General features: G+C 39.7%; 16 protein-coding genes and 10 long non-coding RNA genes across 31 annotated transcripts in view; 11 read left to right on the plus strand and 15 right to left on the minus strand.

The window, feature by feature from the left end:
- Nucleotides 1-2274: 2274 nt before the first annotated feature.
- Atf3 (Activating transcription factor 3) lies at nt 2275-12488 on the minus strand. Its single transcript, XM_065476930.1, has 4 exons — nt 12271-12488; nt 7823-8294; nt 6416-6523; nt 2275-5282 (listed from the first exon to the last, which is right to left on the minus strand). Exons 2-4 carry the CDS (start codon nt 8273-8275, stop codon nt 4989-4991), a joined length of 855 nt encoding a protein of 284 aa, XP_065333002.1. The 5' UTR covers nt 8276-8294; nt 12271-12488; the 3' UTR covers nt 2275-4988.
- Nucleotides 12489-15041: 2553 nt separating this feature from the next.
- LOC135945467 (G-protein coupled receptor Mth2-like) lies at nt 15042-18190 on the plus strand. The gene is made up of 6 exons (XM_065493187.1): nt 15042-15312; nt 15824-16092; nt 16153-16414; nt 16470-16551; nt 17047-17222; nt 17692-18190. The coding sequence occupies exons 1-6, from the start codon at nt 15072-15074 to the stop codon at nt 18150-18152; spliced, it is 1491 nt and encodes a 496-aa protein (XP_065349259.1). The 5' UTR covers nt 15042-15071; the 3' UTR covers nt 18153-18190.
- Nucleotides 18191-20523: 2333 nt separating this feature from the next.
- On the plus strand, nt 20524-22599 carry LOC135943371 (probable G-protein coupled receptor Mth-like 1). The gene is made up of 4 exons (XM_065489871.1): nt 20524-20828; nt 21160-21241; nt 21295-21452; nt 22162-22599. Exons 1-4 carry the CDS (start codon nt 20756-20758, stop codon nt 22560-22562), a joined length of 714 nt encoding a protein of 237 aa, XP_065345943.1. The 5' UTR covers nt 20524-20755; the 3' UTR covers nt 22563-22599.
- A 534-nt stretch (nt 22600-23133) lies between these two features.
- LOC135948350 (G-protein coupled receptor Mth2-like) lies at nt 23134-25628 on the plus strand. Its single transcript, XM_065497576.1, has 5 exons — nt 23134-23665; nt 24103-24379; nt 24436-24517; nt 24938-25092; nt 25141-25628. Exons 1-5 carry the CDS (start codon nt 23426-23428, stop codon nt 25554-25556), a joined length of 1170 nt encoding a protein of 389 aa, XP_065353648.1. The 5' UTR covers nt 23134-23425; the 3' UTR covers nt 25557-25628.
- A 336-nt stretch (nt 25629-25964) lies between these two features.
- Nucleotides 25965-28462, plus strand: LOC135948349 (G-protein coupled receptor Mth2-like). The gene is made up of 6 exons (XM_065497574.1): nt 25965-26229; nt 26280-26551; nt 26604-26862; nt 26933-27014; nt 27073-27230; nt 27753-28462. Exons 1-6 carry the CDS (start codon nt 25989-25991, stop codon nt 28214-28216), a joined length of 1476 nt encoding a protein of 491 aa, XP_065353646.1. The 5' UTR covers nt 25965-25988; the 3' UTR covers nt 28217-28462.
- An 875-nt stretch (nt 28463-29337) lies between these two features.
- On the plus strand, nt 29338-31424 carry LOC135943382 (G-protein coupled receptor Mth2-like). Its single transcript, XM_065489882.1, has 6 exons — nt 29338-29551; nt 29632-29903; nt 29964-30228; nt 30293-30374; nt 30433-30590; nt 30779-31424. The coding sequence occupies exons 1-6, from the start codon at nt 29338-29340 to the stop codon at nt 31243-31245; spliced, it is 1458 nt and encodes a 485-aa protein (XP_065345954.1). The 3' UTR covers nt 31246-31424.
- Nucleotides 31425-32565: 1141 nt separating this feature from the next.
- LOC135945453 (uncharacterized) lies at nt 32566-36432 on the minus strand. Its single transcript, XM_065493162.1, has 6 exons — nt 36291-36432; nt 35409-35790; nt 34819-35100; nt 34094-34534; nt 33503-33796; nt 32566-33367 (listed from the first exon to the last, which is right to left on the minus strand). Exons 2-6 carry the CDS (start codon nt 35787-35789, stop codon nt 32903-32905), a joined length of 1863 nt encoding a protein of 620 aa, XP_065349234.1. The 5' UTR covers nt 35790; nt 36291-36432; the 3' UTR covers nt 32566-32902.
- LOC135945459 (RNA-binding motif protein, X-linked 2) lies at nt 36227-37167 on the minus strand. The gene is made up of 4 exons (XM_065493175.1): nt 37007-37167; nt 36797-36949; nt 36499-36737; nt 36227-36440 (listed from the first exon to the last, which is right to left on the minus strand). Exons 1-4 carry the CDS (start codon nt 37018-37020, stop codon nt 36292-36294), a joined length of 555 nt encoding a protein of 184 aa, XP_065349247.1. The 5' UTR covers nt 37021-37167; the 3' UTR covers nt 36227-36291.
- A 213-nt stretch (nt 37168-37380) lies between these two features.
- LOC135948517 (melanoma-associated antigen B18-like) lies at nt 37381-39041 on the plus strand. The gene is made up of 5 exons (XM_065497829.1): nt 37381-37577; nt 37633-38125; nt 38586-38671; nt 38727-38858; nt 38910-39041. The coding sequence occupies exons 1-5, from the start codon at nt 37455-37457 to the stop codon at nt 38994-38996; spliced, it is 921 nt and encodes a 306-aa protein (XP_065353901.1). The 5' UTR covers nt 37381-37454; the 3' UTR covers nt 38997-39041.
- On the minus strand, nt 39026-40160 carry LOC135948518 (uncharacterized). The gene is made up of 5 exons (XM_065497830.1): nt 40017-40160; nt 39754-39906; nt 39559-39686; nt 39259-39505; nt 39026-39207 (listed from the first exon to the last, which is right to left on the minus strand). Exons 1-5 carry the CDS (start codon nt 40056-40058, stop codon nt 39043-39045), a joined length of 735 nt encoding a protein of 244 aa, XP_065353902.1. The 5' UTR covers nt 40059-40160; the 3' UTR covers nt 39026-39042.
- Nucleotides 40161-41042: 882 nt separating this feature from the next.
- ACOX1 (acyl-CoA oxidase 1) lies at nt 41043-46950 on the minus strand. Its single transcript, XM_065493200.1, has 11 exons — nt 46539-46950; nt 45769-45925; nt 44860-45028; nt 44680-44803; nt 44223-44467; nt 42968-43128; nt 42747-42909; nt 42461-42688; nt 42302-42412; nt 41576-41830; nt 41043-41517 (listed from the first exon to the last, which is right to left on the minus strand). The coding sequence occupies exons 1-11, from the start codon at nt 46708-46710 to the stop codon at nt 41257-41259; spliced, it is 2046 nt and encodes a 681-aa protein (XP_065349272.1). The 5' UTR covers nt 46711-46950; the 3' UTR covers nt 41043-41256.
- Nucleotides 46951-47263: 313 nt separating this feature from the next.
- Nucleotides 47264-52662, minus strand: LOC135945483 (uncharacterized). 2 transcript variants are annotated; one of them, XM_065493222.1, is made up of 12 exons: nt 52498-52662; nt 51951-52007; nt 51095-51525; nt 50299-50449; nt 50039-50112; nt 49864-49895; nt 49637-49803; nt 49229-49275; nt 48763-48994; nt 48456-48628; nt 48018-48365; nt 47264-47657 (listed from the first exon to the last, which is right to left on the minus strand). In XM_065493222.1, exons 2-12 carry the CDS (start codon nt 51965-51967, stop codon nt 47491-47493), a joined length of 1839 nt encoding a protein of 612 aa, XP_065349294.1. In that variant the 5' UTR covers nt 51968-52007; nt 52498-52662; the 3' UTR covers nt 47264-47490. The 2 variants fall into 2 exon arrangements, with proteins under 2 accessions (XP_065349294.1, XP_065349285.1); XM_065493213.1 differs by having other exon boundaries at nt 48018-48628; nt 52498-52661.
- A 182-nt stretch (nt 52663-52844) lies between these two features.
- LOC135934507 (uncharacterized) lies at nt 52845-54300 on the minus strand. The gene is made up of 3 exons (XR_010574123.1): nt 54164-54300; nt 53334-53475; nt 52845-53151 (listed from the first exon to the last, which is right to left on the minus strand). It is a non-coding gene; the product is annotated as an uncharacterized LOC135934507 (long non-coding RNA).
- Nucleotides 54301-54574: 274 nt separating this feature from the next.
- Nucleotides 54575-56206, minus strand: LOC135946859 (ankyrin repeat and LEM domain-containing protein 1-like). 4 transcript variants are annotated; one of them, XM_065495311.1, is made up of 4 exons: nt 55960-56206; nt 55836-55887; nt 55113-55684; nt 54575-54917 (listed from the first exon to the last, which is right to left on the minus strand). In XM_065495311.1, exons 2-4 carry the CDS (start codon nt 55868-55870, stop codon nt 54745-54747), a joined length of 780 nt encoding a protein of 259 aa, XP_065351383.1. In that variant the 5' UTR covers nt 55871-55887; nt 55960-56206; the 3' UTR covers nt 54575-54744. The 4 variants fall into 4 exon arrangements, with proteins under 4 accessions (XP_065351383.1, XP_065351393.1, XP_065351375.1 ...); XM_065495321.1 differs by having other exon boundaries at nt 55836-55895; XM_065495303.1 differs by having other exon boundaries at nt 55836-55898; nt 55960-56205.
- A 4987-nt stretch (nt 56207-61193) lies between these two features.
- On the minus strand, nt 61194-63059 carry LOC135934061 (ankyrin repeat and LEM domain-containing protein 1-like). Its single transcript, XM_065475573.1, has 7 exons — nt 62952-63059; nt 62853-62897; nt 62711-62789; nt 62589-62661; nt 62428-62533; nt 61717-62333; nt 61194-61374 (listed from the first exon to the last, which is right to left on the minus strand). The coding sequence occupies exons 6-7, from the start codon at nt 62111-62113 to the stop codon at nt 61205-61207; spliced, it is 567 nt and encodes a 188-aa protein (XP_065331645.1). The 5' UTR covers nt 62114-62333; nt 62428-62533; nt 62589-62661; nt 62711-62789; nt 62853-62897; nt 62952-63059; the 3' UTR covers nt 61194-61204.
- A 4132-nt stretch (nt 63060-67191) lies between these two features.
- LOC135948125 (uncharacterized) lies at nt 67192-73726 on the minus strand. 2 transcript variants are annotated; one of them, XR_010575766.1, is made up of 3 exons: nt 73660-73726; nt 67958-68531; nt 67192-67726 (listed from the first exon to the last, which is right to left on the minus strand). It is a non-coding gene; the product is annotated as an uncharacterized LOC135948125 (long non-coding RNA). The 2 variants fall into 2 exon arrangements; XR_010575765.1 differs by lacking the exon at nt 73660-73726 and adding an exon at nt 69648-69821.
- A 1682-nt stretch (nt 73727-75408) lies between these two features.
- LOC135948592 (ankyrin repeat and LEM domain-containing protein 1-like) lies at nt 75409-79860 on the minus strand. The gene is made up of 9 exons (XM_065497947.1): nt 79617-79860; nt 79409-79567; nt 79137-79360; nt 77869-77915; nt 77618-77817; nt 77260-77306; nt 77006-77206; nt 76050-76523; nt 75409-75738 (listed from the first exon to the last, which is right to left on the minus strand). The coding sequence occupies exons 1-9, from the start codon at nt 79661-79663 to the stop codon at nt 75575-75577; spliced, it is 1563 nt and encodes a 520-aa protein (XP_065354019.1). The 5' UTR covers nt 79664-79860; the 3' UTR covers nt 75409-75574.
- A 478-nt stretch (nt 79861-80338) lies between these two features.
- Nucleotides 80339-82294, minus strand: LOC135945817 (uncharacterized). The gene is made up of 3 exons (XR_010575467.1): nt 82164-82294; nt 80535-81873; nt 80339-80479 (listed from the first exon to the last, which is right to left on the minus strand). It is a non-coding gene; the product is annotated as an uncharacterized LOC135945817 (long non-coding RNA).
- A 449-nt stretch (nt 82295-82743) lies between these two features.
- LOC135934086 (uncharacterized) lies at nt 82744-83927 on the minus strand. Its single transcript, XR_010574063.1, has 3 exons — nt 83679-83927; nt 82914-83619; nt 82744-82858 (listed from the first exon to the last, which is right to left on the minus strand). It is a non-coding gene; the product is annotated as an uncharacterized LOC135934086 (long non-coding RNA).
- A 3027-nt stretch (nt 83928-86954) lies between these two features.
- Nucleotides 86955-87335, plus strand: LOC135934588 (uncharacterized). Its single transcript, XR_010574127.1, has 2 exons — nt 86955-87180; nt 87240-87335. It is a non-coding gene; the product is annotated as an uncharacterized LOC135934588 (long non-coding RNA).
- A 1148-nt stretch (nt 87336-88483) lies between these two features.
- On the plus strand, nt 88484-88854 carry LOC135940481 (uncharacterized). The gene is made up of 2 exons (XR_010574883.1): nt 88484-88676; nt 88732-88854. It is a non-coding gene; the product is annotated as an uncharacterized LOC135940481 (long non-coding RNA).
- A 2645-nt stretch (nt 88855-91499) lies between these two features.
- LOC135947761 (uncharacterized) lies at nt 91500-92245 on the plus strand. The gene is made up of 2 exons (XR_010575710.1): nt 91500-91639; nt 91703-92245. It is a non-coding gene; the product is annotated as an uncharacterized LOC135947761 (long non-coding RNA).
- Nucleotides 92246-93006: 761 nt separating this feature from the next.
- On the minus strand, nt 93007-94034 carry LOC135934121 (uncharacterized). The gene is made up of 2 exons (XR_010574068.1): nt 93825-94034; nt 93007-93764 (listed from the first exon to the last, which is right to left on the minus strand). It is a non-coding gene; the product is annotated as an uncharacterized LOC135934121 (long non-coding RNA).
- Nucleotides 94035-94652: 618 nt separating this feature from the next.
- LOC135934637 (uncharacterized) lies at nt 94653-95148 on the plus strand. The gene is made up of 2 exons (XR_010574131.1): nt 94653-94960; nt 95014-95148. It is a non-coding gene; the product is annotated as an uncharacterized LOC135934637 (long non-coding RNA).
- Nucleotides 95149-96559: 1411 nt separating this feature from the next.
- LOC135943390 (zinc finger protein 814-like) lies at nt 96560-97283 on the minus strand. Its single transcript, XM_065489895.1, has 2 exons — nt 97267-97283; nt 96560-97187 (listed from the first exon to the last, which is right to left on the minus strand). The coding sequence occupies exons 1-2, from the start codon at nt 97281-97283 to the stop codon at nt 96560-96562; spliced, it is 645 nt and encodes a 214-aa protein (XP_065345967.1).
- Nucleotides 97284-136632: 39349 nt separating this feature from the next.
- Nucleotides 136633-136703, plus strand: part of LOC135934043 (uncharacterized) — a 6336-nt gene continuing 6265 nt past the window's right edge. The window contains exon 1 of the long non-coding RNA XR_010574056.1: nt 136633-136703. This exon is cut by the window's right edge and continues 73 nt beyond it. This is a non-coding gene — a long non-coding RNA (uncharacterized LOC135934043).

Here is a 136703-nt window from a genome sequence, read left to right on the forward strand (position 1 = left end):
GTGGGATGATTAAAAGATGTTAAATATGCTGCACGTACAACGATACATAATTATTTTAATGATGTGAATGGCGTTTTTTTCAAAAATCGCGTTTTTCGAGCTGATAAAAACCTATCTACTCCATCAACTTTCAAGATAAATGGACGAATTTGGTGTCAAAAGACGTGGAGTTAAATTCTTCAGAGGTTCCGTTTTGTTGAATTTTGAATTTTTGTTCTGGACCCGAGATATGGCCGGCGGAATCCAATATGGGACGAAAAATACACTATTTTTGGCCTTTTCAATTCAACGGCCAGATAGATTTTGTTGAAAATCCCACAATATCTTCTTCATTTGATACCTATCTGAAATGGCCAAGCAGCATTACCGGAAAAAATCCGGTCATGGTGAATTTTTTTTTTAATTTTGTCCGAAAATTTACCATTCAAAAAATGATAGTACATAATTCGAAAAATCATCCGATTTTGAAAAATTGAGCACGGATGGACGCACCCCACCGAGGGGAATCGATTGGTGCCTGAATTACTCGCCTCCGGCTCATAGGGCCCCGCCTGGGCCCCGAAAACTACAATTTTGAAATGTCACCAAACACGTTTTTTCACCTTTAAAAATTAATAACTCGGCTCCGATGGGTCGTAGAGTAAAAAACTAATGTTTGTTGGAATCACCATAAAATTCTGCGTCAAATTAATCCTAAAGCTACCCCCGTACACCCCCGCTTCCCGATAATTCTCCAAAAAGTTAAATATTTATGCATTTGAAAATGTTTAAATCTGGCTGAAAACGGTAATTTTTGGATTAAAACCAATCATAGGTCTCAAGCACTTGTATTCTAAGGGATGAAAAAGAGGAATGATTTATCATATTTCATTTAAGAGCTAATTTAACTGTTTACACGCTTGATTGCTCTTAAAACATGGAATAAATTAATTTTAATTCCATTTTTGGTGGGGTTGGAATGGAGTTTACACCCTAAATTTGCTTCGCCTATCTAGGGGAGGTCATGAAGAGTTAAACGGTGGGCATTTTTTGTTAACTGGAAGCTTAGCAGCCAAGATTTAAGAATAAACGTGTTGTTAGTTCGCAGGGAGAAGCAATAAAAAATTAAACTGACCAAATCTCGAGTTCTAACAATCACAATTAAAAAATCTTCATACCATTCGACTCGTATTTACTTTCTATAATGCACTGAGGGTGTTAAAGAGTGTTAATTGCTCGACTGTTTTGGAATGAGGTGCAAACAATAAAAAAGTAAGAAATAGCATGTTTCTGGGGTGAAAAATGGGGGTTGAAGGGTTAGCACTCTAAGACTGCTTCTGCTATCTATAGGGGAGGTTTAGACTAGCCTATTGGTGTTTGGTTTTTGAAAATCTGACCATTAGAAGCTGAGATTTGGGCGCGCAAACATTAAAAAAATTTGAAGAAAAAAAACGCAATTTTTGTAGTTTTAATTTTTTAACAATTTTTGAGCATTCTTTAAATTGGCAATGTAAAAATACAAATATTTTCGGATGTGTATGTTCAAATTTCACTTTCAATTAAAAATAAAAACGATTTTCAATGGTGTCCCAAATTTAATTTTACGACTAACCTGCTGAAAGTAATTATTTTTACATTTTAAACAATAAATTTAATCAATAAGAATTAAAAAAAAATCAAATTTGATCTGCCCAATTTATTTTTGAGTGGTCGAGCAGGTGCAAGTTAGAAACTAGTTCAAGTGCGTGTGCCAAAACGAAAAGATTGGCGTTGCAAAAGCGAAGAATGGGCTCGGAAAAGTCTAAAATTGGCCGCGCGATAAGCGTCGCAAAGCCGCGCGGCCAAAAGGCGCCCGATTTAACCGTGTCGGGCGCGCGCGCGCGCTCGCGGGGCCACGTGCCCCTTGGCACGCGTCCGAACTCGGCTCTTTCGACAATTACGCGAATGGATTCGGCCGCCGACGCCACCGGACGCCCACACACACGTTATTAACAGGTGCTTAAGGAAGAGAAAATTGTTTTGCACGACCGGCACTTTTATCTCGGCGCGTTATCGTCCGCTCGCAGGCAGGCGAGACTTTCAAATCGCGGAACGCGAGACACAATGCGCAGCCACTCTCTCACCGCGCGCGCTCTCGTGAAATTAAACTGGTTTTTGACTCCTTTTCATTCATACGCGCGGGAGTAATTTAATCAAATCGGAAATTTCATCTAAATGCTCTCCAGCGGTGAAATTTAAATTTCTAAACGCGCAGAAACAGGAGGAGAGGAAATTTTGATTAAAATCCGGACGAAATTTAAATACTTTGATTTCGATATAAATTTTTATTTTGAACTCCAGCAATCAGGCGGATTTAAAATGGTACAATATATTTAATAATTACTTATTTAATGTGTATAATTACGATATTTTTGGAAAACGAAAATACAAAAGCACAATAATATATGGCAACTTTTCTTAGAGAAAATTCTGTCTTGGTTTTTTCTGCTAAGCCTAAAGCCTTAAAATAATTTAATAAAAAAAGAGAAACAGCTACAAAGACGTCGATCGTGGTAACAACAATTTGGAATATGAAAATTCTTTCGTTTTCTTTTCTATCGCGGCGCGCGTCACGTGCGGCGTGGCGCGGCGTGTCTTTCGCTTCAATGCTGAATGAATGCATACATAATTAATTAGACGTACATAATAATACCAGCTAAGAGGAGTGTTCGTTCGTTCGTTCCTTTTCTCACGCGTGCCTCTCGATCGGCGGCGACAACAATACATGTATAAAAAAGCAACACAGGTACAACAAACGCCGTCTCTCATATTTTGTTTCGATTTGTTTTTCTGCACGCATGCGCACGTCTTACGAACTAAAAACGACAGAAAAATCTCGCGCCAAGCAGCACATTTATCATTTTTACTTTCGCGCTACAATAGGAATGGAAATTTTCAATTTGGACCAGATCATATCGCAAGCTTGTTGCCACGGGTTAGTTCGCAGAGCTGCCGCTGGGTGGCACCAATTTGTCAGTTTAATGCACCGCCATTTCATAGTTGCGAGGAAAAATATTTTTTTAGGTTTCCGCGGACCTGCCACGCCCCATTTTCAAATATCCCGATGATTGTGGAAACTGCCACGCCCCCTTTTCAAATTTCCAATAGATTGTGGAAACTGACACGCCCCCTTTTTCAAGTTTATTCGTTATTAAAGGGAACTGCCACACCCCCTTAACAAATTCCTTATTGCTTATGGCAACTACCACGCCCCCTTTTCAAAATTCTCATCGATTTGGCAACTGTCACGCCCCCCTTTTAGAAATTTCCAGTAGATTGTGGCACCTACCAGGCCCACTTTTCAAATTTCCCGTCATTTGAGGGAACTACCACACCCCCTTTCCAAAATTCCCGTTTCTTATGACAACTACTACGCCCCCTTTTAAAACTCATTGCTTGTGCCAAATGACACGCCCCCTTTTTCAAGTTTCCCGTTTATTAAGGCGACTTTCACGCCCCATTTTCGACTTTCCCGAGCCAGAACTAAAAACAAAATGGACGGTGCTGCCCTCCAGCGGAGCTCCTCTACACATTTTAAATAGAAAATAACGATTTCCATCCCTGCAATTAACAATTCTTGCAGCCGCTCATTCTGTTGGCCTACACGCGGACATTGGAGTGGACAACATGCGTTAGAAGCGGCTGCACATTAACGGGCGTGGACAGCCTCGGCTCGGTTTGCCGTGAATGCAAACCGGACGAAGCGAAAATAGGAAAAAATTATATATTTATATAAGCACAATCATTCTAGCTCTCGGTGATTAGTGTGGTCCTTACAAACCTACTGACTGGAACACAATAATAGGACGTCGCGTCTTCATTCAAAATCCAAAGTCGCCATGGAAGCACAGCTTTGAGTTGACAGGAAATGCAAGTTCGAGATTAATTGGCACCGCGCGCACCACGTGTTCAGAGAGAAAACAATAATTATTAAACAATACACTCAGGCAGCGCTCAGAATTCATTATACACACAGGCTGGAGATGCTTTCTGAAGAGGAGCTCGAGGAAGAGGAGAAGTATTTGTGTTCCTTCAGTTTTTTTAAAACTAATTAATCATTAAAATCTTAATTTAACCATTTGCCAGAGTTCAAAATAGAGCCACGTCGTTCTCTCTTCCGTCAAAGCCGTTTCCGAAAGCAAATCCGTGCCGAGGACCTCGTTATAACAACAGACGGCCGCCATCTTGGATGCCAAGATGGCGGCTGCTGTTTGTAAACATACCGGGGTCCGCCAGCAACACCTCGATTTTGCGTGTGACAAATCATTTGTAAACATTATATGGCATTTCCGTAGGTAAAAACGTGTAAAAATCTCTTTCCAAAATATTCTTTCTCTCGTCTAAATTGTGTATATGGCGCGTGAAATGCAAAATACATACATTTTCGTCGACATTATTGTTTTTACACTCGCAGAGTCATTGTGCTTAGAAAGCTTGCCATAGAAAAACATCTATCTTCGTTTGTAAATATCACTCAAATGGAATTGTCTGGGAGAAACAAAGGGCCAATATCAGATCAACAGGGTTGCCAGCCGCCGCGCGTGTGCGTGTGTCCGAAACCCAAAGGCATTCCAGCAGATGAATTTTTAATACTCAGCAGTTCTAAAAAATACTCCAAAGAGAAGGACGAGCGACCATTTCAGTCTTTTGACAGGCGAGATAATCAAAAGAGGGACTGCGGAAAATTGCCACGCCCACTGATTCATCCGAACGGCCAATTTTCCGCGACAAACAAAATTTTAACAGGTTTAAATCCCGGAAATCTAAGCAAGGAAGCCATTTTATGGCCAGGTATAAATAAATTTACGATTTTGGACCCTTAATTCACAAACAAAGCACGTTTTTACCAAAAAAAAAAATTTGCGTCCTGTCATTCAGGGACAAGTGACGTCAGAAAGGCAGGGCCAGCTGCTGGAATGCGACCGAGTTTGGGCGACGGCGGGGGCAGGGAGGGGGCAACCCAGCCTCCGTCAGGCTATGCAGCCGCTGTCCATGCCCTGTGCCGAGTACATGTCCACGTGGTACGCCGAACTGGGCGGCGAGCCCCGCGGGGGGCTGCCCGTCGAGTAGTAGTTGGCGAACTGTTGCTGCTGGCTCAGGTGGGGGGCAACCTGGTGCGGGTCCACGTACTCGGACTGCGGCTGCAGCTTCAGGCAGGACGACTGGTGCATGGTCAGCATGTCCATCAGGTGCCGCTGCTCGCTCTCCAGGTTCTTGATCTGCGCCTTCAGCTCCTGGTTCTGCGAGTCCAGCACCTCAGACTCCTGTCGAAACTCTTAATTAGGATCGGGTTGAGATGCATTGATCGGAGAGAACTTTCTTTTTATGACAAAATAATGTTCCAGGTCAAAGGTCAAGGTCGTTTATTTTTCGAAAATGAAGACTTTAAGGTCCGATAAAGGGAAAATATGTAGCCCATGGTATTCTACACAAATACTCCAAATTTCAAAGCTGTAACCACTATAGGTTTGCCACAATGTTTATTTTAAGTTTAAATTCAGGGCTTGACCTTTGACCTCACCTGAAATTTTTCCTCTAATTGATTAATTCCGGCCATTTTCAGAACTAAAACACAAATTGTGAATTCATGACGGCAAAATTCACCTTTTAGGGTCTTACCCTGACTTGACCCTGAGAAAGGTCGTATTTTAAAACCATTTGTTCAGCAAAGTTGGTGTCTTTCCAACCTTGATGAGCTCAATTTTAAAGTCATGACTGTCAAAAGGAACGATTTCCAAAATTCAGGGTCTGACCCTGACGTTAACCTGAGGGTAAACATTTAAAAATGTCAAAGTTCAGCAAGTTTGGTGTCTTTCCATAGGTTCTCGACCCTGCTGAGCTCAAATTTCAAGTCAGAACTGTCGAAAGGCACGATTTTCTACCTTCAGGGTCTTACCTTGACGCAAATCTCAGGGTTAACATTTGAAAAATGTCCAAATTCAGCAAGATTGGTGTCTTTTCAACCCTTCTGATTTCAAATTTCAAGTCAGAACTGTCGAAAAACATGACTTACAGTCTTTAAATTAAGAATAAGTAGTTTTGCACTCTTTACAGTAATAAATATTATATTTAACCTTTTTAATTTTTACTCTTATTTCAAATCCAAACTACAGCGTCATGAAATAATTTCATTCAACGAACGGCTGTAAGTTAAAAATAAAGTGAGGTTGGTATGCAACCGGTCGCGCACCGGAGCGAAGCAGGAAAGCAGCTGATCGCCAGTCTCCCGAAATGTAGATTGGAATTCATTAGCGACGTGCCTGGCGATTTGTGTGCGTTGCGAGAGATTGTTTGACGCGACAACACTGCAAAGTACACAATCACACGAAAGAGAGAGAGAGAGAGGGAAAGGGCAAACAGCACATGGTGCGCGAAGGAGGAAAGCAAACAAACAAACCTGCACGAGGTTGACTGTTTTCTCGCGCTTTTTCAGACGACACTTGGTGGCTGCGATTTTGTTTCTCTCGCGACGTCTCCGCCGCCTCTCCGCGTCCTCGGTCGTCAACTGAACAAAACAGAAAGAAAATTGTTTCAATCAACAAATTAAAAGCGGCACGACGAGGAAAGATTTAGAAATTAATTGATAAGCGAGGCAGACGAGTCAAAAGTCAAAACCGCGCGCGGGTTTCCCTTCTTCTGGTGCATATTACCGCGCCATCCTGTTGCAGATTACACATTCACATACGTAACGGGCTTTTTAAAACAACCATATCGGGACATGATTATTTCGGTCTAAACATTTTTAAATATATGACCGTACGTTTCGGTTGGTAAAAAGAGCAACGACGCGATCAAATGCTCGGCATTCGACCACACAGGCTCCACGCTTAATTCAAATAAATTAACGAGGCGTCAGTCAACAGCGTCGTCTCTCCTGTTAAATGAGTGAAAAATATTTCTCCTTCACTTACGGCAAGAATTTAATGAAATTTAACGCAAGAACCTTCGAATTATTCAACCGGCGGACAAAGATGGATTTGAACGAGCGCACGAGAATGCAGGAAGCGCTTCGAAACTAGTTGAAAACAGGATTTTGTTTGTGCAGCACAGGTTGCAAAAGCAATTTACAGAATTATATTAACAGTCGCATCTGCAGCAACAATCTTGAGCCGTGAAGCACGTGAGATAGATAAAAGGTGTAATTATTATTCGAATTGATTGCGAGGGGAAAATATTGCGTCATTTCAACAAGGGAAATTTGTTTGTGCAAGCAAAAACAAATAAATTACCTAACACAAATAGTAATCATTGATCTTACATTTTGAACACAATTTAGTAGACATTAAATCTGATCACATTGTTTTGAAAAACCCGCATTTGTCCGGAAAAACGTTGCATTGCAATTTTTTAGCTGTAATTTGTGTTACGTGACTTGTGAAAAAAATTATCAAAGGATTACACCACGAAAATTGACTTGGAGAAGAGCAACAATAGTATGAAAAAATTTATAAATTTTAGATTTTGTGTTTAAATTGAGAGAATTGATACTGAAAAATCATGCAAAGCTTGTTGCAAATGCATGAAATCATACCTTAGGATTAAATTGAAGCCGAAAGTAACATAATTAGCTTTGTAAATTTTTTAGAAAAGTGTCTAAAAAGTTTCAACTGTCTCCTTACTCGAAATCCTATTTTATTTCACAACAAAGAGTTTCCCAAAAGGGTTTCACACGCTGTAGGACACATCTCGACCAGAGGAATCGAAATCTGCCAAGAAAATGTGGTCAAGCGCTGGAAATTTTAGAGAAAATTTGTTTTTTTTTTTATTGCAAATTATAGAACAATTATTCAACAAATGTACTGACCTCGTCATCGCCGGATGACCCGACGCTGTGGTGATACATTTTCGAGAGCTTGGAGTAGGCGGCGGAGGGGTCGTCGGGGAGGGCGGCGAGGGGGTCGGCGGCGCCGCCGGGGGCGGCCTCCGCCGAGTGGTGGCGCCGCTTGGACTGGATGGTCAGCTTGAGGCCTTCCTTTATCAGCTGCGAGCACGTGTGCTGCACGCTCGGCGGCGCCGGCGGCGGCAGCATCGCGGCGCCGCCTCCGCCCGAGTCGTCGCCGGCCGGCGGCGCGGCGCCGCAGCAGCCCATCGGCGTGGCCGGCGCCGAGTGCGGGTAACTGAACGGACTGCCGAGCCCGCTGCTCATCGCGATCACCGAGTTGAGCACCTCCGGCGTCCGCGGCGCCGCGCACGAACCCTCCGCCGCCGCCAGCGTCGACGCCGCCGTCGCCGCCACGTTCACGTTTAAATTGTACATTCTAGAGAAGCTCGCCGAGCTGAAACAACATCAATAAAACACTTTAAATTAATAAAATTGATTTTTTTTTACTTATTTTTATAGTAAATAAAATTAATTTTTTTCATCGGTTGCTAAACGTATTAAGTTTTAAATTTTCTAATCCATATTTCTAATTTGAAAGGAGCAAATTTATTAAGTTTCGCAGTAAACAAGCGAAATTCACGTAAGAAACAATAATTTTTAAAAGAATTAAATGCATTTTTTGTTTTATTTTGAAATTTAAGTTTAAAAAATGGGTATAAATTATTTCAAAAATACTTGGAATTATACTAGTAATTAAATATAAATTATAAAACGCTAGTCAGCTGTATTTAAATGAAGTGCGTTAAAGAAAATTATTAAATCTCAAAGTTCTTAAAAGATGTTTAAATAAAAATAGGTGGGACCGTTGGAATATTGAAAGAATTAAAATAATTAGAAGTCAATATAAAGAAGAAATCAAATTTGGAGTCAAAATTGATATTAGAAACGGCTGCAGTGAAATTTAAAAAAATCAAATATTAAAAAAAACAAGTCAATTTGTTAATTTGACATCAAATTCGAGTTTTTCGGGGTCGGAAACCTAATAAATGACACCAAGTTCGCTGATTTTGAACGATTTTTACAATTTCAACACTCAGGGTCACGTCAGGGTCAGGCCCTGAAAATTGAACCTGGCTTACAATTGGACCATTTAGGTTTAAATAATGTGCCAGACTAGTTTGAACATGATTAACTGAAATTCATCAACCGAGAAACAAATTTTCATTTCAAAGGTCACTCAGGGTCCGTAACGGATTTTAATCTTGAAACCGTAATTGCAGCGGAACTGCTGAACGTGTGTGCATGAAATTTGGTGTGCTTGGGCAGAATTCCAAGGGCTATATTTTGGTCTAAAACTCACACAAATCAGAGTGATCTAAAAACCTCAAAAATCGAAATTTCGAAAAAAGTGACCTTTAAATTTAGTAAATTCAAGTAAACCTGGTTGTAATTAATTTCAAATGTTCCAAAACTCGTCCAATCGTTCCCTAAACTTCCTAGCATATTTTAGAAAAAAATTAAACTTTTGCAAATTCGCAAATTTGCAAAAAATTCCGTTCCTGGTCAATTTTCAATTTAAAAATTAATTAGATATCATTCAGATACATAAAACGAACGTTATTTTCATCAGTTTAGAGTAAATTTCCTGAGTCAAAAATTAAAAACAAAATCTGAAAGTGTCAATTTTTTGAAAAATCAGCTAGTTTTGTAAAATTAAACCTGACACACTCGACAAAGTGGAAATTTTCCATAATAAAATTATTTTAAAAGTGCCAAAAAATTATAGATTTAGGCTAAGATAAATTTCAACGATAAAACACTCGAAAAAATTGAAATAAAATCCTTTCGCTTCTTTTTCAATCATTGAAAATTCAAAGGAGATCAAAATTTCACTGAAAAAATAATTTTAATGGAATGAATTAAATAGAAAATTATTTTCCCTTAGAAAACAATACCGTTTTCTGGGCTTTTATACGTACAACATATATAAAAATGCATTTTAGCTCTTTAAAATAATCAAATTTGTCAAAAAAATAAAAGTGAATCCTTCAGGAAGGCCGTGGCGTGGAGAAATTGGTGGAATTGGGTCGAGAGTGGAGAGCGGGCGGGCGGTTGGGCGGCGTTGGAAGGCTCTCTCAAAGGAACACAAACACGCACACACATTGAAGCGCGGCGCAGCTCTCGGACCGCCGAGTCAAAACTCTTATCTGCGCGGCGCGAACAAATGCCGCGACTTTAAAACAAGCTGCCTCTTTCATATTTACCAGCCAGCCAGCTATTCACACACCACACACACACACACACACACATACAAAAAAAAATGCCCTAGCTCACACTCGTTCACTAACTCAGCTGCCTCGAGTGCGTGGGATGAACGCAGAATAAGAAGAAAAAAAATAACTTTATGCTGAAAACGACGGCAGCAGCCTCCCAGAGGAAATCGGAAACACAGTTAAAAGTCAAGCTTTTTCAACAAAAGGAATCGATTTAATTTATAATACGATATGAATATACTTTACTACGATAAAATGTAAACATTTTATTTGATTAATTTCCCCGTCAGTTGTGTTGAAGCGGTTAACGCACCAGCATGTTGTTTTTACATGCTTGAGATGACTGATTGTTCCAATTATTGTCAATATATCTCACTTAATCAAGCAAACGAGCCGGTCTGTCAACTTTGGACACCAACCGCCTTGTTTTAAATTCATTCCGCGTCGCTTTAGTTCGGAAATATGCGCCGAAATTGCACAAATTCATCGAATTTTGTTCTTTAAACAAATACCAAAGATTCGCAATTGTTCTTTTCAAAAGGTGAGGACTATTTTATTTTAATTCATAGCAAAGAGATTATCCAGAACGTTTAATGCACCGTTGGAATGGATATCGACGGCGAGAGGAACGAAAATCCACGAAGATAAATGGTCAAATTTTTAGTTTAAACTGTTTAGAAAAGTCCTTTTTTTAAAAATTACTGGAAATATTTGTAGCAAATTTAATTTTAACCCACTTTAAAAGATTAAAAACGACGAAAAATAAATGGACAATTTTTATTTTTTGGTTTTAATTTTTTTCACGAAGGTTTTTCTCGAAAAGCTAAAGGTCTTTTTCACCACTGAGTTTTACAATTCGATTTTAACCAATTTCTTGCGCGAGAAATGAATTTTTTCCATGGGAAAATCTACAATTTGCGGTCGGAATGGTCAAAATTTCCTCTATTGCGCAGATTTTTTATTTTAAATTGCCGTTTGCTGCCTCAATTTCTCCAAAAATTGCTCTTTGACAGTGTTTCAAGTCGAGGTCATGAGCTAGTAATTAAAATTTAAAGAATGAAGGTTTTCGGCACCCTGTTAAATAAATTTTCGGGCGAAGGATTGAAGAGAAAATCGGCAAAATATATTAAGGATAAAATTTTCTACGTAAGCGCAGAGAAAAACTTGAAAATGGCTGTTTGTCCTTCAAAAATATTCGTCTTTTATGTCAAATGCTCTGGAATTTAAATTTTAAAAGTGGATTTAAGGTCCTAAAATCGGCAGTTATGAAATTAACTTGGTAAAAACAATATTTTCAATTAAAAATAGTAATTAGGGACGAAACAATTGACTGTTTAGCTCGAAATAAATTGTTTGCTGCCACATTTAAACAAATTAGCTTTCCCAGGGTCAAGAATTCGAAATATAATTAAAAAATAATTGCACAACCAACGTGGCTACGAAAGTATTGCTCCTCAACCTAACAAAAAACAGGTTACCCGCGTCTTTGGCGGTGATATAATTTGGAATTTTAAGTGCTTCCTTTAGCGGACGCTCGTCGCCATTTTTAAATAAAATTTAAAAAATCTTTCTTATTTTTTTCTTTCAAATTTTTAAATAAATTAATCGCAATAGATATATTTAAAATTCAAAATGGCGAGTTTAAAGGCCAGTCAGGAGAAAATTTAATTTAAATTTTGCAGATGAATAGGCAAAAATTCCGCAAATCTATAAAATTTCATTGAAAATACAATAAAAAAATTTAAATCACCGTCCCGAACATTTAAAGAATTTTTTTAAAATATGAAATAGCAAAAAATTAATCCAAAATAAAAAATAAACAAAGAAATTAATTGGGTTTTCCCCCAGTGGGACAGTGTCCGGCGTCCGGCGGGCGAGGAGGCGCGTTTCGTGTGCCACTTTGCCCGATTGTCGGTGTGTTGTGTTAGTGCGAGAAAAGCGGCAAGAAAGCATAGGTCACGGCTGCCGCGATGCAAAGAAAAGAAAGAAGAAAAAGACGACGAAGAAGGCGCGGCCGTGGGACTGCGGCTGCGGCGGCGGCGGCGGACACCGCGGAGGAGCCGTGTGTCCGTGCGCGTCCGCGCGTCCTCGAGCCACAGGTGGGTGCGGCGGGGTGCGAGGGGGCGTGGTGGGGGGTGCGGGTGGTGCGGCACTCACCTGCCGAGCGAGCCAGCGGGCCAACACACAGCCTCCGATGCTGCGAAGCTTGCTCAGTGGGCGCCAATCGGCCGAGTACTAGCATTGCGCGCCGCCAGCGCCAGCCAGCATCTCGCGGCCGGCCCGGAATAGCCAATCACGTCATCCAGCCGCGCGCTCATTGGCTGCCGATGATGTCATCGCCGAGCAGCCATTGGCCGCTCCGCGCCCGCCGCTGCTGCTGCCCATTTGCCTCGTCGTCCACCGGCCGAGCCGACGGCCCGAATTTTCGGCACGGATTTTCGGGGGCGTCACCCGAATTGGCGGGAAATGATAATTTAAGGCGTGAATAAAGCCTGATTTCGCCAAGAATTTTTTAAATCTCGGTTTTCGGCGGGAAAAATAGAGAATTCTTGCAATTTTCTTCGATCCGTGTTTCTGTTTCGATGTTAATTGGGTCTGCCAGGTCGCGCACCTGTTGCCGAAGGGTTGCGAAACAAGGTCGGCGGCCGCAGGTGCAGCGCTGGCTGTTATGCACAATGGAAAATAATAAATTAAGCAGCGCGATTTGCCTTGCTCATTCGCATCTAACTAAACACACAAGACACGATTCTCCGGCGTCCGATGGCTGTAATAAAGCAGCGATCCGAGAGATCGAATCCCAGCATCTCACGTTGTTATTAAAAGATGCACTCCAATCTGAAGGGCACGTGAAAGTTATTAGTTTCACCAACTTTGCACCTCATCAAACGCGCGATAAAATTATTCTTTCAAAGTCGCCGAACACCGAAAAAAGTCTCTATTCCGGGAACTCGCGGCGAGTGAAGAGTGCAGCAAAGCAAATTTGCTTATTTTTGTTGACTGTGCGCGCAGATTAAATTGGATATGTACCGAGAGAGTCAAATAAATAAAAGATTATAATAACTGTAGTTTCAACTCTGTATGTGCACACGCGCCGGCTTATCTCGCTCTACTCGTCGATTGTTTTGATATTTCTGCCGCGCCGTCCGTGTGTATAATACACACTGATTTCTCTATTACTCTCCCAAAAAATGTAAATATTTTCTCTCGCAGAGCTGTTTTCTTATCTTATAAGAGAAGAAATTCGTTAGGGGGGGCGTAACCGGTGGGAATTTAAAAATGGCGGCACGGATCCAATCGGAAAATCCAATGAAGGGGCGTTGCTTGGGGAAAAAACGCGGGAAATCGAAAATTCTTGTAGAATTATGTTTTTAATTTCAGTTTCTCCCCGAAAATCCGGTGAAAATTCGAACCCGGACTCAGGGGCGTGACATTCTATGAATTATTCCTCCGTCAAATAAAGCAACAATCGTTTTGGAGAGTGAGAAAGAAATTATTGCGTCTGTTGAGCCGAAACGAGAGCCAAAAGCGGCGCGTGCACGCAGGCAGAGTGCCGGCCGGGACACCCTGGCCGCGCGGTGGACATAAAAATTCTGAGCACACACATGCGTCGCGGAGCCATGCGGGCCTTGACATTGCTGCCGCGCGGCGCACTCGCTCGTTTCGGCCTCTAATTCAACCAGCAGCAGCAGTTAATTCAATTAAAAATTTGCTCGATCAAAATAATAAAAGGCACGAGAGCAGAGCGCAGAGACGAGCCTGCACCAATTTCGTCTCCCTGCGACACATGAGAGATAAAATAACAATAAATAACGAACACACACACATGAGAGAATTTAATAGGGAGCGGCTCTATTCATATATTTTCCTCGTTGCGTCCCATGCATGCAATAAATAAAATATGTATATAAACTGCTTTTGTGCCGCGTAAATCTAATTATTATGCGGAGTGAAAGCGTCCAATTCGAAATTTTCAGTTAAAAAGCACAGAAAATAATTATTAAACTGAAAAAAACTTAAATTAATCCAATTTTTTCAGTCTGCGAATTTATTTTTGGCTCTTTGGTGGCATTTAACTCGCTTTGTATGATCTGTAAGCTGATTATGCGTGTTGTTTTATTATTTTTCTGTGTATTTAATGTGAGAGAGCAGGATCTGGTGCTCGCGTTTTGTGTTTTAAGAGGGTGGTGCCAAGCAGTCGAGCCAGCCGACCGTAAAATTAAACTCTCCTCTCGCGCGAGCAGCCGAAAAACGAGAACGCCGAGCCGCGCGCGCGGAAGTGCTTCCTAACAAACAAGAATATAATATATTTTATTATTTTCAAAATACGCACGCACTTTTCGTGACATATGGATTGACTCTTTGCTCGCATTTCAAACTAAATTCATCTTATTGCACCCTGATACGCCATAGTTGACAATCCAGGTGGATCCTACGAATAATCTCGGTGGAATCCTGGTGGATTCAAAGTTATTTCTCACTGTTACCCAAAATCTCCTGGAGGTTTCCGAAGGGTCTAAAAACGCAAATGACACTTTCCTTTTGGAAAATTTTCCTCTGATTTCGAACTCTACGGGATGGTGAAGTAAGAAAAATCAATATTACGATATATTTGAACAAGCAAATGCAATACATTAAATTAAAATTCTGTTGGATCCACTTTTTTTAAAGATAATTCCTCATATTGCTCATCCTCATCTCTGTGGCTGGCTGTGGATGCACAAGGAAATATTGTGAATTTAATAAATAAAAAAGTCTTTGTGATGAGGAAAAATTTGTTTTAATTCTAATTTCCTTCGCACGTGCACAGCAACATCACCAACCCAAAGGATTAAACAAAAACCACGAAATAAAACACCGCAAAAGACGCGTTAATGCATAGACTTTTCGGGAAGTGAGTGGTTTTTGTTATCAACAATATATGTGTATATACACTCAATAGGATAGAGCAGTTAGAAAGGATGGAGGCTTCGTTGGTGCTCGTGTTGCTCTTTGCCTCGGCGTTGGGCGACCAATTCTGCGAGAAGCACCTGAGGGCGAAGGTCTTAAACGGCACCAGGTTGCAAAACGGCAAATTGGAAGTGGAGCTGGACGCCGGCAACAGGAGTGTCTCCTATGAAGAGGGCACCTTTTGGCAGGAAAATGGCTTCTGGTGGGTCTGTCCCTGCGCCCAGGGTAACTGCATTCGGCTCTGCAAAGAAAGTGAGAATAATTTTAAAATAGAGCCGTTAGTTTTAGAAGGTTGCCAATTTTTCTGAGCTTGAATCCCGCGAATTTAAATAGTCTAAGGCCGTCTAAATTGTCTTGAAACCAAAGAAAATAGCATTTCATTTATTTTTCCCTTTCGTCGTTGGAATTTTAATGATGAGTGAAATAAATTTCCTATTTTTTTTAGTTTAAATGGAATTTTTACGTTCGCGAAAATAAATATTATTAAAATTTCTTTACTATTTTCCAGCTAAGAACGTGTTATCTTGAATCTTTTAAGCATGTCTCATTTGTAAGAAGTTTAAACAAGCCCAGTTAAAATTAAAAGGTACAAGTCTAATTTAAAATGTAATGCAAATAAATCTTCAAAACAGTTTTTTTAATTATTTTTGTTCTCCTTAAAATTTCAAAATTATGACAGAATAAACCAGTGTCAATTTTGGTCTTGACAACTTGATTAATTAAAAAAAGAAAATTCCTCTAAAACCGCATTTTTGCATTTTAGGTTTGATCGCGAAATTAAATATAACAAAATCTGCATTGCCCGAATCGATTGAAGTTTGGAACAGCGACCGTGGTGAGAATCAGACGGTCCCAATCAGCGAGCACTTTAACATCTTGCACGAGGCGGATTCTGGGTGTGCCGAGGAGCACGGCTCCTTACTCGACGGGCAATTTCGGATTTTGTCCGATGGCTCGCTCTTTTTCCCGTACAGCGAAAATTCCACCGAGGGCCTTGAATTGAACACCGCGGAATCTTGTCTCATTCCTCAGGTATATTTTCTTTACAAAATTAATAATATTTATAAGAGATTAATTCCGTGTGTGACGCAGAAAAACAACGAATTCCGCGTCTACGTGTGCGAGCAGCCCGCCGACGAGGATTTGAAGTTCCAAATCTACAAAATTTTGGTAGCCATCAGCGTGGTTTCCCTGACTCTGACCCTGGTGGCGCTTTGCGTTTCTCCAGAACGACACTCGGTGCACATGCGCTCGGTGGTTTTCCAGTCGGGCAGCCTGCTCGTCGCTTTCGGAGGCACGCTTTTCAATTACGCAACTGGCCACAACAGCCATTTCTACGTTTGCAGAATTACTGGTGCGAATTTATGATTTTATTTGGATTATTGTTTTTATAATTCTTTTGCACGCAGCCTACGTCATCCAGTTTTCCTCTCTGGCGTCCTTTTTCTGGCTCAACGTCATGTGCATCGACATTTACAACACTTTCACCGGGTGAGAAAAGCGAATATTGAATTTAAATAACAACTTAAACCACATTCCAATCGATTTCTGAGGGTTGAAATAGGTGGAATAAATATATTTTTCGCGCAAATCAAAACGCACGTTGCTTTGGCGCGCTAAACGTTTGAATCTTTTGGTCGCTACTGCGTACTATGCGTCACCCCTCTGACGTCACAGCCATGCTTCCTGCTTTGGCATTGACAGCTGATTGTGAGAGAGCTGTGACGTCAGAGGGGTGACGCTTTCGCAGTAGAACTGAAAGATTCAAACGTTTTGCGCGCCAAAGCAACGTGCGTTTCAATTTGTTCCTCTCCTTTTCGAGTAGAAAAATCATTTAGTTCTCCTATTTCGACCTTCGACTCTCAGGAATCGGTTATAACATACAAAATTGTGGTTATTTCCAGAAAGAAACTGATCTTTTTGTGAATTGTCAACTCTTTTGGCCAATACAAATTGATGAAATTGCATTTTTCTGCCAATATATAGTTCTAACGAACGGACCAGCGGGCGAGCCTTCGTAAAACTGTCCGTGTACGCGTGGTGCACGCCGCTCCTGATATCCATCATTACTGTCGCAGTTGATTGCCTCTCTAAAGACAAGTGGTTCAGTCCTGGAATCGGAATCCCTGATGGAGACAATAAAGAATCCTGTTGGTTCAAAGGTACTTTACTTATAATACACCCAACAAAATCATTAAAGACCGTCTTTAACGATGTTTCTGAGCCCACCAATCGATTCCTGAGGGTTGAATTAGGTAAAGTGGATATTTTTTCCGTTAAAAAAGTGCAGCGCGAACGTAAGAATTTTTTCCCGCCAAAACTTAATGAACGTATTTGCGAGAAGTGCGCATGCGTCCGAGCTGGTTTGACCACTTGCAGAGAGACCGCAGCTGTACGAACGACCTCTTGTCAGATCCAGACAGCTCTGATGCATGCGCAGCTCTCGCAAATACGTTCATTAAGTTTTGGCGGGAAAAGATTCTTACGTTCGTGCTGCACTTTTTTAACGGAAAAAATACCTACTTTACCTAATTCGACCCTCAGGAATCGATTGGTGGGCTCAGAAACATCGTCAGAGACGGTCTGTGTGCATTATTTTTAAAATTCGGAAATAATTGAATTTAAATTCAGACGTTTGGAGCCAGCTGCTGTACTTCAACGGGCCGGTGTTGCTGCTCTTGCTGGTCAACTGCTTCCTCTTCTTCCTGACGGTGTGGAAATTGACGCGGGCCAAGCAGCAAGTGGACAGGGTGCTGCGCAAGAATCAGGACTCCCAGGTGGCCGCAAGCAAAAAGGACAGGGCCCAACTGTGGCTCTTCGTCAGGCTGTTCCTGCTGATGGGCTGCACCTGGTTCCTCGAGATTATTTCGTGGGCCGTCAACGGTCAGCCGACCTACGTCTGGTACCTGCTCGACGCCATTAATGGCCTGCGCGGCGTCTTTATTTTCTGGTTCTGCGTGCTTTGCAATGAGAAGAGAAGAACGCCCATCAGGCAAAGAATCAATACTCTGTCCACCAGGATGAAAATTCGCACCCAATTTTCATCGCTAAATATTTCTGCCGATCGCAAGTTTTACATGCCAAACCAATGATTTCCGGCGAAAATGACAGGAAAAATTATTCAAAAACCTTTTCCAATGCAAAAAAATTGTTTTGTTTTCCTGAAAAATGAGTTTCTTCAACTGAAAAGACTTGATCATGATCAAAGTTTGTTACAGCCTCTTGGATAAAATTTAATCTAATTAAATTCTTACAGTTTGCAGGTAAATTATCTGTACAAATTTGAATAAAAATCGTTTTCCAAACGTATGCATATTTTTTTCTAAAATATCCTACACATAAAATTAAATTTCGGAATTTGGAAAAAAATCGTGAAAACTTATTTCCTTCGAACACCTAGTTTAAAACTGATTTTTTGCACCCTGGTATAGCTTCCACAGGAACGAATTAGACATTTTCTGAAAGCTCTTGACGTTTCCGTTCCAACGATGCGAAAATTTTGCAAATCGAACCAATACAGAGCCCGTTAGGCGTCATTTAAAGTGGCTACAAAATGGAAATTTAATTAAATCGATCGCTTGAGGGCACCCTGACGCCAGGGTTCGAAGTCTTAACCCTTCTGATAGTCTTTTCTAACCTCAAGGGGGAAACCAAGCATGATCCGAGGGTAAAAATTAACCTGTACTGCAATTTTTAATTTTTTTCCTTTTTTCACCTGAGAAAAATATCAATTTTTCAACCTTTGACCCTTTATTTCCCAAAAACCATAAGTTTCAGCGTCCTGAAATTTTCCAGACATGTTGAATAAACTCAGGGCAACATTTTATTCCATTCATAAGACAAATTTAAGTGGCCGTTTGTTTAATTTTCAAAATTTATTGATTAATTCATAATTATAACTCTCCGAGAGGCTGATTTTCCGGGAAAATGTCCTGTAACAAACTAGGTTATTTCGACATAATATGCCTCTGGGAAATCCCGCCATAACTCATAAAATATAATTAAAGTCAGTGAGAAAGATCTAAAAAAATGCCGCCTTACGAAAGCGATCCGATCAATGTTGTGGGAGCGGCGCTTAAAGAGGAGATCGGATGCTAATGAGAAAAGAGAACAAGGCATTGTGTTCGACGAGAGAGCCGTCACTGCTCTTCTCGCTCAACTCCTATATTTCCAGCTCTAAATTTAATTGTATTTAATCCAACAGAAGTACATAAATTTACAATTAAGTTAAAAACTCGAGAAAACTAGTTAACTTTTTTAGGATTAATTATTATTTTTAATTTAATAAAATTTCAATTTATTTCTGTAACATAAAAAAATCGAGATTGAATGCGTACATGCAGATTTTGCAAAATGCAGTTCTGAGAATAGCGTGAACTGTGCTTCAAAATAGAATCTGTCAGAGAGCGCGTTGAGTCATTTTTCTTTCCCCTCTTTTTCTCACAATCACCGCCTTTGTGCTTTCTGCATTTTTGTTCTCTCGCGGTTCGCCACAAGGGGTTAGAACTTTTTAAAACACGCCAGTCAATGATTTCTAGCTAGAAATGGGGGCTGTGTGGCCTTTAGTGCTGCTTATTTTTGCTCCGGCTTTTGGGAAAACCGAGCGCTGCGAAATTCCCTTGAGGACCAGGGTGGTGAACGGCAGCCTCCAGGTCCAGGACGAGATCGGCAGGCGGATTGTGGAAAATGGCACATTCTGGCGAGAGGAAGGCTTCTGGTGGACATGCCCTTGCCTCAAAGCAAACTGCGTCAGGATCTGCGACCAAAGTGAGAAAATAAAAAATCAAAAATTTTGATTTCAGATTTTTCGCAATTAAGATGAGACGAATCCATAGAAGGGTCGTTTTTTATTTTAATTTTTAATGAAAATCTGAAAATTAAGTTTAGAATTTTCTCAGCGTCCTGGCAGACCGTTTAGGACCTTGAAAAAACACATAATTGTAAAATTTATGACATTTTTTGGGATTTTTATACGAAAACGCGATCAGTTAAATTTTAAAATAGATTATTTCTGATAAATTTTCTGTGTCTTTAATATTCTTACGAAGGACAAAAGGTGCTACATTTAAATTGGGAGCAGTATTATTTTATTTTTAATTTTAATCGTCTTAAAAACAAATCATAAATAACATGCGGTGTTTATTTTGAAACAAATATAATTTTTCATCGCCTGAATGTCCTCTTAAGGTATGCTGGAAGGGTTGAAACAGTTCCGGAACCTATCAGCAATTTCGATCGATGTGTGGAGAGGCGAGCAAACGAGTGCGGTGATTTTGAGCGAGCATTTCCACATCATCTCCGAGGCCGCGTGCGAAAACTGTGCAATCTTTCTTGAAAAGGACGATTTCCGGATACTGGCCAACGGCTCGCTATTTCTCCCGAACAATCTGTCCGTCTTCAGAGACCAAATCGTCAGCGTCAGCAACTCGTGTCTTATTCCGCTGCAGGTTAAAATCTTTACTAAAAAATTCCATTAAAATTTTCTCCTTTAAATCAGGAAAATAAAATCGGCGCCTTGGTCTGCTTGCCACCAATTGTCCAATGCGTCGAGGAGAATGGGAAATTCAAATTCTACCCGATTTTCTTCATTTTGAGCATCTTTTTCCTGCTGCTAACCCTTGCGGCGCTCTTCCTAACCTCCGACCTGAGCACGCTGCACCTGCATTCCGTGGTCTGCCAGTCGGGCAGCCTGCTCATGGCATACGTCGGCCTCACGCTCAACTACCTCGTCCACGACCACGGCCAACTTAAACTATGCCAAATCACTGGTAATTTGTATTTCAGTATTTTAAATTTGGATATGGCACTCTTTAAGGACGGTTATAATTCGCAATTAATTTTAAAAAAATAAGATTTTGGTTCTCTTCAATATGCAGAATATTTTAAAATCTTTGGTCTAATTTTAGTGGCCTTTCACTTACGAAAATTTTCCGCGTGGCAAAGTTGTTGGGCATTTAATTTGGATCAATTCAGACACTGTGAAAACTGTGAATAATAGTCCAACTTTAAGCCTCTGTAAATTAAGATATTTTTAGGGTTGCACATTTAATTTAAATTGTATTTAATAATTAAAATAAGGTGGTTTGCCTACATTTGCAGGGTACATGACCTACTTCTTCTCAATGGCCTCTTTTTTCTGGCTCAATGTCATGTGCGTCGACATCTACATCACTTTTAGCGGGTGAGACGAATAATTTAAATTATATCAACTTGCGCTTACAATTTTTCGGATAGATTTCTCAGACGAACGAGTGAACGGACTTGCCAAAAACTGTGTTTGTTCGCGTGGAGCGTGCCGCTTTTTTTGACCACAACAACCGCCATCCTCGATTGCGTCGCCGAAGACCAATGGTTCAGCCCGGGCATTGGACAATACTCCTGTTGGTTCGCGAGTAAGTAGAAATAATAAAACAAAAATGGCGTCTGTCAAATTAAATTCTGAGATTTTAATTATTTCTAAACAATTCTTAAAATTTTCATATAAAATGACAGCAGAATTGAACAATTGGCGCCATTTTGAGGTATCAAACAGGATCAATGACACCGGGGGAGCGATCTTTTGGTTCCCACAAGTCAGAAGGCAATGTGGCGTCAAAATTTACAGTCGTTAGCATATTCGCCTATTTAGAAGCTGCGCAGTAGACTTGTGCGCATCTTAAGCATGCGCAGTATGTTCATATCGCTTCTTAATCTCACTGGGGGACTGAAAATTATTACTGCGCATGCGTGAACAAAATTAAAACCTTCTGCGCAGTCGCAATTCCCACCGGGAAATCGGGTTGCGATCTGTGTTTGGTTCCTGCCGGTCAGAATTAATTATGGCGTGGAAATAATGTAGGCCAATCAGGAGACAGTCCAGCGGCCAATCAGAAGCGTCGAAAAAGGGGCGTGCTGACCTAATAGTTTCATTCCAGCGTATTTTGTTACATTTCCGTTAGCCTGATGCGCTATCTAACAGTCGATTCCCCAATTGCCGGGCTAATCAGCTGGTTTATAAATTTCCCGCCATACTCTACCAGACGCCATATCTGCGCCCCGGTGATCAATGAGCCAAAACAATTACTAAAAATGGCGTCAATAAAATAGTTTAATTTTTTCTAGACAAGAAGAGCGAATTTTTATTGTTTCACGGGCCTGTGTTGTTTCTGCTGCTGATCAACTGCCACCTGTTCTGCGTGACTGCCCTGAAACTGCGCCGCGAAAGGAGGGACGCGGTCCGCGCGCTGCACGACGAGGACACGCGGGTCTTCGGACGCTTCGGACAGCGGCTCAGGCTGTACGCCAAACTGTTCCTGCTGATGGGCTGCACCTGGTTCCTGGAGATCATTTCGTGGGCCGTGGGCGGGCCGCCCGAAGTCTGGTACCTGCCCGACGCCATTAACGGCCTGCGCGGCGTCTTCATTTTCTGGTTCTGCGTCTGGTCAAACGCAAATACTCGCGTTTTGCTGAGGGACCGGTTTGACTCCATCTTGGATAAAGTTAAAAATCGGTTCCTGATGTAAAAATTCGAAAAATAATATTTGCATTCGCCTTGTGCGGGAAGGGAAACTGTGCCGCACAGCAGTTTTTCTTTGCGGGTTGCATATCATTCCAGTTAACTCTTTCAGCAGAACTAAATTCAAGCTGTTTTTATGTAAAATAAAATCGTAATATCATTAAAAATGACAAAATTTTTATTTTATGAAGACGAACACTATGTGATCAGCATAAAAAATTAAAAAAATGTACAAGAAATCATGTGGATTAATTTTTTTAAATTTTTATCTAATACAAATCAGTGATGAAATTTAACAGAGCATAAAATTCAACATTTCGGTCCATGAAAAATTTCTTAATCATCCGTATCGACAGAAATTTCGCTGTTATTGTGTGTTATGCGCAGGAATGGCGTCGGCTGGCGCGCAGCACTTTAAAAAAATGTATAGCAATGAAGTTGTCAAGCTTGCTTCTTATTATCTCCATTAGATTTTGAGCAAAAAATACCGCGAATTTGAAGGAAGTTGCGGCTAGGAAATTGCGGAAGGCATTAAAACAAACAACGCGCAGTTTAAAAAATGATTTCGTTGCTGCTGTTTGTCCTGGCGTCCACTCCAGCGCTGGGAAATCAGGAGCTTTGCGAGTCCCACCTGCGAACCAGGTTGAAGGTCGGGAAATTGCTTCCGAATGGCAGTCTCCAGGTGCCGTATGACGGACCTGGCAGTGTCTCTTTCTACCCCGAAGGCACCTTTTGGCGGGAAAATAATAACGCGTGGTGGGCCTGTCCGTGCCTCCTCGGAAAGTGCATTCGACAGTGCAGAGCCAAAGATTTAATTTAATTTATTTATTGACATTTGATTTAGAATTCGCTTTGTGGGAAAAAATAAACATGGCTCGGCGTTTAGGCAAGATCGACGTGTGGGACGTGCAGGAAACTCAACCGGTGGAAATGAGCGAGTACTTTCACGTCGTCTACCACAGCAAATGCGAAATAGGGCATTTCCTGTCAGCTACTGAAAAGCAGGACGAGTTCAGAATTCTGACCAACGGATCGCTTTTTTTCCCGAACGAAGAAAGGGAAGAATATAACATGATAGGCGTTGACCATTTCTGTCTTCTTCCTCACCAGGTGAAATTAATAAATACAACTAAAAATATTTCCTTTCTTATAAAGACGGTATTTGACGAAGTTTCTGAGCCCACCGATCGATTCCTGAGGGTCGTATTAGGTATAGATGATAATTTTTTCCGACTAAAAAGTCAAACGCGACGCGCGAATTTTTTTCCCGCCAAAACTATATGAACGCGTATGTGAGAAATGCGCATGCGTGAGAGCTGGCTGGATGTGACAAAAAAGTCATTCGTACAGGTGGTCTCTCTGCAAGTTCTCAAACTAGCTGTCACGCATACGCGTTCATATAGTTTTGGCGGGAAAAAAGTTCGCGCGTCGCGTTTGGCTTTATAGTCAGAAATAATATCACCCATACCCAATTCGACCCTCAGGAATCGATTGGTGGGCTCTGAAACTGCGTCAAAGACGGTCTTTATATTTAATTCTCCCGTCAGAATGGAACACTCAGCGTGATCATCTGCTCCGAGTTGGAAGAGCCTCTGTCCGACGGCGCTGAATCCTGGACGTTGATAGTCTATCGGATTTTCTTCGTGATAAGCGCCATTTTCCTGCTGCTGACGATTGCGGCGCTTTGCCTGACTCAGGAACTGCGCTCGGTCCATGTGCGCTCGGTGCTTTGTCAGTCGGGCAGCCTGCTCTTGACCTTCGTCGGACTCACTGTCATCTCCATCACTGGCGATACCGTCCATATTTACATTTGCAAAATCACTTGTAAGTTGGAAAAGCTTGGCGGAGGACCACTGAAAAATGAATTCCCATTTTTTAAGGTTTCATCACCCATTACTTCTTTCTGGCCTCTTTTTTCTGGCTGAACGTCATGTGCATCGATATCTACATCACATTCAAAGGGTAGAAATCTTTAAAAAAACCGTATTTGATGAAATTTCTGAGCACACCAATCGATTCCTGAGGGTCGAATTAGCTAAATTTGATATTTTTTCCGTTAAAAAAGTGCAGCGTGACGTGCGAACGTTTTTCCCGCCAAAGCAATATGAACGTATTTGCGAGAACTGCGCATGCGTCAGAGCTGGTTTGAGCACTTGCAGAGAGACCACCTGTACGAATGACTTCTTTGTCAGATCCAGCCAGCTCTGACGCACGCGCAGTTCTCGCAAATACGTTCATATTGTTTTGGCGGGAAAAAAGTTCGCACGTTATATAACGGAAAAACATCATTTTTACCTAATTCGACCCTCAGGAATCGATTGGTGGGCTCATAATCTTCGTCAAAAACGCTCTTAAACGAAAAATTCCTTATTTAAATTCCAGGTTCGGAAAGCGAATAAATAAACAGTTTCAGAACTTTTCCGTGTACGCTTGGTGCACGCCATTCATCATTTCCGCAATCACCATCACTCTGGACCACTTCACAAACCACGAAATATTCAGTCCTGGAGTCGGAGAAACGTACTGTTGGTTTAACAGTAAGTTGAATTATAAAAATAAATCCAAACCTCATTATTAAATCACAGATTTCTGGAGCCAATTGATTTATTTCCACGGGCCTGTGTTGATTCTGCTTTTGATCAACTGCTTCCTCTTCTTGGTGACCGCCGTGAGATTGTGTCGAGCAAAAAGGGACGCGAGCCGCGTGCTCCACGGCGAGGGATGCAGCGTGCACTGCGGAAACGCCAAGAAGCAGCAGCAGCAGGACAAGGAACATCTCAAGCTCTTCTTCAAACTCTTCCTTCTGATGGGATGCACTTGGATTTTGGAGTTTGTTTCCTTGGCAGTCGGCGGACCGTCGGAAATTTGGTACTTTACGGATGCTGTCAACTGCTTGCGCGGCGTCTTGATTTTCTGGCTCTGCGTTTGGTCCAATAAAAACACGCGTGACCAGTTGAAGCAGTGGTTTTGCTCGGCTAGACAGACTGTTAGGGTTAATTGATTCGCCAATCTCCTGATTTGCACGGAATTAATAAAATTATTATAAATTTCTTTTAAGAATTTAAATTGTTTGTCTAAAAAACACAAAATATGACGCGTTAAGGAAGCTGCGGTTCAGAGAGCAGTGAACCTTTTAGGATTTTAAGAAATAATAACAAAAAATTCAAGGAATGGCAGCATTTCGAAAGCTGTTTAAAAAACTTCCGCAACGAAAATGAAGATAAATATCATAATTTATTTCAATTTTATCATTTTTTAAACGGCTCGATTTTCCGCACAAAATTCTCATTAAAGAAAACGAACGGATGGTCGGCTCGGCTCAGCAATCCTTTTAAATTTTATTAATATTCCATGACACGTAATTTAGGAAGCTGCGGTTCACAAAGCGGAAGCCTAATCACTCCTAAGAAGAAAAAACAAAACAGTCTGCAGAATGAAGGCGGTGTGGCTGCTGCTGGCGTTGGCCTTTGCGCCAACGCTGGGCAAGGAATTGTGCGAGGAACACCTGCGGACCAAGGTTCTGGTGGGCAAGGTGCGACCTGACGGAAGCCTCCAGGTGCCGGACGATGGCGCCGGAGCCCTCTTTTACCCCAAAGACACTTATTGGAAGGAAAAGCACTCCTGGTGGGCGTGTCCCTGCCGCTTGGGCAAATGCGTCCGACAGTGCAAGCGAAGTATATTTAACATTTCATCTTGAAAGAACTTTTAAAAATGTTTTTATTAGGTTTGGCCAGGGCGAAAGGGGTTGAAATGGCTCGTCACCCGGTCGCAATCGACATCTGGATCGGCGATCGAAGACAGCAGGTGCTCATGAGCGAGCACTTTCACATCATCGACGAGGGATGGTGCGTCAGCGGCGGATACTTCCTCGAAGAAGACATCGAGCTGGACGAGTTTCGAATTCTGTCCAACGGATCCATCTATTTTTCGCACCCAAACATCACCAATGACGCCGAAAGAATGATCAGCGTGGAAAACTCCTGCATAATTCCTGAGGTTATTTCTTCAATTCTCCCAAATTCTAAATATTATAATTTTATAAACGTAGCACGGAAAGGTTGGCGCCTTCATCTGCATGCCGCCGGAGCCGCAAGACTTGAAGTTTACAATCTATCCGATATTCTTCGTGATAAGCGCCGTTTTTCTGCTGTTGACTCTGATAGCGTTTTTCTTGACGCCCGACCACCACACGATCCACGTGCGGTCTGTGGTTTGCCAGTCGGGAAGCTTGCTAATGGCTTACATCGGACTGACGATCAACTACACAATCGGCGACACCAGCCACATAAACACTTGCATTATCACCGGTAAATGCGGCTATATACAAATAAATAAAACAAAAATGATTCTTTAAATTAATGATTATTGTTTGCGCAGCCTACGTCACTTATTACTTCCTTTTGGCGAACTTTTTCTGGCTCAATGTGATGTGCATCGACATCTACATCACCTTCAGCGGGTGAGTGCACGAAATAGATAATTTGAGGCCGAAAAAACCCTTGCAATTCCATCCTCAGGCTCGTCGACAGGGCCAACGAACGAGCATTCCTCAAGTTCTCCGTGTACGCGTGGTGTGCTCCCCTGATAATCTTCACCATCACCGTCGTCCTCGACCGCACCACCAAACACGATAGCCTCAGCCCTGGAATTGGAAAATCCACCTGTTGGTTCAGCAGTAAGTATTTTCTGAGAGACACACCCTTTTATTACGCGCAATCTCATTGGCTAAGATTCATTTCACTAACTCCCTTCTATACTCCCTCCTAACAGTGCGTGCCTAGTCTTGGCCAATGAAATGGCTAGATTCTGTCACGTGACTGCTCGAACTGCGTGTGCTTCACTGCTGGGCATGCGCAGATTTCTCTGTCTTTACTGTCACCAGCTCCAGCTGTAGCTTCCCAGCTACTTGGAGCAGTCACGTGACACAATTGGTCAAGCGTCTCTTGCTTCTCCCTTCCACTCCCTCCAAGCAGTGGCACGCACTCTACTGCGCATGTCACAGGAGTGGGGGCATTACCAGAGGAGGGAGAAGCAAGAAATGCGCGTGCCTGCTCTTGGCCAATGAGGTGGTGGGATTGAGTCACGTGACTTCTCAGCTTCACAGCTCTTGCTGGATCTGCGCAGGGCGACGGCCACACCCCCAATCCACTTGACTCGTCTTTTTTTAATAAATATCCAAAAATCAATCTCCCTACAGACGTGTGGAGCCAACTCCTCTACTTCAGCGGGCCGGTGCTGATCCTGTTGCTGATCAACAGCTACCTATTCGCCGTGACGGCACTCAAGGTGTGGCGCGTCAAGCGGGACCTGGGCCGCATGATGCACAGCGAGGACTCCAAAGTGCACGGGCGCAAGGCCAAGCAGCAGGAACAGGACAAGGACAGACTCAAACTCTTCATCAAACTGTTCCTCCTGATGGGATGCACCTGGTTCATGGAGATCATCTCGTGGGCCGTTGGTGGACCGTCCGCGATTTGGTACGTCCCGGACGCCATCAACTGTCTGCGGGGCGTGCTCATTTTCTGGTTCTGCGTCTGGTCAAACCGGACCATCCGCGCCCAGTTGAGGGAGCGCTTCGGCTCCTCGAAGAATAAAACCGCCAGTTTCGCACCGACAACCTCCTCCGTCTTCAGCGTCGCTTCCTCGTCCAAAACCCTGTGAGATAATCTCAAAAATAGCAATCGATGAAAGAAGGGGACTCGAGAATTTCCGACTCACTTTACCCCCTCCTATCGTCGTATTTGGTATCCCATCTGCCTAAACAATCAGAGGAACTTCCAGACCTTGAAAGGGGCCTAGTGTGTGTAACTTTTCCTGTACAATTAATCCTTCGTAAACTAAAAGAATGACTTCCGGTAATAATCGCCATGTTCAATATCTGAAATAAAATGATCATTTGTCGCAGAATCTACCTTTCATTTTTAAAGATCAACAAGCTTTTGTGTAAATCTAGTGAAATGCGTTTCTCTGCTGCTTTTTGGCAGGAAATAATAATGCAAACAAGTAAAAAAGCAATTTTGTAAGGATACATCGCCCATTACTTCTTTCTGGTCTGTTTATTGTTTCTGTCATGTGCATTGGTATCTTCATCACCTTCATAGCGTTTAAATTTAAAATCTCTTTAATTTTACTTCAAATGAAAAATAAATTCCAGGTTCTCAAGAACAGGCAGTACACGAGATAAATCTCATATTCGCCATTTCCGCGAAGCTACGTTGAGTCACCGCTTGCCTCGCGTGCTCTTTCCCGCGTTAATAACCTCGCTTGCCCGCCAAAACCGGGCACAGTCGCTCACCTTATTCCTCGCCTCGGACAATCAGGGATCTCACATTCAGGAGGGACGTCACACGCGCGTCTGCTTAACTCAAGCGGTCCAGCCACAGACTCAGACAGACTGATGGTTTCGCCCACGATGCGCTCTGATTGGCCGAGCGCGTGGCTGTGACCTGTTGGCGCTCAATCCAAACTGAACTTTTGACTCTAGCGGGCGGGAACAACAAGGGGATTACGGCCACAGAAGTTCTTTTAGATTTTAAATTAATATTTTATTTCCATTTATATAGAAAACAAAAACAGCCTTTATAAAAATCGTCTATGATTTCATCGAAATAAAAGCAACCGCGGCAAAGGGAAAAATATCATTAATACCACCGGAATTGGCAACTGAGAATAATTACACATTTGCATTTTTTAAACCATGACACATTATTTAGGAAACTGTGATTCACAAAGAGGAAAACGAAATAATGATCTCTGGAAGAAAAAAGAAAGCAGTCTGCAGAATGAAGGCGGTGTGGCTGTTACTGGCGTTGGCCTTTGCGCCAACGCTGGGCAAGGAATTGTGCGAGGAACACCTGCGGACGAAAGTGCTAGTGGGAAAGGTGCGACCTGACGGAAGACTCCAGGTTCTGGACGATGGCGCTGGAGCCCTCTTTTTCCCGAAAGACACTTATTGGAAGGAAAAGGATTACTGGTGGGCCTGTCCCTGCCTTTTAGGCAATTGTATCCGACAGTGCCAACAGAGTATACAAACATATTATCTCAAACAACTATATATATTTAAGAGCTTTTAATAGGTTTGGCTATGAAGATAGGAGTTAAAATGGCTCGTCACCCGGTCGCAATCGACATCTGGAACGGCGACCAAAAGAAGCAGGTGCTCATTAGCCAGCACTTCCACATCATCGACGAGGGAGAGTGCGTCAGCGGCGGATACTTCCTCGAAGAAGACATCGAGCTGGACGAGTTTCGAATTCTGTCCAACGGTTCCATCTATTTATCGCACCCAAACATCACCAATGACGCCGAAAGAATGATCAGCGTGGAAAACTCCTGCATAATTCCTGAGGTTTCTTCAATTCTCTCATATGCTATAATTCGCATTTAATATATAATTTTATAAATTTAGCTCGGAAAGGTTCGTGCCTACACCTGCTTCCCCCCCAAAGTGATAGTGATAGACAGGAAGTTTACAATTTACCCGCTATTTTTCGTGATTAGCGCCGTTTTTCTGCTGTTGACTCTGATAGCATTTTTCTTGAAGCCCGACCACCTCACCATCCACGAGCGGTCTGTGGTTTGTCAGTCAGGAAGCTTGCTAATGGCTTTTATTGGACTGACGATCAACAACACAATCGGCGACACGATCCATATAACCACTTGCTTTATCACCGGTAAATGCGGCTTTACAAATAGAACAAAAATGAACCTTTTAATTAAAAATCATTGTTTGACCAGCCTACGTCACTTATTACTTCCTATTGGCGAACTTTTTCTGGCTCAATGTGATGTGCATCGACATCTACATCACCTTCAGAGGGTGAGTGCACGAAAATGATCATTTTTGTCCCAACAAACCCTTGCAATTCCATCCTCAGGCTCGTCAAAAAGGTCGACGAACGAGCATTCCTCAAGTTCTCCGTTTACGCGTGGTGTGCTCCCCTGATAATCTCCACCATCACCGTCGTCCTCGACCGCACCACTAAACACGAAAGCCTCAGTCCTGGAATTGGCAAATCCACCTGTTGGTTCAGCAGTAAGCATTTTCCAAAAGAACTGCACTTTATTATGTCAGAGTCACTGCTCTTGTTGGGTTTGCATAGCTATCTCTATAATGTCACCTGGGAAAGATAGGGACGTAGATCTTCGCAGGGCGACGCCTGCACCCCTAATCCACGTGACTCGTCTTTTTTAATAAATATCACAAAATTTATCTTCCAACAGACGACTGGAGCAAACTCCTCTACTTCAGCGGGCCGGTGGTGATCCTGCTGCTGGTCAACGGCTACCTATTCGCCGTGACGGCACTCAGGGTGTGGCGCGTGAAGCGAGACCTGGGCCGCATGATGCACAGCCAAGACTCCAAGGTGCACGGACGCAAGGCCAAGCAGCAGGAAACGGAAAAGGACAGATTCAAACTCTTCATCAAACTGTTCCTCCTGATGGGCTGCACCTGGTTCATGGAGATCATCTCGTGGGCCGTTGGCGGGCCACCCGAAGTCTGGTACCTGCCCGACGCCATTAATGGTCTGCGCGGCGTGTTCATCTTCTGGTTCTGCGTCTGGTCAAACCGGACCATCCGCATCCAGTTGAGGGAGCGCTTCGGCTGCTCGAAGAAGAGTTCGACACCAACAACCCCCTCGTCCAAACCCGTCACAATCAGTGAGATAATCTCACATAGCAATCGATGAAAGAAGGGGACTGGATCTCCCAACACACACTTGACCCCCTCCTCTGTCTGGAAGTCGTAATTGGTATCCCATCTGGTTAAACTCTCGGAGGAACCTCCTTTCCTGGAAAGGGGACTAGTGTGTGTTGGTTTTTGGAGAAATCACTAGAATTATTTTCCTACGAAATAAAATATGATCATTTGTCGCAGAATCTACCTTTTATTTGTACAGATTATCAATATAATATATCGATTAAAATACGCTGCATTTACGAATAGTGGAACACTTGTCGAACAACATGCTTTTTGTGTAAATCTGGCGAAATGCGATTTTTGCTCCGCTGCTTTTCGGCGGCAAATAACGCATCGTAGGGTGTGTGAGTGAGTGAGTGTGTGTGTATATAATATTAACATTAAATTTATTTAGCTCATCTTGGCACTTAACATACAGTGCAGTTTTGATCATTAGACTCGTTCAAAACAGTCCATTAGGCGCGCCACAAAAGTGCAGATTGAAAAATAAGTCGGTTATGTTATATAAGCCACTCTATATATAGTTGCGGGTTTCTCCGCGTTCCATCGAGGAGTTTTCTTCACTCCAACATAATATGATAATAATACATTCAAGTCTCAAACTTTCTACACACTTAATTTCAAATTAAACTTCCAGTCCGACGGTTTTCGCCTTGTTGGAAGGCAAGGGCAAAAATATATGCCCAGTTACTGACAAAAGCAGCTTGAAACTTTGTTCTTTTGCCTTGAGAATCTTGGTTTGTGAGAATTCAAATGGCTATATTTACGATTAGACCTTTTTGCGGCATCGAACACAAAAGGCCGACAGTATTTAATGTTGAGGACTGGTGAAGACATACATCTTACGTCTTTCGTGTCGTCAGAGAGTATTAGAGATAATTTCTTTTCCCGCATCCTACAGCGTGTTGGAATGATGCTACAAAAAGCTTTTAAAATATGTTAAATATGAGAGTTCCTTTGATATAATACTGACTTTGATTTCACAACATAAGAGTAATTATTAACAGAAATGACTTGGAAGAGCCACCATTTTGAAAAACTCAACATGGCGTCTCTCCGTTCAGTATAAATACATAACATTTTATTGACTCACTTGAGATTCAGATTCTACAGATGAGTAATATCACGACAGAAAGAGCGAACTCGTTTTGTTCACAAACATATCACCTTCAAAGTTCGGTCTCTTGGAGGTAGGTTCAACTTAAAATGCCGATCCCTCGCCCCGCCCACTTTTATATCACTCCGCATCGCGCGCACGAGTCAGCTGATCGGAGTGAAGTTTGCACTCCGATCAGCTGACTCGTTAAAATACGATGCGGAGGGATATAAAAGTGGGCGGGGCGAGGGTAATTCCTATCCTGACGTTGCAATAACTGTTAGGGAGCGTGGAAAAAGACACTCAGCGTATCTCCCGATCTAGGCTTGTCACATTGAAGCAATATGGCGGTATCGAATCGGATTCCTTAACCTAATTGATATTTTCAAGATGTCTGACTTAATAACAAGCACAATCCTGATTGGCAAATTAATTCTTGGAAGCTTTCAAATAAATTATTGCTCAGGAAACCTAGCTATACACATTTCGGTAACCAAGTCCGTATTTTCTCAAATGAGGGGAGGGCGTCGAAGGTGGAGGGGAGGGGCGGCTAAGTATCACAGAAGCAGTAGAGCTTGAGCCGCTTGTGAGCGACGCACGCCGACTGGTTGCCATACCTGTTGATCCTGTTGACGTCGCCGACGACCTGCGGAGGCGACCACGCGTCCTGGCGCAGGGTGCCCTCCAGCAGGGCGCCCGACGGCCGCACCCTGACCGTCACCCTGAAGTGGACGGCGAAGTCGCGGTAGTGTGCGACGCCGGTGGCCGGCAGCAGCTTCTGCGCGTCCGTCACCGCGTCGAGAAGAAGGGCCGCGCAACGGCCCTCAGGGTCCGTGGCGTGGATGAAGGCGTTCAGGTGCTCGAGCAGACGCGCGGCCAGCCCCGCCGCCACCTCCGTGGGCAGTTCCTGCTCCTTCCAGCACACGCAGTACACGCTCGGGATGCCGATGTCGAAGCACGACCTGTCCGCCGGGATCGGACGGAACAGGGACAGACCTTTGTGTCCGAAACGGAGCTGGAATGTCCAAAAATTGACCAATTAGTACAGAATTATAATATCAACTGATTTGGAATACGAATAGAATTGGCCCTCCGGTCAAGGAAAGGGGGTCAAGTGTGGGTTGAGCCAAAAAGTGAAAATTCCCCTCACCTTTTTGGACTTGGGCCCGAGGTTTAGCATGGCAACGTCCATGACGGTCTCGTAGCCATCGTGCCAGCTGGTGAGCACCTCAGCATTGGCCTTCAAGCTGGGCCGGAAGTGGTCGAGGGCGGAAGGAACCACCACGGCCAGGTACGGCATTCGCTCCTCGATCCTGCCAATGACTGTGTTGCGGATCGAGTCGAAACGGTTGCCGTGATCGCCCATCACCAGCAGCAGCGAGTTGTCCAGCACGCCACTCCCCTTCAGACGCTGTAACAGGCCCTTCAGGTCCGAGTCGATCACCTGAAACACAGGTACAGGGCCAATCCGTGATAATTCAGTTATAGGAATTAGATTTGACAACAGCGAAGCAAATTAATTTTCTTGTTTACTGCGCAGAATACAAGATGGCGTCCATTAGAGTCAGCCAATCACAACTTTAACCGTTCATAAACCAATTTCGAATGGCATTGCTTATCAATTTCAGTCAATTTAAATAATAAAAAGATTTAGAACGCAGCCAGATTCTAATAGCGGCCATATTTGCGCAGTTTAAAGGATTTCTCGCTACGTAAACCATGAAAACCGAATTTTTGCTACCTGGATGGGGTTGATGGCTTCGTGGCTGAGGTGGCTGAGAAAGGTGAAGCTGAAGTGAGCCCGGTTCTCTGCGTGCATCTTGCCGAGGAAGCGCTCCATGTAGTCAAAGAGGAAGCGGAACTTGGGGATGTGTCCGTAGCACCTGCTGTCCCAGGCCCAGTGCGCCTGCTGGTCCATGGCGAGCCAGAAGGGTCGCATGTAGTAGTGCGTCGGCGGCTCCTTGAAGCCCTTGGCCATGTAGTTGAAGATGGTGATGGCGGCGTCGTCCTCGGCGAACATGGTCACGTGGCCAGCCGCGGAGAAGTTGCGCCAGGTGGCGGGCAGCTCGTCCGAGTAGCCCGCCGGAGTGTTTCCGTCGCCGAAACGAGGACTCAACTCCGCGTAGCCGGCAGCCAGGCCGCTCAGGAACGGCACCATGTTCGCATAGGTGTTGTCACCCACCTGAATAATTTAAAAAAGGGATTGAAGCAACCGTTTGTCCATGAAATAGTTTCCGAAGCTGCCACTAGGTGGCGTTAATTCAAAATTCTAGTTCAGAATTCTCATTTGATGAGCTAAAAACTCTGCAAACCATCGTTAAGATCGTAAAACACAAGTTTGTGGTGTTCCGAGCTGCCAACAGATGGCGCCACCGGTAATTTCCAACTTAAATAACTATTTTTTGCCATTGGCGTCATCTCGAACCACTTCTTTTTAATTTATCCTGTCCAAATTAATTGCTCTACCTTTGTGAGACCTTTCATGACGACCCCCTGCAGTTCGTTTGTGATGTACTCGTGGCTGAGCGGCAGTTGCCTCATGAAATTGAGCCGGGACATGGACTCGAGAGCGAGCACGATGACGTTGAGCCGGCCCTCCTTGGCCGCTTGCTGGCTTTTCTTCGCCTGCTGCGGCGGGACGTCGACCACCTGCGCGTAGCCCGTCTCGTAAACCACCCTGCGCGTCGGCAGCTCCACGCACTGCACGATGCAGAACTCGGATTGAAGACCCTCCTCACCCGTAATCACCTAAAAATTAAAATCAAAAATTAATATTATAAAATTTGGAGACCAAAAGAATGTAAATCCAATTTAAAAAATTTTGACTCCAAATTTGAAGTCATCAAGGGCCATTTTCCGTTATTTTCAAGACTTTTAAAAAGATTAAATACATATTAAAAAATCCGAAAAAACCCAAAAATGTCGCCAAAAGGCAATTTTGAACTAAAAATATCAATATCTGATCGATTTTAGTTTCAATTTTCAGAAAAAATCCATTTTTTAACATTAAAAAAATTAAATTTTCCCTCAATTTATCCCAGAAAAATAAAAATCACCTTTTTAGGGCCAAGAATGACGTGGTCATCGTCTCCAGGGGGCCTCCGGACGTCCTGGACGGTGCACTCGAGCTGTCCCCAGTACTTCTGGGCGGCGGTGCGGTTGACGACGAGCCGGTTGCGCTCGTCGAGGTACGTCAGCGGCAGCTGCGTGGACGCGCAGTCGATTTTGGGCCACGGCCGCACCACGTAGTCGCGGATGGACGCGTCCAGAGGGTCGTAGTCGGGCAGTTTGCACCGCGCGCCATCGTCCCCGTCGGCGGCGTCCGGACGCATGTGCTCGTTGTAGAAGGTCTGCAGCACCCAGTTGTGCCGCACCAGCGCCGCCGCCGACAGCACCAGCACAAAGGCTGCCGCCCGCACCAACTTCACCTTCCGCATCCTTCCGAAACCAACATTTATTTATTTGACGAATGAATTACAGACAGCGCCGGAAAATCGCGGAAAAAAGTCATCAGGTGGCGTGACCTGAGAAAAAAACCCCTTCTGGCCATTTAAAATAATTAATTTACCGGTTCAGACGTGTTTTATTCGTCTAGAGAAAATGTTTTCAGTCCAATTTCGGTCTTTCACAGCCGGATGCCGGTGTGTCTGTTGTTATTTTTTGTCTACCTCCAGCTGGCTCCGCCTCCCAAAATAAAACAAAAGCGCTGCGTGCGCTAATAGGCGCTTGACAGGTTGCCTACCTTCCGAATTCGCAGGCGCCCTGGCGAGAGACTGAAAATCTGAATGCACCTCCTCGACTGTTTCGCAAAATTTGATAAGCGCGTTATCACTGCTGCTTCCGGTTTGAATGATAGCAAAGGAAAAAATAAAAATTTCAACTCGTTCAAACGTTTATTCCACTCACACAATTCGTTGTTGTCTAGCTCAGTTCATTACCTTAATCAGAATCGGTCGAGGAAGAGCTGCTGGTGCTCCTCCTCCTCTTCTTGGACTTTTTCTTCTTCTTTTTCTTGTCTTTCGAGTGTCTCTTCCTCTCGACGCTCTGTTCCTCCTTCACCTCAGCAGCTCTGGGCGCCAGAAGCGGTTCTAAATTCGAAATTTTAAATCAGACACACCTGGTTAATTTAAAATTCCCTGCTCGTACCTGGATTCTTTGCTAGTATGTGGGTGTTGTCGTTGCTCTCGCCGTCTTTCCGCTTCTTGGGCATCTTGTATTCCTCGACATGGTCGACGCGGATCGTCCGGTTCAGCACCTTGATTCCGTTCAAATTGTCCACCGCCAAGACGGTGCTCCTCTGGTCCTCGTAGCACAGGAAGCAGAAGCCCTTGCTCTTGCCCGTGTCCTTGTCTCGAACCAAATTTATCGAGGCAACCTCGCCATACCTTCGGGAATTTTATTTTATTAAAATAAATCCCAAGATTAAACAATATTTGCGGCTTACTGGGAAAAGATGGTGATGACGTCTCCTTCGCTCAGCGTAAACGGCAGCCCTCCGATGAAAATCCAGGCGCTGTCCTTGTACTTGTCATGCCACGACGAATTCCAGCTCTTTGTCAGCTCGAGTTCACTTAATTTTGTGATGTTTTTAATGTTGCTGCAACGATTAGATAGGGTTAGCGACGTGTTGACGGAAAACAACTGGTCTTTTTACGTCATAGGGTTCATCCTTCGCTGGTGTGGAAGACATGGGCTTCGGCAAAACACGGGAAAGGTGTGATAAAGTGCGGCATGAACGGCCCAAAATCACGTAAACATTTTAATCACCGTAAACATTGGAAAACAACCGATAAACAACCGACACCGAAATTCTTGGCAGTGAAAACCGCGCCGAATTTAAAGCATTCATACGAGAATAAACCGGTTAAATTTAAGTGAGTAAAGAAAAACCGGTTTCAATATACAACACAACCTGGACTTTTGAATAACCGATACTTATACCGGTGAAAGACTGAGTGAATCCCAACCAAAAGACAAAAGACTAGATAACCGGTTACCGGTTAATTTTCAGAAATGGCGGGCGCACACTGAAGAATAGCATAACAACACAGCCGACTTCCCGAAATTCTTCCGTTTTTTCCGGCATTTCTACCCTCGACAGGATGAACCGACGCTCCCAATCGGCAAAGAAGGCCTCCAGGGGTCGTTCGGCGAGCCAGCCGACGGCGGACAGCGGTCGGCGCGGCAACAGGAAGGCCGCCACTCAGGCTGAAGAAGCTGCACCGGTAACAAATTCTTGGCGAATATTATGTTTTCCCGTCTAAAACAAAAAATTGGCAGAGTTCGGACGAGGAGGAGGAGCAGCCGCAGGAGCCGCAGCCGCGGAGGGGCAAGCGGGGCCAGACGCAGAGCAAGCTGTCCGACTTCTTCGAGCAGTCGTCGTCGTCGCAGTCCCAGCAGAAGGCGTCCAAGATTCCTCCCATCTCGGAGGAGGAGGTGCTGGACCAGGCCCGCAACGTGGCCTTCTTCCTGCTGGGCTGCGTCAAGGAGGGAAACTGCGTCAGTCGCTCGGAGGTGCAGAAGAACGTGCTGAAGAACTTCCACTCGCGCCACTACCTGCGCATCATGGCCGCCACGGCCGCTCTGCTGGCCGAGGTCTTCGGCCTCGAGATCGTCAGCTTCGACGGCGAGAACACCTTCGACAAGATGGTCCTGATCGACAAGCAGGGCGTCCACAAGCAGGCCACCACCAAGGAAGAGGACAAGGCCAGCCAGGCGCTCCTCCTCCTCCTCGTCAGCTGCATCCACGTCGCTGGCGCGCCCATTCGAGAGGGTGAGATTCATTTTTATCCCTTAATTTTCGAGTTCCAAAGGATATTTTAATTCTGGTGTCTTGAACTGTATTATAATTGGGACAAACTACTGCGCATAATCCAAGATGGCGTCCGATAGAGTCGGCCAATCAGATGGTTTGGCTTCTTAAAAGAGATTTCTTTGATCTTTAAGATGTTATGAAGGATCAAACAGCTTTATAAACATCCAGTACCTATTGGCGGCCATATTTGCGTGGTTTTTGAACATCGAAAACCCTCGATAATAATTTTTTAAGACACCAGAGGCGTTGGATGGAACTCATTTCCTAAAATAATGATGAGAGACACAGTTCTGAGCACAAATTCGTGATGGTATCATGAAACCTTACTCAAAATCATTAGTTTAAGTCTGAATAAAATAATTCTAAGCCGTCGAAACACCTTTTTGTGTCCGAACTCTTTCGAAATGTGGCTTTTCAGAGGAGATGATCGACTACCTGCGAGAACTGCGCATCAGCTACTCAAAGAGCGACCCGCACTTTGGCGACGTCGAGGCCAAACTGAATGCAAGTCCTTTCTTTCAGGAATTTTTTAATTTTAATTTAAATAATTAATTTACAGTCGTTCAAATCACAAAGCTACCTGAAATTCGAGACTGACAGATCGACCACTCCCCCTACCAAGCTGATCGGGCTGGGCCCGAGGGCTGACGCCGAGATTAACCGAGCCGAGTTGATGGCTTTTTCTAAAAGGGTAAGATTCCTTTATTTTTTAAAGATAAAAAATTATATTTAAAATCCGCAGCTGTACCCTGATCTGGCCTTCCTGGCGGACAACTCGCCGGACAGGCGCCTCTGTGATTCTCAGGATGAAGAAGAAGAATTTGAATAATATTTTGTGTTAATTTCTGAATAAATAAAAAGTCATTATTCATTTATTAGAAATTGTTGTGCATAATATGTTGTCCTTGCTTGTCAATCGGATCCGGGATGGTAATTTCTGTCTCTTTTGTCTCTTCGGTTTCAGTCTTGCGAATCACTTTGGCCTGCAGCCCTCGCAGCTCCGTCTCCGCTTCCTTATTCTTCTCCAATTCCTCTGCAATCTGTAGAACAACAATTAATATGGATCATTCCTATTAGAAATTTGTGTCCACCTGTCTTTTGGCCTCGTGGGCCGCGTTGGAGAGGGCGAAGCTGTGCTGCTCGGCGCCGGTGAGGAAGGAAACCTCGGCGGCGGCGTCGACCAGCTTCTCGACGAACTGCATCAAAAGGACGAGGTCCTGCAGCCGCGAGTCGGCCTCCTTGGCCTCCACCCTGAGCGCAATCGACAGGTCGTTCAGCTCCAGACTCCTCACCTCCAGCTCTTGGTTCAAGACGATCACTTCGTTTCCAACACACTCCCTGAAAATTTTACTTTTTAATTTAAATGGAGGTTTTTATTGGGAATTTATTACCTGTATTTCTGGCTGGCTTCTGAAATGGCAGCCGACGTGAGCAGCAAAATCTGGAGGGCCGAGTCCACCGTGTTGTACGAGCTGTGCTTCAGCATTTTCCTCAGGCTTAATTCATTTTCTTCAGGTAACTTGGAGAAATTTAGAGTGACCAGAATTAATTTCAGACCTGGAAATTTTAGAATATGATTTATTTACCTTTAATTCTTCTAGTCCTGAATTATTTGGCATGTTTTCCTCTTGGTTAGAGCAGAAAATTGGAGTTGCTAGTGGAATTGTGGCAAGGACAGCAGTCGAAAATACTTTTAAAGGTTGTTTAAATTTTGTAGACTCTTGATGCACCCTGAAAACCTGTTCAAATCGAATTTAAAAAATTCAAAATTTGGCTTTAAAATCATCTTGAATCTAAGAAAACTAATTTAAACTTTTAAATATTTCAATAAAAATGGGACAAAATTTACCATTCTCGACGCAAATCTAAATGCTCTGTTGAGACAAATCATTTCTTAAATTTGTTTCTCCTTGAATTATGTAGACTTCCTAAAATCCTTTTAATTCGCCGTAAAATTTGCTCTTATTCTTCCTCTGTTTGCCGAGAGGCGAGAGATAACTAAAACATGCTGGTTTGTTTTGGTGGTCACGTGATCAGTAAATATAACCAAAACCGGTTTCTTTCCAATAAAAATTCAGTGTAAAAATTAACTAAAATTCGAATTTTTCCGCAAAAATTAAAAAAAAAACAAGAATCGCGATTAGAATTTAAGTTAGTCAATTTTATTTTCTGCAATGCTTTTATAAAATAACTTAAAAGTTTAAAAACCGGTGAAATCAGTGTCCTAAAAATTCACCGGTTCTCGTTGGTTAACCCCTTTTCATGCAATTTTGGAAATAATTTCACTTTTAACTAAATTTTTGCCCAATCTGAGGTTTTAAAATTAAGATCAAAAGTTGGACATGATTAAATAATGCCAAAAATTTTGTTTTTCGTGGTGAAATCGACACCTGTAAGGCTCTCAGGTTTACCCTGAATTAATTTAACCCTAAAATTCCACGCCTGAGAGGCAGGGGGTGGTTCTCGGCCCCGACCATGACTTTGAAAGCAGGTCGAAATTAATTTTTTTTTATATTAAATAAAAATCGGATCAATTAAGCTTGAAATCCGCACAACAATTGTCATAATTTAAAAAAAAAAATATTTTCAGGGTGAAAATATCTTAATTTTTCCAGCTTTGACCTGGATTTTCTCAAACACGGGCAAAAACCTTGATACAAATTTTTGATTTTAGATTATCACGTATATGGACCACATTTTATTTGTTATTTCGGATTTACGAAATTTTATTTAATATTTTTTTGAGCCACGAGGAATTAATTCCCCAAATGCAACTTGGTTGGCGTCAAACGTAGAACATTTTTCAGGATTTTCAACAATAATCGGAAATTTTAGAATTTTTGTTCAAAAGGTGTTACTCGTTCAAAAACCAAAATTTTCAATGCAATATGTAAAAATATATATTTATCCATCAACAATTAACCAGACTTACAAATCGTGCCGACAATCACGCGGAAGACACGGAATAATTATAACAAATAACAAGTGTAAAAAGGAAAATAGAAACAATTTAATGAATAAAAACTAAAAAATAAATGTGATGGTTAAAACAGCAGCAATATCACTTTGATTTGGATCAATCCGGTCAATCAATACTTTGCCCTGAGGAGGGCGCTGAGGCTGGCGCCGTACGAGTCGTGCACCGGCTTGGCGTTGAGCGGACTCAGCATGGCGGACTGCAGCAGCCGCTCGTACACCTGGCCGTCGTAGCTGCCGAGGGCAGAGCTGATGATCTCGTCGCGCAAATCGAAACTGTCCACCAGGCCGACGGCGTTCGGACGAATCTGCACCAGCAGCTCGTTCTGGTAGTCCTGCAGCTTCTGCACGTCCTCGCCCCGAATGCCGCAAAACTGGAAAATTAATTAATTCTATAAATTTAATTTTATTTTAATACAAAAAAATGCGGACCTGGAGGAAGTCGCCGGTGCGTTTGAGCGCCCAGAAGACGCAGTAGAGGTCGCACAGCTGCGCCATCACCTCCCTGAGGGCGGGGCTGAGCTCATTCATGCCGTTGCGCACCATGTCGAGGTGGCGGTCGGTGATGAAGGCGCGGCAGTGCGCCTCCGCCGCGTCCACCAGCTGCACCGACGCCCGGTTCCACGTCTCCTCGGAGCTCAGACCGCTCTCCACGCCCCTCTGCAAACTCAGGGCGCACGCCGCAACCTGAAATTCAAATTATTGGTCATTACTGCGCAGAAAACAAGATGGCTACCGACAGAGCCGGCCACTGTAGCGTCAGAATTTGTTTTAAAAGGGGGTTTCGAGGTTGTTCTTGTCCTCGGTTCCTAAATCCTGCACGTTAAGGCTGAAATTAAAGGTGGACACCAACGGCAGCCATATTTGCGCAGTTAAAAGATTTGAAAATGAGGCTTCTGACATTTTCATGGCTTCTAAGAGCTCAGATTAGGTTACAAGGCGGATTTATGTCTTCATCCACTGCGCAGGAAACAAGATGTTGGCCGTTAGAGTCAGCCAGTTAGAATCGTTTGATTTAAAAATGATTTTTTTGGAACCCTTTCTAATAAAATTTGCATTTAGAGGTTTTTTGAATAACCAGATCCTATCGGCGGCCATATTTGCGCAGTATTGGAATCGCTATTATATTTTTTATCTATTGGAGGCTTTTGGACGTACCTTTCCGGCTGCGATTTGTTTGAATCCCTCAACGACGGAGTCGACAGTGTTGCTCCACGGCCGGAACTTCCTATTCCGGTTCAGGTATTCGACAGTTGGCGAAAGTTGTTCCTAAAATGCGATTAAATTCACGTAAAAAATCCAAAGTGTTGGACTTACGCCTGCCTGGGCCTTGGCATAGGCCTTCATGAGCGCCCTGGCCGTCTGCAGCAGCATGACCGTGTTCTCGCCCTCGTAGGTGCTGGCCGCGGTGACGTTTCCGTAGGTGGTTGGCAGGTTGCTGCACGCCATGTAGCCGTGTCCGCCGCACGACAGTCTGCACGTCTCGATGGCCGTCGCCGTGTCCGCGGTGCTCACCGCCTTCAGGCAGCACGCGATCGAGTGCAGCTGCAAAATGTCAATTCAATTGATCTACATTCCTAAATTTGGTAATTGAAATGCACACCTCGGGAAGGAGTTCGAGGTCTCCGGCGTCGATCTTGGCCGTGACGTCGTTGTACATGTTCCACAGCCACTGCGCCGAGAATTTGAGCGCGTAAACCGTGGCGATGTACGGGAAGAGCTTGTACATCTGCGTCAGGTAGTCCATGATCTGCGGCTCGGACTGCCTGCGAACGCAGATCGAGGATTAAATTTATAAAATTTATAAAGAGGGAAATTCGGTACCCTGGCACCATTTCGGACTGTCTGCGGACGGCGCTGTAGCGGACGGCGATGGTGACCGCCTTGGCCAGGTAGGAGGCCATGTCCTGCACGATCACCACGCGCACGAACATCATCGTGCCGTACGTCAGCTTGTTGCTCGGAGACTTCACATACGTGCCGTCCTAAAAAAATAATTTAAAAAATGGAAAAAATTTCCTCGAAATAAAAATTCCAATAAATTTGGCTTGAGTCGAAGCGAAAATTCAACATAATGATTATTTTCGAAAACTTTAAGACCTTGGTCTCTCATCTTCCCGTTAATTTAACCTAAAAATTAATTTTTCTAATTTTGGCGTGTTTTTCGTGTTTTTGGAACTTCAAATCTCGCGTTCTAATTATCAGAATTGCCAAAACTACCCACCGTTAGACACATCTCAACTTACCCTGACTAGCTGTAGAGTTTAAGGGATGCCTAACCTCCACCCCCAATCGCTAAAATATTTTTAAAACTGAGGAAAATGCTTTCGAGTTCATTTTTACTATTCAAATTTCAGCAGGGGTTGAAAGGGGTGGATGGTTAGCACCCCTTAAAATCTACAGCTAGGAAGGGTAGGTAAAGATGTATCTAATGGAAGGTAGTTTTCGCAATTCTGATGGTTAGAAGCCGAGATTTCAAGCTGCAAAAATACGAAAAAATCGAAAAATTCGTGTTTTATTTTTTGCCAATATTTTAAATTCCAAATCTCGGGTTCTAACCATCAGAATTGCAAAAACTACCCACTATTAGATACATCTTGACCTACCCTCACTCTAGCTGTAGATTTTAGGGGGTGCTAACCATCCACCCCTTTCAACCCCTGCTGAAATTTTAGTAGTAAAGTATTCGAAAGCATTTTTCGTCAGTTTTAAAAATATTTTAGCGATTGGGGTTGGAGGGTAGGCACCCTTTAAACCCTTTAGATGGTCAGGGGAGGTCGAGACGAGTCTAACAGTGGGTAGTTTTTGTGATTCTGATGATTAGAACCCGAGATTTGGAGTTGCGAAAATTCGCAAAACACAAAGTCGTAAAAATCGTATTTCTTTAGTTCTGAATTTAACTTTCTCAAAATATAATAATATTTAGAACATCATGAGGCTCAGCGAGAGGAATCCAAAGCTTTCTTTATTTTTTAAATTGCATCACCAGGAGATGAAATACTTGAGGGTTCAAAGTTGGCCGCAAAATGTTTCCCCCTGTATCAAAATTAATTTAAATCAAATAATTTTGGGAACGAACCGGCAGGACTTGGGCATTCTTCATGAGCATCTGGTTCCTGGGGATGGGCACCTGCTTGAAGGCGAGGAAGCCGTTGTTGGTGGCGTTCATTCCGAGTTTCGGCCCGATTTCTCCGACAATGACGCCCGGCATCGGCCGGTGCGTCTTCTCGTCGCGCAGCTGCACGATGAAGGGGTGGATGCCGTGGCACTCGCCCTTGGTGTACAGCTGCGCCACCACCACCGCGTAGTTCGCCGTTTGACCCACTGAAACCAATTAAAAAAATTTCAATAATTTTTATTTAGATTATTTTAAAATGTTTTTCATGCTTTGACGGTGTTTATATTTCTTTTAGTGCAGTGGGAACATTATTTAGTTCGTAAACAACCTTGTCGGAGACGAATATTTTGGACTGATAAGCCGAGATTAGATTTGCACCGAGTTTCAAAGGTTCATTTTTTCATAAAAAATAACTCACAGCCTCCGGGCCACCATTTGTACGAGGTCAGCGTCGGACTGTTCAAGAAAAACTGCTGCGTCTTCGGGTTGTACGTCGCCGTCGTCTCCAGACCCCTGATGAAGGTCCCGTGACCCAATTCAGTCTGGAAAAACAAATAAATTAATTTTTATTATTTTTTTGAATAAAATTGGAGCGAACCTGTGCGTAGGTGCCGATTACCCGGCAGTCCCAGGCCTTTTCGATCCAGTAGGCGCACTGGTCAGGGGTGCCCTGGCCCATCAGGGTCGGGATGAACATGACGTAGTGCAGGGCCAGCGGGTTTCCGTCCTTCAAGATGGCCGAGCCGAGCGAACCGCCCAACAGCTGCCTGCGGGACAAGTATCCAATTTTGCGTCAGCCGAGCGACTTTTTTTTAATTAAAAATTAAATTAAATGTGTTAATTCCACATGAGATTTTTTAGTACGTTTTCAGGCGTTGAAGGTTGAAAGAAAAATTCCCGGAAAATCAGGGTAAAATTTGGGAGCTTACAAATTTGAGAATATCTCGAGTTCTAATAAAGCTAGAACACCAAAATTTGTGCCAAAAGATGCCTCTTTAGACGGCCAACAATTTTTATATTTGCAGAAATAAATTTGGAACATCCAAAATTTGAGTAATTTTTGAATTTAATACTAAATTTTGATTATCTTAAAAATTAACCAAGTGAATTTTTTTCCAAGTATGGCATGAAATGTTGCCCTGAGTGTGGGTAACATGCCCAGAAAATTTCAGGATGGTGACACTCCTAGTCTTCAAGATACGAAGGGTCAAAGGTTAAAAAATGGTATTTTTTAGCTCGAAGATCGATTGATTTTTACCCTAGAAAAATGAAAATACCTTTAAAACAGGTATAAAACTAAACCCTGGCATCAGGGTAGCCCTGTGGTGTAAAAATCAATCAATTCAGGGAGTCAAAAGAATTTTTTCGCGAGTTAAAAAGAAAAATCTGTGGTGGCTGACGCAAAATTGAATACCCGAGCCAGTTCCTGCGAAGGATTTGAAGCGTTGGCATGCATGCAGCGACCTGACTCTTGGTTCAGGGCATATTTTATTTTCTTTTCGCTTACCTGTAGTTGTCGATGGTGCCGCCGTTCTCGCGCAGCTCCTTGAGCTTCTTGAACAGGTAGCACGCCTTCTTCAGGCCGTTGCGGTACTGGTCCTCGTGGCTCATCAGTTCCGGCGGCACGTCGTCCATCAGCTCAGGGTCGCTCAGGAAGAAATTTTCTATTTTTGTGGAAAATAAAAAAGACAATTTATTGGAAATTTAATTTTTATTTAATTAAATTATTGCTGTTTATTTTCTTTTTCAATTTCTGTCCTGAAACCTGAAACCATCTGCCTCTCGATTAAAATTTCTCGGGTCAAATTTCTCCTATTTAAAAATCGCTCTACACTTTGTTAATTGATTTTTAAATTGGTATCTGAAAAACAGGCGTTTTTTTCTAATTTAAAATCGTCAAAAATTCAATTAAAAAAATTTTTCGGAAAAAACTGGAAAATATTAAAAATTAATTATTGGCAATTTTACCTGATTTTGAAATTTTTCTGTCCAGAATCACTTAAATTAAATTCAGTAGCTCAATTTTTCCTTCAAAAATTAACAACTTCCAGCTGAATTGAGGGTTTTAGGACATTTAAAAATAATTAAATTTAAATTTATTATAATGTTCCATTATTTTCTAAGCAATAAATGAAAATAAATCTATTTCCTGATTATTTTCTCCAGGAAATTTCTCTGTAAAATTGATTTCTTTGAAACAGATTTTTAACTTTAGAAAATTAAATTCAAATCATCATGGTTTTGATAAATTTTGTGGGAGGAAGGACAAAGACAAACCTCTCTCCTTCCTGTCCTTGTACTTTTCGACGCCACCGTCGAGGAAGTGGGTCAGTTCGAGGGTGTCGAAGGTGCATTTTTTCCTCTCGTTCTGCAGGTCCGGGTTGACCTTTCCCGGGACGACGGCGTACTCCTTATTTGGCACCTGCTTTCCCGCAAGTCGGCCGAACATGATTGCTGCCTCGAATCACACAGCTCCAATCCGCCACGAATGACAATGCACACTGCTTTTGATCCAGATTCAGATCGCGGGCAGTCGGTTCGCGGAGATCAGAGATAAGCGACGGCTGATAAGACGCACGACATGACTCGGACACACAATGAATTAACCGCCGCACTTTCGCAACGCTCGCACCGCCATGTGAATGTGATGCAGCATTTTTTGCGCACAACCACACTCCAGCCAGCTCTTCCCACTTTCTCTCTCTCTCTCTCGTCGGTCTCGCGGCCGCGATCATGTGTGTGAATAATCGGAAAAAGGATTGTTCCCAGAGGCCTCTCGCGGACGGAAAAATAACCCACTCCTGGCACCGAAAAGCGCGCCAATCCCGTTTTTCGGGAAAATTTTGTGTATGATATATTAACATGCTGACTATTTGTTATCTTCAGTTCTAGAATTTAACGGTTAGTAATAGTTTTCAGATGCGTAGAAATTTATATTAGAGCTTTAAAGTTTTAATTTTGGTTCGAATCGTCAGGTTTATAAAACTGAATGAAAGAGTTAATTTATTTTTGCATAAAATAACAAATTATTTTTATTGCATACACCACTGCACCCATGCGATATTATATGATATAATTATAATTTTCAACCTACATTAAAAATAAATTCGTTTAATAATTACTTTCATGCGCAGTCTAAAATTAATTATAACCTGATGTTTTTTGTCTAGCCATTTCCCTCATCAAAAATAATAAATTTGAAGTTGTAGACATATACAATAAAATACACTTAACCCATGTTAACCGGGAAGATCTTAATCTTGTCTGAGTGATTGTATTCTTTCATTGCTTGTAACAGCAGATATTTCCCAAAGCTTGATTTCCGATCTCGATCCAAATCTCTCACCTTTTCATTGTAATACGTGCCGTGATTTTTGTTGCACAAACTCGGCAACCCTGCAAAACCAAAATGAAAATTATTGTATTTTGGCTGAAAGTATGTCCTTTTTGTAAGCAGACACTAAAAAAGTGACTCAGATCTGCATATTAACTGAAGGAAATAAGAATAATTAGAGAGAGCGTATTTTATCTATAAGGTTTGCCAAATGGCGATATTTTTTAAATTGAACAGTGGGGCCATCTGTCGGTAAGTCTGAGTAACATAAACTTTACTAAATTGGTCCATAATTTTATTATTTTCTTAACGTCTTGCCAAACATATAACCACAGTTTTATAGTGATCTTAAGATATTTTGAAATAACTGTAAAAAAGTGTCGTCTGACGAATTTTAGGGACAAAATAATTCTGTCATTTACCTAGGGTATTGATAATAACGGCCTCCCTCGTGTGTGCCTCTGCAGATATCATCAATTGGAAGGCCTTGAAGATTATGACGCCTTCGCCTTCCGACCAGATTTGCAAAATGCGTTGGATCTTTTTCCCGGCGTTCTTGATCCGACTTTCCACATATTTAGCAGTCGTCAGAAGTTTGTAGGCATCTTGGAGGTGATCGTAAGGCCTCAAATTCTGGCCTTTTCCCACATAAAAGATGCTTCTAATAAATGTACTCCACTTTTTCCCTGGGGTCGCGTCTTCCCACTTAATTTCATTGATCACCCTTGGGTCGAGCAACAAATAGGTGTAGCAGTCCTTGCTATTGCCTCCTATCCATTGCATACCAAAAGTTGGCTTTTTATCGAACTCGATATTCATGCTGTTTTCCAGCTTTTCATTTTGTGGGTTTTCCACGTCACCTGGGTAGTTCAGAAATTCTTTCGTTAAAGGCTCGGAGCTTAAGATGGCGTTCTCGTCAGCAAGATTCTCCATAGCACCTTTGATATCTTTAATCCGCTCCTCAATAAAATCATTTCTAGCTTTCCTAGTTCTCGGTCTAGTACTAGTATGGTCTGCAGATGGCTCTTCTGGACTATAAAATTAAATTATATTGTATTCAACGTATTCAAAGATAGAAAAAAAATTAAATCAAAAAATGAGATGTCTCGTTATAATTTTTTCCCTTGCGCGTAATGCAGCCTTATTTCAATTTTTTAAAAACTTCACCTGTTGGTGTCATCATCATCATTCTCGTCCCCTGCAATACTTTGATCTCCATCTGATTTTCCAGGGGTTGTCTCCTCAATTCTGGCGCTAATATTACCGACAGCGGGCGCGGGACTCAAACAATTATTCTGCTCAGATTCGTTTTCCTGCTTTTTTGGACCATTTCTTTTGGGTGTTTTGTTATCACCGTGGGTGTCGCTCTGGCGTGTCTCCTCCACATCTCTACAATTTGCTGCAAAAAATTTATTGTTGAGCATATTGAGATGATTTCTCGGAATCTCAATGGAGTTTTTGCAGTCCGTTCATGAGTAGAGGTCTGAGCGTCCCAATTTTTGTAAACTGCTGGCTACGAGCCGGTTTAGCCAGCAACCAACAAAATTGGGACGCTCAGACCACTAAAGTCCGGCTTTCACTATTGCATTCTGGATATCTCACTCTGGATACATTTTTTTAGTCAAATTCGTACCTTCAGAGGCCTCGCTCCGTCCTTGTCCGGAAATCACTTCCACCGCACTGAAATTTTTGATGACAATAAATACCTCAAATATACTCTCGGGAAAATCCTTACTTTTGATAATTATAATGACAGTAATTATCATCTTATTGAGGGAACTTGAGACATGAAGGTAATTTAAGAGAAAAATAAGGTTGTATGTACCTAGGAGATTAATTTTCTTGTAAAACATTTTTTAAAAGTATGAAATATTTTTTAAATTCCAAATTAAAAACCTAGGAAGCAAAACGGATATCAAAAATGAATTAAGTATTAGATGGTTAAAATTGCACAATGTATATATGTTCAGGAAAAATATTCGATCTAGCTTTTTGATTTCACCTTGTACTGCGAAAGGAATTAAACAAAAATCTTGTATACCTGTTAGGTGAAACGCTAGTGGCGCAGCTTGCATATCCATCATCCTGGGACAAAGAGCTTTTAAACTCGTCATCTGATTGGGAGATGCAAACGTCTGACTTTTCATCGCTCTTCGATTCAACGTCAGACCTTTTGGACTCTTCATTCACGTTCATATTCTTGATAGACTAGAAAAATTCAATAATATATATGCAGAGAGGGTTTATTAAATTGAATTTCGTCCTTACTAAAGCCAGATCTTCGGTTGAATCGTCTTTTTCTGAAAAATATATGGAAATTTAACAATAATAATTGACCAAGGAGAGGAATCAAGTCAATTCAAAAGCTATATAAAAACGATAGTTTTTCAAGTAGAGTTTGAAACTCGATTAGAGAAAGGAAATTAATATAAACTAATCAAACCTTTAGGCGGGGTCTGCTTTATTTCCTTGGAACTGCCAGCCGCTGTGGGTGAAGGCGGGTGGCCGTCTGCTGGCCTGCAAAAAATTATTATAATTAAGAGATAAACTAATCAAAGGTCTTAACCTATAAGCTTTTTGTTTACATATAAGATGAAATAAATTGTCTCTACATATTTTTTTACGTCAGAATAAATTAGTACAATATGATAATTGCCCCTGCTCAATGTAAAACTTTAAACTCAAATGAGACTAATTTATTACTTAGGTGCGAAGATCGGATTGTTAGTGGAAGTGGGGTCAAGGAATTTTTTCATTGCTTGGAACAGCAGACATCTCACAAATCTTAAATTTTCATCTAGTACCACTTCTTCCACCGCTCCTCCATCGTTCTTGTTGCTAGAACTCAACAACCCTGCAAAAGCAATAAAAATCATTATTTGAAATTAAAAAATTATTTTCTTTTGTAAGCGCAGATAATAAAAAGTGAAGCTAAAATGTTGATTTATTTTTGCATCATCCAACTGAAGGAAATAAGAATTAAGAGTAAATATTTTTCTTTCAAGATGTTATGCATCCGTGCAAAATACAGTTCTCCTTGAATCCTTTTCAAAATTGAACGGTGCATGCACTTCCACGTATTGCTCACAATATATAGTACGTGATCATATATATTCCTAGTTTATTTAAAATAAAATTTTGGTAAAGTGTCATATAAATATACTTTTGCGTTTAGGGACATTTCAATTTAATGGCTATTACATTTTATATGAATTATATATATTTATTTATATACAACGAGCTCACGGCCTATGTGTCAGCCTAGAAAAAGTGCCCCCAAACACGTCGACGACCTCGTGCCCTATGTGGAGGTCCGATTCACGGAATATTCCGTCCTGGCTTCAGGCCCGGGCAATGGTCACCAACCTCCGGCATCCGGCCGTTAGCTCGTTGTATATATATATATATATATATATATATATATATATATATATATATATATATATATATATATATATATATATATATATATATATATATATATATATATACGAACTACCTTTTAGGGTTTTTAGGGTCTCCCCAATGACGGTCTTCCTGCGGCCTGCTTCTTCAGATGTGATCGATTCGGAGGCCTCAAGGACTATGACACCATTGCCTTTCGACCAGATTTGCAAAATTTGGTTTCCGGCTGTGTCTTCCCCTTTGCCAACCTTTCCCCCTTTTCCAAAAGCTTTTTTGGCTTTATCGACGTGAGAATTTGAATCCTGGCCTTTTCCCACAAAAAAAATGCTTCGAACAAAATTTTTCCACAGTTTCAACTTTTCATCGGGGGTCGCTTTGTCCCACTGAATTTTATTGATCACCCCCGAGTCGAGCAACAAGTAGGTAGAGCACTTGCTGCTATCTCTCCACTTTGTCAACCCTTCTTTGTTGAACTCGTTTATTTCCTCCGTGCTTGGGTAGCCCAGAATTTTACTGTCGATGAGGCTGTAACAAGTTATATAGTTAATTTGAGTAATAGATATTAGCGCACACGTAAAATCAGAAAATAATATGAATTTTTTCATTTTTTTTATGATTCCGTTGTGAATTTTTGCTGCGATCAAATTAACTATAACTTTTGTTACAAGGCTTTTGTTGGCATCAAGGGTTTTCAGAAAATCTTTGTTATCTTGCATCGCAAGTTCTTCTTCGTGATCGGCAAGAGACCCTTCTAAACTATTAATACGAATCAATTTAGAATAAAAAATATTTGTGGCAAAAAGCATTCAGATATCTCGCTAAAATATTTTTTCCGTGGTCATGCAGCAGCAATAATTCAAATTTGATTTCTTTAACTTTATATATTAACTTTATAAAGGCGTCATCATTTATCATTAACCCTTTCCTTGTCAAAATTCATGTCGATTTACCTGCTGTCGGAAGACATGTCGTACCCGCTGCTCTGCAAAACTTTCGCTGTCAAACCTCTGAAACGGCAATTTGTTAAATTTTGCAAAGGAATCAAAACAACTAGAGACTATTTCAAATTAATCTTTTCTCTCTTGAAGCGGCTAACTAAAAAAAATTGCTGAGTGACGTGACGTGATGGCTTATTAAATATGCACGCGCTTGATATCGCGAAACGTTGTGCCAAGTCTCTTTAAAGGAAGTGTAAACGCGCGCACATGTGGTGATTGCAGCAAGTACACGACTTTCGTCGGTACAGTGACGCACAATTAAAACGGTTACTACACGCACACACATTTCTGGCGGCGAGCGCAATGAGACGAGTATATACATACAATGAAGTATTTTCTCATTTTCTTTAATTAATTTCTGCCTATAAATATTTGAATCGCATATCTAATTGATAATACTTTTATATGTATTCAAAAATTATGCATAAATATTACCAATTAAAATTTAACAATTAATAGTACGATTGTTTAGGGATTTTTAAAATAATTGAAATTATACCTTGCCGTACAAAACGAACGTTGCTCGTCAAGTCCTTTTGTCCTCGAGTTTCAATTAGAAATAACTGAAGTTTTAAAGTAGTTATCTTCGGCTTGGCGTGACCTTCAGTGCTTTTCGTGTTGCGATCCGGAGAACAGCGACCTCAAAACACAACTCAGACAAGCCACAGCAGCGCGGCGCCTGAGCGGCCGGAGACGCTTTAAAAAATAAAAAACCGCTTCCCCTCCAGCCACTCCTTTTCACGCAATAATATTTAAAGGGCTTTAAAATTTGCAACGTAACTTTTTAAACGATTCAAAATTGAGCACAGAATTTAACAGGTTTTGGTAAAGCGAATTGAAAATTGGTTTCTATTAAAAAATAGATTATATCCATCGTTTTATTGGCTGAAACGTTTTAAGTTTTGAACCAAGATCACAAATTAGAGTCTCGCAACAAAACTGATAAATTGCAAACTGTTCATTTCTAAAGAGAAAAATCAGTGTGAGAACGCGTAGAAAAAAGAGAATCAGCTGATGTCGGAGGGAAACAACTAACTACTGCCTTCCGCCCTCGAGCAGGAAAATGTTGATTTCGTTGCGCAGGATGGGAACTCCATGCAAAGTGGCGCTGCTCCTTCGCCGACTTGCTTCACGTTGCACAGGTTGGACAACCCTGACGGAAAGACAGGAAAAAATAACGATTACTGTTCTTCCGTAGTTATATCAGGCGAAATTAAATTAATTCATAAAGGAGAGTATGAAACTCAATATAGAAAATATGGAAATTAATAAAACTCAAACAAATAACGAGCTCTCGACACTAAATTATATTTTAAAAATTTATTCTTGGCTCACATTGCGCCTTTTTTGCGCAGCTCCTTCAGCTTCTTGAACAGGTAGCACCTTTTTTCACCCTGTTTCGGTACTGGTCCTCGTGGCTCATCAGTTCGGCGGCACGTCATCCGCAGCAGCTCAGGGTAGCTCAGGAAGAAATTTTCTATTTTTACAAAAAGTAAATAAATCCTTATTTATTCTTGAAAAATGATGAAAAATAAAATTCACGAAGATCAAAAGTATTTATTTCTGACGGAAAGAAGAAATTTTGATTATTATATGGTTAAAAATTTGAATTTTTCGGTTTTCAATAAATTTTATTTTTTTTCTAATTCAATAAAAGTTTTTAGGCATTTTTTATTTAACTAATTGTAAGCCACTTGTGGTCAATTAACGTCAAGATTTAAATCTACTCCTCAATGAAAACAGCGCACAAAAAAGTTATCGATTTTTAAATAACCTAAAATTAATAAATATGCTCTTAAAAGACAAAAATTTAATTCAAAATCGCCGAAAATACAATTTACTACTTTTCGGAAATAAATTGCAAAAATTGGACTTTGATTTAAATTACGTTAATTGGTGATTTGAACTCAGTTTGAAATTTTCCTGTCTTGAATCTCTGAATTCAATTTCATAACCAAATTTTTCAAATAAAACCAACGACGATATGGACGTTAAACACTCAATTTGTAATTTGCAACTAGAATTACTTTGTTATTCAATTAATTTCTCTAATATGTTGAATAATAAAATTCTATAAATGATTATCGTTTGAAGAGTTTACTAATTAAAAATAAATAATTTTTACAACTTTAATTTGAATAAATATTCTGGGATGAAGGCCAAACCTGTCCTCTTCCTGTCCAAATTTTTTTCAATCAAATTACAGGCTCAATTTGGATCGCCTTGGAGCGCGCCCCCCGCATCGCACACAACACAAATAATATTGTGACTTTTAAAACACACTCCAGCTCTCCACTTTCTCTCTCTGTCTCTCTCGTCGGTCTCGCGGCCGCGATCATGTGTTTGAATAATCGGAGAAAGGCTTGTTCCGAGAGGCAAGGCGCGCGGCCTCTCACGGACCGAAAAATAACCCACTCCAGGCACCAAAGCGCGCCTTAATTGCTCGTGAATTCGGGAAAATTTAATTGATACCTTTTAGAATTGAAACTGCTTATATGGGGCTTCCTTAGCTTTTAAAGCGTTTTGTGTGGACGTCACGAATTATCAGGTTTATAAAACTAAATTAAAGAGATGTCTTTAGCGAATTATTTTTATTGCATAAAACCACACCCTTTTGTGATATAATTATAATTTTTCCATTAGTATATAAAATAAATCGTTACAATCAGTAAAATCTAACGATTTTGTATAAATATTTTACTCATTAATAAATGCTCCATTTAAAATTATCGACAGACTTGATCAATTAATGCAAAATAATACTTGGGAAGATCTTAATCTCTTCTGAGTTAATGTATTCCCTCATTGCTTTTAACAGCAGATATTTTCCAAAGCTTAATTTCTGATCCGGATCCAAATTTTTCACCACTCCTCCATCGTGATACGTGCCAGGAATTTCGTTGCACAAGCTCGGCAACCCTGCAAAACCAAAGGGAAAATTAATATATTTTACCTAAAAAAATTTAGTTTTAAATCAGATAAATAATTTCTGCTTAAATAAAGTGAAGGAAACAAGAACTAAATGAAGCATATTTTATAAAGATAAATTGCTTAATTCCTATCTTTTGGTTTATTTGCAAATTTAAAGGTTGTCTCATCTGACGGCGTGCGAACCTAGGGCATCGATAATGACGGCCTCCCTGGTGTGTGCCTCTGCAGAATTGATGAATTGGAAGGCCTCGAGGACAATGACACCCTCGTCTTCGGACCAGATTTGCATAATGCGTTGCATCCTTTTGCCCGCATTCCTGACGTCACTTTTCACGTTTTTGGCAGACCTCAAAAAATTGTAGGCATCTCTGAGGTGGTCGTTGGGCAGCAAACTCTGGCCTTTTTCCACGTAAAAGATGCTTCTAACGAAAGTCCTCCACTTTTCCTCGGGGTTCGCGTCCTCCCGCTGAATTTCACCGGTCACCCTTGGATCGAGCAACAAGTAGGTGTAGCATTCCTCGCTGTTGTCCCCTTCAGGTGGCTGTGCGTTGAACTCGTTAACCATTCTGTTTTCCAGCTCTTCGTTTTGTGGGTTTTCCACGTCGCTTGCTGGGTAGTGCAGAAATTCTTCCTTTAAAGGCTCGGGGCTCGAGAGGGCATTCTCGTCAGCAAGGGTTTTCACAGCTTCTTTTATCTTTCCAATTCGCTCTTGGATAAAATTTCTTGGTTTCCTCGGCACAAACTCCTCTTCCGAACTGTAAAATTGGAGTCAATAATTTATTTAGTCTCGTTTTGATATTTTTGCCGCGAAAATCTGATTTTATTTTTAAACTTTATCTAACGGCGTGAACATAAAATGCTCTACTCTCTCTACTCTCTTTGTCAATTAAAATTCATGACGATTACCTGCTGTGAGAAGAATTATTGGATTGCTCAAGCATCGTCCCCGCAGCTCTATCTGCAAAACTTCTGCGAATAAACCAAATAAACAGCAGTCGTCGACGACTGTTTCAAATTAATCTTTTCTCACTGTTGGAAACTCTGGCTGGCCAATTAAACGGGGTTCGCTTGACTTGTCGATACGGGCGTCTCTTCAGGTCATTAACACGCCAAAGAATGCCACAACTCTCACTTACAAAGTAATTACAACTAAAAATTGTTGGGGGGCGGGGCCATTGCCAAATATTCGCAAATAGGCTTGTTCCGAGAGACAAAGCGTGCGCGGCCTCTCACGGACCGAAAAATAACCCGCTCGAAGCACCGACGAAAAGCGCGCCATTCTCGTGTTTCGGGAAAAATTAATTTGTGTTTGAAATAAATTAATAAATATAAATTGATATCTGTTTTAGACGAAATTGCAAATTGGGGAGTTTAAGGATCGCGGGGTTGCCTTTTATAGCTTCAAGTTTATCAGAATTATTTGGATTTATTCTGTTCTTCTTCCTTGATCGAAATTTCTTCAGAAATTATGGAAATTATCAGGTTTATATTAATAATAAATTGGAAAGATTGAGTCAATTAGCGTATAAAAAATATTTTTTATGTGAAAATCGCAGGATATGATTAATTTTTATTTAAATTTACATAGTAAAAAAATGTCTCAGCCAGCCGTCAGCCTGTAATTTTGGGTCACGTGGGCATCCGCCCGCAAAAAAGGATAAAAAATTGAGCACTTTTAAAATATTGTCGGCAGCGCCAGCCGCCAGGCCAAAAATTTGGTGGCTGAGACTTCTAATAATAAATTAGATCGTTTCAATAAATACTCTCAAGCGTAGTAAATAGAAATAATTACAAACTCGTGTTCAATGTTCCATTTTTCTCATTAAAAATTCGAAAAAACAATAAAATAAATTAATGTTATAACATATACGGGGTGATCGGTATGTTCTGTCTAGTTAATTCCCTCATCATTTGTAACAGCAGATATTTCCCAAAGCTTGATTTCTGATCCGAATCCAAATTTTTCAAGACTCCTCCGTCGTAATACGTGCTGCGATTTTTGTTGCACAAACTCGACACCCCTGCAAAACCAATCAAATTATGATTTTTTTTGACTGAAAATATTTCATTTTTTTGTCAAGCGCAGACACGAAATTGAAAAAATAATAAACTGAAATTATAATTAGACCAAATTATATTTACATCTGTCAAAATAACTTCTGGCTGTGCAAACTAATTAAAACAGCAATTTTAGAAGTTCACCAAAAAAAGGTTACACGATTTTCTCAACGTGAAAATAATTAATTTTACCAAAGAGAAAATAATTTCTGGGAGAGCAAAATAATTAAAAAAAATCGATTAAAGGAACTCAGGGTTGCGATTTAAATTCACCAAATTGAATGTACAGACCAACCTAGAGTTTCAATTATGACGGCCTCCCTGGTCTGCGCCTCTTTAGATCTGATGAATCCGAAGGCCTTGACGATTATCACGCCGTCGCCTTTGGACCAGATTTGCAAAATGCGTTGCATCTTTTTCCCCGCGTTTCCGACCTTCCTTCCCGCATCTTTGTCAGTCGTCAAAATATCGTAGGCAATTGCGAGGTGATCGTACGGCCTCAAATTGTGGCCTTTTCCCACGTAAAAAATGCTCCTAACGAAAGGACTCCACTTTTCCTCCTGGGTCGCGTCTTCCCACTGAATTTCTCCGATCACCCCCGAGTCGAGCAACACGTACGTAAAGCAGTCCTTATTTGCCTTATTTGTATTTCCTCCTATCAATTTTTGCACAACATTTCGCGGCTTTGCTTCGAACACTTTAACCATGCTTTCCTCCAGCTTTTTATTACGCGCGATCTCCGCGTCGCTTGGGAAACGCAGAATTTCTTCCTTTAAAGGCTTAAGGCTCCTCAACTTGTCTTTTTCGGCAGGAAGGCTTTCCAGAGCATGTCGCACGAGTACAATTAGTTTATCAATAACATTTCTCATACTCCCAGGTCGCAGCTGACTGTGAGACCCCTCTTTCAGGTCTGCAGGTGACTCTTCTCGACTATAAAATACATTCAATTTCAATCAAGGTTTAAATTAAAAATTATAAAATGATAAAAAAACAACGTATCAAGGTCAAATGTGCACGTTTAAATGGGCCTGGGCGTGGATCTCATTTCGGATTACCCTGAAAAAGGTCGTTTGGACATTCCAGGTCGAAGTCCTTCCCGAGACCTGTCGAATGAGAGGTCGTGGTCGGCGATAGCACTAATGGTCGATTTTTAATTAAAATAAAACCACTTTTCACATATTTTTTTTTACTTTTTCATCCTGAATATCTCGGGTGCTATTAGAGCTAAAAATAAAAACCAACAATAAAATTGTTGAATATATATTAGACTCTCTTTCATCTGAGAGTAAGCAGCGCGTGGTCGGGCCCACGTAAAAAAATTAATTATTGTATCCAAACCGCGATTTTCGACATTAAAAATTCGAGATCTCGGCTCCTATTGAACTCAGAGCCAAAAACCGGTGTTGGCCGAACTTGCCATGAAATTCCGCGTGTTATCGGCAAAATCGCCACCCCCGGAGCCCCCGCCAACCCCAACCCCCGAAAAAAGCTCACAAAAAGGCCCAATTAATTTTTTTTATAATTTTGCTTTGGGCCGGATCGAGTTTTCTACCACCCGGCACACTTTCCCGCACCCCCACGCGTAATTTTGGCCTGAAAATTCTTGGATTTGCCAATTATTTTTACCCAGAATGATAAGGGGAGCGGTTTGGTTTCAGCAGGAGTCCCTAGAGAAAACTCCTCGGGGGCTGGACTCACTTTTGGCCCACCTCCCCGCCCCTTACCCCCCACAACCCTGTTAACCATTCTGTATTCTATAATAAGGGGGTGGGGAGAATAATTGAATGAATACCTTAATACCACGTATCCCCTGAAGTCCTTACGCGCGAATTTAAATTAAGGTGATCGGTGCAATTAAAGGAATGGAAAACAACTCGATTTAAATTTTCCTAGCAAAATTGTGTCTTTAAAATAGAGTGTGCTAAGCGTGGAACCACAAGTAGAAGTGACCAGCGGCCTCGTGATTATTGTTAGAATGTGGTTTTCAAGCCAAATCAGCCCGGAAATGTGCGCCGGAAATGTGTTTGCTTTTGCTAGGAATTTAACTGAAACACTTTGAGAATTTTTCTGCAATTTCCTCTGACGATGAAACTGTCCTCCCGTCGACCTCAAATAAGGAACGGTATACCTTTGCCTTTTAGTTAATTTATCGTCACTCGGAAAAATTCGCTTCACATATTAATCGGAATAAGCGAAATAAATTTTTTTTAATTAACCGTTCCGGCTCTTTTTTATGATAATAGGTTAAGTATTTTTATTTTTGGGTCATTCATTTAATTATTTCACTGTTTAAAAATTTTTTAAATATTGGAAATATTATTAATTTATTTAAAAGTCAGTTTTTAAAGGCCCGATTCATAAGATAAGCCACCGGAGACGTTAAAAAAACACTTCCTCTCTCGCATTATTTAAAGGGCTCTGCGGAGATTCAAAATTTGCAACGTAGCCTTTTTTAAATGATTGTGAAGAATTAACAACATTATAACAAATTTTGGTTGCCAATAAAAAAATATTTTTCCATCGCAGAATAAATAATAATAGTCGTTTTTATTGACTGAAAGATTTAAAAATCAAACCAAGATAAAAAAGACACTCCCTACAAATTAGATTCAAAACAAAAAAAGATAAATTACGAGTCGATCATTTGTAAAAACAAAAATCAGTGTGAGAAAGCGTAGAAAACGGAGAATCAGCTGATGTCGGAGGGAAAACAATGTATTTCGCCGTGGTGCAGGATGGGAACTCCAAAGTGGCGCTGCTCCTTCGCCGACTTGCTTCACGTTGCACAGGTTGGAAAACCCTGACGGAAAAACAGGAGAAACAATAAGGCTATTTTTCTTCCGATATAATCCCAGGAGAAATTAAATTAATTCACAAAGGAGAGAATGAAACTCAATATAGAAAAAATGGAAATTAATAAAAATCAAACAAATAACGAGCCCTCAACCCTAAATTATATTTTAAAAATTTATTCTTGGCTCACATTGCGCCTTTTTTGCGCAGCTCCTTCAGCTTCTTGAACAGGTAGCACCTTTTTTCACCCTGTTTCGGTACTGGTCCTCGTGGCTCATCAGTTCCGGCGGCACGTCGTCCATCAGCTCGGGGTCGCTTAGAAAGAAATTTCTTATATTTGCGAAAATAATTTCAAAAATTTCCAACAATCTTTCATTATGGACGAATCAAATAAAAATTTATTTAACAAGGAATATTTTGAACGGTTTAAGGAATAAATTTAAATTTGTAAAATTGAAAAATTGTTTTTTGATTTAGTTTAATTGTTGCTGTTTTCTTCAAAGCTTGCGCAAATTCATGTCCTCTTCTGACACAATTTGAAACTGATAGAAATTTATTTCATTGGTGATTGAAATGATTTTGAAATTTTTCTAATTTTGTAACCGAATTTTCTTAAAAAACTAATCACCTCCAGCTCAACTTAAGGTTTCAGCAAATTTACAAATAATTTACTTTAAATTTCAAAGCTTTATTATAAACTTAAACTAATCAAATTAGAGGCTCAAGTTGAACCGCCTTGGAGCGCGCCCCCCGCATCGCACACAACACAAATAATATTGTGACTTTTAAACCACACACTCTCCAGCTCTCCTTCTTTCCACACGTGCAATCCCTCTCGTCAGTCTCGCGGCGGCCGCGATCATGTGTGTGAATAATGGAAAATAGGCTTGTTATGAGAGGCAAGGCGCGCGGCCTCTCACGGTCCGAAGGAAAACCCGCTCCAGGCACCAAAAAGCGCGCCATTCTCGTGTTTCGGGAAAAATTGTTTGCTGATCATGGGTCGTAATTATTTTTGGGCTTAAATCGTTCCATTTTTAATAACCTGGCTTTAGTTCTTTTAGACGCGTAAGAAATTGTAAATTAGAGTTTAAAGATCGCGGGATTTCCAATATAGCTTTTGTTAGGATAATTTACTTTTTTTGTGTGGGTCTCAATTGTTTCAAATTATTTGTCAGCTGGCCTGTTTTCGAAAATTCGTTGGGAATTGTCAGGTTTATTTCAATAAATTGGATAAATTGAATTGCATAAAATAAATAATTATTTTTTACATAAAACACGCCTCTGCGATATGACTATAATTGTTAAGCAACACAATTGAATAAATTGTTTCCAAAATTATTCTAATGTTGTGTCTGAATCAACATATTAATCTGATGTTTGGCTTTTATCAATTCAAAAAATATGGTCATTCTGTATAGAGATTTTTATTGAAGGTGTCTTGGGAAGACCTGTATTTCTTCGTATTTATTAAGGAATTTTCTCATTGCTTGTAAAAGCAGATATTTCCCAAATCTTGATTTCTCATATTTATTCAATTCTGGAACTTTTTTACCATAATTCGTGCCGTTCTTTTCGTTGCACAAACACTGCTTCCCTGCAAAACAAATGAAAATTATGGTAATTTGACTGAAAGTATTTTCTTTAAGTAAGCGCAGAAACTTTAAAAAGTGATGCAGATGTTGTTTCATATCTGCATAAACTTAAGGAAACAAGAAACATATTTTAAGGTTTGTCAAATAGAGATCTCCGCTTTTTCAAATGGAATATGGAGGTGCCGCATCTGTCGGTGACTCTGAGCACCAAAAACTCTCCGAAATTGGTTCGTAATTTTATTATTTTCTTAACGTGAAATTGCCAAACACGGTCACAATGGCAATTTTAAGTTTTATTTGAAATGAAATAAGTTTAAAAATTCGTCATCTGAGGTGATACCAACCTAGTGTTTCGATAATGACTGCCTCCCTGGTGCATGCCTCTACAGATTTGATGGATTCGAAGGCCTTGAAGATCATGACACCGCTGCCTTCCGACCAGATTTGCCAAATGCGTTGGATCTTTTTCCCCATTTTCTTGTTCGTTTTTCTCACCTCGTCGTAAGTCTTCAGAAGATCTTTGGCTTCTTGGAGGTGATCGTAAGGCCTTGAACCCTGGCCTTTTCCCACGTAAAAAATGCTTCTAACAAAAGTATTCCACTTATTGTTATGAGAGGTAGTGTTGTCATTCCAATAAGGTATTTCATTGATCACCTTTGGGTCGAGCAACAAATAGGTATAAAAGTTAGTACTATCGCCTCCTTCCCAATCCTTATTGTCTTGCTTGAACTCGTTGACCATTTTTTCATCCCACTCGTTACATTTCGATTCATCAATTTTTTTTGGGTATATTATATGATTTTTTAAAGGTTCTAGCTTTGAGAAGGCTTTCTCGTCGGCATTAATGATTTTCAGATATTTTTTCGCAAGTACAATTAATTTCTTATCAATATCTTCTTTTTTAATCTTCGTAGATATCTGTGCAGTTGCCTTTTGGAGGTCGGCGGGTGACTCTTGCGAACTATACAAATAAATTAAATTTCAATGTGGGATAAATTTTAAAAGCAAAAAACTATCACGCGGATGTACATCTGATTTTATTTTTGAAACTTTACCTGTTGGCGTCATCCTTATTCGTGTCCCGTGCATCACTTTGATCTCCATCTGATTTTTCAGGGGTTGTCTCAACTGTTTGAACGCTAAGATTACCGGCGGCGGGACCTAAACAAGTGTATTCTGCTCAGATTCATTTTTCTGTCTTTTTCATTCTCATTACTTTCGGGTGTTTTCTCGTCAACGATGTCGCTCTTGCGTTTCTCCTTTGTTTCATGTCTGTAATAAAAATCAATCTATGCCTCGCGCTCTCTCTTAATTGTAACAAAATCCTTGATGATTTACCTGCTGTTGGATGAAATGGATAGCTTTTCTAGCATCTTCCGCAGCTCATCAAAACTATCGATGACAAACTTCTGAAATGCTAAAAGTGTACGGAAATTGATATGTTTTGCTAATTAAATCAAAATATTATTTTTTCACTTACAACGGCTATCCATAGGAATCGTAAATCCTTTATACACTTCAGGAGCTTAAATAAAATGTATTTTAATACGATATAATTGCTATAAAATATTTCATTTACAGGTTGATGCCACTAATGAGCCTTCCGGCGATTTCTGGTCGGTATCGGGTTCATTCGTAGTGAGATTTTTCTTCCTTCGGCGAGGCATATTGTTCGTTCAGTATGTAGGCGTGTTATGAAAAACTGCAAGAAAAGTATATTTTATTTCTACTTTTAAAGATTGGATTTGATCAAATTGTATTGTTTTCAGATATAAAAAATAGAGCCTCTATAGCCACTTCCATTTATACAAATTTAAGGTTGTATTTATTAATATCAAATTTTCGTGACGCTTTGACATTTCCAAAGTTGGAGTGTTGTTTGGCAAAAAAGTGGAGCAATATGGACACTCTTTTTCAAAATTTAATTATCTCTGAAAATAAAGCCAAAGATCTCCTGATTAAAACGACCTTTCTGATTCACATTTTTCATCATCCATTAAAAGAATTTTTGATATCCATTAGAAATACATTTGTTTCAGAAAAATGTGAAAAATTTTAGTAAAACCGTTGTTTCATGCAATGGAGTTGGTTTTCCCAAAAAATGCGGGTTTTTTCTTTGTGGCTTTTCCCAACTCAAAAGCGAATTTAAAGTGAAAGAAAAAAATTTGAGACTTAAAGTTAGTATATATGTCTATATCACCTTTTGGCGAATGATAATGACTCGGCAGTGCAAGAAAAAAGTGTCACGCGTCCGCACAAAAGTACACAGCGTTCTTGCTGCCAAAAAAAAATTTATCGACCCCTCGCCCTGCCTTTTTTTATTGCTTCAACGCGCGCACAATTCATCTGATCGGGGTGAAGTTAGCTCTAGGCGATAGTACTCACTCAGAGAGGTCTACCACTTGGAGCCAACTTCACTCCGAGGGGTCGATCGATTTTCCGCAGCACGAACGCGTTGGCGGGCAGAGAGTAAACTGCACCCGCGCTGCTGCTCTAACCAAGCACAAAACGTTTTAAATTTAACACTGATTTCAACTTATTTAAAAATAAATCTGCCAGATAAACCTTTATTTGCCAGCCATATTCGATTTTTTGTTTTAAATATGCACGCGCTGCAAGTCACAAAACATTATGGCATTTTAAGTCTCCAGACGGCTGCTTCTGAGGTGGCAAAATTTGCCAAATAAAACTCAAATATAAGCGACGGCAAAACCTACAAAAACAGGAAGGTCGGTGAAATTCAAGGGGGAAAAATGGTCCTTGAGTTTCGCAAAATGTGCTCGAAGTTACTGAAGCATTGAAATCCGGCTTTGGAGCGAATCTCAGGGTCGGGTTACCCTGAAAAAGGTTGTCAGGGTACCGCAGGTCAAAGCCCCGTCCGAGACCTGTCGAATGAGGGGTCGTGGTCCACGATCGTACGAACGGCCGAATTTTAATAAAAATAAATCCATTTTTGCCTGGCACCATATCAAAGCGGAAAAAAAATTAATTTTAATTTTTCTATGGGCGCTGAAAATCTGAAAATCAGTTTTCCAGACCCGTGGTCCGATGGAGTTGGTTTTGCCGCGCCCGCGCCTCCGCCGTAAAATCTATTTTAAATTTTAAAGAGCCGGCATGCGGTTTATTTATTTTTAAATGCCCGATGGGCCGCATGGCGATTCTGACGTAAAGATACGCGTCCCGGCGACGAACCACGGCGACTGCAATACGCAATTCTGCCGATTTTTTACCCTGTTAGAGAAGATAGGGAATTGGATTGCTCTACATTTTTGTTAATTATTTTTGCACCTGCACTGCAAAGGTTGTGTCTTTAACATTTATCAAAATTCGAACCGCAGCTAAAATTGTCTTAAATTTTTTTCCGCTCTGAATAAATTAAAAAAATTATCTCTCATGTAGCAAAAATTAAATGTTTCAATAAGGAATTGGTTTTGGATTTTTAAAATAATTGAACACTTACCTTAATTAACACGTTTCTCCTGAAGTTCTTGTCCGCGAGTTGAAATTAAGGCGATCGGTGCCTGTAATTGTCACTCAATTAAAATTTTCCTGGCAATTTGATATTAGAGCAGTGGTCTATATTGGGATGATACACCTGCTCGTCGTGGAGCCACAAGATAAAGTGACCCTTGGCCCGTGCGTGATGCTTATCAGCCACGCATTTTCCAAATATTTGCAAGATAACGTGCGGTACTGATTGCGGAAAGGGACGGGACGGGACACGGCAAATACGCAAACGCACAAAATTAATAAAAAACTCACCTTTAAATGGTTTCAGTTTTTTTTATCTTTGGTACATGGCGCCTGTGGATAGCTGCGCCCCGGAGAATGACAGAGTTTGTCGCACTTGCAAAAGTACAAAAATTTTAAAATATAAAATAATTGAATAAATACCTTTAATAACACGTTTCTCCTGAAGTCCTTGTCCTAGAGTTTAAATTATGGCGGTCGGTGCATGTCAGTGGGTCAAAAGTGTCATTTGAGGCGATTAAAAGAACTCTTTAATTTAAATTTTCCTGGCAACTATATGGATTTCAGAGTCTCGTCTACCTGCGCGCGGCGTGGAACCTCAAGTGGAAGTGACCCGTGGTTCCGGACATGCTTATTGTTTCCCTTCGACCACGCGAATCTATGTTCCAATTTTGGCACAGAAATCCCAAAATAGCCAAACCTAGCTAAAAATCTGGAGGAAGTAGGAGTGGGACAAATTTGCATATTTTGGTTAGTAGCAAAATCGAGCCAGCGCGCGCTGCTCGCAGTTTTTAACTTTTCTGCTCCACGCGCTTTTTTATTTTGGCTCTAAGCGGAAGCTCGATTTTATCTGCTCTTGCTTTAAATAATTTAATTAAGTTTCAAGCGGTATTTTACTTTGCTTTAAATGGGTTACGGTTTTGCTCATTATATAAACAAATTTAATAATATTTGTTGCTGATTGACAAATTTCGCTTTGTCCGTCCAACGCAATAATATCCACAGCGATAAAGATTAAAAGTCTTTGACTAATATGTGTTTCCAAAAACGCCTATTCAGTTGACGAAGAGCTCGGTCGCTCGACCCACGGACAGGAAGACACATCAGCCGTGACGCCGATTTTCAAAGACGACACGTGCCAAATTAGCGGCCGATTTGAGCATCACGTCGCAGTAGTTAGCACGAATAAAGGACAAAATCAATTTATAATAATTGAAAGCACCTCTCAAATGCAGCAGCTTCCTGTCACGCATTATTTAATTAAAGGGCACGCTGAAGAGATGCAGATTTTTTAATTATTAAAAATTTGCATCACAAAATAAATCGTTCGTTTTATTGTCTAAAAGATTTATGAATCAAACCAAAATCACAAAAAAGACACACTTCCTACGAATTAGAGTCACAACAAAAAATATGAATTTCTAATCGTTCGTTTTAATATACTTTCGATATAATACCAGCAGAAATTTAGTATTTAGTAGCCTTTTTGCGCGGTGAGTCAGAGAGGGCGACACACTTTTGTCTTCCTTCACGCGTGCTTCCTTTGGCCGACGGACACTCTCAAGCGAATCCTTTGCAGTGGTCTGCTGGGTGTTGTACCTTGCATGAGTTTGGCCAAATTAATGAAACAAAAACGAAAACTGTGTACGACATTCCGCTCTCTGTTGGGAGCTGCGCACACAGCGAGCAAAACGACGTGTCGTGTCGCGCGCGCTCCCGTTTTTTAGTTTTGTGATTTACGGCGGAATTTAATCTGAAATGGCGTGCATTATGATTTTCTAGTGTTTTAAAAATGTTTAATTCAAACTTTTTAAATTACAGCGGCCGCGCGAAGAGACAATAGGATTTTTTTAGAGTTTTGCAATTCAAAAAAGTAATATTTATTTTATATTTTATGATTTTAATTAATTTTCTGGGACGACGGACAAAATTGTCTCCTTCCTGTCCTTGCTCTTTCCGTCGTTAATCAAATCACAGGCTCAATTTGAATCCGCGCCTTTGAGCGCGCACCCCAAATAATAATGTGTCTTGGACTTTTACATCACACGCACTCCAGCGCTCTCCTTATTTCTACTTTTTTTCTCTCTCTCGGCCTCTCACGGACCGATGGAGAACTCGCTCCGGCACCGAAAAGCGCGCCTTTCTCGTGTTTCGGGAAAAATTTGTGCTTGGAGTTTGAAATAAAATGCTGATGATATCTATTTAAATTAGAGTGTAAGGATCGCGGGCTTTCCTATATAGATTCGAGTGTATCGAAATTATTTAGATTTATTGTCTGCTCCTTTTCCTTTCTCGAAAATTCTTCGGAAATTATCAGGTATTTACATTAATAAATTGAAAAGATGAAGTCAATTTCGCGTATAATTTTATTTTTAAAGTAAAAATCACACGATATACATTAACACGATTTTTTTAATTGAAATAATAAAAACAGAGCCAGCCGGTAATTTTGGGTTACATGGGCAGCCGCCAGCCACCCTTGAATAAGGGTAAAAAAATAAAAGTGCAGCAGAAAAAAATGTCTTTTGCAAAGGTTAAAAATTTTGTCGGCCGCGCCAGCCACCAGCCGCCACCTTATATTTTGCGGCTGCTGAGACATCTAATAATAAATTAAATCGTTTCAATAATTACCATCATGCGTACATTACAATTTGTTGTTAACCAATTCATTTTCCACATTAAAAATAATGGACAACCAATTAAACAGACTAAATTAATGTTATAACGTGTACGGGGTGATCGGTATCTTGTCTGCAGTCAATTCCCTCATTGCTTTTAACAGCAGATATTTGCCGAAGCTTAATTTCTGATCTGGAGGCAAATTTTTCACCACTCCTCCAGCGTGATACGTGCTGCGAATTTTGTTGCACAAACTCGGAAACCCTGTAAAACCAAAGAAATCACTGAAAATATTTTGTAAGCACAGACACTAAATTGAAGCTAATGTTATTGATTAATAAACTGAAGGAAAATTAAAATTAGAGCAAATTTTATCAACATTTGTGCAAAATACGGTGTACGTTTTTATTTTCTTAACATTGAAATGATCACATAGATTTATTGAAAGTAAAATATTTGTGTGACGACATTAATTTAATGGCAAGTAACACCTACCTAGGGTTTCAATCATGACTGCCTCCCTGGTGAATGCCTCTTTAGATCTGATGAATCCGAAGGCCTTGATGATTATCACGCCGCCGCCTTCCGACCAGATTTTCAGAATGTGCACGATTTTTGCGATATTTTTATTTTTTTTCTCCATTTCCCTGACCTTTTCATCTACACTTTTGCTAGCTGTCAGAACATCGTAGGCCTCTCTGAGGTGCTCGTGGGGCCTTAAATTCTTGCCCTTTCCCACATAAAAAATGCTGTTGAGAAAAGTTGTCCACTTTTGCTCCGGGGTCGCGTCGTTCCACTGAATTCGACTGATCACCCTTGAGTCGAGCAGCAAGTGCGTAAAGTAGCATCGTCCACTTCTACCTCGAAACTGCGCGGCCATGTCTTTCTCCAGCTGCTTATTACGCGAGTTCTCCTCCTCGTCGCTCGGGTAACGCAGTATTTCTTCATCTAAACGCTCGAGAGTTTTCGTGGCTCTGTCGGCAGCAGGGGTTGTCAGATAATTTCTCACTCTTGCAACTCGTCCATCAATAGCGTCTCGCATACTCATCTCGGCAGACCCTCTTTTAATCTACACAAATAAATTTTATTTCAATCAATGTAGAATAGAAAATATTGTATTTGGTGCAGCCATAAAACCATTTTTATTTTTTAACCTTTAATATTTATAGACAAAGGGCTGAATAAAACAACGAAGTGAAAACAAAAAGTATCCTGACCTTAAGTTGTGTCTATTTCGCCTTGGCGCCTGATAATGACTCGGCAGTGCAACAAAAACGTGTCACGCGTCCGGACAAAAGTTCACACACACGCGCTTTATGCGGGAAGAGAGTGCGTACACCTGCACTATGCGTGTGTCGTGATTTTACAGCAGGGGGTTTTGTTTTTCTGCTGCTCGAACCAAACACAAACCGTTAATATAAATTAAATTTAAATTTAAAAGCCTGATAAAAGTAGAAAAATGCAATAGAAGTGGAAAAATGACCCTTTATTTGCCAGCTACATTTGAAGAGAATAAGACACAAATATAAGCAACGGCACCAGGTTGCGTGACCTGAGGAAGGTTGGTCAAAGTCAAGGGTGTAAATCGTCGTCGAATATTGCCAAATAATGTGCTCGAAATTGGTGAAAAGCATTAAAATCCGGCTTTGGAGCGAATCTCAGGTCGGATTACCCTGAAAAAGGTCGTTAGGGTGTGCCAGGTCAAAGCCCCTTCCGAGAACTGTCCAATGAGGGGTCGTGGTCGACGATCGGACCAACGACCGAATTTAAATAAAAATAAAACCATTTTCGCCGATCATGATACAAAGTGTAAAAAATTAATTTTATTTTTTTCTATGGGCGCTAGAAATTTAAAAATCGGTTTCCTGGCCGGTGCTGGTCTGGCGCGTGGTTTTGCTGCGCCCGCCTCCGCCGTAAAATCGTTTTTAAAGTGCCTTGTTTATTTATTTCTATTTTTAAATGCCCCATGGGCTGGATGGCGATTCTGGCCGGCGTATATAGATTAGCCTCCCCGCGACGATCCGCGTCGATTGCTCACGTTCTGCACCGCAATATGCAACTTTGCCGATTTTTTTCTACCCGGTTAGACAAATCAAGGGAGTTTCTGCTCTAATTTAAATTATCCACTGTGCAAAAATTTTACAATAAAGAATATGAATAATTTTTGAAATAATTTAATACATACCTTATTAATGTGTTTCTCCTGAAGTTCTTGTCCTCGAGTTCAAATTAAGGCGATCGGTGCGTGTAATTGGGCCAAAAGTGTGCCTCAATTTCAATTTTCGTGGCAACTCTGGATTTTGTAGAGTCTGGTGTTTATAGACACATGTGCTGGGCGCGCGGAACCGCAAGTGGAAGTGACCCGTGGCCTCATGCTTATTGTTGCGAAGCCACATCGCCAGCCACACACGAATATGTGTGTTCCAATTTTAGCATGAATTTCCCTAAAGCAGCTATATTCCTACTTCTAAGTTTAGCAAACCAACCATGCAGATACGCAAGCCCAAAATCTGGAGAGGGGCACGCAGATAGCTACTCTTTTTGACATGCTGTAACAAAATCAAATCATTTTGATCGTTTTTTCGAACTTTTGTGCTCGCCTTACGCTTTAAAGAGGATTTATAATGCATGAAATCATCCCTTAGGATTAATTTGAAACCAAAATTGATCTAATTAACAGCGTAAAATTTTTAGAAAATTGGCTCCAAAGTTAGAATACTTGTCTCCTTACTTGAAATTTGATTTTATTTCCCTAGAAAGAGTTTCCCTAAAAGGTTTCAAAACGATGTTGGACACATCTCAACCAGAGGAATCGAAATCTGCCAAGAAAGTGTTGTCAAGTGTTGCCAATTTTGGAGAAAATTGGAAAAAATTTAATTTTTTCCTTTTTATCATTGCATCCAACAAATCAAATGATTTTCAATTCTCGCCCTGCTTTAAAGCAAATTTTCTCAAAGGTAGGCAACGCTTGTGTTAGCTTTATCGGCGCCACGGGCTGCTGCCTTCCAGTCCGTTTTGCTATTATTTCTTCCTGCTGCTGATTGTGAGGCCGCCGCGCAGTCAGTTGTTATTCCATCGCAGGGGCAAGATGCACCCCGCGAAGCTGCCGTTTCGAGCCGGTTGCCTGCCGCGCTGTGCCAGAGAAACAACTCTGAGAATTTTTCTGGGAAATGGAACTGCCCTGCTCCGATCTCAAAGGATGTAGCGTACAACGGCAATTAGAATTAAAAATACAGAATTTTCTTACGTTAATTATTTCACTATTTTAAAATTTTTTGTAGCGTTTAAATTAATTTATTAAAAACCCAAAAAAAAATTAATTAAACTTGCTTCCTTCCCAACAGTGTTTTGAGTTGCGATCTGTAGAACGCAGAGCGAGAGCAGACTTCAAAACACAACTCAGCCACCGGAGAGACGCTTTAAAAAATTAAAAAAACGCTTCCCCTCTGCAGCCACTTCCTCTCACGGAATATTTAAAGGGCTCCGCGCAGGGATTTAAAATTTGCTACGTAGCATTTTAAACGATTACAAATTGAGCACGGAAAAACAATAATTTGGATTTTGCCACATAAAAAATGTTTTAAGATTTAGTTCAATGATTTCTGTGTTCTTCTTGATGAAATTCTGACAAATTTAGAGTTTTAGGATCGCGGGGTTTCCTATCTAGCTTGAAGTGTATCTAAATTATTTAGATTTTTTATTGTCTGCTTCTTTCTTCCTTTAACGAAAGTTATTCGGAAATTGTCAGTTTTATTGAAAAGTCAATTAGCGTATAAAATATTATTTTTAATGTAAAAATCACACGACATGACTAAAATGGTTTTAAATTTACGTAATAAAAAAAGAGGTCTCAGCCTGCCGCCAGCCTGTAATTTTGGGTCACGTGGGCATCTGCCCGTGATAAAGGGCAAAAAATTAAATAGTGTCTTGCGCACGTTTAAAATATTGTCGGCCGGCTAAAAATTCTGCTAAGCTGTTCCCGCCAGCCGCATTAAATCTCGCGGCTGAGACCTTTAAAAATAAATTAAATCGTTTCAATAAATGCTCTCAAGCGTAGTAAATAAATAATTACAATCTGGCGTTTGCCTTTCCTTTTTTCTCATTAAAAATTATGGACAAACAATTAAATGGACTAAAAAAATGTTATAACATGTATGGAGTGATCGGTATCTTGTCTGTAGTTAATTCACTCATCATTTGTAACAGCAGATATTTCCCAAAGCTTGATTTCTTAACCGGTTCCAATTTTTTCAACACACCTCCATCGTGATACGAGCCGCCAATTTTGTTGTGCAAACTCGGCTTCCCTGCAACACCAATCAAATTATGATAATTTGACTGAAAATATTTTGCTAGCGCAGACTTTAAATTGAAGCTAACGTTGATTAATAAACTGAAGGAAATTAGAATTGCGGAGAAAATTTTATCTACATCTGTGCAAAATTCAGATCTCCTATATATCCTATAGGTTACTTTGACCACCATACACACTGTCCAAATTTGTGTATTTTTTTCTTAACGTCGAAACGATCCCATTAGCAATCCCATAGATTCATCTCATTGGGTTTCTGGACTTTAATTTAACGTTAACATTATTTATACCAACCTAGGGTATCGATTATGACGGCTTCCCTGGTGAATGCCTCGTAAGGTTTGATGAATCCAAAGGCCTTCAGGATTATGACGCCGTCGCCTTTTGACCAGATTTTCAAAATATGCAAAAAGTTTTGGATATTTTGACCCTGTTTATTCTTTTTACTTTTTTCATGCATTTCATCGACCTTTTCTTCTACATTTTTGTCAGCCGTTAGAATTTCGTAGGCACCTGTGAGGTGATCGTAAGGCCTCAAATTCTTGCCTTTTCCCACATAAAAGATGCTTCTAACGAAAGTTTTCCACTTTTCCTTGGGGTCCAATTTTTGCCACTTGTCTATTCCATTGATCTTCCCTGAGTCGAGCAACAAGTACGTAAAGTAGTCCTTGCTATTGAGTTCTTCTCTCTTTTTCTCTTCATCTTCAATGTTTTTAATTTTATCTAGAATATTCTTTATTTGCTCGATCACGTTTTCAACCATTTCTCTCTCCAGCTGCTTATTACGCGACATCTCGTTCTCATCACTTGAGTAAAGCAGCATTTCTCCATTTAAAGGCTCGAGTCTTTTCATGAAATTCTCGGCAGCAGGGTGTCCCAGATAATCTCTCACTTTTTCAAATCGTTCTTTAATAGCATTTCTCATACTCGGCAGAGTTCCCTCTTCTCTCTGATGGCCTTTCTCCTCGCTATAACACAAATCAATTTGCGCTTCTCTAGTCAAATTTCTTGACGATTTACCTGCTGTGGATTAAATTGAACAGCTGTACTTTCATCCATCGCTCCTCAGCAAAACTTTCGATAACAAACCTCTGAAAGGCTAAATGTACGGAGATTATTATGTTTGGCAAATTAAAAAAATATTTTTCATTTACAAAGGTTATCCATAGGGATCGTAATTCCATGACAAACTTCAGTACCTTGAACAAAATGTATTTTAATACGATGTATATTTGCTGCAAAATATTTCATTTACAGACGAATTCCTCTGCTGAGCATTGAGATGATTTCTCGTCGGTCTCGATTTTTGTGTCAATTGTGTTTTCCTTGAATTTATTGGTATACAACCAATGGGCGACGAATAATACGAGCAGGAAAGAAATTACGCAAAAAAACACCGTCGGGATATCCATGATGTGCGGATCAGTGTGCCTGTAAACTTGATCATAAATCGTGTTTTATATAATTCATTAACTTTAAACTTTCGATAGATCTGAAAATTGGTTTCCAGACCGGTTTCGTAAGTCCCTTTAAATTTTCGCCCCCGCCGCAGCAAAATCTGCGCTATTTTAAATTAGTGTTCTGGTTTTATTTTTATTTTTAAATTCCCGATCGGCCGCGTGGTGATTCTAAACCGTGTCGATTGATCCGGTTCTTTGAAATACGCAACTTTGCCGATTTTTTACCCTGGTAGAAAAGATCAGGAATTGGATTGCTCGAGATTTGTAATTTTTTTACACCTGCCCTGCAAAGGGTGTGTCTCATAACCAAATTCGAACTGCATCTAAAATTGTCTTAATTTTTTTCTGCCGCAAAATGTACTAAAAAATTATCTATGTATCATGTAGCAAATAATGTTTGAATTTTAAAATAATTGAAAACAAACCTTTTTAACACGTTTCTCCTGAAGTTCTTGTCCTCGAGTTCAAATTAAGGCGATCAGTGCGTGTAATTGGGCCAAAAGTGTGCCTCAATTTCAATTTTCCTGGCAACTGAATTTTATAGAGTCTGGTCTGTAAAGACACATGTGCTGGGCGCGCGGAACCGCAAGTGGAAGTGACCCGTGGCCTCATGCTTATTGTTACAAAGCCACATCAGCCACATGAATCTGCGTGATCCAATTTTAGCACGAAATATCCCTAAAGCAGCTATATTTCCTACTTCTAAATTTAACAAACCAAACCATGAAGACACCCAAGCCCAAAATCTGGAGCTGCTCTTTTTGGCATGTAGCAAAATCGAGCCAGATTGCTTGCTTTTTTTCTGCTCCTTTGATGCTGCATATTCCTAATAATTCTTGTTACCAATGCACGAATAAATCCTTTAGGATCCAGTTTAAACAAAAATTGACCTAAGAAATTGAGAAAAGTAGCTGCAAAGTTAAAAAATGGTGAGAACTGTCTCCTTACTCGAAATCCTATTTTATTTCACAACAAAGAGTATTTCCGTAAAAGGTTTCACACGCTGTTGGACTTATCTCGACGAGAGAAATCGAATTCTGCCAAGAAAATGTGGTCAAGCGCTGCAAATTTTCGAGAAAATTGGCAAAATTTTGAATTTTCACGATAGCAAAGGTTCTTTTTTGATTATTGCAAATTGTAAAATATTTTTCTTTTCGATCAAATGCTTATTGCATCTAAAAATTCAAGAAATTTCCACTGTCACCCTGCAGCAATCCACTAATTAAAGCAAATTTGCTTCAAACTAAAACCAGAGGCTTTATAGTGGTTCCGAGCGGATGCTGATGAGCCGGTAATTCTACCCGTCTTGTTTCGGGCCGTCTTTGCGTATCGGCTGCATGTCCGTTGTTATTTCACCCGTGCTGAAGGACCGTCGGAGGATGTATCACAAACGGGCCGCCGCGCAGTTGTTATTCCATCGCAGGGGCAAGATGCACCCCGCGAAGCTGCCGTGTCGAGCCGGTTGCCTGCCGCGCTGTGCGCCGGAGGTTCGGAAACACCTCTGAGAATTTCCTCTGGCAATGAAACTGTCGTGCTGTCATTGATCTCAAACGATGGAGTGTTGATTTTGATAAGATGCCAAATAGTTATTTTGAAGGAACCGTTTTAAAATAACAGGTGGAGGATTAAAAATACGAAAATATTTATTTATTTGTCGATTAATTCGATTATTTCACCGTTTTAATAACAATTCGACAGGAATGATTTCTATCACAGGAGCAAAGCTGCAGGATTAGTACATTTCTTGATCTTGTGTGTGCTGAAAACCTCCTCTTGCTCTCACGTCCGCGATAATAATCCTGAAAAATGCAGTCACCTTTTTGCCAAAAGAACCAGAATGTGCAAATTTTAATAAAAATTCCCCGGTGGGTGCATTACTAATTTTAAGATGGCTTTTAGCAGAAATGGAGTAAATAGAGCAAACTTTTGATTTTTGTATGTGCACGAAATATTTGAAGAAAATTAGAGAGTACATTAATTTCTCAATTAAACTGTTTGACAGCAAACACGACTCGGAGACGCTTTAAAAAATAAAAATAAACTTCCCCTGCAGCCACTTCCTCTCACGAAATATTTAAAGGGCTCCACAGGGATCGTAGCTTTTTAAATTATTCAAAATAATTGATTAATAGAGTAAAAAATAGGGTTTAGTAGCAAATTAAAATTTTTTTCCATCACAAAATAAAAAATATCCTTCGTTTTATTGACTAAAAGATTTAAAAATCAAACCAAGATCACAAAAAAGACACACTTGCTACAATTTACAAATCTTTCGTGTTTGTATAAATAAAAAAGGAAAATCAGTCTGAGATCGCGTAGAAAACGGAAAATTGGCATCGACTAGCTGATGTCGGAGGGAAACAACTGTCTCTCCCCTTCGTAGAGGAAAATGTTCATTGCGTTGCGCAGCAGGTGAACTCCAAAGTGGCACTGCTCCTTCGCCGACTTGGTCGACACCACGCCGTAGTACTCGCCACCTTTCATGTTGCACAGGTTCGACAACCCTGACGGAAAAACAGAAAAAATGATGATTAGTTTTATTTCGATTAAACTTTCCAGAGAGCTAAACTCAAATAAAATTTAATTTAACCTTAAAAGGTCAGAGATTACTATCAGGGTAAACCTGACCTGACCCTGAAAGATCATATTCAAAATTTCCAAATTAAAACTGATAAAAATCCAATAAAACAACATTTTGACCTTCAGGGTAAAGTCAGGGTCAGGCCCTGAAGGTTCAATTTAGGTCCTGTTGGTGTGCTAAAGTCAATTTTAGAGATATAATAACAAAAAATTAAATCCCTGCAAAAGGTCTAACCTATCGCATCAATCATGGCGGCCTCCCTGGTGTGCGCCTCGACAGGGATGACGCTGTGAAAGACGTGGAGGCAGACGACTCCACACCCAGCCTTCCAGATGTCCAGGATGCGCTTGATCTTTGCTCCGGGCTCAGGTCGACCCTGATCCTCCCCTTTCCAGGCGGCGATCGCCTCATTCAGGTGGCAGTAGGGCCTGGAACGCTTCCCCTTACCGACGTAAAACACGCTCTGAATGAAAGTTCTCCAGGTCTCCTTAGGACCCAGGTCGTGGGCGCGGAGGGGAAGGTTCAGGGTCACCCTGGGGTCGAGCAAGAGGTAGGTGAAGCTGGTTTTCAGGTGCCCGCCCCGCAGTTCCCTCCCTTTTTGCACTGAGGACGTGAATTCCGTCGCCAACCGCTGCTCCAGGGCCAAAGCCGGAGCGGGGTCGAAGGACGAAGGGTCTTTCAGGGTCTTTTCGAGCTCCCGGCTGAATTCTGGATTTGAAATACGGGATTTTGTATTAGTCAAAAAGATATTTTGTTGAAATGAGTTTGTTTTTGTGTTTAAAATTTGTCCATTTAAATGTTAAGTCGGAGGGGAGGAGAATTTTACCCTGAAAAATCGAATATTTGATAAGAGGTCGTAAACCTGCCACTTTTAAGCATATTTAAAAGTTGTTCATGATCAAAAAATATGCTGAGACGTGAAATTAAGGGTCACAGGCCGATTTTAACTTTTGAAATTTAATTTTCCGAGGTTTTCGAAATTACGAAAAAATGGAAATCGATTCACAATCTCCTATAACATTTATTTTAAGCAATTATATTTCCAGAAAATTTAATACAATTGTGAATTAAATGTTTTAAAAGCTGTTGTTCAATTTTAAACAGTACCAGTGAATATTATTACGGCTCAAACAATAACACCGACTGCTCGTTACGCTTCATTACGACACATTCAAACAATTTCAACGTACTTGTCGTGTTTTCCTGTTCAATTTGCTGCCCTTTCCGTCCCTTCTTAAGCCGAGCCAGTTGCCTGGCGTAGACGGCCTTTGTGGAATTGGTGATTGGACCAGGTTTCGCTCCTTTCTCCCGCAAGGCACTCGACAAGTGGTCGGAACTGTAGCCAAGCTCCGAAGAAATCGACACCAGGCTGTTCCGCGACCCTCTAACGTCTAGAATAATTAAATTTCTCGCTCTGGATAATTTTTTTAAGTTAAATTCGTACCTTCCGAGGCCTGGCTCTGTTCTTTTCCGGCAACCGCACCCATCGCACTGAAATTTTTTAAGACAAATGCCTCAAATAATTTTCTCGGGACAATCCTAACTTAAAAAGAAATAATATTTAATGACGATAACCTTGGTTGTTACTCTGAATATTGAGGAAATTTAATAATAATTTTTTGTCAATTTTATCGATTCGATATTTTCAATTCGGTTTTTATTTTCGAGTTTAAAACACAATTGATTTAGAAAATCAAAGAGTCTTAGACGGTTTAAATCGGACAATTTGTGTTCAAAAAGAAAGAAATAAATCTCTGGTTTGAATATTGTACCGGGAAAGGAATTAAACAAAAAAATCTAACCTGTTGAGTCTTTTCTCGATGAGTGAGACGCCTGTGGTGCGGTCTGTGTATCGGAAAACCTGGGACACGACTGACAACGAGCTGACGCAGCTTTTAAACTCGTCGTCTGATAAGCAAACGTCGGGCTTTGCATCGCTCCTCGATTCGACGTCACACCATTTTTTGGACACTGGCTCCTCCAGCCTGACATCTTCCAAAGACTACACAATGAAAATTAGTTCAGGAGGGTCAGAAAAATTGAATTTGCTTACTAAAGCCAAAGAGTAGACTGTCTCGGCATCTTCGATTTCAACTCTTTCTGAAAAATATCGGAATTTAAACGAATTAATTCAAAAAGCTGGAGGATTGACTCGATTAGACAAAGGAAATGAATAATAAACAAATAAACTCAAACGAATGACGAACCTTGGCCCCTTATTTATTTATTTATTTATTTATTAAACAACTGCTCTGCGCTTGCGTGTGCGCTCGTCGTTGGAAAAATCGTGAAAAGTGGCTCCTGGACCGATCTCAGGGTGGGGTACCCTGAAAAAGATCTTCAGGGCATGTCAGGTGGTAGGGCTCATCGAGACAAATCGTTTGAGACCTCGTGACTTGAAATGCAACAACGTGTCGAATTTGAACAAAAATAAAACAATTATCCCGTGTGTCAAAAGCAAAAAAAAAATGAAAAATCAAATTTTAATTTTTTTATGGGGGCGAAAAATCTGAAAATTGGTCTCCAGACCGGCGTTGGGCTTACGTGTGCGGTGGAACAGCAAAGATCTTAATCTGGGCCCCTGTGCGGGAAAAATTGCGATTTTTCAATTTTTACAGAGAAAGACCTAAAGTCACGTTTTTTTTTAGCTCCAAACCCTCAAATTACGAGATAAATGGACGAATTTGGTGTCAAAAGACGCGTAAATTAATTTTTCAGAGGGCCCGCGTTGTCGAATTTTTGTCCTGGACCGGAGATATGGCCGGTGGAAGCCAAAATGGGTCGAAAAAAACGCAAAAAATTAATTATTTCAAATTTAAACGAAAAGTGTGTTGAAAATCCCAAAATTTTTCCTTCATTTGATACTTTTAGAAGGTGGATAGCCATCATGTCTGGAAAAAACCTTCTTTGAGAGAAATTTAATTTTTAAGAATTCTAAAATTATGCAGAAAAAAAGTTCTTAAAAAATCGAAAAATGGTCTGATTTTGGAAAAATGAAGACGGGAGGCCGCGCCCCACCGAGGGGCATCGACTGGTGCGTCAATCAACCTCCTCCGACCCACAGGACCCCTCCTCGGCCCCAAAAACCACAATTTTGTAATCATTTTTCGTCTTAAAAAATTAATAATTCGGCTCCTAAGGGTCGTACAGCCAAAAACGAATGTTTATGGGACTCGTGGTAAAATTCCGCGTCTAATGGACCCCGAACCGGCCCCCCATAGGCCCCCTCAATCCTAAAAGCCCCCAAAAACTGCGGATTTTTTTAAATCAACTCGTTTGAATTAAAATGTACATTTTAAATAATAAGAATTAAATTCACACCATAAGTAAATTGGTCCTGAAGTTCCTCCATTTCCGTCTCTTTGCAATGCCATCGAAGGACGTTAAGGACCTCAAAGTTTCCCTGCTCGACGGCGTAGTCCATGGGCGTCAGGCCTTCCGAGTCTTTTAGATCCGGATCGGCGCCACTCTTGAGCAGAATCTGCATGATTTCCGTCTTGGACCAGCCGGCCGCGATGTGCAAAGGCGTGCAGCCGTCTGCCGACCTGACGAAAATTATTATAATTCAGATTTAAATTAATCAGGGGTCTTACCTGAGGTTCGGATCGGCGCCGAAGGAGAGAAGGGTTTGGACGAATTGCGCCGATAAGGCTGAAGACATGCCGACGGCCAGGTGGATGGCCGCGATGCCGCTCTCAGGGTCGATTTTGTTCGGCTCGGCGTTCAGCTCTCCCAGCAGAAAAGTGGCCCAACTGCTTTTAATCACTATTAACTGCACGAATTTAGTTTAAATTAAATTACCTGAGGTCTTGCTGCTCGATTGCGGCGCAGAGAAGCTTATTTTCCATCTTCTCCAGATGTTTTACATTTCAAAATAAAATTTTTAAATTAAAAAATGACTTGTCAGGCTTCGTCTCTTTCGCCATTTGATGGAAATAATTTCCAATCAATGGGAATGGAAATTCCTGACGAAAAACCACGAAAACGGGGTTATTAATCACAAATTAGACAAAAAACCAAGCGGTTCTTGGTTGCTTGTTTACATTTTCTTTAGTTCTGATAAGTGGGCGTCGCCGGTGATGCAGGCCGCTAAGGATAGTGAGATCAGGAGATTGAGAATATATAAATACGTTGAGGCTTAAACTAAAAATTTATGGTTTTAATTGCATTTTAATATTATTTAATATTTCAAAATTGTTTAAAATTTCATTTAAATAGCGTTTAGCTCAGTTTTAAATTAAAGTACATTTTGCTTCTTTTGCTCCTTATCTCACACTTCACACCTTGTCTCCCTTACTGGCTGTGTGTCTGCCAGGCTGTGACGACAGCGCCACACCATTATTGGAAACCAATTCTTTCGGTGCAAAGCGCGCGTAGGGAAAAGAAGGAACGAAGTAATTAGTGCTCCAATCGCTTTGAACTGGCAAGGAGTCGGTAGATTTGCCTGAAATTTGGATAATTGGAGAAACGACCGCAAGAATCAGTAACACAGTGAGCCATAAAATAGAGTAAATTTAAACGAAATATATTATAGCTTCCCCAGGCTACAATTTTATTTAAAACCACCTTTTGCAAATTACAGAATTCATAAATATGGCGTTCTTGTCCTGTCACTCTGGTTTGGAGTTCCTGGTCTTCTTCAAATGTGTTGTCCTCGAACACGGCTGAAAAGGAAAAAGGGGTTGTTTCCGGTAGCAAGGGACAGGAATTTTGGCTTACAAGAAACTTGGATTATTTCTTCTCCATTTTGGCGAGGATTTCTCGGCAGAGAGTTTCAACTCTGAGCTTTTTCAACCACCAACAGATCTATCCCCGAGTGGGACGAATTGGACTTCGATTGGCCCTCGGGAGAGAGCAGGGAAAAGGCCTCGCAGAGGCGACCCTGGTGTCCAATTTGTCCAAAAATAAATGTGTTCCCATCATGGGAAATGGACGCAAGCCCGTTAGTTGTGAATTCAAAGACGGAGTGTTTGTGCTGAACAAACATTATCGGAGAAGAAGGAAAGTGCAACACAATCCAAAAAGTCAGAGGTCTCGAAGTGGATTCTGTCGGCCGTCTGTGGGTACTGGATGGCGGCTTTGATTTGGTGTTCGACCAGTCAACGAACGGAAAATTATCATACGATCCTAATAAACTCCTGACTGCTGACACATCGTCGTTTTCAGCCTAAAAAGAAACAAATCTTGGATGGTGGGAACCTAGAGGCAGAGATTCCGCCTTTTTTCGCAAGAATTGGACGTGTATGGACCTTTTTGGATGACGGTCGCCAATAAACAACCAAAATCCCAAATTTATAACCAATTTAAGCGGAGCAAGATCTTATATATGCAACGAAACGACACTCCGCACAGGAAAATCACCTCTGTTTAAATGTTGTATATGCAAGATTTAGATCCGCTTAGGGTGGTTATCATTTTGGCTTTTTAAGTGTTCAAGCGACAGTTTTCCAAAATGAACCATACTCGCTCTTCCAAGTGGTTACACCGTCATCTCCGAATCTGTGGAAACTTTTTGACTGGCGGGTTCCAACTAGCCAAGACTTGTTTCCTTTGTGCCTGAAAATGACGAAGTGGCTGAACCACTGGCAGAAACCGTACGGCAACCAACCGTTCGTTGTATTATCTGACACCAGGTTATTATTATTTTTCTAAATTAATTTGCCACCCTCCCGTGCCGACAGACGGCAGATAGTTTCCACTGCGAGGCCTCTAAAGTTTTGCATTTCGCCGCAGTAGCATTTTTCGACAACAATGTTCAAGATCAGCACAGTCTGTGAATTTCGGACAGATGGATTTTGTAATTTTTGTTCTGAGCTTGCGTTCATTTTCCAAAAGGGGAACGCTTTCAGGTGTGGACGTTGGACAACGGCCAGGGAAACGCCCTGAGAAGTGACAAATGTCTGTGAATAATGGTTCTTTCCCTGCTCTCTTCAGAGGGTCAACGGAAGTCGAATTCGGATCACTCGGAGATAGAAGAGGGTTGGGGGGCGGCGGCCATGGGGGTGGCCACCGGAGGGAGGTTGTTATTCGACGAGGCAGATGAAATAAGTCCTCTCATCTGCAACAAACAAGGAAAATTGATCATTTAATGGCTTATCAGCTAGAAAGGGTCAAACGCGGTCAAAAGAGAGATTAAATTTGCCGCAGCTGTTTTTACTAAAAGCCGCAAACTTCCTTGTTCTCGCCCAGCAACTCGCATGAACTCAAATTTTCGGACTGCTTTTTATTACAGAAATAGTAGAAATAATATTCGTATAAAAATGTTATCTCTCAATAAACATTTTCCCTTTTTGCTGAGAGTTATAAAAGAATTTTTTCCCGAGGAATTAAAAATAGATATTTACTTACATTCATTTTCCAAGGTGAAAACGACAGTCTCCAACCGTCCTGGGTCGGAGGAATGACCCTGGTTTTGACCAAAGGCCGCTTAGTTGTTGTTCAGCCCTCTCGATTTGACGCTCGAATTGGAAATGCGTTTTACTGTTTTACTCCTCAATTCCCTGAGCCTGAACTGCTATCCAGCCGGTTTGCAATTTTCAAGAGCCAACCAATCCCAGTGCAGCCAGACTTCCTTTTAAAATGAGGTGGTGCCCGCGGATTGGTTCACAAACAGCTCTTTTCTGTTCTCGAGCGTTGGATAAAGTGCAGTAAGCGAGGGGTGGGGAAATATCTCTATTCTGGCTGCCGACTTTATCAAAATAATTCCCCTTGTGGTATTTCTGGGTAGCCGCACGTCCGGCGAATGGCAAGATTGCCGGCCCAACCGGATACTCGATTGCAAATGCAATTAAAATCATTTTTAACAAGCCTTTTAATGAAGAAATATTTTTAATATTTGTCTCGTTTTGAATTTTAAACCTCTAAAAAATCTCGTTACTTGATGCAGTTTCCAAAATTATGCTGGGTTAAAGAAATAACATTTTTATTATTAGCTTATAAAGAATAAAAAATTGTTTCAATTTTTTTATTTTTCAAATTTTCTACAATATTTCGAACATTTCCACCATGGATCATGAGGAGCAGCCGCTTTAGAGGAACACACACTGAAAAATAATAAAGGTTCTCCGTGACCTGTGAGTTAAATTTAAAAATTTCTACCTTTCAAGAATGAGTCATCCTGCATCTTCCCCTTTGAAAGATGAATCCCGGCGGACAAGAAGCGTCGATGGACCGAACCGGAGCGGCAATGACCATCGCATGGAAAGGTGGAGGGCCAGACACTCCATCTGCTGCATTCTCTGTGGCTCGAGTTTCGCAGACGAGACAAACGGCCGCGACGAGCAGCAAAGCGAAGAGGAAACGCGTTCGGACCATCACGAAAGCTGAAAAGCGACTGACTCATCCGTTCATCCAAATACGCAGTTATTGATTTATTTTGCGTTGGAGATAACGAAAAGTTATAGAACATTCCGTCCGTTTGGTGAAATTTAATTTTAAATTAAAAACAAATAAAAATAGCGCTGAGTATACTGTGTTTTATTTTTATTTTGGATCCCATTAAAATTGACATTTGGCCCCGAAATGATAATAAAGTCGATTTTTTTCATTGATACGCGGCAACTTTTAAATTTCCAGCTTCCTATAGGCCTCAAATGTTAAATTTAACGATTAAATGTCGAATAAACTCGCCGCTTTATTCAGTTTCCAAAATGCTGCTGCGGTTGAAAAGATACAAAATTTTTGTTCCACCTTCAAGAGTAAAGAAAAATTATTATTTCCAATTAAATTTTAATTTATTATTCAAAATTTAATTCCATTTTAAATAATTTGATCGTGGAGCAGCCGCTTCCGAGGAACACGGCCCCTGAAACAATTTAAAAACTCATGACCCGTGAGATGAGAATTAAAATTTAAAATTAATACCTTTCAAGAATGAGTCATCCTGCATGTTCCCCTTTTGAGGACGAATCCCGGCGGACATGGATCTTCGGGTTTCCTCTCTGGAGCGAGAAAGGCAGATTCTAAAATTTCGGTTGTCAATCCATCATCTTTATCCTCTCTGGGATAAGTTTTTTCTCCGTTGGCTTGAGTTTGGCGGGCGAGAAAAACGGCCGCGATAAGCAGGAACGCGAAGAGAAAACGCGTTTGGACCACCATCCTCGCACAGCTCAACAGCGACTGACCAATCAGTTGAATAAATATAATAGCGAGAGTGTAACAGCCTACGAGATAAATCACGAGTCTACCACGTGATCAACTCGTGGTCTCAGTTTTTTTTTAAACAAAGATTTTTGCAGTGCCCAACCCTCTTGAAATATTAGTTTATTTGACATTTATAATCGTTAAATTTTAAATTTTAAACTTATAAGAGGCTGGCAATTAAAATGTTGCCGCGTATCGATGAAAAAAATCGATTTTATAATCATCTCTGGGCCAAATGTCAATTTTAATGAAATCTAAAATAAAAATAGAGCAGTATGTTTATTTGTTTTTAATTTAAAATTACATTTCACCAAACGGACGGAATGTTCGTGAACTTTTCTTTATCTACAACGCAGATCCATTTTCGTATTTAAATGAACTGATGGGTGGCAGACGTCGCAGTCACTGTGCAGCTTTCATGATGGTCCAAACGCGTTTCCTCTTCGCTTTCCTGCTCATCGCGGCCGTTTGTCTCGTCTGCGAAACTCGAGCCACAAAGAAGACAGAAGATGGAACAACTGGCGATGCACCTTCCCATGAAAGGGATGAACCGGTTCGGTCCATCGACGCTTCTTGTCCGGTGGGATTCGTCTTTCAAAGCGGAGGCTGCGTAACGACTCACATTTGAAAGGTATACAAATTTTAAAATTTAACTCTCAGGTCACGGATAATAACGTTTAGTTTTTTATGTTTTTCAGTCTTACGAGAAAGTGAGCTGTGTTCCTCGGAAGCGGCTGCTCCACATGATCCATAATGGAAATATGTTTGAAATATTGTAGAAATTTTTAACAAATAAAAAATTTAAACAAACGTTTTCTTTTTCCTTTATAAGCCATCATAAAAATGTAATATCTTTAACGAATATAATTTTTGAAAGTGCAGGAAGTAGCGAGATTTTTTAGGGTTTTAGTAGAGAAACAGATTTCAAATTCAAAATTATGTTAAGTACCTGGAAATTAATTAATATTAGACTTGTGAGAGGCTGAAAATTTGAAATCAATGAAAAAACGACTTTATTATCATTTTCTCGTGGCCAAATATAAATTTTTATGGAATCTAAAATAAAAACAGTTCTTGGCGCAATTTTTTATTATTGATTTCTAATTAAAAATTACATTTAAACAAAACTTTTCCAGCAAACGGATGGAATATTCTTGAACTGTTCGTTATCTGCAACGCAGATCCATCTTCGTATTTAAATGAACTGATTTTGGTGTCAGTCTCCGCAGTTGCTGTTGAGCTTTCACGATGGTCCAAACCCGGCGTTTCCTCTTCTTCGCTTTCCTGCTCATCGCGGCCGTTTTTCTAACCCGCGAAACTCGAGCCAACGGAGACACTGACACAGATGATGATCCAGGTGAATTAGAAGGTGAAGGAGAGGCCTTCGCCGCTCCTGAGAGGAACGCAGCATGTCCGCAGGGATTCGTCTTCAAATTGGGCAGATGCAGGATGATTCATTCTTGAAAAAGGTATAAATTTCTAATTTTAATTCGAAGGCAACCTTCAGTTTCTGATTTTGTTTCAGTCTTGGAGAATAAAATGAGCTGTGTCCCTCGGAAGCGGCTGCTCCACGTGATCCACGATGAAAATGTTTAGAATGTGTTACAATTTTGAAAAAAAAGGAAATATAGAAACAACCGTTTTTTATTCTTTATAAGCTAATATTAAAAACGTAATATCTTGAATTAGCTTAATTTTTGGAAACTGCATATCAAGTGGCGAGATTTTTTAGTACATTTAATCGTAAAAGATTTAAAAATCGAGAGTATATCAAGTGCCTGGAAATTAATAAATAATAATTATTCTTAAATTTGAAATCTCAGTCAGAGCAACTCATCTTCTCGGGGCCAAATGTCTATTTTTACGCTTTCCTTTTATTTGTTTCTAAAATTAAAATTGTTGTTAGTTGTTTTGCTGGAAATAAAAAAATATTGTCGAGCGTTGAAGATGAGCCTGCCAATTATCCATTTTATTTGAGTGACCTTTGTCCTTGATTCTTTCTATTTTAAGCACTAATTAAACTGCGCTGTAAGCAATTGATCGTGTTATTCAAACCCAGCACAAATGCAGCAGTTGCCTTTTGAGTCGCAATGCCTCAAGTTCGTTCTCTGCTCGTTTTGCTGCTTTTTGCGGCGGCTGTTTGGCCCGCCCGCGAATCCTGAGCCCCAGGAAACGACTCCGAGTATTCGGATGAAGGTCTAATGCTCAAAGGAGTAGCGATTGCAGTTCCAAAAAGGTCTTCCACCTGTCCACCTGGCTAAGGGGCAGATGCAGGAGGACGATTTGAGTTACGGAATAATGGAAATAATGTAACTTTTTCATCTTTATATCATTTTCAATGTAGTCTACGGGCTTTTCCTCAGAAGCGGTTCTTAAAGATAGTTGTGAAATGAATTTTTAATTTTATTTTGATAAAATAAAAATTTAAATTGCATATTGCTATTTTTCTTAAAATTTATCACTCACCAAGATGTGTTGTTTGTAAATAACACGAATGAAGTGCCCGGTATCTTTTAATTCTGACCTTTTTCCTTTTCAAAAGAGATAAAAATAATCGATCTTTCAGCAGCGATGAATCAATTTATTAGCACATACGCGTATTCCTGTCTCTTCTGCTACGCACAATTGAAAGCACGATCCCTATATTATATTTAAGGCTCAGCAGTGCTGCGTTGGGTCAGTCGTGGTCCAGCCGCGTGATGCCGCGAGAGTTCGCTCCATGGCCTGACCTGCCCCAACACGCGTCGGCAGACCCAAGAACCTCCGCGTTTTATTTGTAAAATTGGCTTTTCTTTTTTCCGTCAACATCACGAGAGCTTTGGCGTGTGCCACGCCCTAAAATGTATTTTTTAACTGTACATTTTAGGACCTACTCTGCCTGTATGTGTGTCAAAGGATTTTGAGGAGAAATTCGATATCATTCCTCTTTTTAAAAGGACGCAATTCGTCAGCGCTATTTATTCAACTGATTGGTCAGTCGCTGTTGAGCTTCGCGAGGATGATGGTCCAAACCCGTTTTCTCTTCGCTTTGCTGCTTATCGCGGCCGTTTTTCTCGCCCGCCAAACTCGAGCCGGCGGAGAAACTTACTCAGATGATGGATCAACAACCCGAAAATATTTCATAGAATCGCTTCTTGTCGCTCCAGAGAGGAAACCCGAAGATCCATGTCCGTCGGGATTCGTTCTTCAAAGGGGCACATGCAGGATGACTCAATCTTGAAAGGTATAATTTTAAATTTTAATTCTCAGCTCACGGTATAATGAGGTTTGATTCTGTTTCAGGAGCCGTGTTCCTCGGAAGCGGCTGCTCCACGGTCAAATTATTTGAAATGGAATTAAATTTTGAATAAAAAATTAAATTTTAATTAGAAAGAATAATTTTTCTTTACTCTTGAAGGTAGAACTAAAATTTCATATCTTTTCAACCGCAGCAGCATTTTGGAAACTGAATAAAGTGGCGAGTTTATTCGACATTTAATCGTTAAATTTAAAATTTGAGACCTATAGGAAAAGGCTGGAAATTTAAAAGTTGCCGCGTATCAATGAAAAAATCGACTTTATTATCATCTCGGGGCCAAATGTCCATTTTAATGAGATCTAAAATTAATAAAACAGTATTCTCGGCGTTATTTTTATTTGTTTTTAATTTAAAATTAAATTTCACCAAACGGACGGAATGTTCTATAACTTTTCGTTATCTCCAACGCAGATCAATATCTGCGTATTTGCATGAACGGATGAGTCAGTCGCTGTTGAGCTTTCACGATGGTCCAAACCCGGCGTTTCCTCTTCGCTTTCCTGCTCATCGCGGCCGTGTTTCTCACCCGCGAAACTCGAGCCAACGAAGAAACTGACACAGAGAATAAAGGTGGATTACAAGCTGAAGAAAAGGTCTTCTCGGATTTTTCCGATCCTGACAGGAACAACATCGCTTCTTGTCCGCGGGGATTCATCTTCAAAAGGGGCAGATGCAGGATAATTCATTAATTCTTGAAAGGTATAAATTTTAAATTTCAATTCGCAGGTTCTTATTATTTTGTTTCAGTCTTAGGAGGAGAACGAGCTGTGTTCCTCGGAAGCGGCTGCTCCACACGATCCACGATGAAAATGTTAAACAATTTTGAAAATAAAAAATGAAAACAAATATTTTTCTTTGCTCTTTAACTATAGAATAAAAATTAGAATACCTTGATAATGTTATTTTAATAAAATAACTGTATAAATTGCATTATCCCTTCAATTTTTCTTTAACCAAGACGTTCATCCTAACATCAATGAAGTGTCCGGTGTTTTAATTCTGCCCTTTTTCCTTTCCAAAGCCTATTAATAGAGATGAAACTGGTGTGCCCCTAATCGACGCTTCAGCAGGGATGATCCCAAGGTCACTAATTCATATTTTAGCACATTTCCTATCTCTTGTGCTGCCCACAATGAAAACAACACGATCTCTATATTTTATTTCAGGCTATGGGCAGTGAGAGCAAGAAGCTGATGCGCGTTAGTCAGTCAGTCGTGGTCCAGCCGTGATGCCACGAGTTGGCTTTTTTCTTTTCGCCTGCTTACTGCTGCTCGTCGCGGCAATTTTGCACGTCGGCGAAGCGTCGAATCTTTTGGCTGACTCTAAGAAAAGGCCTGCCGGACGCACATGTCCACCGGGATACACCCTCAGAAATGCACAATGCAGGCGTACTCATCATTATGGAAGATAAATTCTGCAAGGTAAAATACAAATCATGTTTATACACAACAGAGTTTTGATTTTGTTTAATTTTAGGAGTTTTGGCCGCTGAGCTTTTCCCTGGAAGTGGCCACTTGATTGAAATTTAAACAATAAATTGTAGTCGGCATTTTTTAAATAAAATTTGTTCAATTTAAATTAATTTATGAATAATTTAAAGATGCTTAGTTTGATTTGGAAATTTAGGAACCTTTATATACACGATTTAGAATCGATATTGATTGTGGGTTTCTGGAACTTTAATTTTCTATCATTTTTCCTTCCGCGTTGTTGCAACACATTCAAATTAAAATTACACACATAGGTTTCTGGATTTTCACAATACGCGTTTGAGTGCAATAACCCGGAGCCTGAGTCTCGATTTTATCGCCGCTTCAGGGCTTCCCCACAAATTCCAAACAAGTTTTAAGAAAAGAGGTACGGCCTGTTAGTAGGCAATATGCAAATTTTGTGCCTGATGGACCAAAGCTGTGAACGCTGGGAGAATATTCGCGATTGTTGTCGGTGCAAGAATAAAAAGCAGCTAAAAATCTCATCGCGGGTGCATGAAATTTTTTCGAGTGGAAAGCGATAATTTATGCGCTGAAAATTATTCCGCTTATTTGGCGGCCAAGTTCACTATCATTCCTCTTTTTAAAAGGACGCAATTCGTCAGCGCTATTTATTCAACTGATTGGTCAGTCGCTGTTGAGCTGTGCGAGGATGTTGGTCCAAACCCGTTTTCTCTTCGCTTTGCTGCTTTCTCGCCCGCCAAACTCGAGCCGGCGGAGAAACTTATTCCACAGATGATGGAATAATAACCGAAATAGAAGAAGCGGCATTTCTCGCTCCAGAGAGGAACCCCGACGGTTCACGCTGTCCGCCGGGATTCGTCTTTAATTTTAGCTCACATTTAATCGTATAAATTTAAAATTTGAGACTTCCAAGAGGCTGGAAATTTAAAAGTTGCCGCGTATCAACAAAAAAATCGACTTTTTATTATCATCTTGGGGCCAAATGTCAATTTAATTGAAATCTAAAATAAATAAAACAGTGTGCTCGGCATTATTTTTATTTGTTTTTAATTTAAAAAATCATTTCACCAAACGGACGGACTGTTCTTGAACTTTTCTTTATCTCCAACGCAAATCAATCTGCGTATTTGCATGAACTGCTGAGTCGCAGTCGCTTTTCAGCTTTCGTGATGGTCCAAACGCGTTTCCTCTTCGCTTTCCTGCTCGTCGTGGCCGTGTTTGTCACCCGCGAAACTCATGCCAACGGAGAAACTGGCACAGCAGAGAATGCAGCAGGTGGTGGATTATTACAAGCTGTAGGACAGGCCTTCGCCGCTCCGAACAGGAACACGTGTCGGCAGGGATTCATCTTCAAAAGGGGCAAATGCAGGAGGACTCATATTTGAAAAAGGTATAAATTTTATATTTCAAATTCGCAGGTCACCATATTCAGTTCTTATTATTTTGTTTCAGTCTTAGCAGGAGAATGAGCTGTGTTCCTCGGAAGCGGCTGCTCCACACGATCCACGATAAAAGTGTTTGAAATGTGTTACAATTTTGAAAATAAAAAATGAAAACAACCATTTTTCTTTATTTTTTTAACTTTAACCAGCGAAGCATAATTTTGAAAACTGAATGAAGGGGGTTGTTTAACAGTAGTAAGATTTAAAATTCGAGAATTATTTAGGGTATGTGGAAATTGAAAAAATATTAAAGAAAGCGTTCTTATAATTCTAAAATTTGAAATCCCAGAGCAAATTTAACTAACTCTTATTTTAAATCAAAGCGAATCTTAACAATTCCAATTTTCATGCAATCTCTCAGTGCTTGTACTGTTTTTATTTGTTTTTAATTCGTAACATAAAAATAATTGTTACTTGTTTTGATGGAAATTAAAAAAAAACTGTTATCGCAAGTGTTGACGATGAGGGCCTGCCAATTTTCCATTTTATTTAATCACGCAGTAGATCTGAGTGATTTCTGTCCTTAATTGTGTCAATTTTTTGCTCTAATTAAACTGCGCTGTTAGAAATTGATCATGTTATTCAAACCCACAAATGTGGCAGTTATTGCTGTTTGAATCGCGATGCTTCAAGTTCGCTCTCTGTTTGATTTTGTTGCGACTGGATGATTAAAAAAAGCGACCATGAGATGTTCACACTAAAAGCAGATGTGAACAAATAAAATTGGTTTAAATTAAAGAAATTTTATTAGAACAATTTAAGTTGCTGGGTACAATTTTTAATTTTAAACAATGGTAAAATCATTTTGCGAAATTCTGCAGCACAACTAAACCAGAAATGATGATTTGTCCCTGCTCCAAGCCGGCGAAAGGAAAATACAGTACATTTTGGGGTGAGGCAGACGCCAAAGCTGGCTTGTCGTTGAAGGAAAGATAAAGAAATGACAATTTTACAATTAAAACGGTGGTTCTTGGGTCCGCCGGCGCGTGTTGGGGCAGGTCAGGCCGCGAGGAGTGGAAAGTTCAGCGTTTTATCTCTCAACAAGATAAAAATATTGTTTTGTAAATAACATGAATGAATAAGTGCCCGGCCGGTATCTTAATTCTGACCTTTTCCCTTTTAATAAAGAGATAAAATAATCGATCTCTCAGCAGCGATGAATCGGGGTCACTAATTTATTAAGCACGTATTTTCTTCTCTCTTCTCCTTCCAATAATGAAAGCAAGATCTTTATTTACAACTCAAGCTGCTGCTGAGTCTCAGTCGTGGTCCAGCCGTGATGCCGCGAGTTCGCTTTTTTCTTTTCGTCTCCCTCCTCCTGCTCATCGCGGCCCTTTTGCTCGTCGGCCAAACTGAAGCACAAAATGACGTAGTTGATGATCCGATCCGTAATGTGGGTGACGCTCCGCGAAGGATCGCCGAACCCAATTGTCCACCGGGACACACCTTCCAAAGGGGATTTTGCAGGCCTAATTATTACTCTGAAAGGTAAAATGCAAATAATATTATTTACACACACTCGAGTTTTGATTTTGTCTCATTTTTATAAAGGTTTGGTGGCTGAAGATTTTTCACTCCTCGACCTGACCTGCCCCAACACGCGCCTGCAGACCCAAGAACCACCGTTTTATGTGTAAAATCGGCTTTTCCATATTTTTCCTTCGACGTCAAGCGACGAGCTTTGGCGTCTGCCACGCCCCAAAATGTATTTTTTCCAATCACTGACTGACTGTCAATAATTGACACCCCAAGTGGCGTCAAATCCACCCCTTTCGCCGAAGACGAATATTAATAGAGCTGAGTTTTTTTTCTAATAAAACTTCTTAAAATTAAATTAATTTCTGCTTTTTGTTTGAACATCTCTTCGTCCCTTTTTTTAATGCCCCCGTCGCGAGACACTCGGCAATATTTTCCCGCGCAAAAAAAATCCCGCCTCCACTTAACCGGCCCTACCTTGGTAACCTTGGTTCTTAAAACTTGTTTGGAATTGTGGGGAAGCCCTCGTGCTCTTGGAGCAGCGATAAAATCGAGACTCAAGCTGCGGGTTATTGCACTCAAGTGTATTGTGAAAATGAATAAAGGAAAATCCAGACATCTGCTGTGTGTTTAGTTTTAATTTTAAGCGTTGGATCGAAAAAATAAGAGTTCCAGAAACTCACAATCAATTTCGATTCTTAATCGTGTAGACGTTCATAAATTACCCAGTCAAACGAAGCATATTTTATTTCATAAATTAATTTAAAAGTAAGAAATTTTATTAAATAAAAAAGTCATCTACAATTTCTTTAAATTCAATCAAGTGGCCAATTCCAGGGAAAAGTTCAGCGAACAAAACTCCTTAAAATGAGACAAAATCAAAACTCGATTGTGTATAAATGTTATTTGTATTTTACCTTGCTGGATAAGTACGCCGGCATTTTCCCCTTTTGAAGATGTGTCCCGGTGGACACCAAGGTTTCGGGTTCCTTATCTGAGAGTCAATAAAATGATAGGACCCCACGTCGACGACTTCATCGTAATAATCTGTGTCGAATGCCCTGGCTTCAGTTTGGCCGACGAGCAAAATTGCCGCGACGAGCAGCAGTAAGGAGGCGAAAAGAAAGAAGCGAACTCGCGGCATCACGACTGGACCACGACTGACTAACGCGCAGCAGTTTCTTGCTCTCGTTGTGCTGCTAGTTGTAAATATAGAGATCGTGTTTTAATTGGGGGCAGAGCAGAAGAAAGAGAGGAAAATGCACTCTGCTGAAGCATCGATTAAAATTACCAATTGGAAAAGCCAAATAGTTTTCATCTCTATGAAAAACAGAAAATCTGGGTGAATGATTTACATTTAATGAAAAATACTTGGAAAATGCAATTTTAAATATTTATTTTATTAACGTAAAATTAAAAATACATTTTACAACTGTGGTGACACGTCTTCAAAGGAGGAAAAGCCCAAGCACTATTTGAATTCTCGGTGTCGTTTCCATCAAGGGCTCGAGATTCGCGGGCGGGCCAAACAGCCGCCGCAAAAGCAGCAAAACGAACAGAGAGCGAACTTGAAGCCTCAAAAGACAACTGTTGCATTTGTGCTGCGTTTGAATAACACGATCAATTGCTTACAGCGCAGTTTATAATTAGTGCCTAAGATAGATAGAATCAAGGACAAAGGTCAATCAGATCCACAGCGTGATTAAATGAAATGGAAAACAATGGCAGCGTCATATCCGATACTCGATAACATTTATTTTAATTTCCAGCAAAACAAATAACAAGACAAATAAAAGAATTGCGTAAAAATAGACATTTGGCCCCGAGAAGATGATAAGAGTCGCTTTGATTTGATGTAAAAATTATAGAATTAGCTCTGGGATCTCAAATTTTAGAATTAATAACGCAGTAATATTTTTTAATTTCCAGGCACTTAAATATACTTTCAAATTTTTAATCGTTTACTATTAAATGTCTACTAGAACCCTAAAAAAATCTTGCCACTTTATGCAAGCTCAAGATATTATACAAATTTTTAAAATAGCTGTTACAAAGAACAAAGAATTCTACACATTTTTGTCGTGGATCACGTGTGGAGCAGCCGCTTCCGAGGAACACAGCTCATTTTCTCGTAAGACTGAAAAAAATATAAAAAAGGTTCCATAACCAGAGAGTTAAATTTTTTTAAAATTCATACCTTTGAAGAATTAATGACCCGACCTGCATCTTCCCCTTCTGAAGACGTAGCCCGGCGGACAAGAAGCGTCGATGGACCTAACCGGCTCCACCAAATCATAGAAAGGTGGCTCGGTAGTAGTTGTCGACCTTCTGGCTCCAGTTTCGCGGACGAGAAACACGGCCGCGACGAGCAGCAAAGCGAAGAGCAAACGGGTTCGGACCATCGTGAAAGCAGCTCTCATCAACAGCGACTGACCCATCACTTCGTGTAAACACGCAGATATGCATTTGCGTTGGAGATAACGAAAAGTTATAGAACATTCCATCCGTTTGCTGGAAAATATGTTTTTTTCGTTAAATGTAATGCAGCAAACTTTAAAAACCGCCTATTTTACGAAATTTCTGAGCCCACCAATCGATTCCTGAGGGTCGAATAAGGTGAAATTGATATTTTGTCCGTTAAAAAAGTGCAGCGAAACGTGCGAACTTTTTTTCCCGCCAAAACAAATGAATGGAAGAAGAGCGCACGCGTCACAGCTGGTTTGAGCACTACCTGTACAAATGACTTCTTTGTCTCATCCAGCTAGCTCTGACGCATGCGCACTTCTCGCATTCATATTGTTTTGGCGGGAAAAAAAGTTCGCACGTTGCGCTGCACTTTTTTAACGAAAAAAACATTGATTTTACCTAATTAGACCCTCAGGAATCGATTGGTGGGCTCAGAAACTTCGTCAAGGACACTACTCTTTAATAATTAAAAATATGGAAAAGAACTGCGGCTTTTGTAAAAAGGAAATAACAGAATAAATTGGAAAACAGCGCGTCAGATCAGTCAGTGAATGTCGAGCAGTGCGATGAGTCAAGGTCGGCCTCTGTTCATCGTTTCTCTGCTAATTTTCGCGGCACTTTTGCTCCTTTGTGAAACTCGCCGAGAAGCAGAACAACGCCAGTATCTTCTTACAATGAAACTCAAACTCGAGTGGCGCAAAAACAATCGCTCTACAATCGACGCCAAAATCAAAATGCAACCTTCAGTCGAAGGTTTCAGGGAAATTGCGCTGCCAGAGCGTAATGGGATTGACGCTCCAATCAGGGAATGTCCACCTGGACACCGAATTGACAGAGGAAGTTGCAGGAAAATATTTGAAACTGAAGGTAAAAATTTAATGCACTTTTATTATTTTATATTTTCTCTGGTTTTCATTTAGGAAATTGAACTAATTGATCCGTGCTTTTGAATTTGGCGCTGCTGGAGGCAATTTAATTTAAGAACACAATATTGTCTAGATTCGAAGGATCTCATCTGCTTGTGAAAACTAAATAAATTGGATTTTTAACATAAATTATAATGTTGTTTTATTTACATGACGCATTAAAAAATATAGATTTAACTCAGTTGTTTAAAAATAGAATAAATACACATATATAACCTAATTTTTCCTGTCTACTAAATAAACTCTTATTTAAAATCAAGAATAAGTATTTTCTTAAGTATAATAATTATTCAAACAGCAAAATCAGCATGAAAAAATAGCTCCACTCAATTAATGGCAAACCCCAATTTCCTGTCTATTTCAATTCGAACCGCTGATCTGGCCGGACGTGTCGCCGTCGCTACTACTGCCTGATAAAATTAATACCACAAAACGCGATAAAAGCGGCCAGACCGTTCGGCGGCCTGATTGTCGGGGGCACGCACGCTTATGCTGATAATTTTTTTTTGCTTCTCGCTTGATAACCGATTCTCAAGCGCTCAACATTATGCTGCATGACGAACTCAATCCTTTGTCAACAAATATAAAAAAATTAATGGAATCTTAAATCTAGCAAATGGAGATCGACGCTCTTAATATTATTTCAACCAAAATTAGGGCGAATTAAAAATTATTTTGTTTGTTGCAATTTTTTGCATTAAAATACGCTTGGTTTTAATATTGATTTCCTTGCGTTTTATTTCTAAACTCTGCGTGAAGCCCAGTATTTTAATTTTTAAATCAGAGAATTAACCCAGAGATAACAAAGACTAAAGATAAAAATAAATTTGTATCACAATCGCCTGCATAAGTGGCAAGTTGGCAACCTGCGTGGCATTGAAGCGCTGCACGTTTCATTCTCTAAAAGTCTAAGGAGCGAAATCTACGTAAAAAATAGACGTCAGACATTTTTACGCAGCAAAGATTTTTTATCCCGGTTTTGGATTAGTTTTGAAGAATTCAACTCACGATTAAATGGCGCTCGCATCGCTTGATGGTTTGTTTGTGGCAACAGGGGAATTTTCGGGGGAAGGGAAAGGCGAGCAGGTACCTGAACCTGACATTCCATGTGCGCGGAGGGACCTTCCTTTCACAAAGCGATTCCATTGTTATTTGAAATATTTTTACGATTTTTACTCAGTGAGAAATAAAAGTTTACATATTTGGAAAGAATAGGAAGAAAATAGCATTCGTATCTTCTTTTATTTGTATGAATTTTCAGAAAAATGTGTGTTTTGATTCAAAATAAAAGTTCACTTTAATCTTGGTTAATTACTACTTTATTATCAAATTAGAATTTTGGATTTCTTTAATCGTCTTGTTTTCTGTTTAAAATTTGTGCAAAACTACATGAAAGTGAATATTTGATCTCACACTATACATCGCAAAGCTAATTCTCATCTTTATTGTAAGTGAGAAAGTCTTATAGAATGAATCTTAAAATACACTAAAATTTAAGCATAAAGCCTCGTCACTCCACAATCAGCCAGTCCTCCTTATATTACTGAGCACAATTAACATACCGGTTGTGCGCATCAAGTGCATTCAGGTTCATTTCTTTGCCACATTTGACACATCTTCCCATTGTGTGACACATCTTGACATGTTTTCTCAAATCTGCCTGTGAGCCAAACATGTTGCCACACTTCAACTCTCCGCATTTGATTTTCTTCTCCGAATGCATCCGTCGAACATGTTTTTTCAAATTTCCCTTCTGATCTGTCGAGTGATGGCAAAATTCGCAGCAGAATTCCTTGCGCTCCGGATGCTGCCACTGCTCGTGTTCGATTCTGTTGTGGGCCGAGTCGAAATATTTCTTGCAAACGCGATCACTGGCGGTGCACTTTTCCAACTCTCCGTTGTGCTTTTTCTTGGAGTGATCGATAATGGAAGCGTAAATCCTCTCACATTCGCAGCATTCGCCTCTTTTGTCTCGTTTTTTGATCTCGTTTGAAGACGTAGACTTTTTCGGTAATTTTACTTCTTGGTTTTCCTCCTCCTTGCCACGGTGGTCGTTCTTTCTCTTCAAATTCCGATCTTTGTTCGCACCTGATGGATCTACCTCAGCACCTGCCAATTCCTGCGGTTGATCTTCATTTTGCCTCAATGCATCTATTTTAACCTTAGAGCTGTCAACAAAAAGAAAATTAACATCGCATTCATCCTGATTTTCACCTTTTTTCTGCACCAAATGGATCAATAATTTACCTTTTCTTGCGTGGCATTTCAGCAGGAGGTAAAAATGTTTCCAACTAGCAAGTAAAAAACACGAGCAACCAAAACGGGAGGAGACATCCGACTGACGAAAGGAGGAGAGAGCGCCGCAGGAATGTGAACGATTCAAAGAGTTTTCTTTAATTCTTTTCGTTTCAAATTATTCCACAAATTTCCGTCACTTCTCTCCTCGCAAAGCGTGACAAATCAGCCAGATGTTATTGGGATCCGAGGTTCTGATTCTCAAAGGAGGCTTTTTTGATAATAAAAATTTCTTAAATCTTTTTCACTATCTACTCGTATCGACAGAAAGCTTGACACTTCGTTGAACAAAAAATATGCTTAAGAAACGCATTGTGATTTCATTTTTAAAGAAAATTGGATTTAATTCTGAATATAAACTCCAGAACAATTACTCATACCTTAATGATAAAAAAACTGCGGTTTGTTAAAGGAAATATAAATATAGAATAGATTAAAAGTAGATCACAGCCTTTATTGCTCAGTCAGTCAACGTCGAGCAGTGCGATGAGTCAATATCGGCGTCTGTTCGTTTTCCTGGTGCTTTGCGCGGCACTTTTGCTCCTTTGTGAATCTCGAAAAGAAGGAATTTCGGGAGGAAAACAACGTGCTCGCAACTTCCATGGGATTGGCGCTCCACCCAGGGAATGTCCACCTGGATACCAAATGCACAGAGGAAAATGCAGGAAAATAGTACATCGAATTTGGGGGTAAACCTTATGGAATGTAATCAATTGTGATCAGTGAGATGTAAAGAAATGTTTTGAAATTTGAATTGAAGGATGTAATGTATTACCACAAATTCCTGTAATTCGGAAGATCTTACTGTCTCGTTGATGCTAAATAAATTGAATTTTCAACACGAATTATAATATTGTTTTATTTACATGATGCATTTTATTCCTTATTAATGGTGAGTCAGTTTTAAAAATAAATCGATATCAATATCACGCAAAACCAAGCTGTTAGTCACAAAGAGATAAATTTGTATTTTTCCTGTCTAGAAGAAATAATTTATGATTTAAAAAAGTCCAGAATATATTTTTTTAAATACCAATCACCATTATTTGGATTCTGAAGGTAGGAATAAGTATTAACATTTAAAAATACGTGACACACACACGTGAATGCCTGATAAAATCAAATCAAAAACCTAGAGGATAGGTTGAAGCCCCAGTTTTCTGACAACCAGAAAAATATTCGTTTGCTGTGCGTTCCCAATTCCAAGCCGACGATTCAACGTTTGAATTTCTATGGAATTGTGCGCTCTACCGCAAGGACGGAAGCGTGACGTCGGTCCACATTGCTGACGTCTATTTGAGCGGAAGTCGATCTCGACGGGCGCTCGCTCGCTGCAGTGAAAAATATGCATTTTATCAACTAAAACGAATGAAAATAATTGAGTGCAACAGTTGACACTGGCAAGCAACGTGCATTGCATTCTTCAAATGGTCCAGAAAAAGAAATAATTTAATTTTAAGCTTTATTTCTTTCATATTACATAATCAAGTTTAGCTAGAAATGGGAATTTTTAGTAAAAATTCTCATTATAGCTTTTAACCTAAAACAGGATGTGAGTCGTTGCTGACTAGCTGCTGTCTGCTGGCGAGGAAAAATAATTCACAATATTCAGTCTTTCGGCTGGAAAAATCATGCCAACAGCGATATGAATTTCTACTGTTGGAGCTTAATTTTCACCGCGCTTCTCAATATTGGCGATGCTTCTAATCATCATGTAATATATTATGTGACTTTGAATTATTTGTTTAATTGATTTATGTATACCAGCAAAAAACCAAACTGAAATCGGTGAAGATAAACTATTCCCGCGGAAAACCTAGTATAACATAATTTCAGCTAAATGTTTAAATAAAGGCGAATTTCATTCCAAAAGTAATGATCCGATTTCAAACGATGAGGCGAAGAGTTCACATCATCAAGTGCTGCGGCATCAAAAAATGCCAGGCAAGAAACTCAACACGCACAAGAAAAACCAAATCTTCTACAATGATGGGCATAGTATAAAATTATTCCAATTTAAAATTCCAATTAAACCAATTTAACGTAATAAAAGGAGAAAATTACCCTTATAAGCCTAACCACTGACCAATCAGGAACGGAATCAGTCACCACCCAAGATTCCCTGGACATTACCGAAGAAGTCGTTCAGGAAAGCAGCACTCCTGCTCTGACTGAGATGCCCAGTGGCGCCCAGACGGACGCAACCGACAATATTTTGACAGGGTCACAGCCTGATCCAACCTCTGCAATCAATCTAGATGATAGTCTCAAATTCCGACAGAAGCTTCAAACTCTGATGCAACAACTACGACAAAAACAGTTCTCATTTTTTGAACACGTTAAACTTTTTAAAATGTTAATTTTTTTAGACCACTATGCAATTCAATGATTACTTAAATTTGGTATGGGATATTTTAGGATTTACTCCAGTTTTTATTAAAATTTACTCTAACAGAATCCGACAAAAATTCCTTCTCAAGGTACAACAACCGTAAAACAAAATTTAATACTTAACAAATCTTTCTTTGTTTAGAGGACGGAGCAATTCAAAGTTCTAGTATATGTGATGACAGAAAATACTACGTTTCAACCGCAACTGTGAGCAGTTAAACCTTTCAAATATCTAGATTTTTAAAGGAAAATTTCAAGGCAACGCGGAACGAAGCAGGATTGCGATGCAAAGCTTTGAAAATGACGCTTTTGACCGTGACTTCTATCGAGGAAATCGACTGCCTAAGCAGCTTTACAGGTCAGAATTATTTAAAAATTATAAAATAAAAAAAATTATAAATAGCTTCAACGTACTGGACGAGTGGAGAAAAAGAAATTCCGGGAGGAAATAACTTCAAGTGGCTCTCAACGGGATACGATGCGTCTTTTTCCTCGGACAAAATTTGGCTCCCGACCACCGCCAGCCCTTCCTTGGATGAGACGTGCCTGGCATTGGTTAATTCCAACACCCCTGATAAGCGGGGGTTGGTGCAGAAAAATTGCCAAGAACAGCTACAGTACATTTGCCAGTTTCCTGTCGAGTGCCCGGAACTTTGTTCGAAAAATGTCTGAAAATTAATTTTAAAAACAAGTTTTTTAATAAATATTTGATATTTCTAGATTAACCTATTTGATTCTTCAGGAGAATTGATTAGTATTGTTGCGTATTTAATCTATAAAAAATTAAAATTGGTTAGATAAAATTTAGATAAAACCTCTTACGGAATTTGGTTCGACATCGGGAAGTACACCTACCTTTTGGGCAACAAACCGGTTTTATCTTACTCTCTTCGAGATAATAGTTATTATACCCATCGTTTTTATATTCTAGGTGACCTGGTTGGAAGGGTATCTCCATTGTTGCGCCTTAGGAATGGAGGCTTTGAACGTGGACAACGCGGCCGAGCAGCTCGGCCTGACCAGCTTGACAATAGAAATAAACAGAAGTAAAATCTTTTTACATCTCCTTTGAAAATTTAACCAAAAATATGATAAAATTCCAGCCGATTGGCAAGCGAATTTCAATTACTGGACCTCGGGGACCTGGAAGGGTTCGCCTGAGAATCACTGGTCGTGGTGCGAGCCGAACGGAGCCGCCGTTTTCGCCCCGGGCCTCAAGTGGGAGAACCGCCAGCCCGATAATAATGGCGGCGACGAGACCTGCGTCCACTTCCGGTTCGTTTTCAACTCGACGGGCACCATCATGACGGACAGGAACTGCAACAATAAATATATATTCGCCTGCAAGGTGAAAATCTGCTTGAAATTTATAAAAGTAGTAAGGAATTTTGATGATTATTTCATTCAGACCACGATGAATGCAACTCCGAAGCCGTGCGTGGCTGCTTGCCCGAAAGAAGCGTGCGAGAGAAAGGTAAAATGATTAAAAATGTAGTTGAGAATAATTAAATTAAGAATTAAATCCATAGGAAGCCTTATTCAACTCCACAACGGACATGTTAATCGGTTAATTATATTTTACATCGAGGAATTCATTTAAATAATTTAATCAAGACTTTTTCTCGTATGGAACCTGGTACGACGGGTGCGGCCGCCATTTTTTAATCTCCAGTTCAGACCCTGTAAATTCTGGATATTTTTAAATAAAAAATTAAATTAAACGCCCCCATAAAAAGTTAAACTGGGCGCATCGGCCCGGCAGAGCTGTTGCGACATCGGCTTGACGCTGGCCTCGATGGAATCGGCGGGAAAACTAAACTGCTTTTCAGAAATCGTCTCTAGTAAGATACAAAAAAAATCAAAATTCAACAAATTTAAAAAGAAAATCCGTGACGAATTCGGAGCAGAGACCTACGGAGACCTTTGGCTCTCGGGAACCGACCTGGGATGCGATTCCAAGTTCCGGTGGTGCTCGAGAAGTCTCGATTTCGTCAATTCTGAGCTCAAGTGGAAGGCCGGACATCCGAAAGATGGTTTGGACTGCGTTTATCTCGAGGTTAGAAACGGATCTGTCCTCCTGGCAACCGCGGATTGCGCCGAGAAGAAGATTTTCTTGTGCGACGTGCGATTGTCAGCGACGCGGGGCAGGGCCGCCGAGTGGGGTGCAGTCGGCCCTGCCGGCGCGCCTTCTCCCTATCACGAGGTCAGAGTTTGTTCTTCTGTGGCCAAAGTAGACTTTACAGGGTGCAGGGTGGACAAGAAGGGAAAATGCCCAGTTACTATACCATACCAGTTTATTGTAGTTAGCGGCGACAGTACACAGCGTGGCTACCCAGAGGGACGAGCGGGGGAGCGAGAGAGTTACCCTCTTGCTCGTGTGCCGTCAGGAGAGCGAATGCCTGGGTGCGAGCGGGTCGTGTGCTCACGAGGGGGAGGCGCTTGCGTTGCCTTTATTAATACCTGAGTTTCTCCCTCCGCTCTCCCCTGTGGGCGCCCGAAAGTTAACGTAAATACATATCGGTGCGGAACAATTATTAATGCGATCGTAATATCGTCAGGTAAAACCCTGACAGCGATACAAAAGCACCGCCAGAAAAGGCTCGCAGATCGAATGCGCCAGAATTTGGGATATTTCCACGGGTTAATTAGTTTAAAATATATTTTATTATTGAGAATTTATTAACTTTCAACAGATGAGATTGATTTGTTGATGAACGTAACCGCATTCATTCCGGCAACCGTTTCGCTCAACCTCAAGGTTAAAAATAAAATTATAAATTGAATAAAATAAAATTCAAATTTTAAATTACAGTGCTTCTTGAAATGTATCGGCGTTGAAGTTGGACTGGTATTTTATTCTGTTGGAAATTAAAAATGTTTTAAATTTGTTTCTTAATCAAAGTTTGACCTGAACGCTTTGGTGAAAATAGCAACGTTGCGGCAAATCGAACTCGTGACCCAAGAGGAACCGATGAAGTTGCAGGAGGGATTCGTTGCCTACGACGAGTGCAGCGACAAGAGTTTTAATTTATTTATTTTAATAGTTTTTAAATAATTTTGAAATTAAGGATTTGACGATGAGTGCGTTACTGCTTACGAAATTTACAAGTGTGGAAAAGAAAAGGCGCCTAGCACTATGACCGAAATAATCAAAAATAATTTTGGAAATGGGACTGTGGTTTGTAGAAATGGAACTTACGAAGACATTCGATGAAATATATTCCATTTAGTTCACTCCTCCTTCTCCCTGCATTCCCATACGTGCAATTTGCTGGATGTCAGATTCACTCCCTTGCGTAGTCAATGTAAAGAAATATCATAGTAATTTAAAATGAATTAAAAAAATTTAAATCTAGCAAACGGCTATCGACACTCTCCAAGTAAATACATCCGGTAATAAAATCGAACTAAAATAAGCAGAATAAAAACACATTTTCTCCCAACCAAAGACAATTTAGGAAAAATGGTAAATTATCTCGGCAAGCGTTACTACGTTGGTCACATCAACGCCTCCGCTTACATAGTTAGTAATTAAAAATTTAAATTAACGACACATTTCAGGCTAATTTATAATTGTAGAATTTCACTCGTGTGTATTTGCGTTGCTGCGCTCTTGGAATGAAGCTGTTTGAGCCCCAGAACTACACAGAACTTGCAGCAGGAAAATATATCATCTCTCGTAAGAATCCTCTGACTGAAATTTAAAACTAAGTACAACATTGTTATGAAAGGTTCGGGATTTCTGGGTTACGTGCTGATCGGCGACTCGGTGGCGATCAACCAGACGCAGGAGGTGTGGTGTCAGAGTCGCGCACTCATTCCCGCAGATTTGTACAGCCGGGAAGATCGGTACAAGTGCTATCCTTCGATCAACGCCCTGGACACATTCAAAAATGTTATATTTCGATTGACTTCCCTTAATGACAACATTTACGATAGGTACCTCAACTCGCAAAAGTACGCCGGCGGGCCACCGTCAACTCACACTTTTATTTGCATGGAGAGGACCTAAAAATGTAAAAAAGGTTTATGGTTTGGATTCGTTTTCGGTTTATTAAATTGATTTGGTTTTAATCTGGATTTCGTTGCATTTTTTATTTCTTAAATCTACTCATCTACTCCTACACTAGAATTTTGATTAATTTTATTTCATTCCGTGCTTCTGGACATTTTATTAATCCAAGAACTCATAATTAAAAATTAAATATTGCTATCAAAACGCCTGAAGAAGTGACAAGTTTGCAACCTGCGTGGCATTAGAGCGCTGCATGTTTCATACTTTTTATAGAGTGAAATGAAAGACTCGAGTTAAAAAAGTGCAATGGGTGTCTGCAGAAAAATAAAAAAATCAGACTCACAAGCAGATGGCGCTGGCATCGCGTGTTTGTTTGTGACGTCAGCGGAAATATTGCGGGGGAAGGGAAAGGCGAGCAGATTCCTGAACCTGACATTCTCCTCTCCAGACCTCCGGTCACGAATATGTTTTATGCAATTTGTATTATTTTTACTTTAACAAAAGTCTTTTTGGTTATCTGGGAAGAAATCGAAGAAAATACCAATCATATTTTCAAAAATGTGCGTGCGTTACTCAAAAGTCTTTTGGAATAAAAGTTCAATTTGACCTTGGTTATAATTGCTTTTTTATTCTCAAATTTTCATTTCAGATTTCTCATCGTCTTGGTTTGATTTTTTTTAAAAACTAAGATTTTCTTTTCACATGACATTTCTTACATAAAATGCTCAAATTCAACTTAATGTTAAGGGATAATTCCAGTAAACAGGACCTTAAAAATATGTCACAGTTTAAGCATCAATTTATTTCCTCGTCACCACACAATCAGCCAGTCCTCCTTAATTATTAAGCGCACTTAACATACCGGTTGTGCTTATACATTGAAGCGAGGCTCATTTCTTTGCCGCATTTGGCACATCTTTCCATTGTGTGATTCGACTTAACATGATGCCTCAAATCAGCATCTGACGCAAACATGTTGCCACACTCTCCGCATTTGATTTTCTTTTCCGAATGCTTCCGTCGAACATGAGTTTTCAAACTACCCTTCTGATCTGTCGAGTGATGGCAAAATTCGCAGCAGAATTCCTTGCGCTCCGGATGCTGCCACTGCTCGTGTTCGATTCTGTTGTGGGCCGAGTCGAAATATTTCTTGCAAATGCGATCACTGGCGGTGCACTTTTCCAACTCTCCGTTGTGCTTTTTCTTGGAGTGATCGATAATTTTAGCATAAACCCTCTCGCATTCCCAGCATTCACCACTATTGCCTCGTTTTTTGATCTCATTTGACGACGTAGACTTTTTCGGTAATTTTGCTTCTTGGTTTTCCTCCTTCTTGCCACGGTGGTCGTCCTTTCTCTTCAAATTCCGATCTTTGTTCGCACCTGATGGATCTACCTCAGCACCTGCAAATTCCTGCGGTTCAACTTCATTTTGTCCTAATGCATCTAATTCAGCCTTAGAACTGTCAACAAAAATTAAGATTAACACAGCAATCATCGTGATAATTTTCACCCTTTTCTGCTGCAAATGGATCAATAATTTACCTTTTCTTGCGTGGCATTTCAGCAGGAGATAAAAATGTTTCCAACTATAGCACGTACTAAGCACGAGCAATCCAAACCGGAGAAGGCGTCCGACTGTTGAAAGGAGGAGAGTGCCCGCAATGTGAACGATTCAGTTCAGAGTTTTCTATAGTTCCTTTCGTTTCAAACTATTCCACAAATTTCCGACACTTCAGACATTTTCCCGCACGCAAAGCTTGAAAAATTGTCCAAATAATCGCAATGGGATACATTGGAATCTGTTGCCCAAGGGGGTTCTTTTTTATTGTTATATAAAGTCTATATATTTCCTTAAATTTCCTTAACTGTGGCACTCTCTTTAGAATTTCCCTCTTTAAATATCTTCACTGTTTTCGTTTTGAATGACAGTCATGAAATGAACTGCAAATGGAAAACAAAACACACCATTGTGATGTCAGCAGGTTATAGGTTTTATTCCTGACGAAAACTATCGATCAATAATACCGTGACCGATATTTAAAAGTACATCGACTAGCTAGGTGGCGTTCAGAGTGCTATGGAGAGGGTAGAAAGTTATCAGCTGATGAGAGACAAATCTAAGAGACGAGATTCGATGACGGGCCGGCGCGGAGCAAGCTGTTGAACCCTCGCACTGGTCCTCTCGCAGCCCGGAGTAGCCAACACCCAAAAAGCAAGTTTAGTATGATTAACTCACGATCATAGTTTCTCTGCCTTGACTATATAAATGTTTCTGTCCTTCAACTCTTCATTACTTCTCCGTGTGTTTTTATTCCAGCAAGAATTTAAATTTAAAAAAATTCATTTTATAGGGATGTAAAAATTATTTATTTTTCTTTCCCGTAAAGCCTTCATCTCTCAAACATTTTTCACGGTCAAGTTAATGAGAAAAATGAGTGTTTATTTAATGTAATTCCAGGTTTTCTGTACAAATGAAAAAAAATCTTGAATTTTTCGCATTCCAGACGCTTATTCCTGTACTTCAATCGGACGTTCTCTCCAGTCTTGATTGTTTGTGATAGTTTGGGGATGAATCCTTGCTGCTGAAATGCCTTTCGAAACAGAAGCGTCCAGCAATGCATTTTTTCCAGTTGCGCAAGAAGGAAACAGGTAACAATTACTATTTTAATATTTAAATTAGAAATTTGGCAAATTTTACATTTGATTGTAGCCCCGAGGCCGGAACAGAAGGATTTAGGCAAGAAGGGGTGGATCAAAATGAATTTATCTCGCAGGAAATGCAGGAAATTATAGAATTCCAGGAATTTGAGCGAGGTCTCGAAATTCAAAACGAGGAAATTGTTGTAACAAACTGTGTGCTTCATCCAATTCCACCAGAAAAAGAGAGGTAAATTATTTAATTTGTATTGACAATGAAAAGTTGAGCTAACATTCTAATTGGATGTCAGCTCTGAGGCCCTAAAACATGGATTTATGATGCTAGGAGAGATTGAACAAAATGAACTTGAAGAGGTAATTAACCAATACCTGGATCTCGAGCAAGCTCCCACTCCAGAACATTCATCAGATGAAAACAAAGACGATCCTTTAAAGAAGCAAAACCAAAAGGTGGAATTACATCTCAGAAAATCTTCTGCTCCTTCCAAAACTGGATCAAACAACATAAAAAGACGAGACTGTAGTGGCAAATGCTGCGAATGCAATGAGGTGTATCCCCATATTTCCAATCACTCCAGGTACAAGCACAATGCAAAGTTGAAAAAGTGCACCGCCTCCAGTCATTGCAAGGAATATTTTGCCTCAGTTCAAAAGAGAGCCGAGCATGAGCAACGGGAGCATTCGGAACGAAAGGAATTCTGCTGCCGACTTTGCCATTTCTCGGCAGAGCACAAGGGTGCTTTGAATACTCATGTTCACAAGAAGCATTGGGCAAGGAAAATCAAATGCCGTCAGAAGAACTGTGGCAAGATGTTTCCTGCAGATGCAGAATTGAAAGTTCATGTCAAGATGTGTCACGAAATGGACAAATGTCCCAAATGTGGTAGAAAAATGAGCCTTGGTGCGCTTAAAATGCACAACCGGTATGGATCAAGATGTCGTCTTGGAGCGGCAGCTGATGATTGCGATTGACTTGAAGTATGTACGCGTTAGCAATTTATAGATTATAGTTCATATCTCGTCACTTTTGGCACGGCAAATTTAAATCCTCTACTTCTGACTCAAGCGTAACAATGCTGATGGAAAACGTTTCGTAAAATAGTAAAATTTTACATTATATAAGAATAACAGATATAATTACCAAGAGAAAATTAATTCAAATAAATTGAAAGGTGTGGACGACGGGTTTTTGGCCTGATAAATAATTAAACTAATCAAATACAAGCTCGTAAAGAATACAAGTAAGTTAAATTAAAATTGTTTTATTTAATCCAAATTTCTTTGCCACGCTTTCTCTCCTCGTTCGCAAGACTGGAGTTCCAAAAGAGGCGTAACCGTCCGACCGAGATCGCTTGCTAATTTAATTATACATACCATCTCTAAAGCTGCGCAAATATATAGAGATCAAACAATCGATGTGCATCAGAAGCTGATTATGGCGTGGATTACGGCAACGCAATATTGAAAGAAAATGGCAACGCTGTGCATCAGGATATTATCATTATACATTGTTTCAAGGTCAAGTTGCCGTGATCCACCTCTTCTTAAGAAGCTGCAATACGTGAAATACGAGGAATTTGACTTTCAATTATGATTTTAAACTGCTTTCGGATTTAAATATTTTTAACCTTGTTTTTTATATTAAATGGAAATATTTTTAAGAGATTAGTCACAAGGATAATATCTGATTAAATTTTAGAAGGTAGCTTATTTGAATTTAAATACAGTTATTTTTCTTTTCATCATGCACCACATCCTTTATTTTATGTACATATGGGTTGATCAATTTGCTACATGATACGAATCTACACAAAAAATGAGAGAACCTTATTCATAGGCTTCTACAAATTCATCATGTTAGCAGCCAAGTTTAGTTGTTAAATCGATATGGCTGCCCTTTTCTTGCAAGAAGGAAATTCGCCTTTTGTTGTGGATCTATGACCAATTTTATACCATCTACTTTAGAATCTGTCAAAGGGAAATCTCGTCTTCGTTAGCCGGACAGTGACAGTTTCAGGATAATTGATCGTTTCTATTTCATGTAACAATTGTTTTAAGTCACCAAAATTGGGATCGTTTCTTCGCACATCTTTAATTGTAAATAATCGAACGTTGGTGCAAATCTGACGACTTCTTATCCGATTGAAAAGTGCCTCTTTGTTGCCCAGGTTGAATAATTTGGCCTTGACCTCAATTTTTTCAAGAAGCGGCGCAGAGAGAATTGTACTTAGAGAGATGGGGAATCCTTCACGTCTACGAATGAGAAGAAAATATTCAAAAGGTTGCAGCATAAAACACCGAAACTTATATTACTCGTTGTTCCAGCATAACTCCTTCAGTTTTCCGAAAGATTCTATCGGCTCGTCATCTTCGGCAATATACGATTCATGTAAACGGAGGGACTCCAAGCTTTTGCAGTGTTCAAAAATGTGTCTGAACGTAATTTTTGGTATATCACGATGTCTACAGATACGAAGTTCTTTCAAATGTTCTCCAACTTTTCTCAGGATATGCTGCAAGTGCAAATTAATTGTATCGTACGCAGTATATAAGTTGTTGATAATCTGTAAAAAAACCATTTTTTACATTTATTCGGAAGATATTAAAATTGCATACCTCCAGGTGCGTCATCTGTGGAATTGAGTCGAGGGAAACCGAATGCAGAGAAACAGGATATTGGAGTTTTGCTTTCCGGTAGAGTTCGACAGCGTCTGATTTCCTGAATGTAATGCAAAATTTCCGTTTTGAAGTCCGTTCAGTGTACTCTTGGTGTTTAAAAGCAGAGTCGAAAGTCTCCAGGATCATCTTCGTAGATTCTGCATCTCCCTCAACTAATATTCCATATGCCTGGATTTGCTGCAAATTTTCTATCTCCCTGCAGATCCTCGCAAATCCCGATAACTGGAGTTTAACATCCCCGAACGAGATATACGTTAAATTTTTCATTTGGCAGATCAGATCAATGGCACTTGTCTCGAGTCGTAGCTTTTTATACATTTTTTTTGCCCTATACGACCTCGTGTCATCTATGTCTAGTCGGTGGAGGTTTGGCGCAAATTGATCAAGGTACCGCAGAATCTGAGAAACAAAACGATTATCATTTTTATGAGTTCTTTTCCAATCTAATTTAGTTTTACCTCTTCTAAGGAGACTACAAATTTCCGTTCTGCAGACTTGCCAGGTTTCACCTCTAATTTTAAAAGCCCTGCTACCCCAAAAGTTGAGAAATATTCAGTTGTTTTGTGCAGCTCGAGATAAGGAAAAGCTGGCCAAACTTGTTCCCATCCTAATTTCGACAACCTTTTCATCACTTCTTCGCACAATATTTTCCGAAGAGGTGGAGCTGAAATTAAAGTAACTCAATTAATACTCATTGCTCTCTCTAACATTGTCTTTTTTCTTTACGAGTTTTGGTTTTGAGGAGCTCCCTGTAGCGCCGGATGTTCATCACAGTTGTGTTAAAAGCCATTTCATACAGAGATGGCCGCTCCTCGTTGCCTGTATTTTTATAACTCATCTGAAAATGAATTGACATTATTTTATTCGAAAACCTTTCGTATATTTTCGAGAAAAAAGCACAGATTAACAGCCCGAATTTTGGTTTCCCTTGTGATTATTATAAAGGCCAAGCAAAGAATTCGTTCGGCTGTCTCTTGAACTCTTGAATTGGTCGCACTATATATTAAGAGTACTACCACGAGATTTAAGAAAATCTCAATTTATTTATTGTTTTATACTGATCTTGTATATAATTTGTTTCACTTTATAATTGAAGTAAATATTTTTACGCCTCCTTCGTAAAATTTACAATCAAAATTTTGCGTGAATTTAGATTGGAAGTCGACGCACACTTACTATATGATATTTAATGATATCATAAAATTACAAATATATATTGATTATAAAATATTATTTTCAAACGTCTAACGATATCATAAAACATATTTTTGAAGACAGATTAATTGCTTTTTAATGTTGATTAATGACTTTTTTAACGGGCCTAAATGATTCTCCTAATGAGCGTCGAAGTCCAAATATATTTCCTTCATAATCTTATTATTTTAAAATCATTGCCCCGGTAGCAGTTACTAAGACTGTTTTGTAAGAAATGAAATTTAATTTGAAAATGAGAAAAATTCGAAGAATTTGCTAGCGGAGCAGGACAGGACAAGAAAATCAAATTTGCGGACTGGAATGAAATAGGAAGTTTGGGTGCAAATAGTTACATCACGTATTCGTTCAAATTCGACTGTGAATTGCAACTTAGTCAGGAGTAATCTAGTCGATTAATTATTCAAAACTTTGCCTGTTATCTAGAATTACGTTGCAACCTTCGCGTACCCAGGCTTTCATTTGGGCCGCAGGACAGAACTCCCCAGTAGTTACCCTCCCGGTGAAGCCGTGCCCTTTCAGGATTTTTCTGACACCACCAACATTAATTAGTTCCCAAAGTTGGAAATGGAAAATTTAGAATTTACTTTAAAAGAATTACTTCTTATAAAACAAATGGAATTTAAATAAATTAAATATTTAATCTATTGATTTAAAATATGAAACTTAATTTTGATAAAATATGAATTTTAGACGAGCGGTTTTAAGATCGCGTAGTTTCTTTAATTACTAGGGTAAAGTCATGAAAGAGGTAAGTTTGTTACTTACAAACTAAAGTATATTGTTGACAGGAACTTGAACGATACAGGAAAAATTATATGGTGTGTATTTGATATTAATAGTTATTCACCGGAGAATTGACTCAATAAGAACAGAACTTGAATATTCGAATTACAAACAGGAATACAACATTAAATGAATTATTATTTCCCAGAATTGAATTTAAAACAGGAGAAAAATAAGCTCAATTAGATTTTGAATTCTCAACACTCACTCTGCCAAATTAAAGATGGAAAGTCCAACAGGACGCTCTCCCACACTTGCCCGAAGTCAATGCGTGGATGAAAAACTCTCAAGTGACCAGAGTGTTATTTTGTCAAACATTATATTTAGTGGCAAGTGGGAGTGTATTTCGATGTAACATACGTGAGGTGAGAGTGAGGGTGCAATAGTTTTACAACACTTACCTGTGACCTTAAAAACAATACATCCAAGTGCTCGAGGATTAAGTGCTTTAGAATGTAAAACAACCAAAAGGAATTACGTTAATATTTAGAAATCTTCTGTTACTTAAGAAAGATGTGAAATTTCGGTAGGAAACATGTTTTGGTCCCCGCGGGATTACTTAATGAAGGGGAACAATATCCTTAAAAGTAACGCGTTTGTCAATTTGGGAGGGAATCCATTGTGGTACCATGGTGGATTACTTAACGCGATTTAGAAATACTGGCGTAATTAAAAAGTTCGGAAATTTCCACTGGTACCATCAAGGATTCACACGACATTGTAAAATCCCTTCAAACCACTTTTTGAGGTTAAATTGAGAATTTTTTTATCAACTTTTTAGTTGTCAAGTGTTTTTGTTCTTTTTTTTGAAAATATGACCACTTGAAAATGATAAGTAGATCGATTTTTAATTTGATATTTTTAATATCATAACTTTATACTCATCGATTTCTATGTGTTTTTGGCCCAACTTTTTTATTAAGTACTTCATTAATGTTGTTTCCCATTGAAATATATTATAACGGATGAAGAAACTGCAGTAGTTTAAGCCTTAAAAACATTGAAATTTCAGCTTTCATCCGAATGAAACGAGCACATTGTAATAAAAGTCTTGAAGATTTGGATTTTCCGCCACGACAACCCGGCTACATGTTCAAAATAATTTCTAAATCTTATCTGAGGCAATTTTATCGAGAACAATTACAAACTTACCTTAAATTTTGTTAGAATTGAGAAAGTTGCATAATCCAGCGGAAATATATGCACACGACCCTCCGGCCCATAGAGATAGGTGAAAAACATTTTTAGTTATGGCTTGTAGGCGCTGGTAAGCATGGGACCTAGGGTTGCCAACTGTTTTACTTAAAATTTTTCAAGATATGGGCATTATTATTTATAAATTGTTATTTTATTATTGTCATCTATAAACAATATGGCATGCGCTCAAAGGTTTAATTGAGAATTGAACACATTTTAAACGAATGCCATATTAAAATTTCCTTTAATTCAACCGAACATTGTGCCAGTCGTTTCTCCCTTAATTTTAATTTTAAGTAAATTAAAAACTTGTCTATTTTTTCCTACCTAGGGGCCAGGTTGCCATTTGTGTTGATTCCCGCCGGTCAGAAGTCAAAATGGCGTCGAAATATTGGAGGCCAATCTGGAGGCAGTCCAGCGGCCATTCAGAAGCGTCGAAAAAGGGGCGGGCCGACCTAACATTTTCATTCCAGCATATTTTGTTACATTTCCATCAGCCCGATGCGCAATCTAACAGTCGATTCGCCAATTACCGGCACAAAATCAGGTGTTAATTAATAAATTAAGAACAAAAAAGTTCATTGTACTGAAGGATTTTACATGATTTATTTTCCACGCTATTTTCATTTTACGATTGTAACTAATATCTATACCAGACGCCAAATCTACGCATCGCGTGATTTCAGCCCTTCATGTTAACTCTAATATAAACACACCCCTTTAATTGTTAGGGTTAGACTGTTGTTTTAAAATGGTTGTCTAAAAGTTGGTCGTAACTTCAACGTCCAACGAGCACAGCTCACGTGCCAATTTTTGTAATCCCTCTTCATTAAAATCTTTTTGTGTGTGATCGCCTTGGTATAAAATCTGAATCTTAGTCAATTCGGTCAGTATCATTCGATTTCTAATTTGGTTCAAAAGGGAATCCACGTCACCCAGTTCGATTTTGAGGAAACGGATGGAAATTTCTTGAAGATGAGGCGCGCAGAAAATTTTGTCAAGTCTTACGGTGCCGCGCAGATTTTTTGCATCGCTTATACTGTAAATAATAATAAAATTAGTTTTAAATTATTTATATCTTCAAAATAGATTATTATTTACTAGTTTGTGAAATGAAATTCTTTCAATTTTCCAAAAGAATAAATCGGCTCATCATCCGCCACATATGAGCTAATCACAAATAGGGATTCCAATGCAATGCAGTGTTCAAAGATAAGTTTGAACGAGATTTTCGATTCTGCTCTTAGGCAGCTGAGGACAAGAGTTCTCAGAGTTTTTCCTACTCTGCGCAGGTTGCGCAGCAAACGGTTTCTTTCGCTTTGAGTGCCAATTGTTTTACAGGCGGATATCTGTGTTATAATTTAACATTTTAATGATAATCTGCACAACATCAGGGCGTAAAATATATTACCTTCAGTTCCGTCAAACCAATCGGGATCATGTCAAGGAAGTTGTTCGAAAGAGTGGCCACTGCTTCTCGATGAGGTTTGACATCGTTTGTCTTCTTCAAAGTAATTACAATTTTTCCAGGAAATTTCCATTCGTCATACCAATGGTAGTTAAACTTGGAGTGGAGCGTCTCCAGATTGTTCCTGGAATTAATTGGTTCCATGTCGAGCAGAATATTCAGTGCTCTAATTGACTGCAAGTTGCTGCTTTCCCTGCAGACACGCACAAATTCCGTAAAATTGATGTAAACTCCGTCAATGCCGACTTCCGTTAAGTTTTCCATCTTCAAGAGAAGGTCAGTGGCAGCTGGCTGTAGCTGTATTTCTTTGAACAACTCTTTATTCAAGCTTGTCCTTGGGTCCTCAATCTCCAGCTTTTTCAAGTTCGGAACAAATTCAACCAGGTATTGGAGGAACTAAAACCAAAAGAATTTATTATTAATTACATGTTTCGACAACACGGCTCTAATTTTTACCTCTTCCATTGAAACGCGAGCTGCAGAAAAACCTACAGATTTTCTCTCCAAGCGGAAAATACTTCGAAAATCTCTGGTTGAAAAACGTTCAGTCGTCTTGTGCTGGTCAAGGTATGGAAGTGCAGCCCAAATTTGTAAATCTCCAATTTCTTTCTTCCTTTCCATTAATTTGTCAAACAAAATTTTGCGCATGGGAGGAGCTAGAATTTGTGAACTATTAAATAAAGTCCAAATATATGATGATTTCGCAGTACCAATTGTTTTCTTAAAGAGGTCTCTGCTGTAGCCCCCAATATTTTCTAAGATTGTGTTGGTCGCCGATTCTTGCAAGGAGAGAAGGGCAGGGATGAACCTGATCACTTTTTTTTCGGCTGTACGATTCATCTGGAATAATCAATCGCATTTTTTAGACAACTTATAGAGAGTCTTTGTGATTCAGTAATGATAAAAATTATATTTCTTATCTCTGATATTCCATAAATTTGAACAATTCTCTAAAAACTCCTTTTGCGAAGTTGTTTGGGAAATTTGAGAAATATTTAAACATCAATTAGACCAGGACTGGACTGGTAATCCGGTGCACCCGGTAAGCCCTGCACGGGTGGAAATGTGTGGGTTGAAGCCCGCGGTAAACCGCACCACCGCGGGGATTTAATTTTTATTCATTTTCGGTGGGTGCGGTTGCGGGTTGAATGTATGCGGAGGATGTTTTATATGCATTAAAAACAGCGAAACTTTTTTGTGGAATTTACCTGTTTCATAATCCCTTATTAGGATTCAAAGTCGCCAACAGATGGCGCCACCGTATACTTAAAAATTTACTTTCACTATTTTTAGAAATAATTTTTCTCACGATTCTACTCCGACTGGTTGAACCAATTTTGATTTTCAGCACAACATAAGAATACATTTTAAGTGAAGAATGAGTCTGAAATCACAGCGGAAGTGCGCCTAAAAATATTTTGATTTGAAAATATTTTATGGCACCATCTGTCGGCGGGTTCGAACACTAAGCATTTATGGCATTTATTCAACTGGTGAATTTCCTTAAAAAATATCAGAAATGCAGAAATGATGGAATTATTTATTAGACACAGATGAAGAGATGGGAATATGTTCTATTGGACCAGGTTTTGGTATAAAAAAAACTAGGTATTTTGCCAATTTTAAAATATATGTTTGTGTTGATTCTTTGAATAGTATGATGGGAACTAGGGGCTGACAGATTGATAATTTTACTCTCACTAATTTTAAAAATGGGAATTCCTAGAATTTGACATTGTAACATTTCTTCTTACCACATTTTTGTAATAAATATTTGAGACTTCACGAACCATTCGCAGTTGCGAAGTGTAAATATTTGGGATATTTGGAAATTCTTCCCTCATAATTTAGATCGCTGCGGATCGATTTTTTAATTATTATTTTCTGCCCACACCTTACACTTTGCTCAAGGATTTTTGTCGACTTTACTATTTAGTCATTTCAATATAGTTGCCTTTCTACGAAACTTGAAAACAAACAGTGAAAAAATTCAGTTCAAGTCTTGGAAAATACCAAACATTTCTTTTTTCAAACGTGTATATATAATAGAGCGCGTGGTTAATAAAAAGTCGGGAGTATTTTGATTCATTCGGCCGATATTTGACGCCACACAAACCCGGTCGCGTGTTTAAAAGAATTAGCGAGGATTATTTAAGTTAAATTCGTTTAGTATAGTTACAATCTCACCTTGAATTTGGTTGAAATTGAGATATTTGAAGACAGATCTCAGCGAACACGCATACGACTCTTCGAGAGCGACAGGAGAAAGGAGATACAAACTCGTATGCCTTTTAATTTCGGCTTGGTGGCGCTGGGGCCGGAGCATGGCAACTAGTGTTGCCAGCTGCATGATTTATTTTTAAATTTAAGTTTTCCGAATGTTCTGTTCTAGAAACGGGAGTTTTAATTTCAAATCCAGGGAATTTAGTTATATTAAGCAGGTTTTCGGTGGAACACGATCCTAACCTTATTGATTATGAAACGGAAACACCTTTGCGTTAATTATCACATGTGGCAACCCCAGCAGAAGATGGGATCAGCTAATTGGATTACCTGTGAGCTAGAGCGGGCAAATTTGAAACCCTACACATTTCCCTAATACAATTTATTTAGATTAAAGCTGCAAACACATTTCTGCACTGCAAATCAGGGAAGAGAAATTGTCACTGCTGCGCGGTGCGAACAACTCACCTTATTTGACACCACCGCTACTGCACTCTCAATCTCTATAACTTTTATCTGGCTTGGTGTCTATTTTAAGGAATAAAAATCTCACTATTGATATGTTGATTATAGACAGGACATTATTTTCTTGTTAAACTTTTGATTCATTTTGAGCAAGATAATCTTTGGATAAATCTAAGAATTTTGTGGCCAAAATCTCTGTAGAATCTGATCTATGGTTGGACCGGCGAGACTGCAAGCACTCTAGGCCCTATCTCGTGGTTTTTGTTTGTTCAGGTTAGGTATAAGGTGGTAGGATTCGTCAAGACATCGTTACTAGAAATCCACCAACCTGTGGAATTTTCCGTAAAATATAACCAATTAGCCTTTGAGCTTCTGTGTCCTTTAAGTCGGAACATCGTAAAATACGAAATTTAATTCTATTGGAGCAAATAATTTTAAAACTGGTCTGCAGAACGTTTATTTCTCTTTAAAAGGCATTAACATTTTCAGAGAAAAGAAACAATTTATTTCCAATATTCCATTTAAATGAATTAAATTCAAATTGAGAGATTCTTCGAATGAAACATATCTTGTTCAAGAAATTACACAAATTTATTTATATTTAATTCGTCGTACTGAACATTATTGACATTCGTTTATTCCAGATAATAGTAATTTCCACTAAATCAATTCAAAACTACCTGTGTATGCCTACGTTTACTCATGTAGCGCGCAAATGCACCAGCTAAGAAATTCTGCCACCTGTGTTTGCCTGCAGAACTTCTTACCTGGCGCATAAACGCGTCATATGAGTGAACAGGGGCTGGCCTACGCCTACACAAGCATTATCCCTTTAGTCTATTTAATACCGTCAGGGGTTGGGTCTGACTGGTGATAGAGTTTCTATTAATACATTTGCATCACATCCTAAGGAGCGCAGTTCACGAGCCAACTCGTGGAATTCTTCTTCTTTGGAACGTTGGTAGTCGCGAGGGACGCGATACCAAATGCGCAGCTTAGTCAATTTGGTCAAAATCTGGCGATTTCTAATCTGGTTCAAAAGTGACCCTATGTCACCCAGGTCTATTGGTATACTAGTGCGGATGTAAATATTTTCCAGAAGAGGCGCAGAAAAAAGTTTGTCAAGTGCTAGCGTTCCGTTCCAATTAACAAGAAGCCTGTAAAAAATAATCGAGTTAGATTATCGGTTAGTTTCAAAATGTGTATCTTACAAGTGTGTCCAGAAAAATTTTTTCAATTGGCCTAAAGAAGCAATTGGATCTTCATGAGTCACACAGCAGTCGCGTAATGCAAGTGTTTCCAGCACATGGCAGTGATCAAAGATATGCTTGAAAGTGATATTGAATTCTGGCCTCAAGGAGTCGAATCTAAGAGTTTTTATGGTTCCTCCTATTCTGGGCAGGTTGCGAAGCATACAGCTTCTTCCGTCAAACCAATCGGGATCAGGTCAAAGAAGTCATTCAATAGAGTGACCATTGCTTCTCGATGAGGTGTAGCATTATCGTTTGTCTTCTTCAAAGTTATTCGAATTTTTCTAGGAAATTGCCATTCATCATACTCTTGGAAGTCAAACTTGGAGCCGAGGGTCTCCAGAATATTCTTCATGGAATTAGTTGGTTCCGTGTCGACCACAATATTAATTGCTTCAATGGACTGCAAGTAATGGCTTTCTCTGCAGACACGCACAAATCCCGTAAAATTGATGTTAACTCCGTCAATGCTGACTTCCGTTAAATTTTCCATCTTCAAGAGAAGGTCAGTGGAAGCTGGCTGTAGCCGTATTTTTTTGAACATTTCCCATTCGGGGTATGAATATGCCGCCCTTGGGTCCTCAATTTCGAGCTCTTGCAAGTTCGGATCAAATTCAACCAGGTATTGGAGGAACTAAAAGCAAATGAATTATTATTAATTATGTTTTGACAACACAGCTCTATTTTTACCTCTTCCATTGAAATGCAAGCTTCAGTAAAACCTCCAGATTTTCTCTGCAAGCGAAAAAAGCTAGCAAAATCATTGGTCGAAAAACTTTCAGTCGTCTTGTGCTGGTCAAGGTATGGAAGAGCAGCCCAAACTTGCTCTTCTCCAATTTCTTCCTTCCTTTCCATTGCTTTGTCTAACAAAAGTTTGCGCATGGGAGGAGCTAGAATAAGTTAAATATTAAATAAAGTTTAAATGTGTGATGATTTTGCAGTACATATTTTTTTCTTAAAGAGGTCTCTGCTGTAGCGTCCAATATTTTCTACGATAGTGTTAATCGTCGACTCTTGCAGGGAAAGAAGAGCAGGGACGAACCTCAACACTTTAATTTTTGCATCATTTTGAACCATCTGGAAAAATAAATTGCATTTGGGTGAGAAAACTGATAATATCTAAGTTCTATTCAACTCACCTTAAATTTTGTTCGAATCGAGAAACTTGAAAGCAAAAATTGCGAAAGCGTACACGATCCTCCGAAAGTGAGAAGGAGATGTAAACAAATCCTCTAATTAAGGCTTGGTGGCGCTGGCGAGCAAGGGAGCTAGGGAATAGGGATGCCAGCGTCATTTAATTTGAAATCATAATTTTCCGGGTGTTCTGTGCTTGAAACGGGCAATTTGCTGTCCAATTAAGAGAATTTAATCATTTGAGAAGGATTTCGGGCCCAAAACGATCCTAACCTTATTGATTATGAAATACATTTGCGTTAATTCTCACATGTGGCAACCCCAGCAGAAGATGGGATCAGCTGGGAAGTTTCCATTTGTTTACCTGTGAGTTAGAGCGGGAGAATTCAAAACCTTTTCCTATCCGTATAAACGATTTTTGTTATTGAAACCACTGGGACTGGTTCCGCTAATTCCTTGGTGACTTTCTCTAGGGCGCTAGATTTGCTGTAGCTTTCGTTTATCTCCACAAAATTGAGTCACGCAGAAGTACGGGGTGTGGCGTGGCGAGCTTTCAAACCCGAATATGCGGCCACAACGTAATCCCATCCCTTGCACTTGCACTTCTGGCAGTGGCGGTGATTCGAGTGCACGTCTAAACTTGAAAGCCCTATGGAAATCAGGGTAAGCCAGTGCTCGGCTTCTGGGTGAATCTTTGCCGGGGGCAACACTAGAGCCCTGCACGGGTGGACTTTGTTTCACCCACACCCACCCAAAGAATTACAAATTTGAATTAGCAGAGACGTTCTATGGAAGCTGATAACCTCAATAATTGGTCTGCAGAACGTTTAACTTCTTTAAATGTTTTTTTTAAATTAAATAAAGAAAACAATGTTTTTCATTTTTCCAATTTAATGTATTGAAATTGAGTATTTCTTTGAATTAATAAGTTTTACAATACTTTCATATAAATTTCATTCTTCGTAATGAACATTGCAATTTATTTTATCCTAATAATAGAATTTAATAATAAATCAAATTCAAATTGCCTGTGGATGCCTAAAAAACCATAGTATGGTTGGGTGTCTACCCGATGATAGGGGTCTATCTTCGATTATTACACGTACATTGCAATCTAAAGAGCGGAGTCCATCAGCCAACTCGTTTAATTCTTCTTCGTTGGAACGTGGATAATCGCGAGGAACGTAAGACCAAATCTGCATCTTATTCAGTTTGGTAAAAATCCTACGATTTCTAATACGGTCCAAAAGTGCCTCTTTGTCACCCAGATCTAGTATGAGGTTTGTGCGGATGAAAATGTCTTGCAGATGAGGCGCAGAAAAGATTCTGTCAAGATGTAAGGTGCTGTACCCTTCAACTTCTCCACCAATCCTGTAATTAATAATCGAGTGAGTTTTAAAATTTAGATTCAAAACATTAATTTTACTGTTCTGTCCAGGCGAAGCTTTTCAATTGACCAAAAGAAGCAATCGGATCATCAAGACTCACATAAGAGTTGCGTATTTGAAGAGTTTCCAAATCATGGCAGTGTTCAAAGATATGTTTGAACGTGATGTTCAATTCTGGCCTAAAGTCTCCGATGATTAGAGTTTTCAGAGTTCCTCCTACTCTGCGCAGGTTGCGCAGCAAACGGTTTCTTTCGCTTTGAGTGTCAATTGTTTTATCGGCGGATATCTGAAATGTAATTATATTTTGAATAACAGCACAACAGCTGGAAAAACATATCTTACGTCCAGTTGGGTCAAACCAAACGGGATCAGGTCAAAGAAGTCATTCGACAGAGTGACCTGTGCTTCTCGATGAGGTGTAGCATAGATTGTCTTCCTCAAAAATATTGCAAAATATCTTGGAAAACACAGTTCAAAGTACCTTCGGTTGTCAAATTTCGAGGCGAAGGTCTCCAGAATGTTCTTCATGGAATTAGTTGGTTCCATGTTGAAAAAAATATTATTTGCTTGAATGGATTGCAAGTTTCGGCTTTCTCTGCAGAGACGCACAAATTCCGTAAATTTGATGTAAACCCCGTAAATGCTGACTTCCGTTAAGTTTTCCATCTTCAAGAGAAGGTCAGTGGCAGCTGGCTGTAGCTGTATTTCTATAAACATTTTCCTTTCGGAGTATGGGTATGCCCTCCTTGGGTCCTCAATCTCGAGCTTTTTCAAGTTTGGTACAAAGTCAACCAGGTATTGGAGGAACTAAAAGCAAAAGAATTATTATTAATTATGTTTCGACAACACGGCTCTATTTTTTACCTCTTCCATTGAAACACAAGCTTCAGAAAAACCTCCTGATTTTCTCTTCAAGCGGAAAATACTCGCAAATTCTTTGGTCGAAAAACTTTCAGTCGCCTTGTGCTGGTCAAGGTATGGAAGAGCAGCCCAAATTTGCTCTTCTCCAATTTCTTTTTTCCTTTTCATTGCTTCGTCAAACAAAATTTTGCGCATGGGTGGAGCTAGAATTTGTTAAATATAAACGAAAGCTCAAATATTAAAAATGATTAAACAGTACCAATCTTCTTCGTAATGAGGTCTCTGTAGGCCCCAATATTTTTAACGATTGTGTTGATCGCCAACTCTTGCAGGGGTAAAAGAGCAGGGATGAACCTCAACACTTTGTTTTCTGAGTCGTTTTCATTCATCTGGAAAAATAAATGGGATTTAATTTTGGAAACCGATAGCGTTTATATAATTGAAAAATTCAACGAAATAAAATCAATTAGTTTCTTATTCCATAAATTTGGTAAATTCCATTAGGACTCTTTAGTTTCGAAGATAAATTATTTGGAAGAATTTGTAAATTAAAATAACAAATTTGATGGTAAGATTTATTTTTAATTTGTTCTGTCTGTTGATAGATAAATTTACTGTTCAGGTCTACCTTTGTCTTTTATTTAAGTTCTTGAATTATGTTTTTATGTAATTTTTAACCAACAAATGGAATAATTCTGTTAAAGTTTCGGAAATGCTAAATATTTCAGCTTTCAAACGTCTCATCGACCGCGAGGTAAAAAATTAATCAATATTTTTATTCATTTGGCTGATATTTGACGCCTCGGGGACCCTGATAAACGTTTAAATTAATTGACGAGGCTTCTTTGAAGTTATTTTATTTCTTAAAACACCTAACTCACCTTTAATTTGGTTTTAATCGAGAAATTTGAAAACAAAACAGTTCTCACGCGCACGAACCTCTGGTAGCGAGAGCGACAGGTAAACAAATACTCTAGTTACGGCTTGGTGGCGCTGGCAAGCAAGGGAACTAGGGATGCCAGCTGCATTTACTTTGGAATAACAATTTTCCTAGTGTTTTGTTCTAAAAACGGGCAATTTACTGTCCAATTCGGAGAATTAAATCATTTAGAGCAGGTTTTCGGGCCCAACACGATCCTAACCTTATTGATTTTGAAACACCTTTGCGTTAATTCTCACATGTGGCAACCCCAGCAGAAGATGGGATCAGCTGGGAAGTTTCCATTTTGTTTACCTGTGAGTTAGAGCGGGTAAATTTAAAACCCATCTTGTCTCTTTACACAATTCAATTTACATACTGTAAAAAATGCCACTGAAATTTCTTAGGTGACTGTCTCACATACAAAAAATGCCTTTTCACAAAGAAGGAACTAAAAGAGATAAAAAATTTAGTCCATGCTGTTGCTGAGAGGAAACAATTTTTCTTTTTTATTCACTTAATATCATCCTGAAGGCAACGCACCTTTGTCACTTCTTCTTGATCTTTGTTTAAACTTCCCACTCTTTGCCCTAGAAGGGTGAGGAAGCAGGCAGTTTTTACGAGACTTATAGGAAGTAGGACGAATTTTAATAAACCCCAAGTGCAAATAATTATGAGTAGTTTTTATTTTCCTCAGACAGAGTTTCAGACAGAGTTTTGGAAGCCGAGGTTGCAACCCTACCCGGCACCATCTGAGATGGATTTGGTTGGTTTCCGGCCTACAGCACTAGGAGTGCCGACCGGCGTAACATTACAATAAAACCGAAACTCTAGACCAGTTTACTGCGTTGCAATAGTAAATTTGATAATCAAATATTTTAAATTAATTCGCACAAAATTAGTTCTGGTATGAATAATCTCCAATAATGTAACTTAGAATTTCACGTAAATAATTGAAAGCCACTAATCAAGGAGAAATTGACAAGAAGGCCGCACTCGGGCCTAAAAAGATTTTAAGAAATCAGCTGGAACTCAGCAGCAGGGGCTCGTCACGTCAAGAATCCGTCACACAGAAAATACTTTTTCCAAATAAAATATTCCATAACAACTCGGTCCTTGCGGACCGTAGAGTAAAACGTTTTTCCGTTGCAATCATGCTGCAATAAATAAACGTTGAATGGACCTGATAGCGGGGCAGTTTGTCCCCACAACCCAAAAATCTGCACAAAAAGTATTTTTTTAAATTCACTGGACGTGTAATTTATTTTTACTTCCCAACGTTGGCAGTGTTTCTCTTGTAGTTCTTCATCCAATTGTTATTCTTCCTGAAAGGTCCGACCTTCAAAACTACTTTTGCTGCCGACTTGAACAAAATTTTGTCACAAGCTTTCACTCTGTCTTGAGCGGATATAAGTTTGCCACGTATTTGATTTGTCGTCCTCTTCGGCCAACAACTTCTTTCGCAATTCCGAGTTCTTGAGCGTTAGAGGACGAAAAGGATAATTGAACTAACAAACTTAAATCTGGTGCTACCCTACACTCCATCTTTATTTCACTGACTTCAATACAAATATGCTCGCCAGATGACACGCCAGTCACTACATCAATTTATCTTCATAGAAAAATGGAAGCAATTTATTTCAAATATGAATTTTGCGTTTAATAAATTGAACTTGGGAATTTTTCATAGATTTAAATAAATTTTTAAATAAAAAATTACAAATATTTTGTTTCAATTTTATTCACCATAATAAACATTGTCATTCGCATTATCCTAATATTAGAATTTTAACTAAATCAAATCGAAATTGTCTGTGTACAACCTACACAAGCATAGCCTATTATTCTATTTACGGTAAGGTTCAGAGTCTGTTTAATACTATCCTCTAGTAACAGATACATTTACATGACATCCTAGAGAGCGCAGTTCACGAGCCAACACGTGGAATTCATTCGAATGTGGGAAGTGACGATCAACGTAATAACAAATCTCCATGTTAGTCAATTTGGTCAAAATCTCTCGATTTCTAATCCTGTTGAGAAGTGACCCTATGTCACCAAGATCTAATATGTAGTAAGAGGTGATATAAATTTTTTCCAGAAGAGGTGCAGACAAAATTCTGTGAAGTTCTACGTTGCCATAACGTGCTGCTTTTCTGCGGAACCTGTAAATTAATAATCGGGTTACATTTATAATTTTTAGGTTAATAATATATATATTACGGGTTTGTCCAGGTAAAGCTTTTCAAATGACCTAAAGAAGCTAAAGGACCTTCAAGACTCAAGAAGAACGTGCTTAATTCAAGAGTTTCCAGCTCACGGCAGTGTTCAAAGATATCATTCAGCGTAATATTCAATTCTGGCGTTAAGTATTTGAAGACGAGAGTTTTCAAAGTTCCTCCTACTCTGCGCAGGTTGCGCAGCAAACGGTTTCTTTCGCTTTGAGTGTCAATTGTTTTACAGGCGGATATCTGTGTTATAATTTAACTTTTTAATGATAATCTGAACAACATCAGGGCATAAAATATATTACCTTCAGTTCCATCAAACCAATCGGGATCAGGTCAAAGAAGTCATTCAATAGAGTGACCTTTGCTTTTCGATGAGGTGTTACGTCGTTTGTCTTCTTCAAAGTTATTCGAATTTTTTTAGGATAATGCTCTCCATCATACTCTTGCTGATCAAATTGGTCGAGTGTCTCAAGAATGTTCTTCATGGAATTAGTTGGTTCCATGTCGACCAAAATATTATTTGCTTGAATGGACTGCATGTTACGGCTTTCTCTGCAGACTCGCACAAAATCCGTAAATTTGATGAAAACTCCGTTAAAGCTGACTTGAGTTAAGTTTTCCATCTTCAAGAGCAGGTCAGTGGCAAGTGGCTGTAGCCGTATTTTTTTAAACATCATCACTTCGGAGCATGGGTATGCCATCGTTGGGTCCTCAATCTCGAGCTCTCTCAAGTTCGGAACAAATTCAACCAGGTATTGGAGGAACTAAAACCAGAAGAATTATTATTAATTATGTTTCGACAACACGGCTCTATTTTTACCTCTTCCATTGAAACGCAAGCCTCAAAAACACCTGTAGATTTTCTCTGCAAGCGGAAAAAGCTAGCAAAATCCTTGGTTGAAAAGCGTTCAGTCGTCTTGTGCTGGTCCAGGTATGGAAGAGCAGCCCAAACTTGCTCTTCTCCAATTTCCTTTTTCCTTTCCATTGCTTCGTCAAACACAATTTTGCGCATGGGAGGAGCTAGAATTTGTGAAATATTAAATAAAGTTCAAATATGTGATGATTTTGCAGTACAAATTTTTCTCTTAAAGAGGTCTCTGCTGTAGCCTTCAATATTTTTGACGATAGTGTTGATCGTCGACTCTTGCAGGGAAAGAAGAGCAGGGATGAACCTCACCACTTTAATTTTTGCATCATTACGATCCATCTGGAAAAATAAATGGCATTTAGATTAGAAAATTGAGCGTGATTAAATAATTAAGCAAGTTATACGTATTTATATTTAAGTGTTCATGAAGGAAGGAACGCGCAAAGCAGAGAAAAGCAGTGGCTTGTGTGTGATGATTTTATTCGCTCGAATGAGTGGAGTATTAGAACTGGAAATAAATACAAATTCAAATCAGTCAACAATCTAATAATTATGGCAGTTATTGTTTACATCACTTGTTGAGAATTAGATTCTTATTACAGACTTGAGCATTTAATTATTAATCTTAATAAACATCACTTTGGTTGACAAGAATTTTTCTGATCTAACACATAGCATTAATAATCATCATTTATCTGTGAGATCTTGCATTTACATTGAGCTTTAATCACGTTAACAGTTTCTTGATCAGTTACTTAATTGAAGTACAACATAAAGCACGTAAATTAACTTAGCCCTATGGTGGGTTTTACAAAGAAATTCAAGCGAGCGATTAGCGTCGATTCATGCAGTTTGCTTGTCGACCATGACTTATGCACACGGCACCAAAACAAAAGATAGGCACAGTGTAACACGCATGCGCCTTGAACACGCGCGAAGGGGCGCGGTACCCTACAATATCATTTTTTTCCACATATCCCATTTCTATAAATTTGGAGAATTTCATAACCACTCTTTAGTTTTAAAACGAAATTGTTAATGATAATTGAGAATTATAAAAACATAATTTTTTGTTTTGTAGGGTACCTACATTCCGTCAAACAATGACCATTTCTGCAACACACAAATTCACACAACAGACAAATCACATTGTTTGACGAGCATATATAAACCGACGCGACCCAATTCAAAAGAGAGAGAATTCCTGCAGCAGCCTAGACGACCGGACCAACCCTGAGGACAAACTGGACGAGGACCCTGTAGGACGTAAAGATCGCCATCGCAGCAGGACGATGTAGCTTCCGTCCCCGATGTTGTCGATCGCACGCCTGGGCTTAAGCGGTACCACACTTCGGATGCTGCGCCACGCTTCACCGAAGTCCCTGACGAACCCACTCGGACGCGTCCCGAGTCTGTATTCTGTCCCACTCTCCGAGCCTCACTATTCCACACATATTCAGCCACGCAGCCCAGTCTACTTATTTCCGATGTCGTCCCATCTACCACAAGTCGCAGTCCACACACGCAGCCAACATCATCATCTTTAATAAAATTCATAATATAGGAAACCACTGCGCATCGTAATTCCTCCCTATATATTTGGGGTGCCCCTACAGTTTTATTTAAACTCAAATATTTATTGTTTTGGTCTCAGTTTGCCCATTTTCAGCGTTAGAAAATGTTGTTTTTAATGGAATATCAAACCTACATAGTGAAAAAGACACGAAAAGGCTAAAAATGTCTGCTTTCGAACGGTGTACGTGGCTTAAAGGTCGAGAATATTTTGATTTAATTTTTTTTGCTCTTTTTATCCCTGTCCGAGGACCGGGAAGGCGCGCACTGCACTGGCACGAATGCTGAAACCCGGTTCCCAATAACACCGCGAACGGATAACATGGCCGCCCCAGGCCGCACAGGGACCCAGCCCACTCAAGGGCAACTTGCCTCCGCACCGAGTACTGCATCGAAACGCTAGACATTCATCCCGTGAAGCCAAATCACGCATGCTGGAAAGGTGCAAACCAGCAAGTAGCGAGTCGGCGCCGGTGCGCCTCCCAGCCCGTTGAGCAATTTGAGCATTTCGAGTCACTAAACTAACCACTTATTGCCATCTCTGACATTGGATAGCCAGTATTAGATCTCCGAACTGCTCAAATACCTCCCATTGCTTTGAAACTCCTGAGAGTGCCTTAACAATGCGAGCCAACGGGCCGATATTTAAGGACACAGGAACCCGGATACCCATTTAAAGCACTAAGCAAGGGTTCTTTGAGGTAATTTTTTCTAGGAGCATTCATAACTCACCTTAAATCTTCTTGGAATCGCGAAATTTGATAGCAAAACTGCGGAGAAGTGGACGAGCCTCTGAATGCGAGAAGGAGATGTAAACAAATCCTCTAGTTACGGCTTGCTGGCGCTGGCGAGCATTGGAGCTAGGGATGCCAGCTGTTTTTACTTAAAATATTAATTCTCCGAGTGTTCTGTGCTTGAAACGGGCATTTTATTGTCAAATCTGGGGAATTTAACTGTATTCGGCACTTATTAATGCCCATCAGGATCCTATCCATATTGATTTTGAAACACCTTTGCGTTAATTCTCACATATGGCAACCCCAGCAGAAGATGGGATCAGCTGGGAAGTTTCAATTTGATTACCTGTGAGTTAGAGCGGGAGAATTCAAAACCTTTTCCTATCCGTATAAACGATTTTTGTTACTAAAACCACTGGTTCCGCGAATTCCTTGGTGACTTTCTCCAGGGCGCTATATTTGCTGTAGCTTTCGTTAATCTCCACAAAATTGAGTCACGCAGAAGTACGGGGTGTTGCGTGGCGAGCTTTCAAACCCGAATATGCTGCCGCAACGTAATCCCATCCCTTGCACTTGCCCTTCTGGCAGTGGCGGTTATTCGAGTGCACGACTAAACTTGAAAGCCCTATGGCAATCAGGGTAAGCCAGTGCTCGGCTTCTGGGTGAATCTTTGCCGTGGGCAACACTAGAGCCCTGCATGGGTGGACTTTGTTTCACCCGCACCCTGCACCCACCCACGGAATTATAAATTTGAATAAGCGGAGACGTTCTATGGAAGCTGAAATCCTCAATAATTGGTCTGCAGAACGTTTAACTTCTTTAAATGTTTTTTAAATTAAAGAAAGAAAACAATGTTTTTCATTTTTCCAATTTAATGTATTGAAAGTGAGTATCTCTTTGAATTAATAAGTTTTACAATACTTTCATGTCAATTTCATTCTTCGTAATGAACATTGCAATTTATTTTATCCTAATTATACAATTTTAAACTAAATCAAATTAAAATTGCCTGCGTATGCCTACTAAAGCAAAGCCCTTTAATCTATTTACAGTAAGGTGTTGGGTTTGCCCGATTATGGTGGTCTAACGATTGTTACACGTACATTGCAACCTAAAGAGCGGAGTTCACGAGCCAACTCCTGGAATTCTTCTTCATTGGAACGTGGAAAATCGCGAGGAACGTAAGAACAAATCTGCATATTATTCAGTTTGGTCAAAATCCTACGATTTCTAATACGGTCCAAAAGTGACTCTTTGTCACTCATATCTAGTATGAGGTTAGTGTCGATGTAAATGTCTTGCAGATGAGGCGCAGAAAAGATTCTGTCAAGATGTAAGGTTCTGTACCCTTCAACTTCTCCACCAATCCTGTAATTAATAATCGAGTGAGTTTTAAAATTTAGTTTCAAAACATTAATTTTACTTTTTTGTCCAGGTGAAGCTTCTCAATTGACCAAAAGAAGCAATCGGATCATCAAGACTCACATAAGAGTCGCGTATTTTAAGAGTTTCCAAATCATGGCAGTGTTCAAAGATATGTTTGAACGTGATGTTCAATTCTGGCCTAAAGTCTTCGATGATTAGAGTTTTCAGAGTTCCTCCTACTCTGCGCAGGTTGCGCAGCAAACGGTTTCTTTCGCTTTGAGTGTCAATTGTTTTATCGGCGGATATCTGAAATGTAATTATATTTTGAATAACAGCACAACAGCTGGAAAAACATATCTTACGTCCAGTTGGGTCAAACCAAACGGGATCAGGTCAAAGAAGTCATTCGACAGAGTGACCTGTGCTTCTCGATGAGGTGTAGCATAGATTGTCTTCCTCAAAAATATTGCAAAATATCTTGGAAAATACAGTTCAAAGTACCTTCGGTTGTCAAATTTCGAGGCGAAGGTCTCCAGAATGTTCTTCATGGAATTAGTTGGTTCCATGTTGAAAAAAATATTATTTGCTTCAATGGACTGCAAGTTTCGGCTTTCTCTGCAGAGACGCACAAATTCCGTAAATTTGATGGAAACCCAGTAAATGCTGACTTCCGTTAAGTTTTCCATCTTCAAGAGAAGGTCAGTGGCAGCTGGCTGTAGCCGTAGTTTTTTCAGCATTTCCCATTCGGAGTATGAGTATGCCATCCTTGGGTCCTCAATCTTGAGCTTTTTCAAGTTTGGAACAAATTCAACCAGGTATTGAAGGAACTAAATACAAAAAGCAATGTTTTAAAATATGTTTCGGAAAAACGGCTCTATTTTTTACCTCTTCCATTGAAACGGATGCTTCCGAGAAACCTCCAGATTTGTACTCCAAGCGGAAAATGCTAGCAAAATCTTTGGTCGAAAAACGTTCAGTCGTCTTGTGCTGGTCAAGGTATGGAAGAGCAGCCCAAACTTGCTCTTCTCCAATTTCTTTTTTCCTTTCCATTGCTCTGTCAAACAAAATTTTGCGCATGGGAGGAGCTAGAATTTGTGAAATATAAACGAAAGCTCAAATAATAAAAATGATCAAACAGTACCAATCTTCTTGGTAATGAGGTCTCTGTAGCCCCCAATATTTTTAACGATTGTGTTGATCGCCGACTCTTGCAGGGAAAGAAGAGAAGGGATGAACCTCAACACTTTGTTTTCTGAGTCGTTTTCATTCATCTGGAAAAATAAATGGGATTTAATTTTGGAAACCGAAAGCGTTTATATAATTAAAAATTTCAACGAAATAAAATCAACTTCTTTCTTATTCCCTAAAATTCTCTAAATTTGGAAAATTCCATAAGGACTCTTTAGTTTTGAAGATAAATTATTCGGGAAATTTTTAATTAAAATAACGAATTTGATGGTCGGATTCATTTTTTATTTTTATTTTGAACCAATGATCAATAAATTTACAGCTCAGGTCTACCTTTGTCTTTTATTTAGTTCTTGAATTATGTTTTTATGTAATTTTTAACCAACAAATGGAATAAGTCTGTTAAAGTTTCGGAAAAGCTAAATATTTCAGCTTTCAAATGTTTAATCGAGCAAGTGGTAAAAAAAATTAATGAATATTTTTATTTATTTGGATGATATTTGACGCCTCGGGGACCCAGATAAACGTTTAAATTAATTGACGAGGCTTCTTTGAGCTAATTTTATTTCTTAAAACACCTAACTCACCTTAAATCTTCTTGGAATCGCAAAATTTGATAGCAAAACTGCGGAGAAGTGGACGAGCCTGCGATCGCGAGAACGAGATGTAAACAAATACTCTAGTTACGGCTTGCTGGCGCTGGCGAGCATTGGAGCTAGGGATGCCAGCTGTTTTTACTTTAAATATTAGTTCTCTGAGTGTTCTGTTCTTGAAACGGGCATTTTATTGTCAAATCCAGGGAATTTAATTATATTTTTGCACTTATTATTGCCCAACACGATCCTAACATTATTGATTTTGAAACATCCTTGCGTTAATTCTCACATGTGGCAACCACAGCAGAAGATGGGATCAGCTGGGAAGTTTCCATTTGTTTACCTGTGAGTTAGAGCGGGTAAATTCAAAACCCATCTTTTCTCTTTACACAATTCAATTTACTGTAAAAAATGCCACTGAAATTTCTTCGTCTTTTGTTTATATATTCTCTGTTCTTTTTTCGTTTCGTCCCATAGTATATTCACAATTTATATTCGCCACCAGTCTGCATTGTCTTTTATTCCTGTCTCTTGCTTTATAATAATTATGACAGTATTATTAGTAAACATAGTTATATGTTATCTCGAATAAAGCTTAATTGTTTAAGTTGGAAATGAGAATTGGGTTTCCAATTGAATTACTAAGTATACTTTACCGTGGATCTAAATACTTTTGGAATGTTCCTAAAATGAACACGAGTATGTAAAAAGAATAGACGAACTGACCTTCTACTGACTCGCCCTGGCAGGGTGTCATCAGCAGAGCCTCGACTCCATCTCTAACTCCCCTGAACCTCCAGTGTGACAAGTCAGCGAGTGGGTCAGCCGCCGACGTTTTCATTAATTCCGAATAATTAACACGCAATGTTGAGCAGACAGCACCGCATTCAACAACAGTTACGCCCACTTCTCCCTCTATAAGTCCAGAGAAGGGTGGAAAATGTTGCATTTTACTTGAAAATCTAATTTGCCAATGCCCATTCTTTGTCGCCTTGATTTTTAGATATTTTCATGTACATCTTTTTGATACTGGGATGAAATCAGCTATCAAATCATTTAAAATAAATTCAATTATTTTTTATAATATCCAGAATTTCATTTAGACTCTAATTATTACACTTGTGCTGCTGAAAATGATTGAAATCGCTGCAAACAAATTTTAACAATAGTAACAAAGAATAATTTACAGTTTGACAGGAAATCTTGAGATTGAAACCTATTTTTGAGGCTACAGAATATCCGTACGTGCACCAAAAAGTGAACAAACTGCGGCTGCAGAAGTTCAATTGAAGCAAAATCATCTGTTTTTATGTGTCCAGCTGATTTTGACAAAATATGGCTAATATTTCTATATCTCTGGCAAACAAGTGAAAACTATCCTGGCAACACGACTATCAGCAAATGCTGCCACATATGTGTGTGCAGGGTTGGTACATTTATGCTGATTTCAACCCTCTGAACGTATTTTTGTTGAAATCGAATGTTGGCGATATCGCCAAGTTCACTACTTTTTCAAAACTCGGGCCTAAAAAGATTTTAAGAAATCATCTGGAACTCAGCAGCAGAGGGGCTCGTCACGTCAAGAAACCTTAACAAAAAAAAAAGACTTCCCAAATTAAATATTCCATAACAACTCGGTCCTTGCGGACCGTAGGGTAAAAAACATTTCTCCGTTGCAATCATGCTGCAATAAATAAACGTTGAATGGACCTGATAGCGGGGCAGTTTGTCCCGGTAACCCAAAAATCTGCACAAAAAGTATTTTTTTTTTTAAATTCACTAGACGTGTAATTTATTTTTTACTTCCCATCGTTGGCAGTGTTTCTCTTGTAGTTTTTCATCCAATTGTTATTCTTCCTGGAAGGTCCGACTTTGAAAACTACTTTTGCTGCCGGCTTGAACAAAATTTTGACAAAAGCTTCCGCTTTGTCTTGAGCTGAAATAAGTTTGCCACGTACTTGATTTGTCGTCCTCTTCGGACAACAACTTCTTTCGCAGTTCCGAGTTCTTGAGCGTTAGGAGGACGAAAAGGATAATTGAACTAACAAACTTAAATCTGGTGCTACCCTACACTCCATCTTTATTTCACTGACTTCACTACAAATATGCTCGCTAGATTACACGCCGGTCACTATATCAATTTATTTTAATAGAAAAAATGGTAGCAATTTATTTCAAATATGAATTTTCCGTTTAATAAATTGAAATTGGGTAATCATTGATTTAAATAAATTTTTAACTAAAAAATTACAATTATTTTGTTTCAGTTTTATTCACCATAATAAACATTGTCATTCGCATTATCCTAATATTAGAATTTTAACTAAATCAGATCAAAATTGTCTGTGTACAACCTACACAAGCATAGTCTATTATTCTATTTACGGTAAGGTTCAGAGTCTGTTTAATACTTCTCGTCTTGTAACAGATACATTTACATGACATCCTACAGAGCGCAGTTCACGAGCCAACTCGTGGAATTCTTCTTCATTGGAATGTGGGTAATCGGGAACTACGAAATGCTCAATCTTTATCTTAGTCAATTTGGTCAGAATCTCTCGATTTCTAATCCTGTTGAGAAGTGACCCTACGTCACCCAGATGTAATATGCTGCGAGAGTAGATAGCAATTTCTTGCAGAAGAGGCGCAGAAAAAATTCTGTGAAGTGCTACGTTGCTATAACGTGCTGCTTTTCTGCGGAACCTGTAAATTAATAATCGCGTTAGATTAGTATTGATTAGTTTAAAAATATATATTTTACGGGTTTGTCCAGGTAAAGCTTTTCAGTTGACCAAAAGATGATAAAGGACCTTCAAGACTCAAAAAGGAGTTGCTTAATTTAAGAGTTTCCAGCTCATGGCAGTGTTCAAAGATATCATTGAGCTTGATATTCAATTGTGGCCTTAAATTTTCGATGATTAGAGTTTTTAGAGTTCCTCCTGCTCTGTGCAGGTTGCGCAGAAAACAGTTTCTCTCGCTTTTCCAGTCAACTCTTTCCAAGGCGGAAATCTGTAATATAATTTAACATTTTACTGATTATCTGCATAACAGCTGTGGAAATATATTACCGTCAGTTCCATCAAACCAATCGGGATCAGGTCAAAGAAGTCATTGGAAAGAGATACCATTGCTTCTCGATGAGGTGTAGCTTTGATTGTCTTCCTCAAAAATATTGCAAAATATCTTGGAAAATACAGTCCACAGTACTTTCGGTAGTCAAATTTCGAGGCAAAGCCCTAGTAACCATCAACGTTGAGCAACGCTCTGACGATTTATCGTTGAACGTCAACAATGGTCAAAAGTGAAAAAATGAACTAAATTTTAATTGGAAATTGAAGACTATATTATTGTTAAACTGTTCATACTATTTTCAATTTCAATACTTGTCTGAAAGTACCATTTTTGGCATCGTTGATTTTTTGTTGAACGTCAACGATCATCATGACTTTCACTCTATGTTTAATTTGTAATATGGAAAATGAAAAATTTACCTTTTTTCACTCTTTCCAACTTATATGTGCAATCAGATTAGATAAAATTTGTAAATTCCAAATTTTTTGTCAATCAACGTTGAACAACGTTGATGCGATGTTGAAGATCAAAATTTTCAAATCGGTTAAGTGTGTCATGAATAGTGTTTTTCTTAAATATTTTATAAGTTTTAATACTTTTATTAGCAATATTTTTTTTCTCTTCCGATTAACCCGTTCTTAAAGTATTTTTTTCAATCAACGTTGAACAACGTTGATGTGATGTTGAAGATAAAATTTTTCTGCGCGTAGAAGTGTTTCATGAAACGATAATTTCTTAAAAATTTTAAAAGTTTTAATTCTAAAATTAGCAATTTTTATTTTTTCTTTGGAAGGATCTAAATCAAGTGACACCCCCCTTGGCAAGTGGTCTTCAGATTTTGCTGAAATTCGGTGGAGATGTTGCCCTAGGGGATCTAAGTTGAACCCTAGAATATTGGGTGAAAATTCCAAAAATTGCCCATTTTGCAGGGGTTCAAAATTTGAGATTTTTAAAAAAGGTGATGTTTCCAACGATTTGTAACTTTGACTCTGTTTGTGGTTAACACAAAAATTTAGTATCCAAAATGATCTACGTTTAATGTAAAACAACTTCCCCACGACGACCAACTTCGTAGGTCAAAGGTCAAGGTCACTAAATTCGGGTCAAATTTTTCGAAAAAATCCCACATACCCTAGTACATAAAATTTTGAAAATTCAAAATAGCCAAAATGTGCCTCATATCCATGGTAAAAACATATAAAAAATTGGCGAGACTTATTTTTTTCTTTTTCGAGATATTTTGAATTGAGTGTTAAAAATCGATGTTTTCCGGGTCTTTTGATCGCAAATAAAAACACGTTTTCCGCTTAATCTCAGCTTCTATGGGTCCGATTTAGAAAAACCGCACACCATTTGATACGTAAGGACCTCCCCTAGGTAATGTAAGTGACTTTAAGGGTGTCCACCCCCTTCGAACCCTTAACCACCCCCTGGAAATCCGAAAAAAAATATTTTTTCATATATTTACTATCTAAATCGATTAATTAAGCAAATTACTAATCAAATATGTTTCAAAATAATTAAAATATAAAATATTTCTATTTTCTTTGTAGAAAAAACTTTAAAAAAGTAAAATTGCTCATAAAAAGTTATTTAAGTTTATTTTGAATATATAATAATTTTGCATTTTTTTGTTTATTCAAAATGACTTAATTTTATATTTTTACAATGAATTTTCAAATATGTTTTCTATTTTACAGTGTTTTTTATAAATATAAAGAAATGCAACCATTAGCAACAATGATTTAAACACACAATTTTAACCAATTGCCAATGGTAAAACAATTCTTAATAGTTGCATTTATTTATAATAATAAAATAAACACTGTAGAATAGAAATATATTCAAAAATTCATTATAAAAATATAAAATTCAGTCATTTTGAATAAACAAAAAAATGCAAAATTATTATATATTCAAAATAAACTTAAATAACTTTTTATGAGCAATTTTACTTTTTTAAAGTTTTTTCTACAAAGAAAATAGAAATATTTTATATTTTAATTATTTTAAAATCTATTTGATTACTAATTTGCTTAATTAATCGATTTAGATAGTAAATATATGAAAAAATATTTTTTTCGGATTTCCAGGGGGTGGTTAAGGGTTCGAAGGGGGTGGGCACCCTTAAAGTCACTTACATTACCTAGGGGAGGTCCTTACGTATCAAATGGTGTGCGGTTTTTCTAAATCGGACCTATAGAAGCTGAGATTAAGCGGAAAACGTGTTTTTATTTGCGATCAAAAGACCCGGAAAACATCGATTTTTAACACTCAATTCAAAATATCTCGAAAAAGAAAAAAATAAGTCTCGCCAATTTTTTATATGTTTTTACCATGGATATGAGGCACATTTTGGCTATTTTGAATTTTCAAAATTTTATGTACTAGGGTATGTGGGATTTTTTCGAAAAGTTCGACCCCAATTTAGTGACCTCGACCTTTGACCTACGAAGTTTTTTATCTTGGGGAAGTTGTTTGGCGTTAAACGTAGATCATTTTGGATACAAAATTTTTGTGTTAACCACAAACAGAGTCAAAGTTACAAATCGTTGAAAACATCACCTTTTTCAAAAATCTCAAATTTTGAACCCCTGTAAAATGGGCAATTTTTGGAATTTTCACCCAATATTCTAGGGTTCAACTTAGATCCCCTAGGGCAACATCTCCACCGAATTTCAGCAAAATCTGAAGACCACTTGCCAAGGGGGGTGTCACTTGATTTAGATCCTTCCCTTTCAATTAACTCGTTCTTCAAGGATTTTCGTCAATCAACGTTGATGTGAAGTTGATGCGAGGTTGAAGATCAAATTTTCTGCGAGTTTGTCTTGAGACAAAATTATTAATTAAAAATTTCGTTATTTTTTAATGCTTGAATAAATATTAACTTTTCAATTAACTCGATCTGAGCACTTATTGTTAGCGCTAATTCAGCATGTTCGCGCGCGCGCTTTCTGTGTTTACCTCGCTGGCCGTGCGTGGCGCGCGTGGGCGCGCGTAGCGCCACTCGCCACTGCCAGCAGCAGCAAGCAACAGCTGCTGGCGCTGTGTATAAAAACAACATGACGGACCGGCACGCGATTGCATCATCCTAGCCGCCCGCGTTGATCTC

Source organism: Cloeon dipterum, chromosome 1 (genome assembly GCF_949628265.1).
Source record: "Cloeon dipterum chromosome 1, ieCloDipt1.1, whole genome shotgun sequence".
Lineage (NCBI taxonomy): Eukaryota > Metazoa > Arthropoda > Insecta > Ephemeroptera > Baetidae > Cloeon > Cloeon dipterum.

Coding starts and splice junctions, on each gene's coding strand:
- LOC135948349 (XM_065497574.1), top strand. CDS start 25,989: ATGAAGGCGGTGTGGCTGCTGCTGGCGTTGGCCTTTGCGCCAACGCTG. Junction 26,230..26,279: donor CGTCCGACAGTGCAAGCGAA/GTATATTTAACA, acceptor TGTTTTTATTAG/GTTTGGCCAGGGCGAAAGGG. Junction 26,863..26,932: donor AAACACTTGCATTATCACCG/GTAAATGCGGCT, acceptor TTGTTTGCGCAG/CCTACGTCACTTATTACTTC.
- LOC135943382 (XM_065489882.1), top strand. CDS start 29,338: ATGAAGGCGGTGTGGCTGTTACTGGCGTTGGCCTTTGCGCCAACGCTG. Junction 30,229..30,292: donor AACCACTTGCTTTATCACCG/GTAAATGCGGCT, acceptor TTGTTTGACCAG/CCTACGTCACTTATTACTTC. Junction 30,375..30,432: donor ATCTACATCACCTTCAGAGG/GTGAGTGCACGA, acceptor TTCCATCCTCAG/GCTCGTCAAAAAGGTCGACG.
- LOC135945459 (XM_065493175.1), bottom strand. Junction 36,738..36,796: donor GTCATCACCATCTTTTCCCA/GTAAGCCGCAAA, acceptor AAATTCCCGAAG/GTATGGCGAGGTTGCCTCGA. Junction 36,441..36,498: donor CATACTAGCAAAGAATCCAG/GTACGAGCAGGG, acceptor TTTCGAATTTAG/AACCGCTTCTGGCGCCCAGA.
- LOC135943371 (XM_065489871.1), top strand. CDS start 20,756: ATGGCATACGTCGGCCTCACGCTCAACTACCTCGTCCACGACCACGGC. Junction 20,829..21,159: donor TAAACTATGCCAAATCACTG/GTAATTTGTATT, acceptor CTACATTTGCAG/GGTACATGACCTACTTCTTC. Junction 21,242..21,294: donor ATCTACATCACTTTTAGCGG/GTGAGACGAATA, acceptor TTTTTCGGATAG/ATTTCTCAGACGAACGAGTG.
- LOC135934061 (XM_065475573.1), bottom strand. CDS start 62,113: ATGGTCAACGAGTTCAAGCAAGACAATAAGGATTGGGAAGGAGGCGAT. Junction 61,375..61,716: donor AGTCATTATCGAAACACTAG/GTTGGTATCACC, acceptor TTTGTTTTGCAG/GGAAGCAGTGTTTGTGCAAC.
- LOC135948350 (XM_065497576.1), top strand. CDS start 23,426: ATGGCTCGGCGTTTAGGCAAGATCGACGTGTGGGACGTGCAGGAAACT. Junction 24,518..24,937: donor ATCTACATCACATTCAAAGG/GTAGAAATCTTT, acceptor TTTAAATTCCAG/GTTCGGAAAGCGAATAAATA. Junction 25,093..25,140: donor AACGTACTGTTGGTTTAACA/GTAAGTTGAATT, acceptor ATTAAATCACAG/ATTTCTGGAGCCAATTGATT.
- LOC135948518 (XM_065497830.1), bottom strand. CDS start 40,058: ATGATTTGTCTCAACAGAGCATTTAGATTTGCGTCGAGAATG. Junction 39,506..39,558: donor GAAGCCAGCCAGAAATACAG/GTAATAAATTCC, acceptor TAAAATTTTCAG/GGAGTGTGTTGGAAACGAAG. Junction 39,208..39,258: donor CCCACGAGGCCAAAAGACAG/GTGGACACAAAT, acceptor GTTGTTCTACAG/ATTGCAGAGGAATTGGAGAA.
- LOC135946859 (XM_065495311.1), bottom strand. CDS start 55,870: ATGCTTGAGCAATCCAATAATTCTTCTCACAGCAG. Junction 55,685..55,835: donor AATAATTCTTCTCACAGCAG/GTAATCGTCATG, acceptor CCAATTTTACAG/TTCGGAAGAGGAGTTTGTGC. Junction 54,918..55,112: donor CGTCATTATCGATGCCCTAG/GTTCGCACGCCG, acceptor TTGGTTTTGCAG/GGTTGCCGAGCTTGTGCAAC.
- LOC135945453 (XM_065493162.1), bottom strand. CDS start 35,789: ATGCGGAAGGTGAAGTTGGTGCGGGCGGCAGCCTTTGTGCTGGTGCTG. Junction 35,101..35,408: donor TCATTCTTGGCCCTAAAAAG/GTGATTTTTATT, acceptor TTTAATTTTTAG/GTGATTACGGGTGAGGAGGG. Junction 33,368..33,502: donor TCGGGCCCAAGTCCAAAAAG/GTGAGGGGAATT, acceptor TGGACATTCCAG/CTCCGTTTCGGACACAAAGG.
- ACOX1 (XM_065493200.1), bottom strand. CDS start 46,710: ATGTTCGGCCGACTTGCGGGAAAGCAGGTGCCAAATAAGGAGTACGCC. Junction 45,926..46,538: donor CAAGGACAGGAAGGAGAGAG/GTTTGTCTTTGT, acceptor CCACAAAAATAG/AAAATTTCTTCCTGAGCGAC. Junction 41,518..41,575: donor GCACCGGCGACTTCCTCCAG/GTCCGCATTTTT, acceptor TTAATTTTCCAG/TTTTGCGGCATTCGGGGCGA.
- LOC135948592 (XM_065497947.1), bottom strand. CDS start 79,663: ATGGAAAATAAGCTTCTCTGCGCCGCAATCGAGCAGCAAGACCTCAG. Junction 77,307..77,617: donor ATCGAGAAAAGACTCAACAG/GTTAGATTTTTT, acceptor AAAAAATTTCAG/TGCGATGGGTGCGGTTGCCG. Junction 77,207..77,259: donor ACAGAGCCAGGCCTCGGAAG/GTACGAATTTAA, acceptor TAATTATTCTAG/ACGTTAGAGGGTCGCGGAAC.
- Atf3 (XM_065476930.1), bottom strand. CDS start 8,275: ATGTACAATTTAAACGTGAACGTGGCGGCGACGGCGGCGTCGACGCTG. Junction 6,524..7,822: donor GGTCATCCGGCGATGACGAG/GTCAGTACATTT, acceptor TGTTTTGTTCAG/TTGACGACCGAGGACGCGGA. Junction 5,283..6,415: donor AAACAGTCAACCTCGTGCAG/GTTTGTTTGTTT, acceptor GAGTTTCGACAG/GAGTCTGAGGTGCTGGACTC.
- LOC135948517 (XM_065497829.1), top strand. CDS start 37,455: ATGAACCGACGCTCCCAATCGGCAAAGAAGGCCTCCAGGGGTCGTTCG. Junction 37,578..37,632: donor AGGCTGAAGAAGCTGCACCG/GTAACAAATTCT, acceptor AAAAATTGGCAG/AGTTCGGACGAGGAGGAGGA. Junction 38,859..38,909: donor TGATGGCTTTTTCTAAAAGG/GTAAGATTCCTT, acceptor TAAAATCCGCAG/CTGTACCCTGATCTGGCCTT.
- LOC135945483 (XM_065493213.1), bottom strand. Junction 49,896..50,038: donor AAAGCAGACCCCGCCTAAAG/GTTTGATTAGTT, acceptor TATATTTTTCAG/AAAAAGACGATTCAACCGAA. Junction 49,804..49,863: donor CAACCGAAGATCTGGCTTTA/GTAAGGACGAAA, acceptor GAATTTTTCTAG/TCTATCAAGAATATGAACGT.
- LOC135945467 (XM_065493187.1), top strand. CDS start 15,072: ATGGAGGCTTCGTTGGTGCTCGTGTTGCTCTTTGCCTCGGCGTTGGGC. Junction 16,093..16,152: donor AATCTTGTCTCATTCCTCAG/GTATATTTTCTT, acceptor TGTGTGACGCAG/AAAAACAACGAATTCCGCGT. Junction 16,552..17,046: donor ATTTACAACACTTTCACCGG/GTGAGAAAAGCG, acceptor GCCAATATATAG/TTCTAACGAACGGACCAGCG.